General features: G+C 42.6%; 1 protein-coding gene across 4 annotated transcripts; it reads right to left on the bottom strand.

Annotated features, from left to right (window-relative positions):
• Window positions 1-38,086: 38,086 nt before the first annotated feature.
• On the bottom strand, window positions 38,087-111,323 carry LOC106731438 (protein phosphatase 1 regulatory subunit 14C). Of its 4 annotated transcripts, none has more exons than XR_012902722.1 (6): window positions 110,540-111,323; window positions 101,050-101,145; window positions 51,249-51,332; window positions 49,679-49,711; window positions 38,988-39,824; window positions 38,087-38,613 (listed from the first exon to the last, which is right to left on the bottom strand). XR_012902722.1 is itself a non-coding variant. In XM_075924427.1 (5 exons), the coding sequence occupies exons 1-5, from the start codon at window positions 110,819-110,821 to the stop codon at window positions 39,750-39,752; spliced, it is 570 nt and encodes a 189-aa protein (XP_075780542.1). In that variant the 5' UTR covers window positions 110,822-111,323; the 3' UTR covers window positions 38,937-39,749. The 4 variants fall into 4 exon arrangements, 2 of the variants coding, with proteins under 2 accessions (XP_075780542.1, XP_075780543.1); XR_012902721.1 differs by having other exon boundaries at window positions 38,998-39,824; XM_075924427.1 differs by lacking the exon at window positions 38,087-38,613 and having other exon boundaries at window positions 38,937-39,824.
• Between the last annotated feature and the right edge of the window lie 32,856 nt (window positions 111,324-144,179).

Below are 144,179 nucleotides of genomic sequence, written 5' to 3'. Positions count from 1 at the left end.
CTGACGAGCACCTGGCAGCCACCCTGGAGACATCAGCATGATGCAGCAATTTCCATAGACTGGCCTAGGAAGAAATTCCTATAAGAACTGGACTAAAAGACTATGGAATCAGAGTCCAAGGTTCTGCTGCCAGCCTACCAGGAGCTTCAGATGCGCATCTGATCAGGACTTTGCTCTCCACTACCATCACTTGTGTACAGAATACCTGGCCAGTATTCTGTCACAAGCAACTTCCAGGCTGCTAACTATAACAATACAGAGAACCTGAATGAATGGATGAATGAATGTTTATATGTATAAGGGTTAAGTAGTTAAACAATGTTGTTTGCTTCTATCTTTTCTTTATTTTTTTATTATTTTCTTTACAATAAATGTGGCTTTTTGCCTTATCCCCCTCATAAGATCCTGCTTGCTTTTATTGGTATAACATCCGGTCCAGTTGCTGTCAGGATATTTCATACCATCTTTGAGGTGTTGAGTAATGTGTTAAAATTTAAAATGGCTGTGGCTTTAAAGAATTTAGTAGTCAGCCAGAGTTCTGACACTGGCTACTAATTCCAAAAAAAGCCAAACACTACAAAGGTTACTCTTGTTCAAATACCTTAACAAGGATTTCTTTTTCCTACATGCCTACTGAGAAATTTGTTGAAGGACTTCATTTTAAGTGAATGATTGTTCTCAAATGTATTGTATCAGCGGGCCCACAGTCTAAATCACTCAACTCATTGACACACTTGGACTAAAATCTTGGCCCTGTTGAAGTCAATGGCCAACTTCCCTTGGACTCTAGTGGGGCCAAGATTTCCTCTCATGTCCATAATGGTCACAACCAGTTATCCTTCACTGACCCACTGACAATATTTTGATTAAAAAACTAGAACAATTTAAAATGAAGTTGACACACATTAAATGCTGGCTAACAGGTAACCCACAAAATGTAATTGTAACTAGAATCATCTTCATCTTCAGTCACGTGTGGGGTCCCACCAGTTTGGTTCTTGACCCTATACTATTTATAATTTGTATCTATGACCTAGAAGAACACAAAAGTTATTGAAAGTTGTCTGAGTACACAAAAACTGGGGGAGTGACAATCCAACAGAGACGGGTATAACAGGATCCAATGGCCAGAAATTGCAGTTAAACACATTCAGATTGCAAATAATTATACCTGAGACCCCATTCTGTAGCATGAAGCCAGTGTTCTGCTAGGAGCTAAATATGTTATTCCTATACAGTTTGCACTGCTGACAAGGCAAGCCTCTCATCCCTTTAGAAACAAACATTTTACTATTCCTTTTTCCTAAATTGAGACTGATTCATGACAAATTTACATTTAAAATATAATGGACTTCCCCAAAGTAGAAGTGATGCATGTGTCTGGAGTTGGTAGAAAGCAATGACATAACGGTTGATAATCTGACCTTGCCTGTCTCAGATTTCAAGGACATTAGGCTAAAACATCTCCACAAATCAGTGGGAAACTCAGTGGGCACGATGAATGATTCTCTGGGGTGAGCCAAACCTTTCTTGGGGTGCTCTTGAAACCGGGCAACAATGCACTGCCCCTTCCTCTGTTCCCATGACATCACAGAATCCCCTAAAATGTATAGTTTTCTGTGCTATCATGGACTCTCAAAGCAATATTGAAACACTTGCCTGTTATAATCAATAAAGTAGTATTTAACCACTGCCCGAGTTCCTCCTGACTGCAGAGCACACTCATGCATTGCTGCAGAAATGGCCCTTTGCTGCAGATAGCTCTAGATGAGTTAAATGTATTGCTAGTTTTCTTTTAGCAAGTATTCTAGTTTATTTTGTAGATAACCATGTGGAGGTAATGAAATGCAGCGCCAGCATTTGGATTTTTGGGGGTGGAGTGGGTCACACATTAAGTTATTTGGAAATGGTTCCCTTCAACTCAGGGGTGAGCAAGCAAGTCTCTGCAGGCTGGATCTGGCCCACCAGGCTGGTTGATCCCAGGCTGTGGCAGCTCTGCTGCTCCACCGCCCCCAGGCCAATCAAGACCTAGCAACGGGCAGCACGCAAAGTCTCCTCCCCCTGCCAGGGTCACATAGCACCTAAAGTGAACCACCAGCAGTTCTGAACAGCTAGTGATTCACTTTAGGCACTATGTGACCCTTGCAGGGCAGAGGCAGGGGTGAGAGACTTTGTGCACTTCCATGCCCCCCAAGCTCTGATTGGCTTGGGGAGGGGGGAGCATGTGAACTCTCCTCCCACTCTGCAAGGAGCACACAGCACATAAAGTGAACTGCCAGCTGTTCTGAACAGCTGGTGGTTCACTCTAAGCACCATGTGCCCCTTGCAGGGCAGGGGCAGGGGCAGGGGATGAGTGAGTTTGTGCACTTCCCTGCTCCCAGGTCCTGATTTGCCTGGGGGCAGGAGGAGAGCACAAAGTCTCCTCCTGCTGCCAGGGGTGCTTAGCACCTAGAGCAGTGGTCTCCAACCTTTTTACACCCAAGATCACTTTTTAAGTCTCAGAACAGGTGAAGATCTACTGCCCCGCCCCTTCCTCGAAGCCCCGCCTACATTGCATGAGGAAATCTAATGTAAATGCACTGCGCAGGTGCGCAGTTCAGAGAGGGCTCAAGAGCTACTCTTGGAGCCCCTGAGATCTACCGGTAGATCGCGATCTACTTGTTGGTGACCACGGACCTAGAGGGATCTGCCAGCTGTTCTGAACAGCTGGTGGTTCTCAGGAGGTGACAGGAGGCAAACACTTCACACGCTCCCCCTTGCCTCCAGGACAATCACAGTCTGTGGGCAGGGGAGCACAGAAGTGTCCTGTCCCTATTCCTTCTTCCTGAGGCCCTGTCCCTTCCAGAGCAGCCCAGGGTCACTTCAAATATTTGGGAAGTAACCCCTTCCAAAATTATTGCCCACCCGTGCCTCAACCTCTTTCTCCATTCCTCCAATAAGCCCTGTTACCTCTACTTGCTGTCTTTCTGAAGCAGGCCAAGGGGAGGCCCAACAATCAGTGTTCCGCTAGTTCTGCCTCAGACATAACCTAGGACAGATCCAGTCAAAGCACATTAAATATGAACCTGTCCTTCAAAATGGAGGACCCCTGTTGAGACCTGATAGGTCTCAAAAGACATGTCTGATGTTTTTTCCAAGAGTGGAACAGACAGACTTGGGGATATATTCCTCCTGTCACCAACATCTTCATCTCCATCACCACTAACTGCCATGTAGCATCATCAGCAGAAATAGTCAGTAACAAAATAAAATCCAAGTGCTTTTCTGAGTCATGAGCACTCTACAGTCTCCCACCTGTACCTTAGGGGGTAGTCATTTAGTTTGTCCTTAAGAGACACCATATGTCTAGCAAGCCTTAATGCCACTCTATGCTTAAAGAATGCTGCTTTCAAAAACTGAGTTGGAGGACATCCCGGGCACATCACATATAGGTACATGAGAAAAACTGGGTCACCACTCGGCATCTCCTCCTTCTCCTGATGCAGGTGCTCTGCAATATGAGGTAACTAGAGCAGCAGAGGCTAACAGCATTACAAAACCCATTAATAGATCAAGTGCCTAGAGAGACAGAGGTTTAAAGCGCGTCGTGTGCACCACTCCTTAGCCAATAATTCCCCATTCATCTTATTTGCAGCTCACTGAAGCAGAGTATTCAATCAGAATGAATGCTCACTTAATAAGAATGAGAGATGGCAAGTGAGAAAATCTTAGCAGAGCTTTATATCAATTACCAAAGCAAGCAAATAAGTGTTTCAACACTGTAGGCATAACTAAAAAACACAAGTGAAAGTTCCTTAGTAAAGCCAGCCTTTCAAATGGCTCTTTTGCCAAAGCAGATGCCATAGAATAAACTGGCCCATCACATACCCAAGTCCGCATTGTTTGTTGTTGCATTGGGAAAGTTTCCATAAGCAAAAATCCCTTCTTCCCACATATAAGCAGTAAGCAAAACATTTCATCAATATTGTAGTGCTTTTAAATGTCTGCCTCTGGAAGAGAAGGGAAATGTTGCTGTGTCAAACTAGGACTAAACATTTTCCTAAGAATACAGTTCAAGGATCATGCGTAACGTAAGAAAAATGTATCTTGGCCACCTTATCAGTAACAAAATCCAGAGTTTTTTGTATCAGTAAAGCCTCAATAGAGAGTTTGGTCTAGATTCGCCCCGAGTTGAAGAGGTTTCCATGCACAAAAGCACAATCTAAATCCCACTCAATAGAAAGACTTAAATGATGTTTGAACCAAGCGTACAGTAAGTGGGGCTGGCTGGGGAGAGGGCTGGATTCCAGTCTGGGGAAAGGTGGCAATTGACAAAGTAGCCTATGCAATCAGGGATCCTATGGGAGAAAGACCATCTTTTGTTTAGCTGCACTGGGCCAAAGACACAGAAGATGCGGGTGCTATTTTCAGCTCTGCCATGACATTCTGTGATCTTGGGCAAGTCACTTAGTCTCTCAGTTTGTAAGTTCTCCATCTGAAACTAGAGAGAATAGAATGATCCAAATTTACAAGGATGTGGTGAGGTGAATTTCTTTAATGAGACTCTCACAGGCATGCAGATATCATTGAGTGAAGCCTATAAATAATATTAAATAAATCTGTATGTTTTGGAGATTTTGTCTGTCTGTTTGATCAAGAACTCCTAAACAATAAGAGCTAGGACCACCAAAGATGGTTTACAGGTTCCTCCTATCATAATTTAAAGCAACATAAGGGTTTGGTTGTGACAGGAAAACAGGATATGCCTGGAATGGGTGTGCTTCTCATAAAACCAAACAGAAATTAGACAGAATCACCAACTCAAATACAGTTCTGAAAATTGATGCAACTGAAAGAATGTTGAAAAAGACCGAACCAAGATGAGCTAGCAGAATAGGATAAACCTGAAATAGGATTGCTTCTTAATAAACCTTATAGAAAAGAAACAAAATAGAGAAATCTCGAGTCATGCTCTGTTTTGGCATAGCTAAATCAATATTTAATGTTTGAGAACTAGAAGAAAATGTTATTGGAAACCAAATTGACCATAACCCTTTTTTGCTAACACATAGGAAATTATAAGAGTTTACAGGGATGAAGAAAAATTGATGGAATTCCCATTTAAAATATTTTTCTAAATACAAAAGAGATATTTAACAATCCTTCTTTTAAGAAATCTGAAATAAAAACTAACTGCATAAAAATAACAATATTTTTGAAAAATACAATCATTTAAATAAAGCATGCACATTTTCCTTTGATTTTCAAAAAAAACCAAACCTTAATTGAGTTATAAATCTGAGCAAGGCCAGGTAAATCTGCTAGTAAATAAATAAATGTGAAACACCATCTGCATTTCAAGTTACTGGCCCATGTGCAACTCCTGGGAAGAGAGGTGCTGAAAACATCACATTCTCTTCCAACAAAATGGCCCTGGCTGATCCTTGGGCATGCGCACACACGCACGCACACACTCTGTGCTAATGGGGGTGAATCCTGTTTTGTTCTCTTATTTTGAGCAAGTCTGTCCCAAGATTATCACTTTGATTGAACTGAATGGCTGATCATGTTATCCATAGGATCACCAGGATGCATATTTCAGCCTGCATTCCCCACAACACTTGTAAAATCCATAACAATGGCTGAACAGAGCAGCCTTCTTGTTCTCTTTCATTACCCTAGGTCCTTGCTGAACTCTATTTCTGCCTGAGTTTTGGATTTTTGGCCTATTTAGGTGGCATAAATGATCCAGAGACATCAGCTGAAAGCAATAAAAATTCTCAAAAGAAAGCAAGTGACAGTCAGAGCCTAATAAAAATGTTTAATTTCATTCAGACTTCTGGAACCAGACAGCTTAGCTTGGGAAGGACAAGGCAACCATTAATGAGCCAGCATGTTCATTACACTGTAGAACAGAGAATAGATCCAGCAAAAATTAGGATGCAAAAGACAAGCAGAGATAAAATCCCCACCCATTTCTCTATATATATTGTGAAGGCCCTCATTTACATTATACTACTGTTACTCTCTGTTCAAAGGGTATCAAAGGATAGCTGACAGAATTTAAACTATGTTTTGAAGTGATTAAGGCTGCACATTTTGCTTAGCCAGGAGAGAAGGAACAAAAGTCCAATCAAAACCACATTTGTTTTTAGTGTGAACACTGTAGGGGATTCTCTTTCTTCCTCTAGGGATATGTCTACCCTACACACCATGGTGCTAAACACCAGGCAATTTAAACACTGTTTGTTAGTTTGTTGGCAAAAGTGCCATCACCCCCTATGAGCATGTTTTCTTTGCGGGCAGGGGAGTATCCTGCTGACACAGCACTGTTTACACTGGTACTCGCGGAGACAAAGCTTTTATCGTTCATGGCAGGGATGGGGGAGGCTTTTAGCATAAGTGAACACAAAGCCTATGTTTCCTTAAGCCTATTTTTCCTGTGTGTTTAACCCTCTATCTTACTACTCTCAAGTAGGGCCTTTTGCTCTGAAACTTGGAGTTAGCATCCAGAACCTACATAAAGCAGGATTCAAAGTCAGAACCAAGCTACTTTGAGACATGCCCACATTTCCCCCTCCTTTAGTTCCCATGCACAAACTTGAAACCCATCTGACTGTAGATAGTCCATGCTTCACCGCACAGAGCTCTCCTTAAGCAAGAATATGTCCAGCCCTTCCTGGGGTAAACCTGAGTCATGGCAGCATCCTTTGATGTTGAGGACCAGGCCTTTTCCCACTTGCTGCTCTCAGACCTTGGGGCAGCCATCCAAGACCCTATGCTTAGGGAGGCTGACCCCTGCTGCAGGCCCGCAATACCCTCCTCCCTTTCCCACCCCCCACAGTAATTCCCCAGCTCACATTGCTTGGGGGAGAGGTCTTCAGGCAAGGTAGCAGGGAAGGGGCAGAGTGGGGACAAGGAGGAGCAGGGCTTGTGGAAAAGGGTGCAGTGGCAGTAGGGATGGATGGAGCAGAGGCACAGCAGGGGTTGCAGCAACGGGCTGCTCTAGGCCCTGCCCCTGGGGTTCTGGGGAGGGAGGGTTGCCCCAAGCTCTCACAAGGATGGCTTTGGCTGCTTTCCTTCCTAATCTAGGATGAAGACGTGCATTAATTATGACATGAAACATCAGACATTTCTCGTTACCAGAATCAAAATCGTTGCCAAATCCTGCAGGCCTGGGGAAGTGCAGGATTAAGGCTGGAATGTGAATTGAACTCTGCTTCACTACCGTGAAATGCGATGCTGCCACAGGCAGGCACTGGCCTGTGAAATGTCTTTGTTCTTTTTCAGGATGTGAATGTCAAGTGTGGGGAGCCAGTGGATGCTGCCTGCAAACCATGACAGTTCCTGTTCCTGTTATAACAAATCTCTAACTAAATGCCAGCACCCTAGAACAGTGCTGATTGAAATGCTAGTTTTGGCTCCTACCTGCCTTTTCCTGTCTGTCTCTCTCTCTCTCTCTCTCCAGATGCCGCCTGTACTACACACTTGTCATGAAAGAAAATGTAAATACTTCAGAAATATCATGGTGTAAACAAGTACCGGAAGCCATTCTCTTGGCCCAGTGTTAGCACAGCAGTTCGGCTTCAATGGGGGCTGTAGCATCAACACCATTTTTATGAGTTGCTGGAGTATGTTTGACCCCTGCTCTGCCCCAAGCACCGCCCCCACACTTCATCACTTCCCGCAAGCACCCACTCCATGACCTCCTTGCATGCCCCATTTTGTCTGCTTCCCCTGCCCCTCAGCACCTCCTGAACACTAAGCACCCACTAGCTTTTTCCCCATGGATGCTCCATTGCTTGCTCTCCCCAAAAGAGCAGCCATCTTGCTTCTACTAAGGTCATTGTTGCCAGGCTAATGGGTCCAAAATTGGAATGTTTCTTAACACATGAATCAGTTTCTTGATATTTAAGCCATCAATGACCTGGTTTACTGGCAAAGTGCAGGAGGCTGGACAAAGGTTGTTCTGTAAGGACTTGTGTTTTACTCTAAGGCAGATACTATCTACTCTTCCTCTTTGGCTCCCATTCCTTTTCTTCCCTTTTCTGTCTTCTTCACCTTTCACTTTCCTTTTCCTTTCTTCTATCTCTTTCTTCTGTTACTTCTCACCATCAAAGCACCCCTTTTCATTTCTGACATAATATGGCAGTTATCTTCAGTTCCTGCACCTCCTGCAGGCTGTGCACCTCTGTCTGGGTCTGTCTAGGCCTGGCTTTCTAGTCAGGTCACAACAAAAATCAGCACTCCTTCAGGATAACAAGAAAAAATGGTTACTTACCTTCATAAATGTTGTTCAAGATATGTTGCTCATGTCCATTCCAATTAGGCATGTGTATGCTGTGTGCACAGATTGTCAGAGAGTTTTCCCTTAGTGGTACCATCAGACCAGCAGGGGAGCCCCCTGGAGTGGTACCGTCACAGGGTTACATATATACCCCTGCTGGCCCTCTAACCCTTAGTTCCTTCTTGCTGGAAACTGCCAACGCAGGGGAGGCAGGTAGGATGTGGAATGGACATGAGCAACACATCTTGAAGAACAACCATTACGAAGGTAAGTAACCGTCTTTTCTTCCTCGAGTGATTGCACATATCCAGTCCATGTAGGTAATTCCAAAGCCAAACCCAAGTAGATTTACAGAGCCAACAGAGAGATTGCAATACAGCCCTGCCCACTGCTGTGTCCTCCATGGCGTGCTGCACTATAGCATAGTGGTTCACAAAAGTGTGCACTGACAACCAGGTGGCTGCCCTGCACATCTCTACAATGTGCCCCTGAGCTATGAAGGTGGCAGAAGACACTTGGGCCCTGGTCGAATGGGCCATGACTGGAGGGGATGGAACCTGCACCAGCTCATAGCACACCCAGATACAGGAACTGATCCATGACAAAATACGGTGGGCTGACACCAGCAGGCCCTTCATTCTCTTGGGTGTTGCCACTGGTGGGGGACTGTTGGGGCTACTGGCCCAAGGAGCTGCAATGCTGTGAGCGGTACCAAGAGCAGGAACAGTGCTGGGATCTGGAGTGGCATCAACCCCAGGAACATAAACCGTAGTAGCCTGGAACCACACTGACTTCACTTTGGAGTCCGAAGTGTAGTCAGACTCCAACCAAGGCAGAGCCGAAGACGGGCCTGGTGAATGATGCCATGAGGAGCGTCGGATCATCACTGCCAGCTTGCCCTGATGCCAGACAGATAGCGGAGGACATCAAATGCTCCGGTGCCAATAGGCTGTGCCACCAGGATAGGATCACTGGCAAATGAGCTCTCCCTTGACTCCTGAGAAAGCATCACCACCAACATTATGGACACCATCGGTGCTTGTGTCAATGTGTGCACCAGCAAACGTGATACCACATGTGATGCTGGACCCGAGTCTCTTGAAAGGGCTGGAATTGGTGCCAGTCTCAATGATAGCCTACCAGGGTCCGGTGCCAGTTGAGCCATCAAAGTCAATAACCTTTGAGATTTCTGGCTTCAAGAGTAGGAATGCAGAAGTCTGTTCCCACCTTACCAGTGTTGTCACATTTTGATCCACCTGTATAGACTTGGCAAAGCTGGCTCCATTTTCCATAAATAAATCTCTGTTATAATGTACAAGTTTTTTCCCCTTCCTTTGTTTCTCTAATACAGTTCCAAATCTACCAACAGTGGAGTAACTGTCTAGTTGCAGTCTGATTTCCCAGAACTAAAATTTTTTAGTTCTCTTGATTTTTCTTTTTTATATACCCCCTACACCTATCTTTGACCCCAACGGGATGAGGATGTCTGTGGCCTATAATTATATCTACTAAGTTCCCAATAATCCTGATACATCTGTTTTGTAGGCCTGTTTTCATGATTCTCTTTTATTTTTGCTCAAATGATTAAATTGAATAGTTTTATCTTTAGATTTTTCAGTGTTTCGCCAGTGGCTATTTGCATCACACCCCCTGGTGGTATCATTGTGCCCACATGCCAGGTACAGAGCTTGATCCTGGAGAAGTTCCAAGTCTATTAAGAGTTGTTTTTGAGGTTGTACCAAAAGCTTGGCACCGATAGTCTAACACTGCTCTTATCAATGCTCTAATCATCATCATCAGTACCTTCTTATCTGCATCACATGTGTGTCCAGATATGCTTTTAAGTCTGTCCTACTTTTACACTTTTGTTTATCTATGTAACCTTTCCAAATTATTTACTATTAAACACCACATCAAAAATATAAGCTTTTGAACCATCTGAATTTCTCTCACCATAAAGAAATAAGCTCTTTTCTCCTAATTACTTTTCTGATTGGAAACACTCCCTTAGTTTTTGCAAGTGAAAATTTAATTCCCCAATCGCTTCCCTGCTTGGAAATTCTCTGGAGTGCCTCATTTGTCTTTTCCATGGCTTTTTAGTCTTTATACTTAAGCCATATAGCACAGTCATATGTGAAAAGGGAAATACCTATTCCCATCTGCACAATTTCTGGGAAGCTATTTATCATAATAAAAAACAAAATAAAGCTGATAATATTCCCTTGTGGAGTTCCGTTTGTAAGCATGTAGATTTTTGACAATGCTGTTCCCACTTTGACTTGCACAGCTCCATCACTTGAAAAGTCACTTCACCACCAAAATATTCTCCCTTCTATTTCAATTCTGTCCGGTTTAAGTAAGAGGCCTTCCATCCATAGCATGCCATATGCATTTTCAATGTGCAAGAACACTGTTTTGTATACCTCCATTTCCAGTCTCACTATATAGTGAACTGTGCATCTTCCTTTTCTGAAACAATGTTGTGACTCAGTTATAAGATAATTTTTCCTCAAGTATTTCACTAGTATTCCATCATTTTCCCCAGGATTTTCCCCGCATATGCTGTGAAAGCAATGTTTGTATGCACTTCGCCTAGTTTTCTAATTAGTAACAACTTAGCTTGTTTCCAGTCTATTAGCAGCCATCCTTTTACTCCTCTATATCATGATGTAACTACAAAAGAATCTTTAGACTCTCTTCTGACAAGTGTTGAAGCATTTCATTACTTATATTATCTTTACCTGGAACTGTATTTTTCCTTTTTCTATTGGCAGCAATAAGCTCTTGCATCCTAAATGTTTTGTTTAACACATCATCGGTAGACTCTCTCCAGCCTTTTAATAGTTTACCTTTTCCCCCAATAAATCTTTTTTCTCATGAAATTCACTGGTTTGGATTCACAACATTACTAACCTTCTGCAATTCTTTTTCTAAAATGCCTGGCTTTCTTAAGCTGGCAACCTGAAATTCATTTTTTATAAGACGACATTTACTTTTACTTCAAAAGCCATTCACTCTTGGAATCTCCATATATATTTCTAAATTTGTGTTCCGTGTCCCACTGAAATTTCTCCAGTATTCTTAGTTGTCTTTTGGATAATCCTTTGTGCACTGCCTTACATCTTTTATCATTCACTAAGTCTTTACTATTCATTGGGTGTTTTGCTTGGTTGTATGCCTTATTGCTTTTTGATTGCTAATTTGCAATCCTCCTTACACTAAGGAACCAGATTTCTATACTGAAATTCCATTAGGGCAATTTTATATTTTATAAATGGCCAGGTCAGTTACTGGCTGTAATTCCTTGTATTACATTTTTATAGAAGTCTACCTTGGTTTTTGCCTTTTCCTTGACCTTGGTAATCAATAAGTATAGGGAAGTGATCTCTTCCCATTGTCCTTTTTATGAATTTCCCAGATTTATTTCCTACACATATATGTTGCAGTTCCAAATACAGAATAGAAAAGAACCCATCCACTGAATTAAATCTAATAGATGCTCCTGAACTTCATATGGTGCCTGAATTTTCATAGGCAAAGCATATCAATAAATAGTACTAAGCATTTACCATTTGTCTTACTTCTCTATAGCTCATTATGACTCTAAGTTTCCACTGATTTTGAGTAGGTTTTTGACGTTAACTAGTTTTTCTAATTCTAAAGTAACTAATTTTTACATGGTGCAATGTTGTGTTTATCTATCCCGTACAATAGCTGAATAGATAAAAAGGACTAATGAACCACAGGGCAAGTGGTACTTGGAGAAGAGCTACAACTAGCAAATTCTTATGAGGAAGCCCTGCTGGGCAGGGGCAGGCTGGTCTGATATACAACAGGAAGTGAAGAACAAGAAAATTCAGCAGGAAGGAATACTGCAGTCACCTCCTAGAGAGGAGGGTAGTGGGTAAGCAGTAAGGAGGTTCCCTGGTGGGGGAGTAAACCAGAGAATAGACATTGGTAAAAGCCTCAAGTGAGGGTGAAGTAACCACAGGAAATAGAAGAAGTTCCTGTGATAGAGCAGAGGAGGGCCAGAAGCCAGAGTATTTCTCCTATTACTGCAAAATACAGAAAGAACCTTTTGGTAGCCTCCACATATGATACTTTTTGTATACTTTTATATTTTTCTATTTCTCTAGCTTATTCTGATACTGCACTCCTTTTATGCTGCACTGTGGTTTCCCCCACAATTGCTCCATTTAGATTCTGCTCCTTCCACACAGTTTCATGTGACGGATTTCCTCCACATTTACTGCACCTCATTGCTCTCTTACAAACAGCAGTCATATGTCCAAGCTTTCACAATTACAGCACCCTGTTGGGATGAGGGAGGGTAAGAGGGAGAATATATGATTTAACCCTGAAATAGGGCTTTCAAGCAATTTAAAATTAATAGCAATTAATCACAGTATGAATCATGTTAAATAAAAAAAACAACTGAAATGTATTATAAGGATTTTGGATGTTTTTCTGCATTTACAAATAAATTGCTTTTAATTACAACATAGAACACAAAAGGCAAAGTGCTCACTTTATATTGTTTTATTATAAATATTTGCACTGTACAAATGATAAAAGAACAAAAGAAACAGTATTTTCAATTCTCCTTATACAAATATCATAGTGCAATCTATTTATCATGAAACTGCAACTTGAAAAAAATGTCTATTTTTGTTATATACTTCACTCAAAAACAAAACAATATAGTACTTTTGCAAGTACTATATTGTTTGCAAGTCCATTTATTCCTACTTTCGGGCGCCAGAGGCAGAGAAGTCAGTCTACACTGCGGGATAAGGTGAAATTAAGATATGTAACTTCAGCTACAGTAATTGAATAGCTGAAATTGAAGTACCTCCGCTCCACTTTGGCACCGTTCACACTGCAGGAAGCTTAAGGGAAAACACTCTCCCTTTGATTTCCCTTACTCCTTGTGGAAGCAGGACTACCAATATCGACTGGAGTTCCCCTCTCAGTTCGAATTGGCATGGTCTTCACTAGACCCACTAATTAGAACCCTGGAAGATCGATAGCAGCAGCTTCAATGGTCTCTGTAGTGTAGATATTCTCTTCAAGCTCTAGGCCAGAAGTGGCCAACCCATGGCTCACGAGCTGCATGTGGCTTTTCCCCCATTAAAGTGCGGCTTGCGAAGCCACCCCTGCGTCCCTAGAAACGGTCCCTGGCCCCCAGCTTCCTGTGCTCACCATTGCAGGGGAGCCATCCGGTGCAGTGATTCAAAATGGCATTGCCAAGATGGCTGCGGCTGACTGGAACCTGATGTGGCCACAAAGCCTCGTCTTTTAAAGGGGCAGTGTCCTTCCCCTCCCCCCTCCCCAACAACTCTGGGGGGCTGGTGTGGAGCTTTTCCTTTCCCCCCCCCCCTCAACAAAAATTGCTCCACAAAAATTCTGATGCAGCTTTTTGCATTTTTCCCCACCGTTTTGGCTCTTTTCGTTTGGCTTGGCTACCCCTGCTCTAGGCAGTAAGGGTGAGACCCAGATGCCTGGCTGGCTGGAATAACTGCAGCACCATGGACAGCTCACTGCAGGCTCAATGCAGATTGGGTGCCCAGTTAGGAAGAAGAGCATTAGAACCATGGACAGGTCAGTGCAGGCAGCAGTGAGCCCAAAATCTAACTAGACTAGGCAAGGATACGGTGATGGTCCTTGCTAGTCTGGCTGCAGACTGAGCTGAGGGAGGGCTGCTGCAGGGATACCAAATGAAGTATCAAGATGGGCCCCTGTGGCATTTTAAAGAAGGCGGTGTGTCCTGGATAGAAGCATTGGAGGCACAACGCTATACTAGGGCTATGAGCAAGAACTAGAGATCATTTACTTCAGAAGGGGGTACAGTATGCAAGACTTGGCTAGAGGGCTGAGTCGCTGATGCCCCACCATTGACCAGTGGGGTACCTGTGAAAGGCAGGTGCCCCCGTGTTTTAAGAATAGAAAGAAAAGCAGATAACACAACTGGAAAGGGAGCACCAGAAGACGTGGGTGCTACTCCATTCAAAACCAACTCACTGCAGGCATGTATCAGTCAGAAAGGGCACTGGTGAAGGGAAAGTGCTGATGCTGTTACAAGTCACAGGAATGATTAAAGGACAGTAAGTACTTAAGCCCCAGGGGTGCTATGCAGCTGCATTCCTGGATCACTTCCTACCAATTCTCTCTCTTCCCTCAGGATAAAGTAAATAACTGAAAAGAAATTCTAAATTTTCAGAGTGTCACAGGTCCCTTCATTGTGGGCTCGGTCACTTTAGCCAGGCCTCAAGCAGCAAGAGCTCCTGTGTGCTCCTTCCTAGGAGCCCACAATGCAATTCAGGTCACCTCTACCCTCTGCTCCCATTAAGCTACTCTGATCTCTTTTTTTAAGCTTCTCCTCCAGCCTATATAGACATTGCAGATATGGTGGGGCAGGGACACACACCAGCTCTTTAACCCCTTCTTTTGCAATGCAGGGTTAATGTCATCCTGATAGAGAAGCAGTGCATATTCTGAAAGCTGTATAGATTTAGAGGCAAATTCATCCCCTGGTTTGAATACATGTAACTCCACACTAGCTAAAGGTGTTGCACCCATTTCACAGTAGGGCTGAATTTATACCATTTGTTTCAAAGTAATAATTGCAAATCATTTTATACATTCACTTTATACTGAACTTCCAGAGGTCACCAAACTCTTTCCCATTTACTTGACACTGTTCCTATAGTAACAAAATGTAGTTCAAGGAAGGGGAAAAAGTGAGATGGAAACTAGTAAAGTAACAGTCACATAAAATAAATGGCATAAACAAAAACGAAGATGCCATAAAGTTTTTATGGCCACCTATTTACGAACGAACTCATTTAATCCATAATCAGAAAAATGACTGATGGAAAAGACTCATTACATTATCCATCCCTCTGGTCACAGCAAGGTTATTCCATATTTTCCAGACAGTTGTTGACTACGCGTTCTAACTGGGGCTGCATGTGGGTGGGGGCATGAAGGGCTATGTGCCACTCACACCTTGGGCAGGAGAAGCAAGGGGCCATCAGCCTGTGGACAAAAGCCTGGGCAAGTAGTGGGGAGGGGGGATGCCTGCAGCAGCAGCTGGGTTTCCCCGCATGCAGCAGAAGCCATGGGGGAAAGCAAAGTGACTTGGCTCTAATTTTGCTCTGCTTCTTTGGCTCCCAGCATTCACTAGTGGGACGCGGAGTGACACAACCAGGGAAGCAGAACAAGCTAGGGCCATATTGTTTTGCTTCCCCACCCCCACCCTCTGCCTCTGCTGATGAGTGTGGGGGGGAACCAACCACTTCTACTGGCACCAGCCCCCTAGCCCAGGTAGTGCCCCAGTCTACATAGCCTGGAGGAAAGCATGTGGTGGGCAGTAGAGCAAGAGTGAGAAGAGGTGAGCCAGCCATGGAGAGGGGGCAAAGCATGGATGGGGAGAGGTGAGAAAGGGAGGGAGCAGAGCTGGAGCAGGGATACACGTCCCAACCCTCCGTTGGGTTTGGGGTGATGCAGGGAGGAGTCACGTTCCCACCCTCCCAAGTCCTACCAATCGCCCATACTTTCTAATACCCTTTCCCCAAAAATGTATGGTATCAGTTTCTATTCAGGGTCTCAATGCCCTTCACGTCACCCTATTTTCTGAGTGCCTTACTAGCTTGCTGGATACCATATTGCAGCTGTGGGTTTTTCTTTTAAATGTACAGAGATGTACATTTCTTCTCCAAATGTAACATCTAATCTCACTGAACATCACGTCATCCCAATTCACCACATATTTGGTAAGCATACTTTTTTTGGCCTAGAACTATAAAGAGCTGTGTTGTTCTGCTACATAGAAGAATACTGGCATAACACAAAGCTCAATGCCAAAAATAATTCTCTAGATAGAAGGCACATATTCCAAACTCCATCTTTCTGTCTTAGGATACAATTTGCTAAACAAAGCTGGAGCTAATTGGAGTTGCCTTGGAAGCAAATACTATAAATGCTGGTTTGTATGTGTACATTTAAGAGGTACTTACATGTTTTTCTTCTGGTGGTAATCAACTGCTGCACTAACTATATACACCTGGAGAAGTACGCAACTATGTAAAATAATAACTTCTTTATGCTCTTATCTGTTACATATTTTTAATAGCCGTTAGGAGAAACGGTAGTGTTGATGAACTTCATTGGAGTTCCTGACCAACTGTCCTCTACCAGAACAATGTCTATAACAGGGCCATCAGAGTAGTGGTGAAAGAGGAAGTAGAGATTCAAGGGGACCTGACAGAGATATAGCAGAACATGTGCAATTATCAAGCAAAATATGAAGGTGTGGCAATGTGTTGTCACATGCTCACTTAGTAATGGATGTATTGGTTCTAATAATTATAGTATGTATGTCATTTTTCATGTACTCAACAGTCCTATAGTTTTAGTATAAAATAGAGACTTTAAAACATCATAGGATATGAAAATGTAAAAAAAAACAAACCATCAATGAAAGTGAAACTGGTTAAGTTAAAACACCCTGGATCAATTCATCAAGCAGCTTTGTGTAATGCTGCACTCTAACCGCAGATATCATCTGTGGCTTTAATCAATGATCGTTCCACCTGCCAGAGTGAAAAATAGGAGTCTGAGCATGTAAATATTCATCAGAGCAGGGCTCTGCTAGAGACCGAATCAGGTCTTGTAGCACATACTTACCAATCCTTTGAAATGCAAGACCTCAGCAAGGGTTATCGCACTTAAACATTTCAGTCTAAAATAGCCAGCAATTTTAATACAGCCATGACCTATCTTAATTAGTCTGCCTCTTCCACTAATCCATTGCTGCCATTTACATTCTTTAATAATACAACAGGACTGAAAGGCAACTACTGTACTGATAGCTTCCTGAAGCCTGACGAACGGAATGATTTCACTCAGAGCTGGATCCATTTTATTTCTGGGGTTGATGGGAAATGGAACAGCTCATTTATTTGAAGAGAACCCAAGTGTCAGTTACTTATCATACCTATTGGCATCTCTTGTATCTTTGATCCCACATTTCTATTTCTCAGCATAAAATAATCTTTACATGAGCCTGGAAAAATGGCATTTAACCATGGCGGATGCCTCCACTGCAATGTAGAGCATGGGACATAGCTTAATACAGGGATGATGAATGAGATACGTGATCTTAAATAGGATAATTCACAATTCCTACTGTAATTTCATATAAAAGCCACGAACAGGGAGAAAGCCCTTTGCAGTAATAAGTCTAGAGGTGGTCCTAGGGAACCAAGACAGCTTCAAAGAGGACAGGAGGGCAAGCACACTATCACAGCTTGACATTGGACAGAGGAGCTGAGTAGTTGATTCAGTAGATGACTCCTAATAAGGAATGTAGGGTAAGGACCAGAATCAAGCATTTATAGCACACACTCTGTATGTTTCCCTCTCTCCCACTCTCCCTCTCCCCCAGATATGAGCCTGCTGCAAAGCTTTGCATGCAACAAAAGGCACTCATGCTTTCTGAAAGCACAGATACACCACACACATCCAATCATATCACCTCCCCAGTAAAAACTTCAGGATTCTCCCCTCACGAGACGAGCTCTGAAAAATGCACTACTATTCCTCCTGCGCCATAAATATTTGCTTTTATCTTTTAACACCCTATCCCCAGTCTATAAATTGACCCAACACCAAATTATTTATTTTTGCTCCAAACTTAACAACTGGTTCCCATCTCTGTAAAGGGATCAGACAAAATGTCAGCATCCACCCAGCCCTGACCCTAATAAGATTCAGATTTGAACTTTGCAATGTGGGCTATAAAAACAAAAAACAAGCTCTGCAGATGAGTAGACTTAGTTAAAGCAAAGCTCCTGTAATCAGAACAATCTGCAGTGTGAGAGATTCTGCCTGGAATTCCAATGGGTTGCTCACAAGGAAGTGTCACAAAGTGCCAGCCCAGTCGGTTTTATGAATGCAATCCACACAGTCCCTTAACTTGGTGCTTCCTCTAATGTATGCTGTAAATCACTGCCTTCTAGTTCAATGCACACACTGAAAGAAAAGGTTTATTTCTCTGCTACGGCACTACCTGGATCGCATTATGATCTTGGGAGCTGGGGGAGGATGTAATGAATTCATGCACAGAAATATTGTAATGGGTGATCAAAGAACAGGAACATTTGCTTGCTAGAAATCAATGAATGAGCACGCTGATTTTTATGCATGAATGACCCACGTTTTTTTTTTCTTTCCTTCTTAAAAAAAACTAGGACATGAGGATTCAAATGCCAAAGATGTGCACAAAAAGGTTTCTGGAGTCAATTAAGTATCAAATAATGAATGTTAGAAGGAAAAAGCCTAGATTTGTTCTTTTCTGGGTAATTTAAAATGCCATAAATAAAAGAAAGGGCTAGTTCATTGAGAAATACAGCTGTTTGTAGGGAGATTGCCATACATTTAGATGATGCTGTGTAGAAAGCAATTTCCATTTTCAAGTAAGGAAGCAAAGCACCAATCACAAAGTAGCTGAATAGCATAGGAAAATTGTTCTTATTTTCCTGAGCACTGGCTTTTCATCCCCAGCTATGATCTATTTAAGAATTTCAGGATGATCTAGAACAGCTATTGTTTAAACTCTAAAAAATCATGTCAAATGCTTACACTCAAAAGCTTTTCTCTATTGCCAGCAGACGCTGGACCAATAAAAGATACTTCACCCACATGGTCTTTCTAATATCCAGGGATCATCTAGGTTACAACAATGCTGCATTCAACTCTGGTGTTTTGACAACGTCTCTCAAACTGCATATTGTGGAATCAGATACTAGAAATGAGAACTTCATTTGGTTCCTCCATTTGATCAGTTCATTGCATGATAATGCAGCAGCAGTCAGAAGAACAAAAGGCTCAGCAGAATGGTTTTGCATCAAAAAGGGTCTCTGTTGTGGACACATTTGCATCTGTTCGGTCTTCATGCTGCAGTGATAATATGTACTGTGTGCTGCTGTGCAGACAACTCAAACTGGCACAGGCAGATGCTGTACTCTAAGGCAGAAATATAGCATTGATGCCATTCTTAGGGCCAGCTCTTTCTACCACCTGCTCTTGGCATGAAGGCGGCTTCTATCAGCCTGCCAGGGGCAGCTCCCTGTCTCTCCCAGACAGCAATCCCTCTCAGCCCACATGGGCTGTGCCGTTGCTCATTCAAGCTAGTGATCAGCCGTCAGCTCTTCTAAGCATCCCCTGCAGCATCCGGACCCTCTGTGCTTACTGCCACCTTACAACACCCGCCTTCCTGATGCAGGAAAGTATGTAACAGCTGACTTAAGGCAGAAACAGCTGGATACCCTAGCACTAGCCAAACAGGGATGGGCCAAACAGCCTTGCAGTGGTGTTCCATCTGCTGCAAGGCTTAATTTATGCATGGGGTAGTTAAAGCCACTGGAGAAAACAGAACAAGGCTGTATTAAATAATGCCCAGAGAATACCATTTAAGTAAGGCCTGTCACTCAAAGCACAGGAAGTTACTGAGAGCACAGGGAAGTCAATGGAAATGTTTCCTTTGTGGAGGGGTTTCATAATTGCAGGGACAAAGAAAGACTAGCTACTTCAGAGAAGGGCTGTGACATGTTTAGTGATTTTAGTATGTGGCATGTGATTCTCCTCTCTCTCTATCAGTATTGAAGTGATGCCCCAAAGAGTTGTTTGGGTGAGAGGGAGAGATCCCATTTGTACTTTTCCTAAGTGCAGAAGGAAGTTAATTCCTTGGGAAAATTTCACTTTGAGTCATTAACATTCCACCCACGTAAATCCAGTCTGTAGTTTCACTTGGGCATTATATTGTTCATTACTTCCTGCCATAAACTGTTGTATAAGGTTATCACATGCCATTAAGCTGTTGTCACCATTTCTGCCAAGAAGAAGTTGTATTTAAGCTTCAGGCGAAGCAATTACTTTATGTAAAAGTTTGTTGAAAGGAATGTAAAGCATTTTGTGATCCTCCCAGTGTAGTGGTAAGCGATGTAGGTGTAATGAAATGCAAGGCTGACTGCCTGAAATTCAAGGGTTTTCCATTATGCATTTGAAAATGTTATGCATTCCATTTTAATCACACCATATCATGGTGGTACATTAAATTTCCCTAAGTCAGGATGGGGAAAATAACCTCAATTTCAATTACAAATATAAAGGAACCCTATTTTCAAGCCAAAGGGGATTTTCTATATAAAAATGCAAAAATATATGGTTGAGTGGATTTTTATTATGCAAAGAGGAAGCTATGAAAACTGTGAAAATGAGGTGTAAAATCTTGCAAAATGGAGGAAGTTTGTATACAGAAATTTGTGAAACAACTTCAGACAGCTCTCTTTAGGATGAAAGTAATGTGTAAATGGAAGATATTATTAGAATTTCTAATGATCTCACCATGGAAATAGCTGTCACGTCACCCTCCAAGATTATGGTTATGTGGACAAACGAGAGGAGCAGATGATGTATGGAAGCAGTTTATATGGAAGTATTTTCAGAATTAGACTTCAATGACAAGGGAAATGAAAAGGACATGTGAAGTCTAATTGGAATCCCTGTAGGCTTTTAAATACCCTTTGCAAATGACTTTTTCAAAAGCACCCTTATCAAAATTTTCTTCAGGAATTAGAGTACTGTATAATTTAGTCTAAGCATAAGCATATTAATTTTTCAGTCTGATGGCAAGTGGCAGACAGCTGGCAAATATTGATGTCAGCAAGTGATTTTTTTTGTTGGAGTCATACCAAAGAATGATGACACTTTAGACACCCTTCCTTCACTGAAAAAGTAGTGGCATGTATTTCCCCATATGCTACTTCACCGGAGGCATTCTCTGCATGGGTCTGATTGAATGGGGGCTACCAAACATCGTTCACCAGGGTTAATCCCTGGTGGGCTGCTGGTGCTTTATTTGCCTGTGCATCCACAGGTACAGCCACTTGAACCTCCCACTGGCTTTGGATCACCTAGCCATTAGTGAGCCTCATTTTCTTTACTGTGCATCTCAGTTATTGTGATGCTCTCTATCTGGAACTGACTGCAGAAGTTCAGCTGACTCAAAAACATGTCCCTGCAATACTCTTCACATTGCACATGCTACTCATTCAGTACAGAGTCCAAGTCCCAGTCTTCTTTAAAGCCCACTGGAGTTACAAGACCAGCTGAAAGATCAGTTGTCCCTCAGTGGTGACCTTCCTGCAATTAATAGAAACAGTGAAGCTAAAGGCAGCCAAGATAAAACATTAACGCTGGAGACAGGAATTCTTGAAGAACTACTGAACTTTCTACTGCATTGTATCAGGATGAACTCTTGCCTTGCCTTTCTTAGGGTTTAATCCAAAGCCTTCTGACTCCCAGAGCATAGTGTAAGACTTAACTACTTGAACTAGCTTTTCTTTGATAGATGTACACAGTGTTGTAGCCATGTCAGTGCCAGGATATTAGAGACAAGGGGGGTTATCTTTTATTGGACCAACATCTGTTGGTGAGAGAAACAAGCTTTAGAACTTACACAAATCTCTTCTTTAGGTCTGGTCTGAACTACTGTTAGGTCAACATAAGCAGTCTTATGTTGACCTAACTGTAAGCAAAAAATGCACACTAAATATGTAGCCTCCACTACTGTTAACTCACCCACTACACTGACTTAATACCACCACCTCCACAAGAGGCATAGGGCTTAGGTTGATGTAGCTAGATCAACAAAGTGTCACTGCAGATGCTGCATTATTATATTGACTGCCTCTGACTTTCAAAAGCTGTTCTATAATGCCCCAAACTGACACTTAAATCAGTAAGTGTGTTCCTAGTGCGGATGTGGCCCACCAACATGCGTCTACACTGGCATGATTTTGCACAAATACTCTTAACGGAAAAGTTTTTCCGTTAAAAGTATTTGCGCAAGAGAGCGTCTACACTGGCATGTAAGCATCCATGCCAGTGTAGACGCTCTCTTGCACAAGAAAGCTCTGATGGCCATTTTAGCCATTGGGCTTTCTTGCGCAAGAAATTGATATTATCTGTCTATACTGGCCTCTTGCGCAAGAACACTTGCTCAAGAGGACTTATCCCTGAGCAGGAGCATCTGAGTATTTGCGTGAGAAGCACCGATTTCATACAGTAGAACATCGGTGTTCTTGCGCAAATACTCACGGCCAGTATAGACAGGCGGCAAGATTTTGCGCAAAAGCAGATGCTTTTGCACAAAATCTTGCCAATGTAGACACAGCCATGGAGAATAGTGAAGACATGCAAAAGCAATTAAATTACTGTGGTGGCTGTATGTCACCATACCTTAGTTTGACTTAGTTTTATATTGTAAACTTGCCGTCATAGGGTCACCGCTAAATACAATATGAAACAGATTCTTTAGCATAAGTAGTTAACACATTTCAAGATACTATTCAATGTCCATTCATACCAATATCAATACTAGGATAGGGAAAGCAACAGCTGTATTCAAGACTTTGTCCCATATGGAGTTCACAAATAACTACTGAAAAGATGAAACTGCTCATCTTCAACACAAATGTGAAGAGTATACTCTTGTATGGAAGTGAGACCTGGCATACTACAAAGTCTTCAAATCACAAGCTAAAAGAAATTCAGACAGATGCCGGAGATAAAGTCTTGCCATTTGATGTGAAGGATGTGTCACAAATGAGGAGCTTTGGAACAAAGCAGGACAAGAACCACTTGACATTCAAATCAAGAGAAGGAAGTGGGGATGGCTAGGCCATACTCTCAGAAAACCATCATCCAGCATGGTCCCTCAAGCTCTCACATGGAACCTGCAATGAAAATGCAAAAGAGGAAGACCTCGGACAACAGAGAAGATCTACTGAGATTGAAGGACAACAACTGGGGTACTCCAGGAGTCAGCTAGAAGTTTTGCCTCAAGACAGAGTGAAGTGGAGGAGACTTGTAGATGACCTATGGTCTACTCAGAGTATAAGGGTTTTAAGAAGTAGTCATAGGGAGGAAATAAACAGGATTAAGCAAATGGGAGGTTGCTAGTGGTTTGTAAGCAGCCATAAATCCAGAGTCTTCATTTATCCCACCATGTTTTTATTGACTAGCAAAATTATGAATTTAAAATACCCAGACTCATTTTTAGAAATGTTGTGCAGGTTTGCTTGAGAATGAGGACCAAGAGATCTGATGTAGAGTGTTCCCTTTGTGGAAATCTATAGGACATAGTGAAATATAAAGGACAAAAATACCCTGTGTGAGTTTCATTTGAAAGTATAGTGATTTTCTGGTTTCAGTCACACAACTATTGGGGCATTTAGTCCACTGGACAATAGAACTCACCAGTTGTGACAGACATCGTAGAGGGTTTAGATAATTGTAGAAGTGCAGATGTTTCTGCAAGTTTTGCATCTGTTGTTCTGGCAGGTTCTGGGTTCTCCTTTGAGTTGGTGAGTCCTAGCTGCAGGGGGCTTGCTTTTTTTTTTTTTTTTTTTTTTTTTGGAGAGGTTGGGGAGTTGTTTGAAGACCAGACGTGGGCAGTTAAGGAAAGATTTCTTTCAGGATGGGGGACCCATTGAGTATGTGTTTTAACTGTTTGATGCTATCCCATGTACGTTCCACTGTGGGGTGGTAAATGACAACTAGTCAAATGTGGTCAGAGGGTTTTTCGTATCAAAACAGGTTCTGTTTCCTAGCATTGACATTTGTTGTTCTGGAGAAGGGAGGGATCAGAGATGAGTCAGGAGATGGCAGGGTTATGCAGGGAAGAGGTAAGCAGCAGCAGGGAGAGTGAGTGTGAGAGAGAGAAAGTAGGGGGTTGTCACATTTTCTATTTTATTATTAGACTCTTGAGCACTGCCCATTTCTGTTCTTAGGCACAGAAAGAGGGTGGGGAGGGGGTGAGGGGATCCGAAGCTACCTGTGTGGAGGCTGCTGTCCTTTCTAACATTGTGCTGGGGTTGGGGAGGGGAAATGCTCCACAGGTCAGTACTCACCAGGTGTGGGGAAGAGGGCGGAGGCAAGCCCTGCACAGGTATCTTCTCCACTATCCATGGATATGCAGGGCTCTGTCCATCTGGGTTCAGAGATCCAAATATTAGTCTGTTTCCTGCTGCCAAACTCAGGCAGCTTTGCTGCACAATTCAGGGTCAATGTGTCCTTTCATTTTTTCCTGACTGCCAAAAAACAGAGCTCTGTCTCTTTCATTCTGGCTGCTCTGAGCAGAAAGTAGACCTAGACAGAGAGGAGTGAGAAGAAGGGATTAGATACTCAGGAAGCTGTCAGGCAAGCAAGGGTGGTGTGGTGGTAGTGTCCCTAGGAGAGAGCAAGTTCACAACCCTGTTCTACCATGAGAGTCCTTAATGATCTTTGGCAAATCAGTCTTCGTGCCTTTGCTGCTCATCCAGAAAATGCGGATATTAACCCATCAGGCTCTATTGTTTTTCTGGTCTAGGAATGGGGAAATGTCATCTGTGCTGTTAAAAGTGGGTTTTTCCTCTCTTTTGTAACTAAGTCCTGAACCCAGGGGATTCCCCCCGAGTATCTAGATTAATTGGTGGCTCTTTTTCATGTAGTCACTATGCTTGCAATGGCAAGTTTGTTTTCTTTTCCCAATTAACCTGGTATTGGTTCATGTCTGCATCCTGGAAAATCTGTATGCCTCTGACTAAGGGACATCTACCACAGATTGCAGCTTGCATTCTCTCTTTTCTTTTTCAAGCTCTTCAAGAACTTGAGGTACCCCTGAGGTTTTTAGGGAGGAGGTTTCCCAAGTCATCTCTTCCCTGGTTTTCTTGGAATACTTGGGGGATAGCAGTGGTTTTTATTCTCCAAAGTCCAGGTATTAGGATTTCTGGGGAAGTTTTTGTACCAAAGCCTGTAGAGATCAGGTTTCGGGGTGATGTCACTTCTGCATTCCTCGTGACAGAGTGGTGAACAGCTTTGACAATCACCATGTAGTTGCCACCAGCCTACAGCATTCCAGTAGGTGCCACCAGTCTCCAGTCAGACCCAACCCCCTGAAGGGAAGGTAGAGGCAAGCAGAAAGGGAGAGTTCTATTCAGGTGCACAAGCAGGTACCAGCACAGAAGATAAGGTGGCAGCCACAGTTCCAGAGAGAATAAAGAGGCATATTTCTGTGTCAACTAACTAAAAACATCATTTCTATATGCACAGAGCAGCCAAATGCACAGAACCACCATTATAATAGCACCTTTTATTAAACTCATTCGTCAATCCAGTCCTACAGCCCAGATCAACCACATATAGTACTTTGCATTGTATATTTGTAACAAACAGTTCTATGTACTTACTAGTAACACAGTATACTATTATTGCTGAGTCTAACAAAAAATTATGGGACTATAAATTCCACCCACTTTATATGACCATGACCCTTCATAATCTATTCTGCCCTTGGACAGATGCATGCTGATTCTACTGAGTTGAGTTAGGAGCTGCCCATCTGGAACTGAAGGCCAAGTAGATACAGCCGCCCTTTGTATTCATTTTTGTTTTAAATTTGGAAGCTTCCAAGTCTGCTCATCACTGCCGGTGACATGGCAACAAACTGGTAGCGTTACAGCCCCACAAGAAGTCATCTCACCATCCCATTGCCTTAAAGGTATCTGAAATACTCGATGCCTCCTAGCAAATGTTCTGTGTGCCAGAATAGTAGTTGATGGAGAGAAGCCTATTCACTAGAATTACTCAACATTTTTCACTGATCTGTTTCACCACCACGATCCAAAAATAAACAATTCACTGAAAAATTGTCAGGGTTTTTTTCCTCTACCTCAGCAAATTTCAAAGATGAAACATTCCTTATTTTTATTTAAATGTTTCACAGAGAGAGGGTGGGCGAGTAATCATTGCTCAAACAGCTTTACTTTTAATTATCATGGGGATGCAGCAGCATTATCATATCAAAACAATATCCCAATATACTACTGTACATTTTGCTTTTATTCCATGTCACTGTAAATAATCCATGTGCTTCATAATGGACTGAGCAAGCTGTTAGACCATGTCTCATAAAGCAGTTCTAAATATTGACCATTCAATAAGAAAAACTGAAGTTTGTAGATGACAATTTTTAATTGTTTAAAATATATTAGATAATACTTCAAAAGACACTAATGCACAAAAGCATTAGGATAGACCAACATACACATAATAATAGATTATGTGGTTGATCTGGACTGCAGGACTGGATGCGTCTGAAAAGGTATGGACTGAGGACCATGTGGCTGCCCTACATAGGTCGACCATCGGCACCTGAGTCAAGAATGCCACTGATGTCGCCTGTGCCCTTGTGGAGTGTGCTATGATTGGGGGAGGGTCCTTGCCCGCCCCCTGGTAACATTCCCTAATACGGGAGGTGATCCAAGATGACAGGCACTGTGCCGAAATGGGGGATCCCTTCGTTCTCTCTGCAAAAGAAATAAAAAGCTGTACCGATTTACAAAAGTCTTTTGTCTTTTCAATGTAAAAGGCTATGGCTCTCCTCATATTGAGGCAGTGCAAGCTCTGTTCTCTAGCCAACATATGAGGCTTAGGAAAAAACACAGGTAGGAAAATGTCCTGGGATGTGTGGAAATGGGAAACTACTTTTGGAAAGAAAGCCGGATGAGGTTGTAGTTGGACTTTATCTTTGAAGAAGACTGTGTAAGGTGGCTCCAACGTCAGTGCCTTGAGCTCTGATACCCTCCTAACCGAGGTTATTGCCACCAAGAATGTTACCCTCCACAACAGGTGCCTTACTAGAGTTCTTTTAGGGGGTCAACAAACAAGTGGACAACAGGGATCCAGTAGATATACTGTAGTTATATTTCCAGAAGCCTTTGACAAGGTCCCTCACCAAAGGCTAAGTAAAGTATGTTGTCATGGGATAAGAGGAAAAGCCCTCTTGTGGATTGACAACTGGTTAAAAGACAGAAAACAAAGGGTTGGTATAAATGTTAAGTTTTGAAAATGGTGAGAGGTAACTAATGGTGTTCCCCAAGGGTCCATACTGGAACCAATCCTATTCAACCTACTTATAAATAATATAGAGATAGGGATAAACAAATTTTGAGGTGGCAAAATTTGCAGATGATACCAAACTGCTCAAGATAGTTAAGACCAAGGCAGACAGTTTTGTGAGATCTTTTTGAAGCTTTTCACAAAGTGATTGGGCAACAAATGGCAAATGAAATTTAATGTTGATAAATGTAAAGTAATGCACATTGGAAAAAATAATCCTAACTATACATTCAATATGATGGGAACTAATGTAGCCATAACTACTCAAGAGAGAGATCTAGGAGACTCTGAAAACATCCACTCAGTGTGCAACAGCAGTGAAAAAAGAAAACAATGTTAGGAAATAATTTAAAAAGGGATAGAGAATAAGACAGAACATCTTATTGCCTGTATGTAAAACCACAGTGCTCCCACATTTTGAATACTGTGTACAGATGTGGTCACCTCATCTCAAAAATAGATACATTGGCATTGGAAAAGGTTCAGAAAAAGGCGACAAAAATTATTAGGGGTTTGGAATGGATCCCATAGGAAGAGAGATTAAAAAGACTGGGACTTTTCAGCTCAGAAAAGGGGCAATATGATAGAGGTCTATACAATCATGACTGGTGTGGAAAAAATGAATAAGGGAAAGTTATTTACTTGTTCCCATAACATAAATATTAGAGGTCAAATTAAATTAATAGGTAGCAGGGTTAAAACAAACAAAAGGAAGTTTTTCTTCACATGGTGCACAATCAACCGGGGAACTCTTTGCCAAAGGATGTTGTGAAGACCAGGACTTTAACAGGGTAAAGAAAGAATTAGATAAATTCATGGAAGTTAGGTCCATCAATGGCTATTAACCAGGATGAGTAGAAATGGTTTCCCTAGCCTCTGAGAGAGGCTGGGAATGGGTGCCAAAAGAGGATTGCTTGAAGATTCCCTGTTCTGTTTGTTCCCTCAGGGACACCTGGCATTGGCCACTGTCAGAAGACAGGATACTGAGCTAGATGAATTTTTGGTCTGACCCAGTATGACCATTCTTACATTCTTAATGCAGTTGATGAAAATACATGTAAGAATCAAAAACTAGGCAAAGCCACCCAGACCTCCAAGAAAATTCCAGTGGGCATTCTAAGTTTATTCAAATCACCTGAAACTTTTAGGATTGCAAATCAGGCTGTCTACCTCCCAAAATCTACTACTCAAGAGATCCCACCTCCCTGTATAGCTGTTCTAGAAACAACCTGTCTTGCAGTATTTTATCACTTCACATCCAGGCTCACTGCAAATGGGATAGAAAAGGGAAAACTATCAGCAAACAGAATCAACTTTTGCCAGTTCTAAAAAACAAGTTCATTTTGAAATTCTGAAATCATTCAATGAAAGGTTAGGACGTGAGGTTTTTACTGTATCTAAGTCATCTCTTCAAATACGCTGCTCATCCCATAAAGATAATACGCTAAACCTAATCCATTTTATTTTAGTGAATGTTGTTTCAAACTTCAGCCGACATCTTTGCAACCTCTATCACAATGGTGGGAAGTCAGTATCTTTTTGAAAGTTTGGCTTGGGGAATTTTAAGCCACCTTCACTGGTGGAGAGAGCATTCTATATACAAACCTTTTTCTCCCTCAGACAGTTACCAGTAGATATTTTTGCTCATGTCATTAATTCCCATCACTCGTGGCCTTGTTCTTTCCCCAAGCTATTTAACCAAGGCCACGATCTGTTAAATAAATCCTCATAGGAACACTTCATACTTAGCTCCTGTGCTGTATACAGACTTATTTAACATAGGGGGTTGCTTAGGAGTTTCTTTTTATCCCACTTATTATTTAAATAAATGAGGAAGGAAAGCATTGTCCTCTATATAATTCGACAAAAGGCAGCATTGTGTTTTCAGAAAATGGTATTTTGCCATATATGAGTTGCATATTTACCTATGTATCTTGGAAAATGGTGCCTCTTACCTTGGAGGGTTTTTTTTTAAATTAATGATGAATACCCTTACAGTCCATTTAAGCCTTGGAAATCTAATAAAGCAACATCAATTGCTCACCAGCAGGATTTCCACTTGTTGCATCTGGCTGGCATAGCAACTCTTCGCAGATGATCTGTAAAGATCACATCAATTATTTTTGGTGCAAACACTCATACATATATTTTAACGTTAAGCTTAAACAGTTTAAATTATTGATGGCTTCTGCTAGTGACCAATTGAAATGTGGGGGAAGGGATAGCTGCTGCAATTCCTTTACTTCTGTTTAGCCTTTAAAATGGCAAAAAAGGATTAATCCCAAACATTTAAGCACATATAATAATGCTATCGCTGCTACTGATAAATTTACTTTGGAGTAAGTGCTTTGTTCCCAGGAGGAAGGTTCCAGCTCAGCAGCTGAAGACAGCTTGTAGGGGAAGATGTTAGAAAGCAGCTAATCAGCCAGAAGACTCCCTGAGATTTTGCTTCATTTTTACCAGTCACTGCCAACTTTTTGCCCGTCACCTCCTGGTTGCTTTTGACACGTCTACTCCATTCCTTTTGTTAAACTAGAAATACAGGTAGGCTTGCCAGGTGTCCAGTTTTGAACCGGACAGTCCAGTATTTGAGCTTTCTGTCCAGGAAACAAATTGAGAAAATATAAATGTCCAGTCTCTTCCAAATGAGATGTAATGTAGATTGTGATGTAATATCAAGTATGTCCGGTATTTTCGTTGAAACCATCTGGCTACTATAAATACAGGACAAAGAATGAAAGGCCCTTAAGTACCAATTAGATACCTGAAGTATTGCATTTAAGAAAATTGATGGGACTGACACTTTTTTTGGACAAAGAGAGGGAATACTGGGATTTAAGATGAAAGTTGATTTTCCAGGGCAGGAGGAAGGAGAGAGAGCACGCACCCAAGAAGTTATAGTTTGTTCTTTTATTTTCCTAAGGGCAGTGGACTCCGTCCCACACAATAGTCACCTGTGTGTGTTGAAGGCACCTATATAATGGAACAAGGGTTTTTTAAATTCCATTGTTGCCTGTTGTCTGGGCACGCTGGTGGGAAAAGCATAACAAAAAAAAACCCCCACGCATTGCATTTTTGAACCTTAGAAGAGTTTTGGATTTGGTTATGGCTTTTGCATTAATCCAAGGTATTGTCAATATCTAGTATTTAACAGAAGTATGGTGGACTTTAAGGGATGATTCCTATTTAAATCCTATGGGAATTTAACCCCTCAAAATAGAGACAAGAATTTAATTATTGTGTGGATCAATTTAATTTCCTCCCTCCCCCACCACAAAGGTCTATGTAGGACATAATATAGGTCAAATGTTGAATTCTAATATAGTAGATGATCAATTATAATATTCAAGCATGTATTATGTTTCAATGCAATTTATTTCAGCGGGTTTGACAAAAATATTTAATGCTAACGAATACAGGGCAAAATTCTACTTCCTACAACATCTGTCTGATTTCAGTAGATTTACATTCGTGTAATGGAACTGAATTGGATTTTACATGGTGCAATGCCATGTAGATATAAAGAAAAGTCTTCGAGAAGTACAATTCAAATTCATGTTGATGGGCCTGAGAAAATGTAAAGAGGGCAGAGTGGGCAACTGTCCAGGGGCCCAGCGATTCAAAGGGGCCTGGAGGAGTTCCTAGCAGCAGCAGTCAGAGCCCCTGTGGAGCACACTCCAGACAGCGCTGAAAACAGCCCCACCCCTTCCACCTGAGGCCCCATCACTTCATGGGATGCAGAATCACTCTCCTCCCCGCCTTGCCCAAGGGCCCCATGAGGCTGTCAGCCTCACTGCATTGTCTAATGTGAAGTAATAGCTGGTAGGGTTTCCCAGAAGAAGACCCTCCTGCATATGGTTGAAGCAGAATTACTGCCCTTTTCCTGAATGATGGCAACAGCAGGGACTAAGGCAGCAGTTCTCTCCTGGGTAGCCTCTGTTTTCCTTATAGGGATAATCCGGGGAAAGCACACATTAATTCCTTGTCAGCCATGAATTCTTTAAAGATCACCATGGGACAAAGACTGTAAGAACTGTGACTGTGACCTTTAACATACAGCCACAGGCAGGTCCTCTGGTCACTCTGCATGGGAATAATAGCGTGATCCTTTCTAGTTAGAAAAATATTACTCTATGGCTACATTCTTGGTGACCATGCAGAATGCAGTATGCAGGCCTTTGGCACCAATGGGTTGCTGTATCTCTAGTGACACACAGTTCTATCAGGTGCTCCAGAAAATATTTCTATGATTTCTCACTACGTAAGAACCTGAGCTTTGGACCTGAACCAGAGATGTCAGGGCAAGAGATTGAACTGGCACAAGAAGCAGGGGCAGGGTACATTTCAGTCATTCTTAAAATGAAAAAAGTGTGTTAGCTTAGAGGAAATTTTTTTTACTTGCTTTCATATGGCATGAATAAATACAGACGTACAGAACCTTGTGTGCAAATGTATCAACTTGTATGACAGGGATAAGTCATGCATGCAATTTGTGCAGCAACATCATGAAATAATGGACTACAAATGCAATACAAATAAGGCATTCAAAAATTTAAAAACGGAATGGGGGGCAATGAAGATGCTCCTTACTTGGCGCACCATGTGGTCGAGGGCCAGCACTGTTTATACAGAGCAATCCTATCTGCCCTCGGCCTTTGTTGCGTTAAACAAGCCATACTTCTTAATTCTCCTATTGCAAGGTATTTTCTCCATTCCCCTGATCATTCAAGCAGCCCTTTTCTACACCTGTTCCAATTTGAATTTATCATTTTTAGATAGGGGAGAGCCTAAGTGTACACACTATTCCAGGTGCAATGTTACCATGCCTTGTATAATGAAATAACACTTCCCTGTCTCTACTGGAAATCTCTCACCTGGTACATTAGCTTTTTTCATAGATGCATCATAGTAGTGACACACTCATCCTGTGATCAACCAGTGCCCTGAGCTCTCTTTCCTCTTCGGTCACATCCACTTGGTAAATCCACAGTTTGTGAAAACTCCTTTTGTTAGACTCTAAGTGCCTAACTTTGCACCATTATATTTCATAACGCTTCTATTCATCCAGTTTCCAAGCTCATCCACCTCTTTTAGTATGATATTCAAAACCGCCTCCAGAGTGATAATTCTTCCAACTTTGTCTCCTCTTAGCACATTCCAGCTTTTTGTGCCAAAGTCATTAATGAAAATGTTAAATAAGATTGGTCCCAAGACCAAAGGACACAGATTGCAACAAAAGGAAAAAGAGCTATTCCACTGCTGAAGGATCTCTGCCTCCCGAAGTGACAGTTGGTAGGTTGATGGCAGCATTCTTGTGAACCTACCCATATCTACCCCAGCTACAGCATTCAAGGGTATGGCTGTGATGACCTATGCTTATATGGGCAGAAAGGACAGAATGGGCCTAACATTTATTGTGCCCTATCCCTGCGCACACACCCTGGAAAGTGTAATTGTTTTCGGGTGTTAGCTAAACCCCACTGTATAAGATTTTCAGCCTGAAGTCATTTTCTAACCCGTTTGTTTCTTTTTTTAAAAAAGGATCATTTGGAAAGGTAACCAACTGCAATATTATTCCAGTGAGCAGAACTCATTATCCCTAGTTCAAACTACAGTTATGTACTATAATTTTATTATCTAGTCGCAACTTAGTATAAGTGCATCCTTCGTTTTACAAAAAGGCTTGTCTCCATTTTTTAATTAGAGAAACGGAAAAATTGACTTAAGTTGAAAAATTCAGATTCATGTTTTAGGCACGCCAAAATTCAGGGTGCTAACATGTGATGTCCCTCACCAGCAGCCCCTGCGACATGCACCTCCACATAGAGGCTCACTGGGCTGCGTGCCTACCCACCGCCTTAATTCGGTCCATTATTTTTAAGAGAACAGTTTCAGAGGTGCTGATTTAAAATGTTATCACAAGTCATTGGTGGGTTTTCTTTAAACCCCTGTAGCTGTAGGCCCATGAGACTTTCAGCTTTCATTTAAATGTACATTTCAAGTCCTTATGATTGCCGAGAAAACTGGAAAACGCAATCCACTTCCTCTCAAAGGACCCACCAATCACATTAAAAACCCCATTTTTGTAAGAGCCCCATGATTTCAGGAGGGTCAGTGGTAATGACGCAGCAGTGGGATGCAGCAATTGTCTCTTTTTTTTTTGAACAAACATGGAGGATGGCAATGCTTGGAACAGGGAGTGCAAGATTCTTTTAATCCTAGCTTTTGGTTTGGGCCCATCTTCTCATCCAGCTGCACATCACTGACAACAGTTGCTAGACTTCCTGTTAATGACACTTCAGATTATAGGTACCAGGTTAGTAGCCAAAAGAACATGTTCTTACCCAAGTGGATCTAGAAATTAAATTTTTATGTTTTACAGAAATTGTGCTAGCCATCTCATGAAATGAGGTTTTCTTGTACAGGCAGTCCCTGACTTACGCGGATCCGACTTACGTCGGATCCGCACTTACGAACGGGGCTCTCTCGCCCCGAAGGTCGGGGCGAGAAAGCCCCGTTCGTAAGCTGCTCCTGTGCCCCTGGTCTGCTGGAGACCGTCTCCAGCAGACCAGGGGCACCGGTCGGGTTCCCACGCTTCTGAGGCTTTGCCAGAGCAAAGCCTCAGAGGCGCGGGGAACCGCCGCTGCTGCCGCTTAAGTCTGGGTGCCTGTGGTCTGCTGGGGACGGTCCCCAGCAGACCACAGGCACCCGGACTGAAGCCGCAGCCGCGGGGGGGTCCCGCGCCTCTGAGGCTTTGCCAGAGCAAAGCCTCAGAGGCGCAGGGAAGCGCCGCTGCTGCCGCTTCAGTCTGGGTGCCTGTGGTCTGCTGGGGACCGTCCCCAGCAGACCACAGGCACCCAGACTTAAGCGGCAGCAGCGGCGGTTCCCCGCGCCTCTGAGGCTTTGCCAGAGCAAAGCCTCAGAGGCGCGGCACCCCGCTGCCGCTGCGGCTCTGCTCCCCGTGTCCCTGGTCTGCTGGGGGGGGGGGGGCGCAGCTAGTGTGCTCCCCCCCCCCCAGCAGACCAAGCTTTTGTTTTGGACTCTGGGGCAGAGCAGCTGGGGCACTGCCGATTGGTCCTGCAGCGCCCGCTCTGGGCAGTACTGGACCAACCCGGCAGCACCCCAGCTGCTGTGCCCCAGGTCCTGATTCAGCCGCTGCTGGTCAGTTTCAGCAGCGGCTGAATCAGGACGCCTGGGGCAGAGCAGATGGGGTGCTGCTGGGTTGGTCCAGTAGCACCGAGGAGCGGAGCTACTGGAGCAACTGGGCAGCACCCCAGCTGCTCTGCCCCAGGCGTCCCCAAGTCAGCTTCTGCTGAAACTGACCCGCGCTGACTACAGGAAGCCCCAGGCAAAGTTGCTCTGCCCCGGGCTTCCTGGAATCAGCTGCTGATCAGTTTCAGCAGCAGCTGACTTGGGGACGCCTGGGGTTCTTAAGTTGATTCTGTATGTAAGTCAGCACTGGCGGTCAGTTTCAGCAGCGGCTGAATCTGGACGCCAGTTCCGACTTACATACAGATTCAACTTAAGAACAAACCTACAGTCCCTATCTTGTACGTAACCCGGGGACTGCCTGTATTCGGATCACATTTTGGACTGAGTCCTAATAATCTCACTTCCTCAGGCCCTCCCTTGTTCTTATGCTCTCACTGCAAAGGGCCTGTGATTCAACATGTAAGAAATTTCTATAACACAAACGTGGTAAAAGCAATTAAAATAAAAATTTGAAAAAGCCAAAAAACAATCTCCAAATCTGCATTAAACACACAAGTATATTGCCTTCCACATCTTTAGAAACAGAATTCACACTGTAGAGTGAAGCCCCGTTTTGGGTTAGAGCAGATGCCATTGATAACCATTGCATAAGAACTAGGGACCAGCTAAACAAGGTCAGATAAACCATTTGGAGGTTTTCAGATTCCCTCTTTCCTCTCTGGAGTTTGAAAACCAACAAGGAGATAAGTGAAAAGACTGTTGTCTTAACATTCAACTTACCCCATAACTAGAAGAGTTAAAAGGAGATGAATATTTGGGACAATCACGTTATCTGCTTTTCTTCTCTAGCACAGGAATTCACTACCTGCCCCTTGTTGCTTCCTAATTCACACAGCTCGTGTGATTAAAAGTCAGGTGAACTGGAAACAAAATCCTTGCATGCTCCAGCTATATTTAGGCCATTGGGAAGACTGGATAGTGACAAACCATAAAATATGCAAACACTAATGTGGACATATGCAAGAAAGTGTTCCCTGAAAACCCACCTTTTTGTTGGCAACCCTGCTAAAAAAGCAAAACAAAACTCAGTTTCAGTGTGTATTCATTATGGAGCCAATTCAGTATAATTCACTAACAGTTTTTAAAGCCAAAGGAAATTTGTAGTGCTGCCAAACTTGGCCCTTTTCATTCCCAGCTGGGCATTGAAAATGGCTTGCAAGCTCCTATTTCTAGTTGCACAACAAGTGTGTGCTATTGACATGCCACTCAAGTACTGTAGAGTGCTCGGAACACCCACACACTATAAAGAGATAAGCACCATGAGATTTTAAATCAACAAGCTGATCTCTTCTCTCATACCACTGAGCCAAGAGTAACTCCCTTAAAAGTCAAAGAGAAGAATCAGACCATGTAGTTGCCCAGGCATGTTACACCAGCTGGAAAGAAAGGCTATTTAGAACTCATTTCTGCTTACCAAACACTTAAGAGTGAAGGATTTTCAGCATTTTAGCTGGAGGTATGGAAGCCTTTCCTAGCATTTGTCCTTCCCTAGATACACAATGGGCAAAAACAAAATAGCAGACATTATCCTTGATTTTAGACATAAGTCCTACGGGCATGATTTATCTGTTCCAAACAATTCCTCAAAGGATAGTATTATTTCCAGCAATATCTGCTGTGTGCAATTCAAGAGAGCACAAAGGATGCAATTAATGATGAAGAGAGCAATTACCCCTTTCTGGTTAATTACCATTTTGCAGCATTGTATATAATTTTAGGCAAATTTTAATAAAGTGGCAATTTATTGTTTGTGAAGAACAAAGAGCAGCAGTGTAATTATCAATATATTTGTGATTTGGTGTAGTTTTAGTTGTACTATACTTCATTTTCCCAAGATTAGAAAGTTTGCCATAATTAAAAGTATTTATGGTACAGAGTCTCAGAATTCAAACAAATTCTAAATATTACCCTCTCAGAGTGTACAGATCTAAGTTGTTGCTACCCCTGAGCCAGCTGCAGTGTTCAGAGAGCAAAGTTCTGTGGTGTTTAGACCTAGGGAGTTGTTTTAGGCCCATCTCCATTATACCCATAAGGAGAAACAGGTATCTGAAGTTAGGAGGTAATAGGGGAATAATATTCATGTAAGCCGATATTGTTCCGGTAAACAAAAAACCAAAAAACCACACACAAATTTCCATGCTAGTAATGAGTGTCTCAAACTGGAGTCTCTCTCCATGTCAATACTTCACTGAATTATTACAGTGGAGATTATGAAAAGGTCTTTGTGTGCACATGGCAGTATATTTTCTAGAAGAAAGCATATGAAAGTCCCAGAATTATCTTATGTCATGTGTTCTCTAATGACTAGAATCTAGAAAGGACAATTTTAATTTTGTACCAAACTCAGAATTTGATTTCAATCTGCAGACACACTTGACATTTAATATGCAAACATCTGAGGCTAGGTTGTAAGTTAAGAAAGGCTCCAATAGACTCCTTTCTTTAAAATGTGATGCGGTTCAAGATAGTCTAATGAGTCAGTCTGCAGAATAGTATCCTGTACAAGGAGCACATGCCAAGAATACACTCCACATTAGAACACTGCAGTTAGTCTTAAGAAACCTGCAAAAGTCTGAGAAATATTTCTTTCTTTTGCTTCTTTATAATTCAACACCACCTGGAAAGGTTGTACCCAATATTTATTGTATCAACATAGAAAGAAAAGGGTAAAATACTAGCTCCATTAAAGTCAATGGCAAAACTCCCAATGACTTCAGTGGGTCCAGGATTTCACTTGAAGTCTCAACATCCATATTTCTGCTGAGGGCAAGTCTACAATACAGACCTAAAATGGTACAACTACATCCCACAAGAGTGGGAAAAATCCACACCCTTGAGTGACGTAGTCACACCAACCTAACCCCTTGTGTAGATAGTGCTAATCAATGTGAGAGCTTCTCACACTGACATAAGGAAGCTGTATTAACTAAGCTGACTGAAGAGGCTCTCCCACTAGCATAGTAGCATCTTCAGTAAAGCACTACAGCACTGAAGCAGCTGCAGCAGTGCCACTATTCATAAATATGATCCCCAAGAGACTTTAGGAAGACAGAGCTGGATCAACACCTCAAGAAGGACATGACTTAAAATTATTTTCTCTTCTTTCAGGAGCTACATAATGTCCTGAGCATGCTGGGATAAAGAGGTCCTCTTGGTGATACATTCAATACCTCCACTCCCCAGCTGATGACTGAAGTTTTCCACTCCAGTTCTCTCCAGGTCATTTAAAGCACACCAGGGAAAGTTTCATATTCCTAATATTCTAGGGGAAGGGATAGCAGGGAAATCTTTTCAGAAAGCAGACTCAGGTTCTATTCATTATAGAGCAGCAAAGAAACCAACAAAAGAAAATACCTCCTTTTCAGATGACTTAAAAGAAAGAATTCTTCAGGTAACAATTTCTTCATAGAAACATTTCCCGCCCCCAACAGCTTAAGCTAGACTGACATATACAGACCAATTCATTCCTTCTGTCTATATATCCATATAACGACCATTGGATATATTCACTAGTCTCTTTGTGAAGTGTAGATGTAACAAGAGTCACAAGTTGTTCCATTTATTTGAGTACTGGTAAATAAAATCATTGATCAACGTTACAAAATTAAATACATTTTAAAAAGCTTGCCAGAATACATAAAATTCACAAACATGTATTTCTTATTTTTAAAAATAAAACATTCAGAGCACCTTTGATATAAAATGCCTGACTAAAATCATCTATTGGCATTTGGTAGCTTATGGAACACATGGAAAATATCTTTTAATGGAGAAATGTCAGGGATCCACTGAAAGTATTCCATTCTTCCTTTCAGAAGAAAGGAGGACCCATAGCTAACAGATCCCCCCCAAGTTGTGGGGACAGAGATCTAAACACTTGCTATACCACTCTTTACTGAGAGGGAGATCTGCATTAAAACTTACAATGCAAAACAGTGCTTTTAGCTTGTTTTGGTAGCACTTCTTTCCCCCACAATGTGAAATGTTTTTAGATGGGGATTGCCATTTCTCTAGGCATCATGTCAGACTCTTATACAGTAGATTAATACAACTCTAAGGATATGTCTACACTACCACCCTAGTTCGAACTAGGGTGGTTAATGTAGTCATACGAACTTGCAAATGAAGCCCAGGATTTGAATTTCCCGGGCTTCATTTGCATGTTGCCGGGCGCCGCCATTTTTAAATGTCCGCTAGTGCGGACTCCATGCCCGCGGCTACACACGGCACAAACTAGATAGTTCGGAATAGGAAGCGTAATCCGAACTATCTAGTTTGTGCCACGTGTAGCCGCGGGCATGGAGTCCGCACTAGCAGACATTTAAAAATGGCGGCGCCCGGCAACATGCAAATGAAGCCCGGGAAATTCAAATCCTGGGCTTCATTTGCAAGTTCGTATGACTACTTTAACTACCCTAGTTTGAACTAGGGTGGTAGTGTAGACATACCCTAACACACCATGAGGTGAAGAGGAAATGATCTGGCAAAGCATCAAAGTCAATAAAACAATTAGAAGTCTACAAATTAAGCCCTTAAGAAAATCCCCAGTTTTCATATGTTGCTTTTTCAATGAAGTATGCTGACATCTTTCACCTCAGTGCTTTAAGATGGATTTAGAAAATGGCAACACTCATTTTGGTAACCTAAATTGTTGCCCTCTGGTAACATGTTTGCAGCAGTCACCATTTAAGTAGTTTACTGTAACAAGTTCCCTTCCGGCCACATGAACAGCATTCACACCCCCACTTTACAACTTATATACATACAAGCACAAGAATCTTGACACCCATGAGTTAAATGTACAACCAACTTAAAATGTCATCCTACTAATTGCTAGGGGAAAATTAAAAGGCATCTCTTCTAGCTTTGCAACTTTACATAGTCTTCTGATTCACCATGTGGGACTGCTGCCCTTCACTGCTATGGCATGGTCACTAATGCTTGGATTCTTCATCCGGGTCAATGATCCTCGAGCAGGGTAGTTGAGCAGCATCCAAAAATGCTGATATCTTTGATAAAAAAATTGACACTTAAAAAACCCCTTAAAATCACATGACATAGGACTCCCTTGAGTAAACGTCAAAACTGAATCAAACCAAAAAAAAAAAAAAAAAAAAAAAAAAGTTGCTAGGAAAGACAACTATTTTAATAAAAGGTCTTGTTGTCAAAATCCCATTTCCCTTGCGAGGTGTCATGGAGAGTGCTACTATATACTCTTCTTTTGAGGGGGGCTTAGCTTCCTCATCCCTCTTATCCGAGTTAGCAGTTCTCTGATAAACTCCTAGGAAAAAAAAGGATTAGAAATAATCAATATTTTGCATAATCAAGACATCATAGTTTGGGTTTGTATTTTTTTTTTTCAAAGGACGGACACTACAGCAAACTATACAGGCTTACCCTGGAGATTGTTTACTGATAAAGGTGGAATTTATATGAAGTCTTGGAATATTTAAGGCTACGTTACACACCCTCATCATGAAGTGGAAAGGAAATAAACTCATTCCCTCCATGTGCCTTATAATTCAGTTGCTGTCCATCTACCACCCTCTTACACAAGTCAATTGGCAAGTTACCCACTGGTCAGCTTTCTTCAAAAACTGAAAGAGGCATCTCAGATCAAATGTTATATTTCAATCACACGTTTTACCTTTGATCACATACATAATTATGTTTTAAAAAGAGAGACTAAGTAAAAAGATGTTTTCACCTGTAGTTTCCGCAAACACAAGAGGCAATTTTTGGTAACCTGCCCTCAACGTTTTTTTTTTTAATCTTCAGGCAAAATCAAACTTGGAAATTTCAGTCCAAGGAGGACAGTTTCAGAAAACTATGATCTTGAAAAATATGAAGTTATTTTGAAAACCTTTACTACAGTGGCTGCTACAGAGAAACTACTGACACTCCATATCGACAGTGGAAAAGCTTGCCAAAAATGTTCACTATTGCTATTAATGTTAGCCTCACTTTTGCCAAACAAGCAATCATACTATAGTTCCCTCTAGTCAGCACACAATATTCTACTGCAGTAGAAGGAAGTGAAGCTTTTTCTATGCCCATTGAGAGGAGACTTGATTGGAGGAAGCAAACTTTAAAACCTGGAATAGATTTCTGCCTCAGCTGTCCCAAATGAAAAAAAATCATGCATCAATGTCTCAAGCACTGGATTAGGATAGTTTTAGCAGGAGAGGAAAATTTTCCCCCCTTTCTGTCTTATTTGATGAGACTCCCATTCCCTTTCTAAATGCTGGACCTTCCCTATCTGCTCCTATAAAAGGCTGCAGGTACTTCACCTCCTTTTCCCCCCTGAAGCAGCAGCTGCTCAACATCCAGCTCAGAACTTGGTTGACTAATGTCAGTGGGACACAAACAAGCTGATTAGCAAGGTGTGTACGTACAGTGAATGTATAGGGAACTGCTCAGCTACACTACTCATATTGGCATGCTCATATTTTCCTATTTGAAATGTGGTCATGGAATTCCACTGAGATCCTCTCTCATCCCTCTTCCTAAAGGAGCTGTTCAATAGTTTCCTCCTTTTGATATAAAATTCAACTATGAGCAGCTTACCTTCAGATGAAACCTTTGTATAGAATGAAAGCAAATGGACCCATGGGAGATTATAAGCAAGCAGCAGGGGGGAAAAAAGCACTCTTTAGAATTCGGAGAGGGCTTCCCCCTCCTCCTTTCAAGTAGTACCACAACCCTTCTACACCTCACACAAAGCAAGAGGCTTTCGTTTTACACTGGAAATTTTAGCTAGTTGCCGATTAATACTCTCCATAGAACATCTAAAGAATCTGATCTGGCTGGCAGTTGAAGAAATCCCCACTGAGATCTGAGCTAAGTGAAGGATGTTGATCAGGAAAGGAGACAAACCACACAAATTACCATTGATTTAAAGAAATAAATGAAGTTTTTGAGTAGAAATTATTTTCCTCTTGGGAGCAGTTTTAATTGTGAGAAGGAATTCTAAAATATAAACTTATAACTATTAAAAATAGCTACAATGCATTTGTAGGTTGCAGACCCTTCACACCATGCAGTAGTTAATACAAAATACAGGCATGCAGTGAAGCAAGCTCATAATCACAATGCTTCTGGGCCATTATTCTGCACCTGATGTCTGACAAACTCAGATGCTAATACACAGCTGTGCCTTTCTGCTGACATATTTACTGCTCTTTGCTTTGAAAGAATGCAAAGAGAAAGGAAGGAGGGTCTCACAAGGTGACAGATTTGTTTTCCTTGGCTGATTGGGAGATGGGAAGATGCTTCATAATGGTTATTTATGCATTCATTTTATAATTCACAAATTAGCTAACAATATTTCTGACACCGCAACAGGCCTTTGCTTTCTTTAAATGCTACACATATAGAATTTAAAATGATTGTTTGGACCTTTTATTCTTGACCGGATGCATAAGGCAGCAGTTATTAAGTAAGTGTGTGTGGGGCGGGGGGTGCGTTGTTTCCCCGCCCATACACAACTTCATAAACAAATTTATTACTATTTATTAATACATTAAATATTCTCTCTCTCTTCCCTGTTCTCGAAATGCTTGATTATTGATAATGGAGATCTGGTAGGTTTGACAGTCACCATGCAAATGCAAATTGATTGTTTTACAGAACCTGAATTTAAAAAAAACCAAAACCACATATCCTACTCAGATTTTGTTAACATCTATTTAATTCAGATGCCTGAGAAATGGTTAGGAACAGTAGTTCTGTAAAGGATTCAAAGGGCTAAGACAGTTAGCTGCTTGATATCTCCAAAGAGTCCCTGAAGCAAAATTTGTCACTCCTCTTATTTTTAAAGAAAAAACAGCCACACCGAGTAAGGCCCTTATTGTCAAAGCAGGAGAAAAAAAAAAAAAGCACAAACCCAGTTTAATTCTTTTGCAAGTCACCTGGAAACACAATGTGTTACAACTGTGGAGATCCCTGTTAATATTAAATATACCACTGGTGATTCTAAAAGACATGCATTTCCAATTTAAAAAATTGCATATGAGACACAAGATAACTAAATGTATAGTTCATTTGAATTAATATATATATTGTCCTTCAGGCATTCTCCCCCGGCAACAATTTTCCTAGAATCAAAAGGCAGGCAGAGCAGATAAAACAGAATTAAAAAACCCCATGAAATGCTAATTCAGCAAGAAGGAAAATGATTTCACCTTTTCCTTTTGGAAGCATGATTCATTGCTTTAATGAGATTAACCGACCACAATGAATTCCAGATTTTCTGTTTAAGTTATTGCAATTAATTCAAGAGTAACTGGGTACCATCCCTACAGATGTTTCTCCTCACATACAAGATACCTGCGATACAAGTTCATCTCATCTTAGAAGTACCTGGAATCAGAGGTAACTGGTGAAGGGTGACACAGAAAGCCACTGGCCATATGGCCTCCTGCCCCCCGGCTCAGGAAAGGGCCCCCTTCTATTCCACCCTTCCTCTGCCTCCACTCTGCCTTTTTCCCACAACAAATGTAGCCTGGAACACTAGTGGGGCTGGAGGTCTGGCACAGGCAGCAGGGTCTGACCCCCTGTACCCACTGGCAATGGAAGTGGAGCAACGCAGCTCCAGCTTGCTCTGATCCCCCGGCTAGGTCACTCCTCTTCCCGCTAGAGAGTGTGGAGGTGAGCCAGCTGCTACCCTCCCCCTGAGCGACATAAATGGGAGGAGGCAGGCCTCTGCTGTGGACACCAAGTCTCTTCCCCCCCAACTACCCCACTAGACCCCTTGGACATCTAGGGACTCTGGCCCCCATCAGCTGCTGGCCAGCCTTTGCCCCTCCCACCTATGGTGTTTGAGGCATGTGTCCCCTCATGCTTCCCCCATAAGTCACCCCTGCTTGGAATCCTAAGACAGAAGCATTTTCAGTCTGGTTTACTAGACAAGCCAAAAGGGCAATATTCAGTTCACAAAGTAACCTTTCCTTCTACAGGCTCAGGGTATGTCTAGACTACGTTTTTCTTTCGAAAGGAGATATGCAAATTAGCCCCAAATTTGCATATCTTCTGATCGCTTTTTCGGACAGTGAAAGCAGTTTACACACGGTACTTTCGGGAAAAAACCCTTTTTTCGAAAGAACCTTCTTCCTCAAAAATTGAGGTTTACAAGTTCTTTCAAAAAAAGGAATTTTTCCTGAAAGAACTGCATCTAAACTGCTTTCACTGTCAAAAAAACCGCTTTCAAAAAAGCATTTGGAAGATATGCAGATTCCATGCTAATTTGCATATCTCCTTTCAAAAGAAAAGGATAGTCTAAACATACTCTCAGCTCCTCCACAACCAAGTCAAACTCCTGAGGGATCAACACTGGCCATTGGCTAAGGACAGCTCTTCAGAGGGACACTGATCAGCTGGAGCAATACAGGTACACTGAGCTATAGCCTTGTTGGGCCTAGGACATTAGAGAAATTGGTCCAATAAAAGATATTACCTTCCCCATCTTGTGTCAATAAAAGAAGACTGTCACACAGATGAGTGGAAGAGAAATACAAGGCCTTAGTTGCCAGCAGTGTACTAAAGAAAATGCAGGTTGTGTTCTCTCTTGGTGACAGTATTTGACTGGCTGAAAAATTCCAATAATTCTCCAAGCTTACAGTGAAAAGATTTTTTTTTTTAATGTTTATATTCGGTGCTTTTGGTTTTCCCTGCTTTTCTTCTTTTTCTTAAACAGTGAAAAATGAAGGGTAAAAGGAAGAGAAAATCAAGTTTTCTAATATTTGGTCAAAGGAACTCTATCATTGTGCTAGTCACTGTGAAAGCCCCACCAGTGCAAGCACTAATGCCAACTAACCACAGACTCTTCAGACTTTCTCTGAGCCCACCTTTTGACTGGTATTCTCACTGTCGCTACTAAAGAAAGAGATTCCAAAAAGTTCGAGTCCTCAATTTCTTCTTCTAGATACCTTGATAAAAACCGCATTCTTTTCAGCTCCACAACGGTTCTTTAATCATCTTCAATGGATTAGAACTTCACTTGTTTGCCAGGGTCATCCTTTTTGCAGGTAGCAATACCCAAAGACTTTTTAATGGTACTGATCTCTGTAACGCAAGTGTTACAGACATTATCACCTCAAACACCCTTCAGTATAAACACCCCCTCATTTCACGAACAGGGAACAGAAGAGGAGATATTGACATGCCCCAAGTCTGTCTTGATCAGGGTTTCCCCACTGTCTGGACCCAAATATGGGTTGCCAGGCGTCTTCCCAGGTGGCTCTTAAGCAGCCATTCACACATTTTTTGAATTGCCCTGGGTCACCAAGTCTTCCTGAATTGGCAAAATGGGTCTCCATCTGGAAAAGGTTGGGAATCCCTGGTCTTGATCTTTGTACTCCAAGGACAGTACATAAAGGTCATTCTTCTTCTACAGGCTACAGCAATGGTTTGCAAACTACAAGTCACAACCCAGTACTGGGCTGTGGAATGTCAGTCACTGGGTCTCATTGCTGCAGGGTGATCAGGTGACCAGTGGGGATGCTGCCCTAGCACCACTGCGCTGAGCCCCAGAAGCTCTAGATGGCGAGGTGGAGGGGAAGGAGAGCGCGCACAGGGCTCTGTGTACAGCCCGTCCCCCAAACACTAACTCAGCACTCCCATTGGCTGGCACACTGCTTCTGACTGCTCAAGGTAAGCCTCTCATACTCCAACCCTGGCCTCCTCTCCAAAGCCAGAGCTTCCTCCTAAACCCCAAAGCTCTCATCCTCAGTCCCACCCCAGAGCTACACACTAGCCTAATTATGTTGGGTCAGGGGCATCAATAATTTTCTTCAGCTGGGTCATGAGAAAAAAAAGTTTGAAGACCGCTGGGCTAGAGTATGAGGCTGATATTCTATTCTGAGAATGGCTAACTGTACTGAGCACAGAAGCTCAAGTTCTTGCACAATACAGAATTAAAAAATTCTCTAGAATGAAAATTATTATTAAGTGATTCTCATGGATAAAGAAAAATATAGGCCCAATATATACTCCCCACTCCTTCATGACGTATTTATTTTGCAGATGAGACATAAAATGCCCTCTAAGTTTCTCCACCCACCTAAAAGAGAGATCCCGTAGTCTTCCAAAATATTAATTCACCCCAAAACTTGCTCTTCAGTCTCAGAAGGATCCCCCATTTCTGAAGGGGAAAAATGGAAGAGAAATGCTTCTTGAAGCACCCACTCTTAGGTGGTAGAAAGACTTCAGCAACACAATTCAAAGCTATGCCCAGTTTTGAGAAATTCAGTTTGTATGCCATACTTTGTAGTTTTTCTTTGCACTTATACTCTCTTCCCAAGCTTGGGTTTTCTAGAGGTACCTCAGTTTCTCTTCAGCAAGTGTGACCTTATCACATTAAGGAAGCAAGCCTTTATTTATCATACTTTAAGAGCTAACACTAGCTTGAAAAGCGTGCCTCTTGGCCAAAGCTTTTTAGAAACACACAGTAGTTGGCATCATGTGCCCAGAAGATATTTTTAGTTGCTGGCAAACACATATCAGTCACATTACACATTTCTCTTAAGATGTTACAATGAATACATTTAAACAGGTTTTAGACAGTAGGTCTTATTTTACATGCAAGCCAGACTATAATTTATAACATCACTTAATCAAAATGATTCAAGGATACTGAATGACTGATATGATATGTCTTTGAATATTTAAGTATATAAAGTTATGAAATGATAATTTCCTGCAATATGCTAGCTTTAAACATAGTTCAGGTGAAAGTAGCAGAAGTTGCTGTCTTATACAACTTAAGCTTTCAGAATAACTGAGCGCATTCAGGAATCTATCCGTATTTCACAGGGCGAACCACCCTTGTCCAGCACCCTCGGGACCTGAGTGATCCCAAACCATGGAGTTTGTCAGACAAGGCTCCCTACTTACCTGTAGACTCTGCTTCTGGTTGGGGCTGCACTCCCTGCTGCATTCAGTCCCCCACTGCGCCAGCCCCAGAAAGAGGCTGGCCCGGCAGCTTCTAGCCCCAGCCAGTGCCATGTCCCCCACAGCATTGGCCAGGCTACGTGCCCAGCTGCGGGCCTGCCGCCTTCAGCCCTTGGCCCTGCTGCCTCCAGCCCCAGCTGGCACTGTGCTCTCCACTGCCACCATTGACCGGGGCTGTGCCCCCCCCAATCACACCAGCACCAATTGAGGCTGTTTCCTACTGTGCCAGCCCTGGCTGGGGCTGTGCTCCTTGCCCTCATCTCTGTCCAGGGCTGTGTTCCCCAGTGCACCAAGCCCACTGGGACTGCGCTTCCCAGGCTGTGCTTCAGAACATGGCCAGCAGGGCTCTCTGGTCCAGCAATATCTATGGTCTAGTTGCCAGATTAGAGAGTTCTGGATTTTAAAGGTTCAACCTGTTCTTTGAAGGAGGAAAAACACTCCTCATAAATTAGTGCCTGTTACTATTTCAGATAATTTATTGTAGAGATTAAAAGAGAAAAACCTTAAAACCAGTCACCTGCTGAGTGACCTAAATAATTCTGTTTCTTCTGATGGAAAAAAACTACTGAGTATAAACACACAGAAGTAACTCCTGAAACTTTGTTTAACCTTCAGCCTCCTAACAGGAGTTAAGGCAACTAAGCAGAACTGACATCTTATCACACATATAAGGTAGCTGCAAGTCACTGAATTTTGATTAGCTTTCTTTTCATGTGCTTATAAAATTGCAGATTTCACACCACATTAAGGCTTTCTAGTTGGAACTCAGGATCACAAACATTTTTCAAGTCATAGATATTGAAATGTTACCTCCTTGCCAGAAATAGAACTTATCATGATTGAATTACAGCTCCCTAAAAGGAGAAAAATGCCGCGCGCACACACACACACACACACACACACACACACACACACACACACACCCCTCTTGCTTTTACAGAAAGAGATCACATGCTAGTGTGATAAATGGCCAGATACGCAAACATGCACGCATACACACACATATATGTATGGTCATATGTATATACCGTAGACACACATTTATATATAAAATAAACAATATTATTTCTTCCATGTGCCAGGATTTCCCCCCCCCCCTTCTAAACCTCAAACCAGGCAGATTATCCCACTGGCAGAAGAAGAGACCATGCTCTCTGCAGTTAATTCTACTTCCATGCCAGTCCAAATGGCCACCAAGGGAATGATGGGAAACTCTTTAAAGAGCATTGTCTCCACTTCATTGGCAAGGACCAAGATATCAGAAACTAATCCCCTATGGTGGTGCCTTCAAATTTAGGCTCTGTACTTTCAGTTTAACTTTAGTGCACACACACAGATCTATGTACTACTCCATTTCAGCTGCCATACCAATTAACCCTGTATTTATTACTGTAAGGGCATTCCTTCATTCAGACAATATTTTCTAACATCATGCCAAACACCAAACATGACCTCAGTCTCAAGTTTCAAGTGTATATTTACAGAAATATATATAAAAAAATCTGTATTTATCAAGAAAAAACAAGACAGGATTTTGGTATAATGAACAGATTTAAGCCAAACAAGTTTAGCAGAAAGTAATTTTTAATTATTAGTTTGCCCTCTTGCCCTACACATCCTCCCACCAAAACCCATCCTTGCACATTTAGCTAGTTGGGAAAATGGGGGTAATCTTGCAAGATTAAAACAAAAGAGCCACATTCAGAGCCACTCTTGATCAGTCCATTTTAGCTATTAGCATCTTATTCTGCATCCTTCCTCTCTCCACCTTAGAGGCCAAGGGACAGCAGCAGTGTCAGGCTCCTGACACCATATCAGTCACCCATACCAAGAGCATGAAAAACAACAAGTTCAATGACCTTCACTGGAATACATTAACTGGGTCATCACGAACATAGCACCACTATTGTGAGACAACAGGAAGGTGACCTTTTGGCCTCATATCTCTGTAGGAATCCCTGGAATGTATCACATCTACCATTTCCATCACACTGAAGAATAAGCTATACAAGCATTAGTATCCAAGCCTGAGCTAAATTTCTACAGTCACAAAAGTCTTCAATGGCCACAGTTGCAATTGGTTGTAAACAGACTTCTCCAGTGTGAGATGAAGTAAAAAATTGAAGCAGAAATAGACTAAGAATTGTCTCTCCAACCATAACAGAAGTTTTGCCTGACAGATTGAATCAGTATTCTATGTTAAATAAAACAGCTCATTTCAGCACTGTTCTCCCTTGAAACAGAACCAGGCTACAGCGGTTCTGCTTAACTACAGCGGTTACCAAACCATGGAATTCATGCTGCCATGTATTCCCCAATCACATCTACAGTATCTTAGATGCTATTTGGCATTTGTTCAGAAAGTATGGATTTTATAATAGGGATCACTATTTAAATAAACTATTCAGTAACCTAAAAGCTTAGATCATGCACTTTAGCAGTTCACCTACTGCATAAGGTCAAAATATCTGTTAGATGACCAGCCTTACTCTTCCTAGTAAACATGCAATTGTGTATATTAAAAGTGGTATATGTGCAGATGAGTATTTTCTATTAAACTTCCATCCAAATATCCACTTAAAAGTCTGGTGGCTTAATCATTCTACTGTATTGTACATATATCCATTTATAAGGTAGTTGGACACATGCAGCTCAAACGTACGTCTGTAAAGTAAGATCCAAGTCTCTCCTCAAAGATAAGCTAAAAAAAGAAGAGAGTCTCATGATCTTAAAGAGACCAAATAATACATTTAATGGGTTGAAACAATTTCATGCAAATACAGTCCTTTATTCAATTTGATTTTTATCATTTCAGATAAAATAATTTCATTTGTTCATTTCTTCACATCTGAGCTTTGCATCTTGATTTAAGTATTATTGAAGGCAAGGAAAACATTAAAAAGGACAAGTAACACTATATTAACAGTTTGCAGGTTTTATTTGCATCAGAAATCTAAACCCTAATATTTAACTAGGAATAATCAGCTTCCTTTCAATGTTGCTCCTGCTAAGTCAACTAACAGACTACAGCATTCCAAGAGAGGCTATCACACCTGAAATCTTCCTACCCCTTGACTTCAAGTAAGCATTCCCATATTTTTACCTAATGATCTATTTTAGCTGGAGTACAACAAAACTGGTTTTGAACAGGGGAAAAAATGGTATTCAAGTAAAGAGATTTTTTACCTCTGTTGGTTTGTAGCAATCTACAAGAGCTTCCTAGAAGTAAAACACGAAAGAATTGTCAGTTTCTGTATGAAGTCATGTCAGTTTTCAAAAGTGAGAGCAAATCTATAGTCTGACACTATCATATTTTCATAGTTTTTCCCCCATATATCAAGCTAGACCTGTTAGCTTTCATATAGTTTACAGTGGGCAGAAATGCAATCTTCACATTCAACAACAACTACAGGCTGAACCCTTCTAGTCCGGCATATTTCAGTTAGCCAGATGTCACTTAGCATGGGTGTTGCCAAGTTTCCCTGCAGTACCAAAAAGTTTGTTTATAGCTGCCAGTGCTGGCTCTTAGTGTTCTATGCTGTTATTTAGCTCCGACTTATCCCTACATGTCTTTTAAGAGCTCAATAAGCAATGGAAGTGTTAGTAATTCTGCTAGACAATATTGACTTCCGGTGGTTCAGCAAATTCTCCGGTATGGCAGTGGTCAGGTACGAGGGATGCTGGACTAGAGAGGTTCAACCAGTACATCCAAAGTGTTGTGGCATGGATAAAGTATCTACAGCGGAAAGCAACTAATGCCACTGGAGGTAGAGGGGAGTAGTAGCAGCTTCCTTAAAAAAAAAAAATCTCAATTTATACATCGCCAAGGAGATGGGAGAGAGGAGTATAAGTTAATTTCATACAAACAGTCTGCCACACTCCAAGATTCAAATAACTTTTTATTGGGACACTAGGGCATTACTAAGTGGGTTCTTAACATGTGATTTGGGAGGAAAGGTTGCATATTAGATCTTATTTCATTTCCCCCTCATAACTATTACTCATTATGTGGAAAGGTAAGTCCTACATTGGCTCTAAATGTTTTTCCAGACACACAGTTATTCTTCCTCTCTCCACACTCTACCTTCCCAACTGTATTGCACTACATTTACCACCAACAAGATTACAAAATTAGGCAATTACATTAGGCTTCTTGTTCCAATTCACCTTACATAGTTTGTATTTTTCTGCTGTGGGGTTGACGATCATGATCTTCTCCTCACATTTTTAGATAAACTCCTGAATGGCTACCAATGACTTATGCTTTTACAACTCAAAAGCTAGCATCTATTTCAAAAGAAGTAGTTGTTATTTTTTCATGCTTAGGAAAAGATTAGTAATATAAATGAAGAGCAACAGGATCAGTACACATGCATTAATAGAAACAACTCCAAAACAGTCCTGCCCACAAGATGCACTAGTTTTCTGAGATTCTTCATACTGTATAATGCTAAAGACACTTGGAGAAAAGTAGGGCTCTCCTACTTCTCAGAAAAAGTATCCCTCACACTGAACTGTCCCTTGTATTACTACTATTGTTAGCCTCATTTAAGGAGTTGCCTCAAAATACTAGGGAATACTGTTTACATTCAGACAGTAGTCATGACAGGTTACATTCAGTTCCCTTATCGCAAACGCACAAAATACTCATTTTAGGGCTACCACCAGCAGGGCAGTCATTCAGCATTAAGATATAGTAAGCCTGATACATGTTACATCAGCCATGTTCAAGTTTACTTTAGGAAAAATATTTTACCTGTAATTTGATAGCTCTCTCCTCTTCATTAGCTGCATCAAGAAGGTCATCTATGTCAATTTCTACATCTGGCATCTCTTCTTCCTGCAAAGGGAAAAGTCAGGTTTAATGCATTTAGTTGTCCTTCAGCTCAAAAGCTGAGCTGGCAGTCTAGCAATAACACATGCATTATCATCTGCAGGGCCGGATCAGAGGAGAAAGAAATAACTTAGACACCAGCTTGGTTCTTCATCCTTAGGCCAAGGGAAGTCACAAACAGAATGCTTAGGCCTTGGTAATACACAAAGGAAAATTTCTCTTAAGCAACTCTCCAGAAATGTCAAAAGCGCTGTTAACTAATTTCAAGACTTGCTGCACACAGCCCTCCTCAGAGTGGAGCAGATGGAGTGTTAGGTGTGGGAAAAGTCAGACACACAAGGAAGAGAATTGCTTTGAAAATTATGTTCCAAATTGGCCCTTCAGCTGTTCCTATCCAGTTGCAGTTATGGAAAGTCATGCTCATTCATTGTTAGCACGAAGTGACAGCCCAGTCTCCAGCAGAAGAGTTCATAATTCCTGAGCCCACAATGAAGAAATTAGAAATTTCATTCCATCTTTCCCTGTAAGATGTTTATGTTTTACTGATATCTCAGTTTTTGCACCACTACTGAAGCAGATAGCTATTACATATGAGATAATGCCATTCAGAAATTGGATCTTTCTACCCACTCACTTTAGGAAACAGGAGCAGCAATATATACACATTTTGAAGCACCACATGCTTATTCAGTCTTTTCAATAGAAAGACTTTTGCTAAATTTAGATATCCCTGCTTACTGTATTTAAACTATGGTAAAAAAAACCACACACCTATTCGGCTTTTTGTCTGACCATATAAAAGGTCAGAGTTGTTCCTCTGTACTTAACAAATATCCCAACATTAGCAGTTCAAAGTTCATTTTATTTATACCAGACTAGCTAGCCAGATGACAGAATCCACTCGCAAACACAACACCAACTACAAAAGAGATTTAAGTTTCCCTTTAAACTAAGATTTCATTTGCTTATTTCTTGGGAGATGTGGATGAACTTTTCTTTTTTCTTTTTAAAAGGAAGCAGAAATGGCACAAACATTCTAACATAGAACTGCAGACTGTTAGATAATATATACCAGTCTGTGGAACACCAATCACTTTGCTCACCAGGAAATACACAGCTTTGAAATGGATACTTCAAGCAGCAGTGAGACATGGACATTCATTGAATAAAATCCAAAATTTTCAACTAGAAGTTGCATTATTTTAGGGGGAAAAAGTAAACACAAAATCCTCTCATCAACATCTTTCCCAAAACTAGGTAAAAATTAAGTGTAAGTGTGAAAAAGAATAACTTTGAAAATGTTGGGAAGACTAAAAAGCCATCTTTCAATTGAAGTCAGAATTCTGAAGTTAGACAATTCATTAGTCGTTACTTAAGGTGCTTAAATAGCTTAGCCCTATGTTAACTTGCAGATCGTCCATGTAAAAATCCAAATATATGATGGAGATCCTGCTCCTCAAATATTTTACATATGCAGTGTATTTTGACCACTGTTAATTCCAAAACAAGGATTATTTGGGTATCAAGGTGAAATTCAGAATTTGTTCAATAGTCTTAACATTTGTGTATATACACACACTACAACCTTATTTCATTAACATGTAGATATTCATCTAAAATCACCACTACAGAGCCATGTCTATAATCTCCCATAGCGAATCATACTGAATTCATTACTGTTTCATCCCTTGAAGGGTTGTTGTGACAGTGTCTTAATCCCTTAAATCAGTTATCTTGCCTGTTTTTCTGCTGGATGGCAAGAATGTACATAGCTCCAGTGATGGGTAAGCCTGCAGAAGGACAGAATTCCTGCCTTGAAAGGCTTACAGTGCAGTCTTCTCTATGACATTCATCCATAGACTCATGTTCACTTTTCATGGTCTCCCCTAAGAAAGAGCTTTTGCACTCCAAATCAACCACTGTACTAATATTTTGTATTAAATCAAAATCAATCCAGACAGTTTCAAATACTAAGCTACATGGACAGTTTATACAGGAAACCCAACATTTTTTTTTCTAAAACTTGCAAATGTAACATGTTAATTCATGGCAAGTCCCTACATAAGGCGGCAGAAAGCTGTGCTTCCTCCTAGTTTCCACATCCACCCCCAAGGATGATATAGATCCGTCCCATAGCACAAAGTCAGAAACACTTGTCCCATAGACAAAAGTTATTGATGAAGAGGTGGAAGTTAGGGTCAATCTGGTGACAGTGTGGCAAGCAGCCAGAAATTGTTCTCAAGTCTCAGCAACTGTACGTGGAGCATGAAGGAAGGGAAAAGATGTGGGATCATGAAGCAAGGGAAGAGAGGCAGGGTAAGCTACTGTTCAGGTGGTGGTGGGGAAGCAGTCTGGTTGGCAGCCATGAGAGCTGGTAAGTTGCTCTATTAGAACCGGGGGGAGGAAGAGAGAGGGAGGGTGGTATGGCACAGGACAGTTAAGTTCTTCTTGTACAGCTGGAGGACAAGGGTGGGGCAGGGCAGTAAGTCAGTGTGTACTGCAACAAGGGAAGGGAGAGGCAGGCAGCAGCTTAGACGTTGCTCTTGCAGCTGGGGGAGGAAGGTCAGCAGCAGGAGCTGAACAGAGGCTGTATTTCTGTGAGCTGGCTAAGCGCTGCCTGGATCTGCGTCCTGTCCAACCAGAGCACCAATAGACACACAGATAATAATAAATCTTGCTAGGAGATGGTGTCGGACCTTTGTCTGATGTTCTTTGCCTGATGTACTTTGCCATGGAATCTCTGTAAGAAAATTTCCCCCACCACTGTGGTACAACACTCTCCCACACTATTCTTCATATTGTGCAGCAGCAAACAAGGCGGCATAGAGTTTGGCTCCAGAAGGTGTGGGGCGAGGCACTCACTCCCACCCCTATTAGGAGGGAGTTATTCAAACTGTGGAAGTTATTCTATGATTAGGGTCTAAGACACTTTCCTATTTTGATCCCAAATCCTAAACTCTCACTCTTCCAAATTTCCCAGTCCCACATAAATTGTATATGGCCTATCCCATCATCGAGTTGTGACATCTGGGTTGGGGGAGGAGATATTTCAATTACCTTCTCAGAGGAAAAATTACCTTTACTATATTTATTTTAATGGGGATGAGGGGACAAATGGGAGCTAAGGGTTTGACAAAGACGTTCAATCAAGTTGTTACCGAGATAGATTATTTCTGTTGCAGAAGTGCCAGCAGGCCCTCGACCACTTCACGTTTCAGAGCCCTGAAACAGCAAGCCTTTTTAGGAAGGATAAAAATACGAGTGTGGCAATATATGTTACAAACACCTTATACGTTATAAACATTCCTTATTTTATAGTTATTAACGCAAAGCCTACAGGATGTTGAATGCATATGGATCAATGTGCTAACAAAATCTAGGAGGGGGCAATAGTGGGGGTCTGTGACAGACTCCCAAATCAATCTAGATAACAGAGTAAGTCACTCCCAGGCACCTATCTGAAATACATAAAAAAAAATGGTGGTGTTTTGAAGATTTCACTTTGGGAGATGTGTTGGAGGGTCTCATGCAGGCAGTATTATTAAGAGTTTCTAAAAATAAGGTAATTTTCTAGCAAGAGGTACTCTGCCCAATATGAGGCATCTCATTAAAACAGATAAAAATGAATTAATCACTAAATTGGAAGCTGGTGGTTGCCTACAGATCATGACCTGATTAACTTCAGTTTGGGGGAAACTTTCCAACCAGTAATATAAAGTGTTTTCAGAGGAATCATTTTCCAAAGATGAGGGAAATAAGAAGCAAAACTGTTTGGAAGGGAAAGTTTAAAACAGAAAAATGAATGGAAAAAAAAGGAAGTTTTCAGAAGAGTTGGTTATATAGTTTTAAAAAAGAGTCATAATTCCACAGGAAAAAATGGGAATTAGTTTGGCTAGAAGTCATCCAAGCTTAGTGGCAAACTAAAGATAATAATAACTAGAAGTTTAAAAAGTGACATTAACATAAGAATGAAGTAGATAGCAATTAATATAAATTAGAAGTTATCAAGTGTAGAAAATTGATAAGCAAGAATTTTCTAAAGAAATCATGTAACAATCTATGGCTGGTAGGTCTAAGGACAACAACAACAACATTTTAAGTACTTCAGAAACAAAATATTCTAGCAATGGTATAGGCATACAAGATGGTGTCAGCAAAATTGTTAATGATTCACAAAAATCAGAAGTATTCCCTGAACACTTCTATTCAGGAAGAAGTAAGGTGATGTGCTTACATCACATGAGGATAAATTATTTTCCAGTCCATTAGTAAATGGGGAGAACATTAAATATCTGTTAAGCACAAGCCTTTTGAAATCAGAAGACTCATACATGCTAACATCCCTATTCATAACATCCTCTTGCAAAGAATTTCACAGATTGATTGTGCATTTTGTGAAGAAATACTCCATAATGTAATTGAAATCATGTAACCATCAAATTTTAACTGTTACACAACTATTCGATAGTCCCTAGGGTGGGGCTGGCAGCCAGTGCACTACTAGTCCCACTCCTAGGGAGCACCCTGCCACCCTGTGCTGCTGCCACAGTATCAGAGGCAGTAGCATGGGGCAGCAGCAGGCCCTGTTGGACAGAAGCAGAACCGGCATCCAACGGAGCAGCCTCTGTCCCCCACAAACTTGGGCCCATCGCAGAGAGAGGCTGGTCCTCCATAGCCTCCCCTGCCTGCTGCCTCCGATAGAGGCAACAGCTAGGACTGCCAGATGGTTTCAGAAAAAAATACAGAACATCATCATCACATGCCACGAAAAAGTTTGTTGCGGGAGGGGAGGGGGGCGAGAAGGACCCCAGGAGTTAAGCCAAAAAACACTATTGCCCCTTTAAAAACCGTGTGGTGAAGCTTTTTGGCCCACCCGCCATCTTGCCTCCCTGCGCTGGGCCAGATAGCTCCCCTGCAGAACCCAGTAAGGACTGGAGTTGCCAGGCTGCCTCCATATTGAGCTGGACAGCCCGGGATTGTCTCCTGACCACGGGGGGGGGGGGGGGGGGAGGGAGGGAGATAAAAGGGGGGAAGAAAAAAAAACACAATAGAAAGTACCAGACATTTTAAGTGTTCGGTATTTTCTGAATTTTTTTTACAGGACAGGAGGCGAAAATATCGTACTGTCCGGTTCAATACCGGACACCTGACAACCCTAGCAACAGCGCAGGGGAAGAGGAGGAGCAGGCAGAGCCCGTGGTCAAGGAGAATTTGCTTTTTAAGCTGGCTTTCCCTAAGCACCGGCTACTGCCTGTCTCTCCCCCACTTCCCCCATTCCGGCTGCCTCTGTGGGAGACAACAAGGGGTGGCAGGCAGATCCACAGAGCCAGCACATATGGAGAACCAGTTTACAAGCTGGCTCCTCGCAAGTACCAATTGCCGCCTGACTCCCCTTTCCCCCCATGCTGCTGTCTCTCCATAAGAGGCAGCAGTGCATGGGTGAGGAGGGCAGGCAGCTCCACAGGATCCAGTGCTAGAAGCCAGTTCCTCATGGGTACTAGCCCCCTCCCCACCTTGCTGTCTCTGATACGGAGGAAGCAAAGCGAGGGGGATTGCATATAGTCGACAGGATTAACTGGTAAACCCAGGTTTATTCCACTGAGAACATTTCAGTTGAAGTTGCTCAACAGACTGAAATGGGAATAAGCAATTCCACTCTTCAAATTCTGGAAAAAGACTTTTTTATACTTTGTTGTTTGTAAGTACTGCCACATAAAGCATTAAAAGCAAATTAAGGCATGCAAATTTGACTTTTAAGACAGGAATGTTAGTTATACTTTGTGTGATACTAGATAGGACCTGCATAATACACATAAACCTTGAAAAATGAAGCCAACAAGAAAGATCTGGAAGAGTGCCTCAGATTAGGCAATGTGTCCTAAATGTTTTTTTATGCATTTAGCACACCCATACGCAGTTGAAGCCTTAAGGAATTCTTTAGCTGGAAAGAGTTACAAGATGTCAATAATCAGCAGTTTTGCAAAGACCCCAAGAACTAGCTAAAACTCTGACCTCCTCAATATCCTGACATCTATAGTCCATACTCATATCAAACAGGAGCACAAAATGTTTATACAGGCAGTCCCCGAGTTACTGGGGTCCAGATTCAGCCACTGTTGAAACTGATCAGTTTCAGCAGCGGCTGAATCTGGATGCCAGTTCCGACTTACATACAGATTCAACTTAAGAACAAACCTACAGTCCCTATCTTGTACGTAACCCAGGGACTGCCTGTATAGCCAAAAATCATAAAACGCCATTTCAGAATTAGAGTGGAAAATATACCAACATGGTCTTGATTGCACAACACACAATTCATTATAAATCCATGTTTATTTCTGGTGACAACTCACTAAGTAATCACCAGTGATAATCCTTTCTGTAAGTGTGGGTTGACGATGCAAATATTGTATTAGTTTCCTTTAAATCCAGTTCCTCAATTTCATATAATCTCAACTAAGGTTGCCGACCCTCCAGGCTTGTCCCAGAGTATCCAGGAATTAAAAATGCATCTTTAATTAAAAATTATGAAGCCTCCAGGAATACATCCAACCAAAATTGACAACCCTAATCTGAGCAGATCTACTTCATTTTTCAGACATTTGTAGACCATTCTTCCTTGTTCTGAATTAGCATTGATGCACTCCTATGGTAATCTCATAGGGTTTTCTGAGATTAAAAAGGAGATAAATTAAGAGTAGCATTAATGCTACTCGAGTTCTGTTTTAAAAGTTAGATTCCATTTGAAAATGCCAAACGCTGTGTATATTGCAGCTTTAGAGAAAGGCTGTAAGTACCCTCTAAAAGCCTTCCTCAAAGATCTGGTGCTCCGCTGATATGTCAGAAAGCAATACGCTTCTTTTGAAGAGTTTTGCTCTTATTTTAGTTGAGGAGGAGGGTGTATGGGTAGTAATGGGAACAATATGCCTTTAGGCAACTATTCTGAAAGCTCCTTTGTGGTGAAACTTTATGAAGGAGGATGGGGAACAAACCTCAATAAGTAAGGTCTAGGGAACAAAGATTTCCCCCAACCCGCTTCACTGAACACATCCCCACAGGGAAAATAAGACTAATCTACATAGACATAGCACAGAGAAACAGTTGCTGTCTTTTTAGATGCCATTTCATCTTTGCCTTTTTTCTTCAGTTACAAGACTATAGACCAGAAATCCTACAGAAAGCACACCATCAATTTCCCCTGGACAAACTCATTATCTAGGCTAAAGGTTATCCAAATGCTCTATAGCAAGTCAAATACTTAAGTCCTATGCACATACAAATGCAACTGACAAGTACAGCATTTTGCAGCATCCTGGGTGGTGTAGGAAGGGCAACAAAAATGAGAGCTGTTGTTGAAATTGTCAAAGATCATTGTCAAAGATCACTTGGAAGGGACAACAGAAATACAAGTTAGATTCATACAAGCATTTGTGTAGCTATAAAGAGATTCCCCATGGTGGGGGGAAGTTATTTAGGGGGGAAAAAGGTGCCCCACACTGGCCCTTTAAGGCTAAAACCCATCCCTGGGAGAGGGCTGAGATCAAAGCCCACAGTTGAGGCTGATATTGTCAATTAGGGCCCAGCCATAGGCTGTATAAATAAGGCCTCCAGGAGGGAAGGAGAAAGAGAGACTCTTGCTCTAGCTGGGGAGAATGAGGAACCCGGCTGCCAGGGAGGCTGGGGGTTTTCTGAGACAGGGCAGGGCTGGGAAAAGGCAGGCAGGGCTGAGGAGCTCTGGCCTGGCCTCACTCCCAGACTGCAAGGCCTGAAGCAAAGAACTGCGGGTACCAGGGCTGCATGGGAGGCAGCCAGGATAGGAGAAGGCAGCAGGGTCCACATCCCCTTGCCAATGATGAGTGGCCATTGCAGACTGCAATTTACCCTTAAAGCAAGGGCTAAGTGAAGACTGGCAGTGGCCACTGAGGCAAGGGGAGTAGGTACAGAAGAACTGGGGGTTCCCTGGGAGGGAGAACCCCAGAATAGAGACTGATAAATGCACCCCAGAAGGGGGCCGAGACACATTGGAGTGGGCACTACCCGAGGGCAGCATCCTGAAGGGGACACTGGTCTGAGAGTGACACTGGTCCGAAATGGAAAGCATGGAGTGAGGACGCCAGCCAGAGGGAGGTGCCCTGCAGGCTAGCAGGCTAATTCCCAGGGTTTCCAACAAGAGCTGCTGTAGCAGGGAGTGTTTGCCCTGGGACATGCAGATTTTAGAAGATGCTGTGTAACAGATGCAGTAGCAAGTTGTTGTCAATGCAACTACAGTTTCTCAGAATTTAGCAGAGTGGGTTTGGTTTAAATCACTAGGTCAAGAGACTCATGACGTTTTTCTACATGAAAGTGCATTCTTTGTTCATTGTTATAACCTTAATACATATTCTTCACAACTCAGAGATAGACGCAGGTTTCATTTTTAGAAGATTAGATTCATTTTACATCAACATCAGAAAATGAATGATTGTTGGGTTAATTCATTTACCAAAAGGTAATTGAAGCAGATATTTATTAAGTCATTGGGAGGTGAACTCTCTCAAATTCAACAGGTTGATCATGAATATATGGAGGCTTTCCTTGCCACGATGTATTAGGAGGAGAATGTCACCAGACAGGCATTTGAACGGTTTTAACAAAATTTTATTTTGGACTTTTTTTTAAAAACCGGCTCTCCACACATGCTGGGGACTAAGGGGTTAACTACACCTAAGCCAGGCAGAGTCAGCCAATAGGAATGTATGTAGAAATTTCAAACTGGGACAAAGGAATTTTTGATTTTTTCCCCCTCCGTTGTCCCTGAGCAGTTCTCTCCAGCTACTGAGAGGGACAGACACTATGTCTCCCTCCAAGGAAAGACTCTTCACCAACTGTAAGTAGGGTAAAGTTTAGATAAATCCATTAGGTTTTATTGTTTTATGGTTTGGGAATAGGAATCTGATGTCTTTAGAGCATTTAAAAATGGGGTTCTCCCTTTTGCAACTAAGTTTTGGTCCACAGTGGAATCTCTATGAGTATATTAATTGTGACTTTTCCATCTAGTCATAATGTGTGTAACAGGAATATTGTGGTGATAAAAAGTTCTCTTTTTATGAACCTGGTATTGGTTAACTTTGTGTGTCCTGGTTTTTACTTTAGGGCTGAAATTTCCCAAGTGGTCTCTCCCTGATTTCCTCATCATTACTTGGGTGATGGCAGTGGATTTTTATCCCTAAAAATCCAGGTTAAGATTTTGGGGGGAAGTTTTATACCAAAGCCTGGAAAGGTAAGGTTTTGGAATACTTTTGCAGGCCCCCACTTCTGCATTTATCATGCCAGAGTGGGGGAAAAGCCTTGACAAGGGGGCATAGAGGGCAACTTCCCCAGGAACCAGTGATTCAAAAAGACCTGGGACTCCCGCCCACTACTACTACAGTAGCAGGGGCAGTGGCTGGCGTGCCAGACCCCTTAAATCATCACTGGAGCACAGAGTAGCACGTTCCAGGCAGCACTCATGGCTGCCTGAGGTACACATGGCTCACTGCAGCTGGTGCTGAGGGCTACCTGGGAAGGCTAGTCCAACCCCACCCTTCTTAGGCCCAACCCCTCCCGCCCTGTTCTTGGCCCAGGGAGGCTGTTGGTCCCACTGTTTTAGACATAATCAAAAGATTCCTTTCAAATTACATAAAGTTCAGAAGACTAAACTGCACTAATTTACAATTAGTGTTCTGTCTCCAGACCAAAAGATAGTATGTAGACTTTACAATGCCCCTGGGAACACACAGCATCTTGTTGCTAGAATCAAGATTAACTGGAGAACATAGACGATTATAGTCTCTCTACTAACAATGATATAATGCAATGATTTATGAATCTATAAATGTTAAGTTTAATATTTGAGTAATATGGATTAAAAAAGCCATTTAACATGTAATACTAGGTATTCAATGAGTCTAAAGTCTGTGCTAATACCATACTATTTTTAATTTCTATAAACAGAAATTAAATATTACCCAAATCACCAGAAGATACATGAGCTAATTTTCAAGTTCCGTGTAACTAAATGAAGAGGTGAGATGGTTGGGTCATGGAGAAACACTGTTAATTGTACAGCAACATTACCAGAAACACCTGTTCTGTGTTGTACGTCCGACTAGAATTAAATGCTTCAGAATAAAGAAACTGCCTAAAGAATACACCTTGAGCAATCAAGCAGTTGTTGGATGTTGCCGAAACATTTCAATGTCCATTTCAGAGAACATGATGTGTATCTGCCACTATAGCAATTGTAGGGCAGAAATGTTTTCAGTCAGAAGCCCAGGGCTTGAGCAAAGTTAGTTATGCTAATTGAAGGGAACTGGGCCTTAAGGCTTCTGCTTTGAGATACAGCAGGGAAAGTTATTTTCTGAGTGAGACTCTAAAGCTTCTGAGTGAGGTGAATGCATCCCTCATTCTTCAGACTCTATTCATGCAGAACAAAAGCAGTCTTTTGGCAATGTATGTAGACAAACCCCATCCGAGTCAACTGCAGAAAAGTATACCAAGTATGGCTTTCAATCCTTGTTTCTCCTTTCCCCCACATTATTTTCAAAATTTTCCCCTTCAAGCAAGAAAAGAAGAAGTTAAGAAACTTTTGCTACTACTCCCATCCTTGAAAGAGGCAGATAACTACAGCAAGGCAGTAGCAGCAGGGAATGTCAATTGTAATTGGCTCTGTTGCCCATCTGTTGAGGAAATAGATAATTCAAGTATAAGGGGAAAAAAAAAACCAAGGAGCCCGGAATGGATTCAGACAACCCTTTTCTATCCCCCTATATTGTACCCTCACCACCCTAGTTAAGCACCTTAGCTGGGGAATGAATGGAACTCAGACCAGCTAAACATTTTATTAATATCAACAAACTTAATACCTTTATAATGTACAAGAGCAAATTGTTTGGCTAATGCACTGTTCAGTCAGCGTTCTGGCTTAATTATACTCTGCCATGTGGCAAACTAGACAGAGCAGATGGCCAATAAGCTCTATTAAATTGTCAAATAAATCCACACGTTCTCATATTTGTGAGCTTAAAAATCTTATCAAGCTCCATTCCAGAAATGATAGGATAAAAAAAATTGAAGTGAATGCTTTCTTGAAGCTCTAATCCTGAAATTTCACTGAGCAACTTCAGTATCCATCCCAGCAGGAGTTTAAACTCATTTGAAGTCCCAGGCATGTGAGAATGGAGCACAGGAATCTGCAGCACTCTAAAGAATAGCTAACTTTAAGTCAATTGTTTTGTATCAAACACAATGAACCATAGTATTTGGATAAAAGTAATTTGGAAATAGGATTAAAGTCAGAAAGTTTTGTTATTACAAAGAGGATTGGCCAGGACACAAATCTTAGCTGCAATAAAAGTTTAAGAATGAGTTTGAAAATATTTTGATCTCCATCATAAAAATAAAAACACTATGATTAAAACCAGAAACCCTATCCTGTACATCATTCCACAATGTAAGGAAAGGCAGGAACTTAGTGTTTTAAAACAATTAAATTTTAGCCTGATTAAGAATGTACAAATGTCTTCATGTAAACACAAAAATCCAATTGAAAATACTGCTACACAGTTTTGTTATGCCAGGATCCTTCTGCTCCAATCAAAGCATCTCCTCCTAAGCATCCCACTAACTTAAAAGCATTCTATAACATTAGGGCTCCATTTTGAGATGCCTACCAGGTTACGGGTACATCATCTTTACTCCTCAGTCTCTGTTCTGTTTCAGCATCTTCACAAATACTCCTTCCTCTCCCTTGTCACTTTCAATGATAACAGGTTTCCCTTTACAGGGCTACAAGTTTCTAGGTTAGTGTTTTCACAGGGGGGAAAAAAAAAAGTATGCTGCGACAGCCCATCACTATGCAGTTTTGGAGCACAGCACAGTTATGACAACCCTAGTACCAATTGTGATTGTAACACATGATCTATGTGCAACCCTATGGCTCTGCAGAGCCAGTTTAAAACCATACATCAAGAGACAAAGGAGACTGGTATTTTTACATTGCAAGATAAAACACTTGTCAATTTTTATCATGATAGAAGAGCCATTCCCCTTCCCTAGCAAATAAAAGCATCTGTATTAGTGAAAAATGCTTTGCATCTCTCTCGGGGGAAGTTAGTATTATTCATCATTTTGCAGGAAAAACAACTGAGAGCTTACAGAAGATCACTTGAGGAAAAGCTAGGATTCAGAGATCTAATATAAACAGTTTGTCATTTTGCTACCCCACTTTTCAGATGGAGCAAGCCAAATGATGTGCTAGATTTCTCACAGTTGACCCTGTGGGGCCACATTATTCTCAGTAGGGAGACCACATACTGAGGTTTATGAGTCTGAAAGTGCCCCCATACTATATCCACACAGGTCACAGACTCAGTGACCTGAACAGGGCAACCTTACATTTGACTATGCTGCCTGTAGGCACTACATCCTACAATGTGCTGGGAAGCAGGAAGAGAATCCAGGAAATCTGATTAAAGTGGAAAAGGTCTGTGTCCGGGATCTGAAATTTGTGGGTTCAATCACAGCTGATGATCCATGGTGAGGTGAGAACAGTAAAAAAAAAAAAAAAAAAAAATTGTAAACGTGCACACTTACACAACTAGAGAGGAACAGGAGCTAAATTGGGATGCCTGAGAGAGAAAAAGGAGAGGAGAAAGCTAAATCTTTCCTCTTATACTTGTTGCTCACTATTTGAAATACATTTTAACAGCAATATAGTTACAGCAATTTAACACATTTAAATCATCTTAAATGTCTTAACCTGTAACAACGCTGTTGCACAGACCAACAGGAGGCCTCACACACTCATTCAAAATAAACAAAAGCTTACAAGCAGATAATGACAAATCTAGTCAAAACCCATGTCACATTGAAGTCTCTGATTTATTACTGACATTTCAGGGAGGCAAATTTATTTTAAAAAAATGGACATTGTACTCTTAAGCCAAGAAGGAAATGGTAATAAGATTTCAGTTCAATTCAATGAGATTGTATTGTGGCAAGCTACACAAGAGTAACCAAAATGTAAAGCTGGCAACCCCATGTGAGTTCGCTATCAGAATCAAAGGGGATGATGCACCCAGGAGAGTTACATAGTGTCAAAATGACAGTCTGGAACTATACATACAATGCTTCCGCCAATGTGCACAGGCAGAAATTATGGAAAAACAGCATCGCTTGCCCCATAACCTCAGTTATGCGGAATGCAATGCGATCCACAGCCTCAGAAACAACTCTGACATTATAATCAAAGAGGCTGACGAAGGAGGTGCTGTTATCATCATGCATAGGTCTGACTACCAAAAGGAGGCTGCCAAACAACTCTCCAATACATTCTACAGGCCACTTTCAACAGATCCCACTGAGGAATACACTAAGAAACTGCACCATCTGCTCAAGACACTCCTTACACAAGCACAGGAACAAATCTACAAAAACACACCCTTAGAATAACCTCAGTCGGGGCTCCATCTACTCCCCAAGATCCACAGACCTTGGAATCCTGGACGCCCCATGATCTCAGGCATTGGAACTCTCACTGCAGGACTGTCTGAATATGTGGACTCTCTACTCAGACCCCACCCCACCAGCACTCCCAGCTATCTCCGAGACACCACAGACATCCTGAGAAAAAAAACAACGTATTGGTGATCTTCCAGAAAACACCATCCTAGCCACCATGGATGTAGAGGCTCTCTACACTAACATCCCACATGCAGATGGAATACAAGCCGTCAGGAACAGTATCCCTGATGATGCCACAGCACAACTGGTGGCTGAACTCTATGATTTTATCCTCACACACAACTATTTTAGATTTGGTGACAATATATACCTCCAAACCAGCATGGCCCCACAATATACCAACATTTTTATGGCTGACCTGGCACAAGGCTTCCTCAGCTCTCATCCACTAGCGCCCCTTCTCTACCTACGCTACATTGATGACATCATCTGGACCCATGGGAAGGAGGCTCTGGAAGAATTCCACTGCGATTTCAACAATTTCCACTCCACCATCAACCTCAGCCTAGACTAGTCTACACAAGAGATCTACTTCCTGGACACTATGGTCCAAATAAAGGACGGTCACATAACCACCACCCTATATCAAAAGCCTACTGACCGCTATGCGTACCTTCATGCCTCCAGCTTCCATCCCGGACACACCACACGATCCACTGTCTACAGCCAAGCACTAAGGTACAACCACATTTGCTCCAACCCTTCAGACAGAGACAAACACCTACAAGATCTTCACCAAGCATTCTTGAAACGACAATACCCACCCGAGGAAGTGAGGAAACAGATTGACAGAGCCAGATGTGTACCCAGAAGCCTCCTGCTACGGTACAAGCCCAAGAAAGAAGCCAACAGAACACCACTGGCCATTACCTACAGTCCTCAACTAAAAATCTTTCCAACACATCATCAGTGATCTACAACCCATCCTGGCTGAACAATGATCCCTCACTTTCACAGGCCTTGGGAGGCAGGCCAGTCCTTGCCCACAGACAGCCCACCAACCTGAAGCCAATTCTCACCAGCAACTATACACAGTAACTAACTCAGGAACCAATCCCTGCAAGAAACCTCAGTGCCAACTCTGCCCACATATCTACCCCAGTGACACCATCACAGAACTTAACCACATCAGCCATACAATCACAGGCTCATTCACCTGCACATCTACCAAGGTAATATATGCCATTGTGTGCCAGCAATGCCCCTCTGCTATATACATCGGCTAAGCTGGACAGTCCCTATGTAAAAGAATAATGGACACAAATCAGATATCAGGAAAGGCAATATACAAAAACCTGTAGGAGAACACTTCAATCTCCCTGGACACACAATAGCAGATTTAAAGGTAGCCATCCTACAACAACAATTTCAAGAACAGACTTCAGAGAGAAACTGCTGAGCTACCGTTCATCTGCAAATTTGACACCATCATTTTAGCATTAAACAAAGACTGTGAATGGCTAGCAAACTACAAAAGCAGTTTCTCCTCTTGGTGTTCACACCTCCACATCAGCTGCTAGAAGTAGGCCTCATCCTCCCTGACTGAATTGACCTCCCTATTTCTAGCCTTACTCTCAATTGTTACTCTTTTCTTATGCCTGTATATTTATACCTGCCTCTGGAATTTCCACTACATGCATCTGACAAAGGGGGTTTCTGCCCACAAAAGCTTATGCTCCAATAAATCTGTTTATCTATAAGGTGACACAGGACACCTTGTCGCTTTTATAGTGTGCATAGGTTTGGAACCCTTGTGTCCATTTACGGTGCAATGCTGCATTTCAGGCTGTTATGTTAGAGTAGAAAGGAAACTCGTTTCTCCATTTGTATGCTTGGGTTCAAGATTGTCAACACTAGATCTGCTTCTGGAAGCAATTAAAGATAGGCCTGTGAAACTGATATCTGATGCAATGTAGAAGTTTAAGAAGTTTCCTACTTAGGAAAATGTAACGCTTAATTCTGACTTAGTGGGAATGGATAAAGTTCCCTGACATTAGTGCTAAGCAGGCTACTTTCCTGTGAAGATATTCTTTCCTACAGCGATTTAACTATATCAGGGATTATGGCATCCAAGGTCATTTATTTCCCCAAAACACATATGTCATGTTTTGATAGCAATACAAACTGGCACCAGATAAACCAAAAGCCTCCAAGCCTTCGATCTGAAATGGTTTCGCAAACCCATCTGTTGGCCTGAACCTGGAAAATGTTTTTTACCCACAAACATTAAATCCCTTCTTGCTGAGGCCTTAAGGATTGCCTAATACCAGTATAAGAGGTCTCAACAATTTCAGAGCTTACTTTTATCATTGTTATGAGTGACCCAGTGCCTGAGGGGATTCTACAACTGCTTTTTCTCCACAAAATGAGTCAGTTGTGATGTCGTGGAAATGTTACAGTCTCTCTCCCCCACTGACCCTCCCAGATTTAGTATTCTTACCCTACATACTTCATTTTCTGGTCATTTTAGTTAACTGCAAGGGACCACCTTTTTAGAATACCTTCTTTTTATCAGTGGAGAACTTCTATGGAAGGGAGAGAGTCAGCATAATTAAAGTGGCAGATGGATTTTAAAAAAACCCTTCAGGCCTAGAATAATATTAATAGAATACCCAGCTTCCAATTAAAACTTAGGGCAAATAGTTTTGACATGTTCAAACACTAAAGAAACACTTATTGTTGATAAAATACTAACCAGAGAGAGAGAGAGATGCCAAAATATAAGCACAAAGTGGCATGTTAAGAACTGGTTAAACATCTGTCAGACATGATCAGTGATGGATAACCACACAGGCCCATGCCTAAGGACCCCAACCCATTTCAGGCCTTCAGAAAAATCTTCCCTAGCCAGGCCACCAGGGCTGAAGGAGTTCCCATGGTGGGGATCCCAGACATTCTCCAGCCTGAGGCCATAGCATTGGGTGAGGATATGAAAAGGAGTGAGTGGAGCCATGGAGAAAGGGACATAAAGGGGCAGGGCCATGGTCAGAAGGGGCGAGACCATGGAGGAAGGTCTGGAAGCAGAAGGTAGGGCCACAGTTATGGTGCTGGAACCCTCACACAGACATTTGCTCTAGCCCAGGACCCTCGGAGACCTTAATCTTCCCCTGGATGTAGTCTACATGTGCTTGGTCTGGTCCAGTCTCAGTACAGGGGGTGGAATAGACCTCCCCAGCCTTCTTTCAGCCCTACAGTTCTATGATTCTAAGTTCCTCTTTCACTGATCATCCACCACAACAGACACTTTCTACATCCTTAACACAGGGCTTTGCGTGTATGCAGCCTCCAAAAAGAAACCAGATTCCATCGCACAAAAAGAAAACCACATAACACAAAAGCATTCTAACTCACTTAGTAGAACTTCTGTGCTTTGTTTGATGACAGTATTTGAAGCAACATGCATATCATGTCAAGGTGGCATAATCTGTTCTTTTTGCTAGACTATTACTCATTTGTTTGTCATTAGTTTCATTTGATGCTCGCCATCTTCGTCATGGAACTGACTAGAGGAACAAAGTCTAAACTTTACCCGACAGGTGAAATGAAGTTTTCAGGATTATAGGTCATGCACGACCGTATCAATGGCAGCTTAAACTACAGATTGAACCTCTCCAGTTCAGTTTACTGGTCTGGCAACATCCGCGGACTCACATGATTTTAGTTAGCCAGATGTCCAGTTATCGTAGGTGTGGCTAAGTTTCCCGCAGTCCCATAAAGTTTGTTTACAGCCACCAGTCCTGGCTCTCAGTGTTCTGTATTGCTGTTTAGCTCTAATTTACCCCAAATGTCTTTTAAGAGCCCAGTAAGCAGTGGAAATGTTGGCCATGCTGCTAGACAATAACCTCCCATGGTCCAGCAAATTCTCTGGTTTGGCAGCAGTCAGGTCCCAAAGGTATTGAACTAGAGAGATTCAACCTGTATTGGATCAACTATTGACATGAAACGCTGAAGAATTATTCTAGCAGTTTTAAGGACTCCACAAAAATACAGTCACAACTTCCCCTGGCCACCTTCAACTCGAACACTTTCTCCTACCTGAATTTAAATGCACACTCAATTGAGGCCTGGCCTACCCTTAAAAGTTTACTGTGTAGCCCCAGCAATGCTTTAAACTGAAAGTGTGGCCACAATAAGAGCACTGGGAGAGATATCTCCCAGCACACTATGTAAACCATCTCCATCAGGGGAGTAACTAACAGTGCTGTTCCCAGCACTGTAGCCTGGATCACACTGGCACTTTACAGCACTGTAACTTGCTGCACTTTGCTTTCCTTCTTTCATTAATAAAAACTTTTAGATTTGAAAGGATCAGCACAGCACATGCTTTTTTGGGGATAAGATTTTAGGTATAAACTGACATGGGAATGTGGTGGGGCTTTGGGATTGGAAGAACCTGTTGAGATTTGGTGAGATTGGTTTTCGTAATCTCTCGTCTTTGTAGGGACTAGTGCTGGTTGTGGCATAAACAACCCCCTTAGACACTCCAGGTTTTTCTATGTGACTTCTTGCTGGTCAACATGGCAAGCTGAAGTGCTCTTTGTGACTGGTATGGTGCCTTATAGCAGAGGACCCTAAGTCTTGGGCTGTAAGTAGCCCTGTTTCTAAGCAATTTGCCCTGATTTGACCCTCTCAGCAGTACCCCCAGAACCCATTATATTACAGTTACATTACAAAATGAACATGACCCTATGTGATAAGTCGCCCATTAGCTTTATCTGAGTAAATCTCTTGTCTGAAGGCATCTGCCTGTGAGCTACGTATAATTGCACTTAGACTCCGATTGCTTGAAAACAAGTGTACACAGATGGTGTTTACTACTTTAAGTAGCCCAACTGGATTCAGTGAGACCATTCACTCAAGGAAACACTGCAGTCAGTGGTAAGTTTTTTACAGGCTTGACCCCTTAGACCAGTGTTTCTCAACCAGTGGTACGAGTACCCTTAGGGTACTCAAGAGAAGTTGGGGATACTTGAACACATCTGAAATTTGGAGAAAACTGAATTTGTTGTAAGTTTTACAGCACTTTATTATTTTTGTTCTTTTTATACCAAAAATTTCATCGCCTGCCCAGCTACAAATGTGTTGTAATGGTAGAAAAAAATTGCGTTTGTCTGAAAACTTTAGGTTCTCGGAGTACTTCTCATTTTATTTTTTATTTTTTATTTTTTTTTTAAAGGGGTACATTATAAGAGAAGGTGGCGAAACACCACCCTAGACTATAGGCAGCTTTTGCCAGTATTTGGTCATCTCTGTGCAGCGTAACACAATGCCTGTGGAGCTTTACAGCAATTGGAACTAAACAATCATTTGAATCTATATCTTGGTGAACCTAATGTTGGCATTGCGTCAGTGATAATCTCTACATCTCCTCACTTCCACCAGCTGAAGTCATATTGGAAGGCCAGCTAAAAAGCATTCAAACTGCCAACTCTGCAAGAATATTAGGGAGCTGCCACAGGGTTCTGATGTAATCGCAAGTGGGAAGTGAGACGGTACACAAGACACACTGTTAAGGGTGTTTTGCCCTTTGAAAGAGTTTGAAATGCATATGGGTTTGATAGGTAAGTCAGGACACAAAAGACTTTCTAAATGAGTGATATTCAAGATATTAATATATATTAGGGATGTAAAATCTGGTTTGTTCAACTCGTTAACCAATTAAATGACGAAGGAGAGCAGGGAAGGGGGGGGGGGGGGGGAACAGCCCACCCCACCTCCCCAGACCTCACAAGTTAAAATAAAATAAAATATGGGATGTGAAGGTTTAATGTGTGTGTGTACACACACACACACACACACACACACACACACACCCCCCAAACTTGTGAAGTTAGCTTCGAAAATACTAAGATTAGTGATCATAGATTTCATTAGAAAAACCCAGGCATTAGATTCACTTGAGATTTCTATAAAGATAAATAACTCATTTTGTTCTGACAGTAGCAGAAACTGATTTCAATAGCTGAATATTCAACAACAGCTAGTGAGGCAACTGAACTGCCTCACCAAGACCTTATGTGCTGTGCCTCAAACATTGGCACTGTCAGCCACTTGCTCAGTTTTGAAAAGGCTACATTTAATAGCAAATACAGATTTGGCAATGAACATCCTGAAATGCTTTTTAGATATACAGTAGACTTCCGATAATCCGGCACCTTTGGGACCCATGGGGTGCCAGATTATCAGATATGCCGGAGTATCAGGAGGTACTCCAGCAGGGGGACTGACACGGGTCGGGTGTGGGGGGGACGGGGACGGAAGGGGTCGGCAGGGAACGGTACAGCGTGGGGTCGGGTGAACCCTCCGCCATTTTGCAGACAGGTGGGGGAAGCCCCGCGCAGCCACTGGCAACAGGCCAGCTGGGGCGGCAGCGGCGGACTTGGGGAAGCAGCAAGGCAGAGCAGCTGGGGTGCTGCCCGGTTGGTCCCACAGCACTGCTCCTCACCCCCCTGCTCCACACCCAGCAGCACCCCAGCTGCTCTGCTCTGCAGCTTCCTCAAGTCCGCCGCTCGTCAGTTTCAGCAGCGGCAGCAGCAGTCTTGGGGAAGCTGCAGAGCAGAGCAGCTGGGGTGCTGCTGGGCGCCGAGCAGGGGGGTGAGGGGCGGTGCTGCGGGACCAACTGCGCAGCACCCCAGCTGCTCTGCTCCGCAGCTCTTCTCCAAGTCCACTGCTCATCATTTTCAGCAACAGCAGCGAAATTGGGCAAGCGGCGCAGAACAGCTCCAATTGTCCAGCTGGCCAGAGCACTTCCGGGTTCCAGTTGGTGCTGGCCTATCGGGAGTGCTGGACCACTGGATGCCGGACAATTGGAGTTTTACTGTAGTCAGAAGAGTGGCTATCATGGCGGTATAGTGATAGAAGCAAAAAAAGCTCTGTTATCCAGCACTCAATTTACTGGCATTTCTGGTCTCTCCCAATACAAATCTTTGATCTAGTAATCAGGACTTGCATAGTGCCCAACACATTATGACGTTGTACATTCTGCACTCCACTTTCATGGGGCAGGGGAAGCAGAAGGCTAGTAAGCAAGCTGAACTCGAGGATTAATAATAATAATAATAATAATTAATAATAAAGCAGCTTCCAGAAGGCGTCATAGGGTCAGGACAGATACAGCCCAATCTCCTATGCCTACAATGATAATTGATGCTGATAATGACTACCCTGAGGCACTGCAAGATCCTGCAATGCCGTCTGAATCAAAGATTAAATGTGTTCAGTGTAGTTCTAGTGATCTGGATGTATGTCATGCATTGCCCATAGTGATATATAGTGCCATAACATGATATACTGTATAGAAAACATTACCTAAATGCTTCAAGAAACCAACCTCTCTGCAATGCAGTACTACTACTGGATTGGTGAATATCAGTATGCTATTTTATTGTATTCTAAATCTTTGAAAATTGGTGCTCAATTGGTAAAGTACAACTCTCAGTTAACCAGAATATCTCATTAACCAACTCTCCCCATTCTCCCAACATGCCAGGTAACAGAGCTTTTACTATACTATATTATACTTACTATAAAAGTGGCGAGGAGTCCTGTGGCACCTTATAGCCTAACCGAACTGTTGGAGCATAAGCTTTCGTGGGCAAAGACCCACTTCGTCAGATGCACGTAGTGGAAATTTCCAGAGGCAGGTGTAAATATGCAGGCCAGAATCAGGCTGGAGATGACCAGGTGGATCCAATCAGGGAGGATAAGGCCCACTTCTAGTAGCTGATCTGAAGGTGTGAATTCCAAGAGAGGAGAAGCTGCTTTTGTAGTTAGCTAGCCATTCAATCTTTGTTTAATCCTGAGTTGGTTGTGTCAAACTTGAAGATGAACTGTAGCTCAGCAGTTTCTCTTTGAAGTCTGGTCCTGAAGTTTTTTTGCTGCAGGATGGCTACCTTTAGATCCGCAATTGTGTGTCCAGGGAGATTGAAGTGTTCCCCTACAGGTTTTTGTATCTTGCCATTGCTAATATCTAATTTGTGTCCATTGATTCTTTTATGCAGACACTGTCCAGTTTGGCCGATGGGGCCATTGTTGGCACATGATGCCATATATTACGATAGCAGATGTGCAGGAGAATGAACCAGTGACAGTATGGCTGATCTGGTTAGGTCCTGTGATGGTGTCACTGGTGTAGACATGTGGGCAGAGTTGGCACCGAGCTTTCTTGCATGGATTGGTTCCTGAGTTAGAGTTATTATGGTGCGGTGTATAGCCGCTGGTGAGAATATGCTTCAGTTTGGTGGTTTGTCTGTGGGCAAGGACTTGCCTGCCTCCCAAGGCCTGTGAGAGTGAGGGATCATTGTCCAGGATGGGTTGTAGATCACTAATGATGCGCTGGAGAGGTTTCAGATGCAGACTGTAGGTGATGGCCAGTGGTGTTCTGTTGGTTTCTTTCTTGGGCTTGTTCCGTAGCTTCTGGGTTCACGCCTGGCTCTGTCAATCTGTCTCCTCACTTCCTCGTGTGGATATCATAGTTTACAGAATGCTTGTTGAAGATCTTGTAGGTCTCTGACTGAGGGGTTGGAGCATATGCAGTTGTACCTTAGTGCTTGGCTGTAAACAATGGATCGTGTGGTGTGTCCGGGATGGAAGCTGGAGGCATGCAGGTAAGAATAGTGGTTGGTAGGCTTTCGGTATAGGGTGGTGTTTATGTGACCATCACTTATTTGCACCGTGGTGTCCAGGAAATGGACCTCCCATGTAGACTGGTCCATGCTGAGGTTGATGGTGGGGTGGAAGCTGTTGAAATCGTGGTGAAATTCTTCCAGAGTCTCCTTCCCATGGGTCCAGATGATGATGTCATCAATGTAGCATAGGCAGAGAAGGGGCACGAGTGGACGAGAGCTGAGGAAGCGTTGTTCCGGGTCAGCCATAAAAATGTTGGCGTATTGTGGGGCCATGCGGGTGCCCATAGCAGTGCCACTCGTCTGGAGGTATATAATGTCACCAAATCTGAAATAGTTGTGTGTGAGGATGAATTCGCAGAGTTCAGCCACCAGTTGTGCTGTGGTATCATCAGGGATACTGTTCCTGACAGCTTGTATTCCATCTGCATGTGGGATGTTAGTGTAGAAAGCCTCTACATCCATGGGGGCTAGGATGGTGTTTTCTAGAAGTTTACCAATGCACTGTAGTTTTCTCAGGAAATCAGTAGCGTCATGGAGGTAACGGAGTGCTGGTGGCATAGGGTCTGAGTAGAGAGTCCACATATCCAGACGGTCCTTCAGTGAGAGTGCAAATGCCCGAGATGATGGGGCGTCTGGGATTTCCAGGTTTGTGGATCTTGGGTAATAGATACAACAACCCTGGTTGTGGCTCGAAGGGTGTGTCGATTTGTTCCTGTGCTTGTGCAGGGACTGTCCTGAGCAGATGGTGCAGTTTCTTAGTGTATTCCTTAGTGGGATCTGAGGAAAGAGGACTGTAGAATTTGGTATTGGAGAGTTGTCTGGCAGCCTCCTTTAGGTAGTCAGGCCTGTTCAGGATGACAACAGCACCTCCTTTGTCAGCCTCTTTGATTATAATGTCAGAGTTGTTCTGGAGGATGTGGATGGCATTGCATTCTGCAAGACTGAGGTTACAAGGCAAGAGATGCTGTTTTTCCACAATTTCTGCCTGTGCAAGTTGGCACAAGCATTCTATGTAGAGGTCTAGACTGTCATTTCAACCCTCAGGAGGAGTCCATGTGGAGTTGTTCTTCTTGTGCTGTTGGTGGGAAGGTATCTGTGTGTCAGTGCACTGTTCAGTGTCGTGTTGAAGTATTCCTTGAGACGGAGACGGCGAAAGCAGGCTTCCAGATCACTGCAGAACTGTATCATGTTAGTGGGGGTGGTGGGGCAAAAAGAGTCCCTGAGATAGAACAGACTCTTCTGCCGTGCTGAGTGTGTAGTTGAAAAGATTGACGATATTGCTGGGTGAGTTAGGGGTACCACTGTTGTGGCCCCATGTGGCAGGTAGGATTTTAGATAGCTTACAGTCCTTTTTCCTCTGTAGAGAAGTGAAGTGTGCAATGTAGATCTCCTGTCTTATTTTAGTAAAGTCCATTTGTGGGAAAGGTTGGTTTTTTTATGAGACTCTCCAGATTGGAGAGCTCTTTTTTGTTGAAGTGTAAGGGAACACTTCAATCTCCCTGGACACACAATTGCGGATCTAAAGGTAGCCATCCTGCAGCAAAAAAAACTTCAGGACCAGACTTCAAATAGAAACTGCTGAGCTACAGTTCATCTTCAAGTTTGACACAACCAACTCAGGATTAAACAAAGACTGAATGGCTAGCTAACTTCAAAAGCAGCTTCTCCTCTCTTGGAATTCACACCTCCAGATCAGCTACTAGAAGTGGGCCTCATCCTCCCTGATTGGATCCACCTGGTCATCTCCAGCCTGATTCTGGCCTGCATATTTATACCTGCCTCTGGAAATTTCCACTACACACATCTGACGAAGTGGGTCTTTGCCCACGAAAGCTTATGCTCCAACAGTTCGGTTAGGCTATAAGGTGCCACAGGACTCCTCGCCGCTTTTGCAGATTCAGACTAACACGGCTACCCCTCTTACACTTACCATAAATTACTTAAGGAAGGCCAGTTAGAGTTACAAAACATTCCATAGAACAAGTGCTGTCTGTATACCTACCAGCTATCAAGCTGTAAGTGTTACAAGTATATTTAGTCTGGGACTGTGGCTTAGTATGTACAATCTCACTTACTGAGCCAAAGTCTCACATCAGAACCATCTCATGAAATTTTGCTCTGCTATACAAGTCTAGTTCATTTTCTTGTATGACTGTTCTTTAATGAGGGGCACCAAAGGAAAGTTAGAAGACCACCACCTATTAGGCTTTATTGAAGAAAAGTGGTAACTCTGGCACTGAAGTATAACCTAGCTCATCTATTCACAATACTTCTCAGCTGAGTGTATTATACCTGGCCTGCCCTCTGACTGGCTAAAGCCTGAATCCTGTTTACAGTCCAGCTGGTAATTTCTCCCTACCCCATGCTGCAATGAGAACACAGGATAAGCCATCAGTTACAGCCCTCCACAATCTTCCCACAATTCCCCACATGTACCCAGAAAGACAAGCTCTCCCACAAGTCACTGAAAAACAGAGCACGAAGGGCTATGGCCCCAGAAGTCCTAGAACCACAGGTGAAATCCACACCAATGCATGAACAGAGTACTTGAGGGATGGCTTTGCACTGTGGCTGCTCACAAAGGAGCAAGGCAAATGGAGCGTTCAAATCTAAACATCACTGGAGTTAACTTGGCAATGAAGACAGACCAATATGTACAGAGCAATATGCACAATACACCAAGTATTCTTAATAAGCACCACTGATACACAAGGCTTCCACCAGCACTTCCTCTCAATAGCTAATTATAGAATTAAAATGATTTTCCAGAATACACTTGTCTGGGAAAGCTTCTTCAAGCCCATCAAACGCATATTGATCTCAGATAGTATGATTAAGTTGTGGGGAACAATATTGTTATACATTTGCATTCAAAAACCTATTAGGGTATTAAAATAGAACATTCCAATAACAAAAGATACAAGATGCCGAAGTTCAGATACTGTGAGCTGTGGACTGCTGACGGCTCGTGACCTATGAAGAGCTAGCTTGTTATATAAACATGACAGGCTTCTTTATTTCTAGCTACAAGATTGCATTAAGAGAAGGTAAAAAAGACACACTACACTCAAGTTCTCTTTTCCTTATAAGCACTTTCAATAGCTGCCACTGAATTATTACATAGTTTTGAAGAGAGGGGAAGAATAGCCACAAGACACTACGCACACATATACCAAGAGACATATTTACCCAGTGTTTTTACCCTTATCTCAATTTTTGGTTTTTGGAAAATAAAATGAAAATGTACATGCTTCATTTAATTCATTGCTTTGGGATGGACCTGGGGGGATGAGTGGTTCACTATGCCAGCTACCCCAGGGAGAGTGGACTACCCCAACCCTCTCTCACCGCAGCAGCTTGGAACCAGGTGAGAAGCACCTCTTCATGGCCACTGCAGCTCCAGCAGGTACAGCTGGGGAAGGGATGCATGTCCCCAGGCTAGGGCAGGTCCAGGTTCATCTGCCCCCTGTACTCTCCAGTCAGAGTGAGGAATGCAACAAACTGTGCACTTTCCCCTGGCTTCTTGACAAAGGGGAACAGCCAGCAACATTCCCATACAAATCAGGGAGGGGAGGATGCTTAAGGGGTATGAGGCTCAGGGCTGGGACAGAGTGCCCCCAGCCAGCCCCTTTCACCTGCTTGGTGATTCTGTCTCTTTTCTGTATGGTTTTATGAGAAGCAATCCCATTCCAGGCACAAACCATTATGTTGCTTTCAGTTATGGTAAGAGGAAGCTGTCTGCCGAACTTTGTTGTTCCTAGCTCTTGCCATTTAGGAGGAGTTCTTGAACAGACAGAAACTCTCTCAAATATGAAGTAGGTAGTGAGGAAAAGTCACCTGGTGATTAAATCAGAGCAACGGGAGTTGGAGTCTGGTAACCAGGATCTACATGAAATATCTGAACAACCTTCAGCAAGTCTCTCAACCTCATCATAATTAAGCCTAGCTCCACACTGCAAACTTACCTGGATATAACTACATGTCTCAGGGGTGCTCGAGTCACACAGCTATCCCCACCTAGCCCTCAGTGCAGACAGCGCTAAAGTTGATGGGAGAATCTCTACAATCAACAAACTACTACCTGCTATGGAGGTGGAATAACTACACAGACTGGAGAAGCTTTCCAGTTGGCAGAGTCATGTCTTCACTAAACCACTACAGTAGCTCGGCTTTAAGTATAGACCTGCACTTAGTCTTTCCATCTCTAAAATGGAGGTAACACAGGAGAAGCTCACGGGGCTATTTAGGTTTACTGAATTAACATTTGCTTCCATTTTGAAATCGTTGTATTGACTATGCTTTGTAACAAAACACACATGTACCTAAGAAACAGGAATAGGAACAATGTCCAGAAGAGCAGAGTTAACATTGTTTTCAGAACCTTGTCTTTACACTGCGTGATTGGTCTTAACGGTGTAAGACTTACGTTCCACTCACACAAGGGTTCTCACACTTCATTGCACCATGACCCCCTTATCACAACCCCAGGAGTGGGGAATGAAGCCTGAGCCTGCCCAAGCCCCACTGTCCCAGGTGGGGAGGTCAAGCCTGAGCTTCTTTGGGCAAGGGGGCCAAAGCTGAAGCTCGAAGAATTCAGCCCCAGGAGGGGGACTTACAACCTGAGTCCAGCTTTGGCCCTGAAACCCTCTGGCTTTGGCTTCAACCCTAGGAAGTAGGGTTTGGGTTCCAGCTCTGAGCCCCAAAAAATCTAAGCCAGCTCTGGTGAGCCCCCCAGTTTGAAAATGACTGCACTATTATGTATTTTTGTAAATTCACACATGGACTTTTGGTTTTTAAAGACAGAAAAGATGCATGTTTAATATTGGCATTTAAATGGACCATTAGAATTTAGAAGTCTAACCTCATTGACATGACTGAAATGCAGAGTATAAGTTTCTACTTTGACTGCTGATGTTTGACAGCAGAAATTTTTTTCCAAGGCAATCTTAACACCGAAGTAGCATATTGAAACAGATGGCAAATCCAAGACAAAATCTTGTCTATCAGAAAAAAGCTTATCTTTTCTGACACAAAATAGTATTTCTATAATATTTAGTGTGAAACCAAATCCACAGGAACACCCTAAAGTTACAGAATTGGGTATTTGTATATCCTCAATTCTCCCCTCCTTGCTGTTATAAGGATGGATGTAGGGTAAATATTGGCATGAGGGCAATGATATGGCTTAATGCAGTATTTCTCAACCTTTTTTGCTCATGGCCTCTGTCTGAGCCTTGTTTACCTCTGTGGGCCCCCCTCATAGCCGCTGTTAGTTGGAAAAAAAGGTACATAATTTACCTAATGTTCCATTTTTTCCATGTGGCCCCCTAGAGGTAGGGTGTAACCCACGGTTGAGAACCACTGGCTTAATCCAAGGAAAAAGAGGAAGAAAAGAAAAGGAAAAATATAAGGAAAAGAAGAAATTAACAGAAAATTAATACAGGTTGAACCTCTCTAGTCTGCCAACATCCGTGGTCTGACATGGTTTTAGTTAGACAGATGCCCACTTATTATGGGTGTGGTCAAGTTTCCCAGTCCCAGAAAGTTTGTTTACAGCCACCAATCCTGGCTGTTAGTGTTCTGTGCTGGTATTTAGCTCTAATTTATCCCCAAATGTCTTCTAAGAGCCCAGTAAACAGTGGAAGTGTTGGTAATGCTGCCAGACAATACTGACCTCCCGTGGTTCAACAAATTCTCTAGTTTGGCACTGGTCAGGTCCCATGGGTGCCGGGAATAGAGACGTTCAACCTGTACTTCGAATGCCCCATTTCTCTGCCAGATAATTCCTGATCCCACTCATGAGGAAAAGACACTGCATAACATAGGCGACTGGTGCCTCCAAGGAGAGCAGGTATAAGGAGAGAGAGACAGAGGGGCTGTGAGAGAGCACCCCATTTAACAATCAAAATTTTGGCAGAGGCACAGGAGTAGCACACCTCCTGGGTGCTACAATGAGTCGTCTATGGCTACATTCCTTCTCTAACACCAGAAGTCTCAACCACTTCCTGCATACCAGAAAATCAAATCACCTCAGACCTTCCCAGGTAACAAGCATGCATCATCATTCCCCTGGAAAAGCCTCCAACTCCTCTACAATTTGATCATTCATTAACACAATGAATCTGCATGCTGAAAACTGACAACTTGTGCGCACCATAAATTAAATTATGAACAAATACAAGAAATAATTAAATGCCTTTTTTTTTTAAGCTTGTGGTAGTGTTTCCTTGTATTTTTTTGTGGATTTGATTAAATACAAAGTCAATAAAGAAATAGGATTTCACAGAGTTCCACTGAAAAGCCTTTGTGGTTCAGAAGTTATGCTAAAAGCCTTGAAGTATAAAAAGGGAATGGATGAAATGAGATTGAGATCAGAGCTCACATGAGCCTAAACATTGGGCTCCAGAAACCCACAGAATACATTAGTTTCTGAAAATATGAATGTACAGTTAGATGCCAGCTGTTTGTTAAGTATTCTGCCTGGGAAGTAACTGGCAGATGCTTCTGTAGCTAACCTCAAGACGTAAGCATATTCCACATTTAATATGAGAATACTAACCACAAGACCATTATCACTCACATTTTCTTTAGAAGCCCTAAGCTGGTCTGCTAGCCTGGGAAAAATCAGAGCAGCCACAGATGCTACTGCTAAAATGTAGTCAGCACAACGTAGCTAGGCTCTGTGAGCATCAGACATCGGCTTCAGAGGAATTATTCTTCACTATTAAGTGTTTGTAAGATCTGGTCCTAAATATTGTTTCTCTTTTGAAGGCAGATGTGACGAAGACACAACAATCCCCTTAACTTGTCTCTCCACTCTATGCTTCCACCCTTATTCCTGAAATATTAATGATGCCTGGTGGCAGAGTAGGTCTACCTTTTCAAACTTCTGGTAAATGGAAAACGCAATCACGTTGGGTCAGATTTTTAAGAGGTACGTAAATACTTAACTCATTGATTTCCAAATCTGTTTGTCTTTTATTCCCTTGAACCCTGTAATAAGCAGGCAAGAGGGAAACAACTTGAATTCTAGCACATCTATAGAAGTGATATTAAAGTAATCGTAAGCAAAGTGCTTTTCCAAAAGGAAGCAAGCAACTGAACAAGCATCTATTGATGTATCAGATTTCTTTTATTTCTTACCTATACCATATTTCCTGTTATATTTCAAAACTAACAAACATTTAGCTTGACAAAGGAAAAGAAGTCAGAAATTATTTGATTGAGATGCCCTTTTTTATTTTCAGCTATAAAAAAAAACTGATCTATCCTCCCATTTTACCTTGTCCCATCACAGGGGAAGAAACCTGTAACTAAGACAGCATTAAGTTCAGAACCTATAAAATGAAGCTCTCAATTGCACAGTACGAGTATTAGGAGATGGCAACTGTAGAATCAAACAAAGTGGCTGGATTCATTTATGACTACTAATGTTGTAGCTTCACAAGTGATGAACTCACAAGTCTACAGCTTCAGTGTGTAAGCAAATTTCCTACACTATACCAGGAAAAAATTCTTAAGTTCAGTCACTTAGTTTGTGCCTCTCTCAAAGCCTTAAATATTAGCTACATAGTGATAAATGAGGGCTGGACCAAGTAATAAGCTAATTTGAGATAAAAGAATTTGCAACATTATGTGGAGAGCTAAATACACCAATTTCCTTACTTTAAATGTCTAATGGAGAAAGACTACATCTGTCTAACAAATACTGACTATTTGCACAACATTTCAGAGCAAGCTAAAGTTCTCAAAATAAAAAAACTTCAACTCAGACATGCATCTTTCCTCCAAAACAATAACAGTAGCAGAGGCTTATAACTATTCCATCTTCTCAAGAAGCCCACAGTTCAAGCACCCAAATAATTTCTATTCCACGTGACTCCTTACAACAATCACATCTCTTAAAAAGCCCCTTTCATCACAGACAACTTTGGGAAAATTCAGACAAAGATCATTTCATCATTGAGATGTTGCCATATTTGGAATGAAACTTATCTACATAGTTTTACTGGGTTCTCTTGAACAGCTGCTCTTCAGGTGTGTGGACCACATGTTATAAAATGTTATACAGACCACTTTCACTCCCATTGTTAATTGCAAAGGCCAACATCCTTCTCACTCACATAATATTCTGGTAGAAACCAACTAAGCAATTGTAGTAGAGACGCAGCATTAGCAATGTTAACTCTATTTTATTTCAAATTGTGATGGATTGGAGGGGTGCTACCCTTTTCTAGACATCTCAGCATTCAGTAACCAACAGGTCAAATCCATAACAGTGAGTATCCAGCAAGTGTTGGCAGGGAGCAAGGAGAGCCAACTGAAAAAAAGTGTGAGATCAGAATTCAAAGCAGTGATGTGTGTTCTTTTGTGTAGTTTGAGAGAAAAAGCTGGACACAGAGATGAAGTAAATCTTGGGAGCCAGACATGGAATGTCCAGAAATATTCTATTCGTGTCTATAAAGGATGGAACCTTGGAACAAGAAATGTGAGTTGATAGAGAATGCAATCAGTTCTTTTACTTCTGCTTTGTGAACACTGTGCTGAGCTCACGTGTCCTCCCTTCCCCACTCTCTCCCTATACACTGTAATTGAATCCCAGGGAAGCAATTCTCTGTGCTTTAATCTTTTCTTTTGTTGCTCTGTAATAAGTAGCAGCCAAATATGCTTTATCAAAGATATCATCTTTGTTTTGTTAATAAAATCACCTTTTTTTAAGACTATGATCTGATTCATGTGACCTACAAGGCAGGAGGGTCTGCATGTACATGCCTGAGGCTTCTGGGAGATCTGTATAACAAGCACTAGTAGATTTACTGTTTAATAGTTTTTGTATAAAAATTATTCATAGTATTCCCAATATGTTTTCTGTATGCATTAATATTTGGTGTACCCAGAAAATGCTTGGCGTTCCCTCTGAAACCGAATGGGAGCTATTATCGTCCATTTATCAAGTTTCACATAGCACAGAATTTTAACTCTGTGTAATGCTTTCTGAAAAGTCCTGAAAAGATAAAACTCTACTCTGTTTCAGTAAAGAATGGCATGGAGGTGCAAGAAAAATGAATGCAACAGGCTTACACATCATATGGGCTCAGCTCCTCCCAGCCCCATTAAAATAATATTCTATCTATACTGCTAAGTAAAGGGGTGATCATAACAATTTCAGGTATAACTGTGTTAGCTTTAATTGAGTTAACCATTAATAGCAGTGTAGACATGGTGCCAAAGGCTTCAGAGTGAGCTAGCACCCTGAATACATATCTTTGGTCCTTGTCAGGCTTATGTTCGGGTTGCTAGCCCACTCTGAAACGCATTTCACTGCATCTACACTAGGGATATTTAAATGTTCTTACATAACCGTGTAATCATTGAAACTTTCAGCTGTTACACACAAGGAAGCAGTTGGCTCCCCATACCTACTAGGAGCCTGCATGTAACCGTGAGGATTAATCAATGAGCCCATTTACACAGTTACACGTTCACATTCCTGATCTACACCACTGTTACTAGTGGGAGCTGACAAAATTGCTGGGCTCACCGGCAATGTAGGGGTGTGGGGGTCCCTGCTCCCAGAAAGAGCGAGGCCTCCAACAGAAGAGGCAGGGCTCCCCTCAACTGGTCCTCAGAGCCAGCCAGAGCACGTGATGCAGGGCTCTGGCGCTTGCTGGGTGGTGCTCTGACGGCAAGTCTAAAGGGCCTAAGGCTCTGGTTGCCAGAGCTCCAGGCCCTAAGGCAATTGCTCCCCTTGCCCCCACTGTCAGTGGGTGTGACTGCTCACATGGGTATGCCTTGCATGTTACAGTCATACCATCGGGCTTCGTCGACACTAAACACACCACTGGTGGTGGTGCCTACGAAAATGTAGCTACTCACCACACAGACAAGCACACTGCATCCACGCTGCAGTGCATAGCTACACGGGTCAGTGAAAGGCTCTGGCAGAGGGGAGACAGTGGGGAAAGGCTTTAGCAACTCCCCTCCACTGGAGCTTTTCTTCCCAGCAAGGAAAGATTTAGCAGCGGGATGGCTGACCTTTCCCCTGCACTGCTTACCCATGCCAGACCCCTTCCTTGTGGTGGAGAAGGGCTCCAGCAGGATATGACATTTCTAAAAACAGCCATGCAGATGGAAAGCCACAGCTTAAGCAAGTAGAGAGAGCTATGTGAAGTATGTACTATGGTACACACTCCCACCCCTCATTTACCTAAGCCCTGCCTCACCATCTATACTGCTATTTATACACATGCTGGGGGAAGAGGAGGTGCTACGCAAGTATGCACACATTATCCCTCCAAAAGAAGCATGTAGTGTAGACACAGCTTAAGTTGCCTCCCCTTTGCTTCTCCCCCTACTCCCACCCTCAATGCTCACTTCCCAGTTCGTTTGTTGCAATGTCTTAAGCACAACAACTGAATCCTAAAGCAGTACAATTTTCCAGAGTGAGGTTCCACGAGGCTGTCCTTCCCCATTCAATTCTAGAGGGATATATTACTGCAGAAGGGCAAGCAGTGATCAAAGGATGGAAACTGAAGCACGAACATACAAGTAGGTGAAGCAGGAACTACAAAAAGAGTACAAAGCCCAGCCCTGTGAGGATTAAGGCCAAAATTTGCCATCTGATATGAGCAATTATTGTTATCACAGAAGTAAATCCAGCATATTTAGTGTGGTCATCACTGGTGCACATTAAAAGCAAAAACTCCATATCACAGTAGCAAAAAGTCCTTAAACCTCATGCTTCAGGTAATAAAATAGATAAATGCAGGGTCTCGCGCACCTAACAATTTGCCTAGATTCCAAAACTCATTAAGGGCATCCTACACTCCATATCATGGGTGGGCAATAATTTTTCACCAGGGGCCTTGTAGCATCCAGGGAAATCAAGACCGTCCATGCTATGCCAAACATTGCCAGATTCTGGACACACAATCTAGACTCTGGAGAGACTGCATTTCCAGAGGAACACAGAAAATTGAAGAAAAAATGCTTTTAGATAACAGAATTAAATGACCATTTGTGCTGTGGAAATTAGACAAAGCCAACAACCAGAGTACAGTCAAGTGGATTTCAGAACAATCAGGCATAGTGTTGGAGCAGAAAACTTCATATTACAGTCTAACAGAGATACTGGAAAGAATGTGAAAAAAAAAGCACAGTGCTAAATTTGAGTCTTTAAACAGTCTGCCTTACTCTGTTCATTTCTAGAAGTCTGATTATACTGGTAGTCTCTCAACTAATTTTTCCTAACTGCTCAGGGAGATTAGAAAGATTATTAAAATACAAACCCAATAATAACTGGAGATTTCAACTATCCCCACAGACTGGTTTACATGTTACCTCAGGTTGAGGAAAGTTTACCTCTGCTTCTCAGCCTGTAAATGTCTTTTTGGAGCCACTAATCTTTGAACCCACAAGAGGAAAGGCAACTCTTGATTTAATCCTAAATGGAGCACAGGGTCTGGTCCAAAAGGTGAATACTGCTAGACAGCTTGATAATAGCAACCATAATAATTAGATTTAACATCTCTGCGGTGGAGAAAACACCACAGCAGTCCAATGCTGTAGTATTTAATTTCACAAAAGGGGACTACACAAAAATGAGGAAGTTAATGAAACAGAAATTAAAAGGCACAGTGCCAAAATTGAAATTTCTGCAAGCTGGATGGAAACTTTTTGAAGACACTATGATAGAGGTGAAACTTAAATGTAAACCCTTATGGGAGGGGGGGGGAAGAGACAGTACGAAAACCAAACAAGTGCCACAGTGGCTAAACAAAGAAGTAAAAGAAGCAGTGAGAAACAAAGAAGGCATCATTTAAAACATTAAAGTTAAATCCTATTGAGGAAAAAAGAAAGGAGCATAAACTCTGTCAAATAAAGTGTAAAAATATAATAAGGCCAAGAAAGAATTTGAAGAATTCCTAGCCAAAGATTCAAAAAGTAATAGCAAACATTTTTAAGTACATTAGAAGCAGGAAGCTTACTAAACTAGCATCTTGATTGTTCAGTGGCTCCACTGATAAAGAAGCACTCAAGGACAATAAGGTCATTGCAGACAAACCAAATGAATTCTTCACATACATCTTCATGGCTGAGGATATGTGGGAGACTCCCAAACCTGAGTCATTCCTTTGAGGTGAACAATCTGACTGACTGTCCCAGATTGAGACGAAGAGGAGATTCTGGAACAAACTGATGAACAGTAATGGGCAACCTGCAACCCAAAAGCAGCCAGAGTTCTGTGTTGGCCCACAAGACACTTTGTTTATATTGCCTAAGCAGAGGGTTGACAGATTCCACTGGTTTCTGTCAGCATAGTTCCCACCCACTGCTCACCAGTATTAGTAAAGCAGTGGTTCTCAAACTGGGATCCACAAGTGGTCCACAGCTGGAGCTCAACCCCCCTTTAATCTCATCCACCCTCCCGCCCCTGCAGCAGAGAGCTCACACTGGTTCTCCAACTTCATACCCCCATGAGGTTAGAGTGCCAGCACTGGCTTCCTGCTGGGAGGGGGGGGGGGGGAAGGGGAGGAGAGAAAGCCCTGAGCCTTGCTGTACCATCTGGTTTGCGGGGGAGAAGCTGCTCCATGCACTGCTGCTCCCCTCCCAGGCTTGGGGAACAGCAGTGCATAGACATGCTGCCTGCAGGCTTTCCCCTCTACTCACATTGACCAGATTTTGGCCAATGGGAGCAGCAGGAGGCCATGTTACATGGTAACTGGGAGCAGCAGGGGGGTGCAAAGACAAGTAAGTGCCCCCCCTTGCCCTCATGCCCAGACCCTGCTCCCCACAGCCCGCGTGTGCATGCACACTGAAACCCTGCACTTCCAGCCCATTACTGCACCTTCCACCCTAGCCCGACACCCTACTTCCAGCCTGTTCTTGCACCCTACCTCTCACTCAGAACTTGCACTCTCATCTCCTCCTGCATCTCACCTCCTGTCCATACCCTAAACCCTCATCCCACAAAATCCACTAACCCCAGAAAAGTTAATCTGGTCTTTGGGGAGCCTGGCCTGACCCTCAGCTCTCCCTGTCCTCCCACCATGGGGCTGGAGCTCCAGGGGAGTGAGGTGTCTCAGTAGGGGGCCACATCCTTCATTTTGAGGCTCACCGAGATGAAGGATGGCCACTTGTGAACTAAACGGTAATAAGTCACCAGGACAATATCATTCATCCAGGAGTTCTAAAGAAACTTACTGCAGAATTAGCATGGTTTGAAACCTGTTCTTTAAATCAGCTTCTGTACTAGTGACTGGAGGATAACTACCATAATGTGAATTTTTTTGTAAGGGCTCTAGTGGTGATCCTGGCAGTTACAGGCTAGTAAGTATAACGTAGATACCTGGCAAAATGGTAGAAACTATAGTTAAGAACAGAACCATCAGACACATAGATGAACATATGTTAGGGAAAATCAACATGGCTTTTATAAATGAGAAATCATGCTTCACTAGAATTCTTTGAGGAGTGTCAACAAACATGTGGACAAGGGGCAATCCAGTGAATATCATGTACTTACATTTCCAGAAAGCCTTTGATAAAGTCCCTCACCAAAGGCTCTTAAGTATAGTAACCTGTCATGGGATAAGAAGAAAGGTCCTCCCATGGATTGGTAACTGGTTAAAAGATAGGAAAAAAGGGTAGGAATAAATGGTCAGTTGAATGGAGAGAGGTAAACAGTGGTGTCCCCCAGCAGTCTATACTACCAGTCCTATTCAACACGCTCATAAATGATCTAATAAAGGATTTAACGGTCAGGCGGCAAAAGTTGCAGGTGATACAAAACTACTTGAGATAGTTAAGTCCCAAGCAGATTGTGAAGAACTTCAAAAGGATCTCACAAAGCTGAGTGACTAGACAACAAAATGGCAGAGGAGATAAATGCAAAGTAATGCACATTGGAAAACGTAATCCCAACTACACATGTAAAATTATGGGGTCTAAATTAGTTGTTACTATTCAGGAGAGACCTTGGAATCATTGTGGTTAGTGCTCTGAAAACATCCACTCAACATTCAGCAGCAGTCAAAAAAGTAAACAACGTTGGAAATAATTAACAACAGGATAGAGAAGACAGAATATATCTTATTTCCTCTTTATAAATCAATGGTATACCCACATCTTGAATATTGTGTGCAAATTAGGGATGTAAAAATCCCATTTAATTAGTTAACCAATTAAACATTAGACAAATGAAGAGGGTGGGTGAGGGGGCCATGCAGAACAGGGGCTGCAGAAGGCAGGGAACAGCTAAAGCCCCCACCAGCTGGCCTTTCACATTGCTTGGTTGTTTAAAAAAGGCAAGAGAGATTTTGGAACCTGAAAAGGTTCAAAGAAGGGCAACAAAAATGATTAGGGGTATGGCTGCCATATGAGGAGACACTGAAGAGACTGGGATTTTTCAGTTTGGAGAAAGACATGACTAAGGGGATATTATAGAGGTCTATAAAACTGTGATTGATGTGGAGAAAGTAAAATAAGGAAAAGCTATTTACTCCTTTCCATAATACAAGAATTGGGGGGGGGGTGTCCTCAAATAAAATTAATAGGCAGCAGGTTTAAAACAAACAATGCACAGTCAACCTGTGGAATTTCCTGCCAAAGGATGCTGAAAAGGCTGAGACTTTAAACAAAGTTCAAAAGAGAGTTAGATAAATTCAATGGATATTAGCTAAGATGGGCAGCAATGGTGTCCCAAGCCTCTTCAATCAGGGCTGGGAATGGATCACTTGATGATCTTTTCTCTTCTTTCTCTCTGGGGTCACTTTTGGAAGATAAGATACGGAGCTAGACAGACCTTTGGTCTGACCCAGTATGGATGTTCTTATACAGAGGTAAGGATCCATAGACTTGAACCTAGGTCTGCAGAGCCTGGGACAGCTTGTGTGTCCACTGTGCCACCAGGAGACCTTAAAAGGTAACACCCAGGAAGCACTATGAGAGACCAGGTACCACAGGCCGGTCCACCTAACAATTCTGCAGCCCTTTAATTGACCATGTGTCAAATTTAATACAATAGGTTGCCCCAGAAAGCCGTCCGAGTAACTAAGCAGACTTTGGCTTGAGCCAAGATCAAATTATACTTCATCTCCTGATCTCTGCACTCTGACTCCAGCCTGGTAGTGATTTCTGCCTCTTGATTTGAGCCCGGTAGTGCCTCTAATCTCCAGTTTCTGACTCGGATACTGACTCTTGCAATCTGCCAACTTCTGCCTGGCAATTAACATTGCTGGTGGGCAGACCTCAACTCATCAGGGACTACTAGGCCAGATTACCCTACTCTCAAGGACTAGGAGGGTAAGCAATTTACAGTTCTTAGGATATTCTTTCAGAGGTCCAGTCTGTGAGACTAATAAAAGAATTAGTGCTTTAGATTTTTCAATCATTGAGCTCCCTAGTTAAAGGGAATAATAGAAAGTTTGAGTGTATTGTCAAATGCAAGAAATCCTCAAAGCATGAGAAACATTAGGTGCTTTCAGATTTGTGATGAGAAATATGGCTCTAATCAGAGAATAAGTATCTATACTATGCCATCAAATTTTATTTCAAGATTATCTACCTTCTGACAAGTCTGGAAGCAATTTGTTTCCATTCCCTTTTTTATTAGGTGTAATTACTGAAAACATAACAGCTTCTCATCTTCCTTGGCATACGTTTTCTCATTGTAATGTTTGGGTTAATCAATCCTCCTTTGAAAACTATTAGTTTATTGTTAATGATGGCCTTTCCCTTTCAATTTCATGAATACTTTGTTGGGAGAAGGCAAGCCAATTAGTGTCAGCAGATTAATTTTCTACCAGGCCCACTTGTATGGCAAAAAATACGGGTGGGAACTCTGGTGAAAGTCAGACAGATGTTTTATATGTCCACCAATGTCAACTGGCCCCTCCAGGAAATATGCATAGTAAACACCCTCAGAACAGAATTTTCCGGTATTTTCTACAAGCACTCTATGTCTAGGAGGAGGTGTCATGACAGCTATCACTCTCCCTTTCAGAGTTAGAGAAAGCCCTAGAAGAAAAAAAGATGCTAAATAAAATCTTTGGCCTTGATCCTATTTGGATAGTTGACATGCTAGCCAACAAGTCGCTCCCCCCGACCCTTGCTGCCTCTATCAAAAAGAGGCAGCAAATGAGGGAGTAGAGTGAATGCTTCAAAGCAGCAGCACCATGTGGAGTCCAGGGCCAGAACTGCTGCTTTGAAATGCCACGTGCAGCTGGAGGTCCCTGAGCTACACATGGCATCTCAAAGCAGCAATGCTGTGTGGAGCCTGAGTCAACTGGGGACTTCCCCACTGACCCTGGGCTCCGTGCAATGCTGCCACTTTGAAACGTCATCGGAACACGGGACGAGAGGGAGACTGCTTGAGTCCCCTGCTGGCCCCGTGCTCCCCACAGTGCTTTTACCTTTGAAGTACAGCAACAGCTCTGTAGCAAACTGCATCAACTATTCAATTAGCCAATTAATTGATATTTTACATCCTTACTTGCAGCAACCAATTAGTCCCCAAATTGTATTCAAGGGTGTATAACACAGTGCTCCTTCTCCTCCTCCCACCTCCACTCCCATCTTCAATAGACACCTATTAAAACTATTAACCTACCGTATTTTCCGGCGTATAAGGCGACTGGGCGTATAAGACGACCCCCTAATTTTCTAGTTAAAAGATAGGTTTTCGTCTTATACTCGCCGTATAAGACTACCCCCCCTTAAGAGGCCAACCGGCAGCGCCCCAGCACCCCTCCGCCTCCCCGGCTTTGTTCCCGGTGTCCCTGGTCTGCTGGAGACGGTCCCCAGCAGACCAGAGGCACCGGGAGCAAAGCCGCAGCAGCGGCGGGGTCCCGTGCCTCTGAGGCTTTGCCAGAGCAAAGCCTCAGAAGCGCAGCACCCCGCCGCCGCTTCGGCTTTGCTCCCGGTGCCTCTGGTCTGCTGGGGACCGTCTCCAGCAGACCAGGGACACCGGGAGCAAAGCCTCTGAGGATGCTGGCAGCTGCCGGCTTCCCCCGAGGCTTCGCAAAGCCGTGGAGGGGCTCGGGCAGTGGGGCAGCCCAGGTGCGCCTGGGCTGCCCTGCTGCCGGGGCCCCTCCGCGGCTTTGCTCCGCGTCTTCCTGGTCTGCAGACCAGGGAGACGCAGAGCAGCTTTTCTCGCCCCGGAGTACACGGGCGGCAGGACCGCGAGGTCCCGCAGTCTGTGTCCTCCGGGGCGAGAAAAGCCCCGTTTGTACCTCCAAGTCGGACTGCCTGTATACCCGGCATATAAGACGACCCCCGATTTTTGGGGGATGTTTTTTAGCATAAAAAGTAGTCTTATACGCCGGAAAATACGGTAGCTCAAGAGCTGGATGCATCTCTATCAAACTTAATCCATACATATTGTTTAAGCTTTCAGGCATAGTGTTTTTGAAATGTACATCAGACTTTAAACAATTCCTAGCTCTCAGATTAACAGAAATGGAGAGGAGGAGGAAAAAGGGAAGACTGAGGAGGTTTGCTTTTTTGTAGGAGTGCTCTTAAAATTCACAACCTGCAAGAAATGTCTTTGCCAGGAATATAATCTCTGTAGTAATCATGCTGCCATACATAAACACACCCCTGGTTTATCTCAGTGATAGCAACTTTTTTGTACAGCATTTCCAAGTAAGAGCTTGGTCATGAGACGCATATCCTAGTACAGAATCATTTGGTGAATGAAAAACAAATGTGTTACCAGCAACTGCAGGAACCACTACACCTGGGTAGCTATCAAGTGATTAATCTTTGACCTAAAAGTTAGGTAGTACTATAGCAGAATGACAGAAATAAGAGCAGAAGTGTCTATGACATTGTCATTAAGTTTGTATATACATTTTACCAACAGTAGGACTTTGCACAATTCTTCCAGTTTCTCCAATAACAAAAAAAAGCTCTGCCATACTCCAGATTTAAGAAACCCGGTTAATTTTAATAGAAAGAAAGATATTAATCATTTTGGCATTAAATTTTCCTTAGAATACAACAGCAGTGGCTAATGCAACAAGACACACAAAATGGCTTCATCTGCAAAAACAAAGCATATGGCTATTTCAGACCATCTGAACTCTGCATCACTTTCTTTTTTAAAACAAAGTATTCTATGAACTGCACTTATTTTTTTAAATATAAAGAAAACTAATTCATACAACAATATAGACACTGTTTGCCCACTTACAGTAAGTATATTCTGAAGGTCCACAGTTGAGACACAGTCTCAAAATTAACATCTGTCAAAGAACAACAACAACCAGCATTGAGGCAATGATCATCAAAGCTCAGATTCAACATACAGGATACGTGGTAGATTTGGCTTTTATATAAGGCTTTTGATTCAGTCTCGCATGACCTTCTCATTAACAAACTAAGAGAAACAATGTAGATGGAGCTACTATGAGGTCAGTGCATAACTGTTTGAATAACCATTCCCAGAGAGTAGTTATCAATGGTACACAGTCCTGCTGGAAGGGCATAACGAGTAGGATTCCATAGAAATTAGTGCTGGGTCTGGTTCTGTTCAATATCTTCAATGTTTTAGATAATGGCTTAGCGAGTACACTTGAAGTTTTTTGCTAACGCCAAGCTGGGAGAGGTTGCAAGTGTTTTGGAGGATAAGTGCTGTACAAACCAGAGATGTGAGGTTAAAGGGATGAAACTCAGCAATGACAAATGCAAAGAACTCCTCTTAGGAAGGAACTATCAGTTGCACATATACAAAATGAGAAGTGACTTTCTAGGAAGCAGTACTGCAGAAACAGATCTAGGGGTCATAATGGACCGCCAGCTAAATACAGGTCAGCAGTGTAACACTGCAAAAAAAATTCTGAGATGCATAAACAGCAGTGTTATAAGCAAGACACAATCAGTGATTCTTCTGATCTATTCCACATTGATTAGGCCTCAGCTGGAGTATTGCATCCAGTTCTGGGTGCCATGTTTCAGGAAAGATGTGAACAAACTGAAGAAGGTCCAGAGAAAAGCAACAAAAATTATTAAATGTCTAGAAAAGGTGGCCCATGAGAGAAGACTGAAAGAACTGGGTTGTTTAGTACAGAAAAAGAAGACTCAGAGGGGACACAGCAGTTCTCTAGCACTTAAAAGATTGTTACAAAGAGGGAGAAAAAAAATGTCACTTAACCTCTGATGATAGGATAAGAAGAAATGGACTTAAATTCAAGCAAGCGAGATTTACAGTGGAAATTAGGAAAATCTTCCTGACAGTGTGGTTAACCACTAGAATACATTGCAGAGGGTGTTAATATTTGTTTCCTTGTTGTAAATAGTTAACCAGGGAATGGGTACACTATTTTGGTTATGTTAAAATGACAGGTGAGCCTCCACTCAGGGAAAAGGCAGAACAAAAAGGAGAAAGAGCAGGAAGATGTTGCCAGGCAATGAGAATCAAATAGGGGGTGCTCTTTCTCTCCTCTCTGTAAGAGGCTGTGTGGCAAGTGCTGCCTCAGGAGTTATCACTGGCTCGGCATGACAACTGACCACCTTTGGGAGGTAACACCTAGAAGGGTGTCTACTCATTGGGAAACATACCCGCAGGCATGGATCGCTCTAGTTCGGTAGGACTGACCTACATGCATGACAGCGCAAAGGCGTTAGGGTGGAAATCTAGTTAGGATCCAGCCTGCGCTCCTCCTGCTGTTTGTTCATCCCTGATCCTTGTCTGGATGGGAGTCCCAAGCTGGCTTTCCCTGCAGCGAGAGAAGACAAGGTAGGAGTTCAACATCTGTTCTCCCTTTCTCTTTGTGTGTGTTTCGCTGTTGTGAGAGTTCAGTTTCCAGACCTAATCATTCCATCCTTCCCCTGTCCTTTTTACCTTTCCTACCCTATAGTTAATAAAATATAGTTTTGGTTAACCTTTTTTTTCCAACTCCTCATTGAATGCTCTATAGACAGGTGAAAGAGGAAACCTACTAAGAAGGTCAGGTGGACCTACTTGGGGTGATCATTTAGAAGGAAGTTTGTGGAATCTCCATCATTGGAGACAAGGGCAGATGAAAATGCCGCGGGGCCCAGGGCAGCGCCGTGGGGCCCCAGGCAGCAAAATTTCGCAGGGCCCCTTCTTTGACACTGTGCATGCGCCATGGCGCCACGGCGCATGCGCGGGGCCTCAGGAAGTGCAGGGCCCAGGACAGCCGCCCTGCTCGCTCTGCCCTAAATCTGCCGCTGATTGGAGATACTTAAGAGCAGGTTAGACAAACACCTGTCAGGAATGGTCTAGATTATGCTTGTTCCTACCATGAGTTCAAGAGACTAGATATCATGACCTCTTGAGAGTTCCTCCAGTTCTAAGATTCTGTATCATCAGAATGGGTAATTATAAAAACTTCCAAAACAAGTTTTCTACAATAAGCTGGAAAAAAAAAGTGCAGTAGTTGTCAACGAAAAAAGCTTCAAAGACACTTAAGAAAATTCTCATCTCTTGTGGCATGAACATGGATAGCTTCGATGCCACAAATGCTCTCCATTCAGATCAATAAGGTTATAAACACTTTGAGAAAGACAGATGCAAAAAGGATAAAAAAAGGAGCTAAACATCATGACAAGTTTTCAGAGCAAGTGGTGTGCTATCTTTATGTTCTTGTATCTCAATCAGATTTTGCAGCCACATGAGAATGCACAATACAGTGACATCATTGGATATGACGACAACCATACACTGTATGCATACAGTATATACAAATGACAGTTTAAGTCGATAATGTTATTTGCATTCTTCTAAAGTAGTAGTCTTTGCAGTAGATACGTAAATTATCAGCCAACTCTTTAAATAGTAAGTTAGGAACTTGATTTGCCATCAGTCTATTTTCAAGTGTGGCAAAATGGTTCACTGATATCTTGGTGGTAAGTTTCCCATGGAGCTCCAATCAAGACCAGAGTCTTTGGTCACTCAAGAGAACTCAACACTTTTCTATGAAAAGAGTAATCTACTACTGTACCTCACTTTTCACTACGTTTTTGATTATACTTGCACAGCACTATCAAGACCATCATCATGTGACCCCAGCCACAGAACATGCCCATGATGTTCCGACTAAGGGCAAAAAGGCCCCAAACAAAGGAAGAGGTGCATGTGTAAGGTAGACTTTTGCATTGGAAACCCTTTTACACCAGTGGGATTTCACTGCCTTATAAAGGTGCAGGCATCTACATCTAAGGATGTTAAATTGTGAGTAACTGAGCCCAAGGGCTGTTGCTACGCTTCAAAGGTGAAAGCACTGTGTGGTGCCCATGGTCGGCTGGGGACTCCCCTGCTGACCCTGGGCTCCATGCCATGCTGCTGCTTTGCAATGCCACGGGAAGACCGGCATCAGGTTCACTGAAGCATTTCAAAGTGGCAGCATGCTGCGGAGCCAGGGATCAGCTGGAGATTCTCCCGCTGACCCTGGGCTCTGTGCTGCACTGCCATTTAGAAATGTTGCAGGGAGCTCAGCATCAGGATCAACACAGCATTCCAAAGCGACAGCGTCCGGGGTCAGCTGGGCTCCACGCAGTGTTTCAAAGCAGCGGCACCACATGGAGCCCAGGATCTTGCCCCTGGCTCCATGCAGCACTGCTACTTTGAAGTACCCCTCCTCTTTCCCCTCCTTGCTGCATCTTTCTGACAGAGGCAGCAAGGGGGGAGGGAAGCAACTAGTCAGTCAACTAGTCGAGAAGCATTTGCTTATCGAATAGTCAACTAGTCCTTCACATCCCTAGCTACATACCTTGATAAGATCAGGTACCATGTTTGTGCCATTATACAGTACATGTAGAAAGTGCATTAGAGATGATACCAACACCAAAAAACAGTTTAATCGTGCATTTATATTCTACATAGAAATGTACAGAACAACACGAAAGGAATCATGAGGCTGAACCTATTTGCATATCATATGTCACAATTACCCTACTGACATTTGAATCAAATGCAAAAACCTTACAGTTACTAGAGTGTAATCCTGTTAAGACAGATAGATAAGAGGATTTTCACTGTGAAGCACTGATCATGCTGTAATTCTGTATTTATAGAAGTCCTGCATATAAAACTTAAATTTACAATCCTCACATTAGCAATGTAGTCAGAAATGCAAAGTGCCTTGATTTCAGATTAAAAAAATACACTCTAATAGACTGATAAAAACAACTATAAATTAGGGCCTTCTGAATAAGAATAAAAGATAAGGAAACATTAATGAGGCATAACAAATGTTTTGTGCTGGAGACAGAAAGCTGTGTGTTACTGGATTAACAAAGCTACCAATTTTGTAACAATTGAAGTCCACACACTTCCCTCAAGGTTTAAGTACACTATTCTACTGGTAACTAGTCTACCATATGGACAACAGACAGGTCACAGACACAATGATTTTGTCCTATTTCCTGGAAATAATTTGGATGCTGTATTGAACATGTTCCTAGAATAACATGATGGGTTTTTAAATAAAAGATTTTATCAATTACCAGAATTTAAGGGGATGATTATAGATCAAATTGACCTAATGAAGATTTGTCCCCACTATGTACTTAGACTCAAATACTCTTTTGTTCCAAGAATGCCATTATCTTTAATAGTAGTTTAGCTACCCTTTGTAATAATTGCTTACAAAAAAAAATTATCTCTAGTACATGAAGCAGACATACTATTTTAAAATTTTACTCCTTTTCTCAAGTGACAATAACCTCTAGAATTTCACTTATGTAACTCCATTCTGCGTGTCATCCTGGGGTTGAGAAACAGCCAACATTTTAAGACATGTAACTAGCACTTGAACTGACAGATGGATAGTAATGACTAAACTACTTAATTTAGGCCGTCAAGCCAAAGTTTCTGGAGTTTAGTGGGTGGGTGGCAGGCAAAGGAGACAGAAAGAGAAAAAGACAGAGAAGCACTGTCACTGTAGCTAAACAAGAGGTAAGTCTGCAATAATGGATTGATACTTCTGCTGCTGTGTCATATTTGCAGACAAGAGATGAGTCTGCTATTCAGTTTGATTCAGGTTACGAGTACATTTTTAAACCTACATGCAAAGCAATTCTTTGAGAGCACAGGAAGTGAGATTATCCCTTGTGTATAGTGAGATTGTTTGGAGATTTATTAGCTGGTCAGAGACCAAGGGCAGCATCTTTTCAAGTGAGGAGACACACTGAATATATAGTGAGTGCATTCCCTTGAAGCTGGGTGCATGGGCAGCCACCCAGAAGAAATTCAGATACTGCCCAGCACCCACAGCCACTAGCATCTGTTTCTATTGATGGTGCACATTTATACATGTCTTGGTGCACAAAAAAATGTATTCCACTCATGGACTGAAAATGTTGGAGGGAACATCAGTGAGCTCTGCCAGACAACAAACAGGAAATTCAAGCCTATATCAACAAACAATTAGTGTAATAGGGATATAAGCAACTATAAGCATAAGCTTATCGGTTAGTCGAATAGTTCCTCAACTAGTTGCTTTCCCCCCCTTGCTGCAAGGGGTGGGAGCAGGAGCAGGTGCTGGGGGGGGGGGAGCCTGCTTAAAAACCAATTCCCCCCAGCACCGTCTCCATATGGGTCAGGGAAGGCAGAGAGGTAGTGGGGACTAGGCGCAAGCTGGGAATCATCTGATTCCCAGTATGCACCTGCTCCCAGATGCTGGTTTTTAATACATTTAAAAAGCAGAAGCTCAGCAGGGGGGACCTGATGCGAGCCAGGACAGCTGATTCCTCCCAGCTCTTAATAGATTTTAAAGGCAGAGCCGCAGCGACTAGTCAAATCAACTAAATTTAACACCCCTATAGTACCAGTTTATTCACAGGACAAACCTGACAATTCCCTATTTGAAGATTGAGATTTTATTTTTATTAGCACATCTTCTTACCCAGATATCAGTCTATTTAAAGACACTTCACATGCCTCCTAACTGGAGTTTGACATGCAACAAACATTTTTGTCATTTGAAGAAGGTTATTTGTGTTTGTCATTTGAAGAAGTATGTGTTTCAGTAGCAGAGATTAGAATTGCTCATATGGCAAGGTGAGAAGACTGGACCAGATTCTGCCCTGACTTGCATCCTTTTAAATGGGAAGCATGTCAGCACAAATTTGATTTGCTGTCTTATAACAGAAATAACTGGATAATCGAGCTATGTACCTAAAGGGAGAAAAAAAGACTCATAACTATGACTGCTTACAGATGCTGTTGGTTTTTTTTAAAAGTACAATTATATACTTTAATAAGTGACTCATCTGTTCCTTTCTTTCTCAAAAGACAGCCACACCCCACCACAAAGAGCAAGACCTGTATCCTCCAGTATGAGAGAGAAAAGAAAAAAAAAATGAAGTAAATTAGTTCACCAACTTAACTAGTTCATCTCTGGACAATCAGTAGTAAGTAAACAGGGACTTCATCTGCACGGGATGATTAAAGAAATTCAAAGTTCACTTTAAAAATCTCTGGAGAACTCATTGGCACTACTACATTTAAAAATCATGGTAATAATCAGGATACTTAAAAGGCAACACACTTATACAATATTTATATGTTTTAAAATACAACCTTTTCCTGTGTTCCTTGAAGGGGCAACATTTCTTATGTTACAAAATTTTTAAGAAAGAAGAAAGGAAAAAGCTAAATGTTGCATTCGAGTCTACATTTTACAGAAGTTTAGGTAACACATTTACATCATCAAAAAGGGAGACTGAAGAAACCATTCCTGAAATTTTCTGAGACCCCCAATGATAAGTGAGTGATCTCAGCACCTCTCCATCTAAAAGGAAAATACAGGCAGTCCCCGTGTTACGTACAAGATAGGGAATGTAGGTTTGTTCTTAAGTTGAATTTGTATGTAAGTCGGAACTGGCGTCCAGATTCAGCCGCTGCTGAAACTGATCAGCGGCTGACTACAGGAAGCCCGAGGCAGAGTTGCTCTGCCCTGGGCTTCCTGTAATCAGCTGCTGATCAGTTTCAACAGCGGCTGAATCTGGAAGCTTGGGACAGAGCAGCTGGGGCGCTGCCGGGTAGGTCCCCACAGCGCCGGACCTCAGCGCTGCGGGAACCAACCCAGCAGCACCCCAGCAGATCTACCCCAGGTGTCCCCAAGTCAGCCGCTGCTAAAACTGATCAGCGGCTGATTCCAGGAAGCCCGGGGCAGAACAACTCTGCCTCGGGCTTCCTGTAGTCAGCCGCTGATCAGTTTCAGCAGCGGCTGACTTGGGGACGCCTGGGGCAGAGCAGCTGGGGTGCTGCCGGATTGGTCCAGTAGCGCCGCTCCTTGGCGCTACTGGACCAACTCAGCGGCACCTCAGCTGCTCTGCCCCAGGCGTCCTGATTCAGCCGCTGCTGAAACTGACCAACCCGGCAGCGCCCCAGCTGCTCTACCCCAGGTGTCGGCGAGAAAAACCTAGTCTGCTGGGGAGAGAGGGGGTGCGCACCAGCTGCCCTCCCCCCCCCCCCAGCAGACCAGGGAGATGCCGGCAGCGGGACCGCCGAGATGTGCCGCGGTCCCGCCCGCATCCTCCGCGGCTTTGCTCCGCGTCTCCCTAGTCTGCTGGGGGGTCCCCCCCAGCAGACCAGGGAGACGCGGAGCAAAGCCGCAGAGGACACGAGCAGCAGGACCTCGGCGCGTCTGGGCTGTCCCGTTGCCCGCGTCCTCGAAGGCTTTGCTCCGCATCTCCCTGGTCTGCTGGGGCACCCCCCTCCCCCCAGCAGACCAGGGAGACGCAGAGCAGCTTTTCTCGCCCCGGAGGACACGGACGGCAGGACTGCGGCGCGTCTGGGTGGTCCTGCCACGCGCGTCCTCCGGGGCGAGAAAAGCCCCGTTTGTAACTGCGGATCTAACGTAAGTCGGATCTGCGTAACTCGGGGACTGCCTGTACAGTATGTGTATTACTTAGGTCATTTAAGACCAACCATGATACATACCTTTAACTTCACGAGAGCTTAATAATTGTATCCCGTAAGAGAAAGAAGAGTTAACCTGAGAATTTAACCGTTGTAAAGAGCCATGTTATGGTATTCCATTCACTAGCACAGATCTGTTCTGTAGGAAGTGGGAGCAACATTCTATGAAATGTAGACCATTCTGGACAGATTTTCTAAAAGGAAGCTTCAGGGGGTAGCCGAGTTAGTCTGTACACGATAAACTTTCACACACAAAAACAAAAACCACACAACAACAACAAATCGTCTGGTAGCACTTTATAGACTAACAAAACATATAGATGGTATCATGAGCTTTCGTGGGCACAGCCCACTTAATCTGAAGAAGTGGGCTGTGCCCATGAAAGCTCATGATACCATCTATGTTTTGTCAGTCTATAAAGTGCTACCAGACTATCTGTTGTTTTCTAAAAGGAGTTCATTTTTGGCCCTGTCTGTACTTACCGGAAATTAATCTTCTGGGGTTCTATTTAGTAGGTCTAGTAAGAACCCACTAAATCAACCACTGACAATGCCCCTGTCAACCCAGATACTCCATGGGCTCATGAGGACTAAGGAAGTTGACAGGAGAGTTTCTCCTGTCGACCTCCCACAATGGGGGCGTCACAGTAAGTAGAGCTAAGGTATGCTGACTCCAGCGACGCTATTCAGGTAGCTGGAGTTGCATATTTTAGTTTGATTTTCTCCCCCCAGCGCAGACCTGGCCTTAGACTACTTCATTATTAGTGGTGAGTTAAGCTTTTTTGAGAGCTGTTTCCCAAAAAACTGTTAAGTGGAGCTATGGTTATTCAAGCACAAGGTTACCATACTAAATTCCCCAAGAAAAGTTTTCAGAGACCCTAGCTACTTATTCATATTTGAGTAAAGAAATTATTCTCCCTCACTTCCCAAATCATTGCCAATACATCATACCCATCTTTACTCTTTTTAAAAATGATTACTGACACCAATTACCCTGGGGAAAATGGGGATCCACCCAAATTAAAGGGAATCTCTTCAAAGACGCACGTAGCAGGCATGACATTTTTAGACTTTAGCAATATTTTACACAACAGGGGTTCAATTCTCTTTGGAGTAAAACACTACACCACACCCCTCTGCAAGAAAAATGAAGAATATTTCAAAATATTACTTCAGAACAGGATGAAGAGTTCACCAAACCACATAAGCCTATTACAACTGTATCACTAATTTTCAATTGTCAACATAAACAGTACAAGTGACTATAACAAGGCTGGGATAAATACAATAATTTAATATTTTAGCTAGATGTTGCAAATACTTCCATTTACTATTCCTGCAGATGCAGAACAAGCACATTTTTGGTAACCATAGCAACCACCTCAGACATTTACGGTCTGCATAGCACAGACATAGTGTCAGGTTATGGTAGGGGCTGAAGCAGACAGACAGTACTATTGTGGAAAATCAGAGGGGAATGGGAATGCAGCCTCGAAATCCCAGACAGGTACCTTGTAATAGCTGAGGTAACCAGAGATGTAAAGGCAGCTTTGGCTCATTAGCATGCGAATGCACACAAATTGATACAACTGCGATGGAGCACAGTCACAGAAGACCCCCTGGAATTGTCCCCTGATGTGCTGATCATGCCACTGACACCCACCTTCTTGCTCTCTGAGGCTTCCCCACCATCCTTTCCAGCTGAGACAGATCTTCTGGTCTCTCCCGGACAAGGGGCAGAGTTGGGGTTACTATCCCCCTGGAAAGCAATGCAGACACTGAACCACTTTAGCTCTGGGAGACAGCATAGCACCCAGGAATCCAACCCCCAAAAGGGATCAGAACCCCAAATAAATGCATCTTTCTCTGTGTAAAACTTTTACATAAGGAAAGCTCATGAGGCTGTTTGGCCTTTATATCAAAAAAAGAAGAATATGCATACTGGTTGTTCCCCCTCAGGTAACAATTATTTATACTGGGCCTGATAGTAAACAAGTGTGTTTTTATTAAGTACAAACAGTAGGATTTAAGTGGCTGAAAGTGAAAACAGACAGATCTAAGTAAGTTAGGAAGCTGGAATGAAAAGAAAAATGCAAAGCTAGTGCTAATTCATTAAAAAGCTTATTGCAAGTAGATTCTTACCCTAAAAGAGTGGCTCTTATTTCTTGCACTCTCTCTTTTATCCTTAGAGCAAAGGGCTGATAGCTTCCCATTGCTTAAATAGTCTTTCCCCCAGGGTGGAAACCTTTTGTTCTACATCCCCCCTTTAATGGAAAACTGCCACAGTCAAAATGGAAGCTCTCTACAGGTTGAGCCTCTCTAATCCAGCACACTTGGAACCTGACCAGTTCCAAACGAGAGAATTTTCATGGGTAGGGGAGGTCAATATTGTCTAGCAGCATTACCAACACTTCCACTGCTTTCTGGGCTGTTAGAAAACATTTAGAGATAAATTAAGCTAAATAACAGTACAGAACACAGAGGTAGGACTGGTGGCTGTAAACAAACGTTATGGAACCATGGGAAACTTGGCCACACCTATCGTACGTGGCAGGAGTGGCCCGAGGCAGGCTGCGGCAGCTGGCACCCCAGGCGGAACATGCCATCGGTGCCCCCGCCTGCATGGCCATCAATGGCGTGATGTCATCATCGAGCACCCAGTTGAAGGCGGCACCCTAGGCGACGGCCAAGTCAGCCTATAGTCACGGGCCACTCCTGATAAGTGAGCATCTGGCTAACTAAAATCATTCTAGACAATGATGAATGTTTCCAGACCAGAGTGTTCGGGACTACAGAGATTTAAACTGGTGGTATGATCATGTCTTGCTAGTCCAATCACCTTTAAACTTATAGGATAAACAAGGCTGTTTACAAATTAAGTTAATAACCATATCATTGAGGCTTCTGGGAAGGGGGAGGGGCTCAGTAATAGCTCTCAATACCACATTTAAAACTATCCGCAGTCTCATGCTTCATATTTCTAACTTTACATACAATATAATGATACATGCACCAAAATAGGATATACAGATCCATCAGATTGTAAAATTAAACTTGATAGGTTACATGAGACACTCTGTTTAAAACATCTTTGAGTTAGGCATATTTTTATTCAAAAGCCAAACTTCATAAAGCACGGAGGGGGCGCTCAGCCACATGCCATGCGGCTGCAGAGCTCCATTTTTCTTTTAAAACTAGAAGGGCGGGGGTTAAGAGCTGCCCCACCCCCAGCACATTTCCATTGGCCAGTTTCTGGGAGAAACCAGTCAATGGGAGTTGCTTGTTAGAACAACAGGCACCTAAGAATAACCACGCCCCCTCTCCTTGGCTCAGTTATTCATGAAGCACATGGCCAGGCAAGCAGGTAGGAAACGGTTTAAGCTCTGCAGACAGGCAAGCTTGTTTGGCAGCTGGCAAGTACTTGGCCATAGCCTGCTTCTGGCACCCCAGCTCTTTCCTACCCCAACTCTCTGTTCCTCCCAATCAACATACCCAGACCCTCTATCCCCCCCCTTACACCCATACCCTGGCACCTCAATCTCATGCCCCATATCATAATCCCTTCCTAACCTAGGTCACATCCCAAACCCCTGCACTCTAGTCCCCTGCCCTAAATTACAACCTCCTGCTTCATCCCAACTCCCTCCCAGACTCATTCTCCCTCCTGTACCCCAGTCCCTTACCCCAAGCTCCCTTCTGCACCTAACTTTCATCCCAGACCCTGCATCTCCTCCATTGATACCATGGAAGAATGCAGCCCTCTACCACTTTCCAAAAATCTTGGAGTGGCCCCCCCGTCAAAAATTATTACCCACCCCTGCATTAGATGCTTGCTGTTATCGTACCAATGAAGCTGTCATCACTAGTACTTCTGGGCATTCTCACAGGAAGAACAGCCCCTGCCCCAAAGCAAGAAGTCCTTCCCTGTACCTGTGTGCTGCAATCTCTTGGGCAGAGTCTATAGGTGGAATTTGAACAGTCTGAGGTAGCTTTAACTTGCTGCATATTGGTACTGTTCTTGGAAAGGATTATAATTATTAGTACGGTTAAAACCAATCCCTTATTCTGCTCAAATTTCCAGATTCCTCTGATCCCCACAGTGTAAGCACCTTCCAGAAATCCATTAAGCAACTCAATTTGCATCAGTCAGTTATGGTTCCCTCCCACTCATTATCTCTAAAGGGAGTGTTGGAACAGATTTTGCGGAAGCCAATTGTAGGCACACACAATCACATATTTCTGTACTCTTACTTATCTCTACTTTCCATTATTCAAATTCCATACAAAGCAAAGCACGTTTTAGGAGTTAACTTACCCTGAATCTTATACTGGTTGGGATATCCACAAATCTCAAAGGCCAGGGATGTTAAAATATATTTATTTAGATAAACATGGAGCCGATGACATTTTAGCAATTACACATCTACACTCGGGGGAGGTAGCTTCCTGGGTGAGGGTACTCATGGGAAGCTGGCTTAAAAACCATCTGCTCCCGTGTGCCTTCCCATTCCTTCCCTCTCTATCATCGGTAGCATCGGTAGCAGCAAGGGGATAGGGACAGGCAGCTCTGCACATACCGGCTCTCACCCTCGCTGAGGGGAGGGGGGCTTGCATGTAACCATGAAAGTTAAATGATGAGCCCAGGCTCATGGATTAATCATGTACATATTTACAGTTTCACATCCATAATAAAGGCCCAAAATAATGCATACAGATTTTTGATAGACCTGTGGTAATACAAACCATATTCTTCCTCACTGTCCACTGTAGATTTCACGTGCTATTATTCCCTCAATATGTGTTCATCACACAAGCAGGTAGCTACCACTATACCTTACATTACAACTTCACATCAGCCCCAGGACAACAAAAGCACTTATAGGAGAGGGCCGCACCAGCTACTAGCTCATCACACAAGCAAGAAGTTTGCTGTGCCAGACCTCTGTGGAGCACCAAGTGTTGGCAACCTTGGATGCCAAAATTCTTCACTTCCTGCCCAGGGACTCCGTCACCTTCATGCAGCTGCAGGTTAGCAGTAGGTTCATTTCAACACCCGAGCCCTCCATGTGCCTCTGCCGCTACCCCCCCACCCCCCCCAGAGTGTCCAGCCTCTCTGCCCCAATCTACTGGACACAATGGTCCCTCTAATCTTCTCCATCCATGTACAGATTAAAATGTATTCTACTCATGGATGGAAATTATGTGCACTAAGGAATGTGTCAATGTGCACCACCAGAAGAAACATAAACCTAGCCATAGCTGCTCTGCTAATCAGTTGAGTGGCAACGGACTCTCTCCTGAGCGACCGTACAAGCACACAGCTTACAGGGAACACTGATGGGGTAAGGATGTTAAGAGGCAAGTCACTGGCTAATCATATAGTTGATACAATTTTTATCAACTACACAATTAGTCAACAAGGGAAGGTGCTCTGTCCCAGCTCACGCCAGGTCCAGGAGCTACCTCCACTGAGGCTCTGCAGTTTAAATGTAGTAGAAGCCAGGTAAGCAGGCAGCGAGGCTCCTACTACATTCAAACTGCAAAGCAGCCGCGGGGGGAAGGTCCCGGACACGGTGCAATCCAGGACTGAGCAAGCCCAGCTCACACTGGGTCAGGGACTGGTGCAGCTCTGCATTAAAATGCAGAACCACATCGGGGGTAACTCCCAGACTCAGCACATGCCGGGACTGAGCTTAGCTTGCTCAGTCCCAGCTCACACCAGGTCCAGGAGCCCTTGTCCATGGGGCGGAGCAGGGATCCCACCTCCCATGGACAGGGGCTGCTGCGAACACAGGCTTCTCCAGGACCCCCAGTGGACAGGGGCTGTTCTACATCCCATGGAGAAGCCTCTGCTTGCGGCAAGCTTGGACCCACCATGACCAATCGCTTGCATGCCTACGTTGGGGGAGGGAGGGAGAGGGGGAGCAGCATTTACAGATTCACTGCACCCAACCTGCTAGTTCCACCTCTGAGAACTGAGCTCTTAGATTTGTTTACAGTAAAAACAAGTGTGTTTAAAACTGTATAAAGATAGAGACAACAACAAATAGAAATACTGAAAACAGTTACTTTTATTTTACAACATGCATCCCAGAGCCTAGATTTTAATAAAAGATATAATCATGTTTAAAATATCGTTCACCAGCATTTTCTAGCCAGGTAGGCTGCAACCCCTTTTTTATGAGACAAGCCATACTGTCAGCTTGTCTCCTCAGCCACAGATGTTGTCTCTCTCTTTGCAACCCTAGATATATAAAAAACAATCTTTTGTTTTTTATTCATAAACTGGCCAACCTCCTCAGATTTTGTGATAATCTGTCAATTTCACAACATAGATTAGCTGATGGCTCTTTATGCAAGTAGGCTTACATTGTGAGACACATAATGACAGGTCAAAAATAAGCAGCTATTACCCTATGCCTTTAAAGGAGCATGTCCAAGGCATGTCATCTCCAAAGGACATACTTTAGCTTCAAGGATCTTGCCAGAACAGATACGTACCTTCTTAATATATCTCAGATGCATTTTGCAATGATTATGACCAGCAATGGGTTACTGGCTCTTAGTAGAGATCTTATATGCCTCTTTTTAATGCTTTATTCTGCATATACTTGACCAAGAAGCTATCTTTAAAACTGTGTGCCAAGCGGCTCAGGGCACTAAGAGGTTGTTTGGAATTATGATTTCTTAAAATGCGTATGCAGTTTTATTTTAGCTGCTGTCATTTGTACTCTCTCTCAACAGATCTGTGAGGCAACATGAAAGGTGCTTTATGAAATAAAATTAGTATCTTTGACACATACGCTTATTATAACTACAATGATCAAAGCACATCTATTTTAATACCCCTACTCTTGCAAAGCATAGGATTTTTCATTCTTTGTGTCGCCTTAGTAAACTAGGAGGAGGCACAATTGTTTTGAGAGTTTTTTTAAGCTTAGGGAGGCTCATTAGGACAAATAAGAACCTCAATATAGAGGAGTTTGCTTAAATGCCTGAGTTCATGCAAACAGGAGTTGAAGTTGTGTTCATATTTGAGCTTTTAATGCCAGTCATCCTGAGAATCTGGCTCAGCTAAACTGGTGAGTTGGTTGGATCACGTTGGATTTCTTAGACCTTGTTTCAGAGTGTCTTTACCTGAAATGCTTCAACGTCAATCCTATTCCAACTTCTTTGTTTCTGCAAGGTTCACTTTCAAAATAGCCAGCCTTTGACAATGCAAGTCATCCTTCCTCCCTAACATAACTCCAAATGACTTTTTACATATGAGAAGTCTTCCTGAAAGCAATTCAAGTTTTGTATGTTTTAAATCATGGCAAGTATTTTTATAAAGACTCCTCTGAAGAAAAAATGGTGTTCTAAAGATAATTTTTAAACACTCTGAAACCTGAAATTAAGCGGGATAATGAAAAGCTAAAAGGTTTGCAAAGTCTAACTCCTTATAAAAATCCTGTTCTTATATCCTTCTGTATCCTACATTCTCTCAAGCACTGAAAACCAGATACAGGACCACATTTCAGGTTTCAAATAAAGGGACACATCTGGTTTTGTAACTCATTTCTTTCTAAACAAATGGAAATCAGCAAGCAGACAGCAAGTTTACTGGGTCACAATATTAGAGAGGCCAAGATTTCTTTGCACACACACTCTCTGCACTAAGGTACAAAGGACTCCTCAATGTCCTACTTCTTCTTTTCACCAAAAATGGATGCTTATTACTCACTTTCACTATCAGTGAAAACTGCAAATGCAGGAGTCCCTCACCAGATTATATATGAAACATTACCAGGGATTTGCTATTTGAAATTATCCATTCTACAGCAAGTATGACACTCTAAAGGATTAAAATCTTTTTAGAATCTGAGCATCACCATATTGTGAAACTGTGCTAGATCTTTCATAGAAGCTGAACTGACCAATTCTTCCCAATCAGCTTTTGCTCACAGTTAATAAGTTTGTACAAGTGTTTAAGTTTCAATATGGGAACGAAAGCCAAAACTTAATAATTTAAAGAAAAAAATTACATTACTCATCACACTTGCCCCCAGATTATAGATATTTAATATTTTGACAACTTAGTAATTATTCAGCACTTTGACTATGGACATCAATTGTGAAGTTATGTCTATACAGCAATTACACAGCTGCCGCATGCCCCAGCCAAATCAAGCTTGGGGGGCTGTTGCATTGTGTGGAGACTTCCAGGTTTTGGGCTGGAGCCCAGAGCCCTATGACCCTCCAAGTGGGAGGGTCCTAGAGTTCACAAGTCTACACAACAATGAAGCAGTCCTGCAGCTCAAGCACCATGAGCCTGAGTCAGATGGCATGGGACAGCCATGGGTGTCTAGTTGGTGTATACGTACCCTGCCACTACATAGTACCATAAGGGAACAAGTCTAGCAAGAGCTGTAGGAAACAAGACATTAATCTAAATTAATAGTTCTAATACAATCTTAACACCATTCTCTTAGAAAAATATAATTAAATTATGAACCAGTCATGAGAGTTTGCTAAAGAACAAGAAACTTCAAGAGCATTTATCTTTACACTCATCTTTCCATTTAACTCTTAAATTTTTCTATAAGAGATTGCCTTCTATTTTTCCATCCATGTGAGGAATACATTTTGGTATGTAAACCAAGGCATGTGGAGATGTGCACCACAAAGAGAAATACAAACTGCCAGTGTGGGAGGCTGTGGGCACTGGACTGATCAGCTGGCAGTATCTGAATCTCTCGAGTGGCTGCCCAAGCGCTCCGCTTACAGGTAACACTCCTCTTAGACCAAAGGTAAATGCTTTTTTTACCATTTGGTGCTGGGAAAGAGAAAGAAGTGGGGCATCCTGTCTGAGGCGTTAAAGTTCTAACGGTTTGTTTTACACTAAAATTCCCACCTGCCCCTTTCCTCCAGTTGATGATGCAAGTCCATGTGTCAGATTAATTAAGATCTTTGAAGTTGTTACACACATTTCTTAATAAGGGGACCTATGACCCTGAAGATATAGAGGGCCTCTTTTGGGGGGAGAGGATTAGTTTGTTATTATTAGTTTTGGGGGTTATTATTAATTTTACCTATGTTTTAGCAAGACTTTTTAACTAAGGACTCACCTATGCTACAACTATATGTTGTCCTGCATAGTCTTCAGAAGAGACTTTCCCCACATTTACCTACTCAAGACCTATTACAGTTTTGTTGTGCTATAAGCTTTCATTATTAATCGCTAAGAAGTAACACCTCAAGATCAATATGATGAACTCATCAATCCTAGTGACTTTATAATCACACACTGAAAGAAGAAATGCTGTAATATTTACTACTTTTATTTCGTGGCAAGCTCTCTAGAACGAGGGCTTATTCTTAAAATATTGTCTAGAACTGAGCATATTAGCACACAAATGCAGTCTTCAGAATAACTATAATGTTCTGACAAGCCTGACGTATCCTCCGGTATACACTATATATTTTACCAAGTTAGCACAGCCTCTATTGAACTCAAAGACTCATCCCCCAATTTAATACATTCACTCTATCTCTGTGAATACAGAAAAAAGAGGGAAAACACACAGTAAAGAACGTAATTAAACACAAATTTAATCTTTGTTTAATGCAGTAGGAATTAAGGATTTGTTTCTCCAGTCATTCTGAAGAATGTGTATAAATAGTTATTCACTAACATGATGAGCCTCTGGAATGCTTCTCTTTTGTTCCCAAGCTACAACCTATTAGTCTCCAGCAAAGTGAACAATGTTAAAGGCAGCAGTCAATATCCAACCATTGCTATTTCTTCTACCGAATACAAAACAGAATAAGCCAAAGTCTCATTTAAAAGGTCCATACATACAAAGAGACTTAATAGAAAGTATTCTCTTTAAAGAACATTGCCCACAAAGTCACTGAAGTCAGATTCCCCTATCACCAGCATTTCTTGTGTCTCTGCTAGCTTTCCTTCATGTAGTTAAAGAAAGAAATGGGTTGGAAATTACCCTACTTTTTAAAAAAAAATTAAAATGTTCAGCTAAGCATCAATTATAGTCATTCAGCAACATATTAGGCAAACTGTAAACAAACTTGCTGCTCTATATAATGTTACTTCATAGGATGACAGTATTCCATTCACACTCATGCATAAGATAAGGCAAGGTGTGTGCGGTAATAACTTTTATTGATCCAACATTTATTTACTGAATCAATCAAAACAAGCTCCCCCTCCCCCCAGCTCTATGAAAGCTCTAAAGCTTGTCTCTCTCACCAACAGAAGTTGGTCCAATAAAAGCTATTACCTCACCCACCTTATCTCTCTAATACCTTGCCTATGATCAACATGTCTACAGCAACACTGCACACATGTAAGACCGGCAGCAAGCCACAGTCACATCTTTATAAACCGCTTAAGCCAATTTGTACATATAGCCCCTTTATACAGTAAGAGACAGGTTTAGAGGCAAAAGGATCAAGGCCAGTTTATTGCATGCTATGTATATGATTATCAATCATGTCTCAACTGAATGCTTGGCATCCCCCCCCCCCCCACTTTCTGGAGGGTGGTGGGGGACAGGGAAAAGAACAAAAAATAAAGGATCACCTCCACACAGATCAGTGCCGCTGCTCAGGAACAGTGCAAACCAGACTTCATCCTCTTTGCACTACACACGGCCACTAGCCATGTGTTTTTAACCACTCTCACAGGCACCCTGCAACCCTCCACTTGCAAAACAGCCTTGGGCATCTCTGCAGTGACTGATCCCGTTGAAAGATATACTAGATAGGAGATCAAGCAAAGGGCTTAATAGAGGGCCATGCCTGTCGCTTTACGGACGGGGAGGAGGGGGAAAGACACTAGAGCTGACAATGTCATTTAGAGGTGGGTTTTAAAAAAACCCAGAATTTCTAATTAATCAAAGCACAGACACGCGCAAAAGGAAAAAGTTTAATCAGCCCCATTGTATCCAGGCAGGCTTGGGGGGAGGAACGGGAGGCGCAGCACAGAGAGGAAACAGCCACACATCGCGCGGAGGAGGAACAGGGAGCAAAGGCAAGAGCCCCGGTCTGCCTGCCCCCACGCCTCCGCGTGCATGTCGCCAGGGCTCTCCCCGGGCCCCGCTCGCGCCCCGCAGCGGCCAGGGAGGAGCCGGGGGCCCGGGCAGGTGCGGTACCTCGCAGCCGTACAGCTGCCCCAGCTGCTCCACGATCCACTCCTCCAGCACCAGCCGCTTCCGCAGCTCCTTGCGGTCGTACTTCACCGTCACTTTCCCTTGCTGGTGGCGCCGCTGCTGCTGCTGAGCCTGCACCGCCGCCGGGGCGGAGACCGAGTCCTCCCGGGAGGAGCCGCCGCCGCCTCCCCCGCCGCCACCGCCGCGGGGGCTCTGGAAGAAAACGCGGCTCCCGCTGCCTCCCCCCGCGGCACCCGGCTCGCTGCCCCCCGTCGCCACGGACATGCTGCCGCCCCGGGCGCTCGCCGCTCCTGCTGCTGCTGCCGCTGGCCGGGCTCGGGCTGTGGCCGCAGCAGGGGGCTGCCTCCCGGCCGGTGCAGCAGCAACAGCCTCCGCTCCGCACCTGCGGCGTGACGGCGGCCCGCGCAGCGCACACCCGGCTGGGGGAGGGGCGGAGGGCTGCGCGGGCCCCCGAGCCGGCGCGGGGGGAGGGAGGCGGGGACGGCGCCTTAAAGATACAAGCCGAGGCCGGTCGAGCGTGCCCGCCCCACGCCGGGCCCGGCTTCCCCACCCCCGCTGCTCGGGCTGGTCCCAGCTGGCGGGAAGGGCCCGCACGCTCCGAGCCCCTCGGGCACGCTGGGGGGTCCTGCTTAGCTACATCTCCCATTGCCCTCAAGGGCGGTGTATGAGGCCTTAGTGGGGACAGCAGGATTTGGGATCCGTGTTTCCTGTGGCGCGGGCTCTGGACGAGCCCTAGCTGGGAAGAACACGAGGGGCTGTTTGCTGCCCGGGGGGATGGCCCGCAGGGGGGTGACGGCTGGAGTGTGGTGTATAAGCAAAAGCATCAGGGGTGGAAGTAACTTACGTTTCATACACAGACGCTGCCCGGGGGAGGCAGGAGGCGAGGGAGTTGTGATATGACCTCACCTGTCAGAAATGTAAGTGGGGGGTGGCGTGCAGGGAGCTCAGAGTTGGGTTGGAGTGTGGGGAGGTGCAGGAGTCAGGGCGGGAGACGGGGTGGTGATGCAGGAGTCAAGGTTGGGGTTTATGAGGAGCTTAGGGCAGAGGGTTGAGGTGTGTGGGGTTGCAGGAGTCAGGGCAGGGAGCGGGGTGTGGGATGGGCTCAGGGTAGGGGGCTGGAGGTGTGTATGGAAGGCTCAAAGCAGGGGACTGGAGTGGATGGGTTAGGGTGGAGTGCGGGTGAAAGGCTCAGGGCTGGGGTAGTACAGGTTGATGAGCCTGCCCTGCACTGCTCCCATTCCCAGGGAAATGAGGGCTATGGGGTCAGTATTATTAGGCATGGGAAGGGAGTTAAGGGTGGGTGGGATGCTGCAGCACACTCCAGGAACCTGGCCCATCACGTTGAGTCCTGGCCCATCACATGGAGTCCTAGCTATCTGCTCCACCAGCCCTGCCTTCCCTCAGAGTCCCAGCTGCCTACTTTCCTCCAGTCCCACACATGCCAGGGCTTTCCTATGTGCCACCAGCCCCATGTGCTCAGGAGTTTCCTGGCTGTTGTCCTCAACTTTGAGCAGGGGTGGGGTGGGGAGGGACAGTGCTAAGGCCCTGTCCCCAGCCAGCCACTTTCTTACGCACTAACCTACTTTCACCTCTGCAAAGTGGGCACACATCAACGTTGCTTGGATGGTCAGTATACCTGGATCTCTCACAAATATTTGCAGAGTTGGAAGTAAAACAAACATTTTTTTATTCTGGTTCACACGTACATGCAACATAAATCTGCACAAATTTGCAACATATCACAAATCTGCAACATACATTTACAAGAGACTGCATGAAGCAATTTTGCAATCTGGATCATCATACCACTGAAATCCAAATCTTTCCCAGGCATATTGTTCTCCTGTGAATATTTCATTTAGCTTTTCATTTTCATCTAGTGAAATATGAAGTCAGCAATCAAGACACAAGGTAGTGTTTTTCCCTTTATGCTTTTTAAAAGGCATTTCTGCCATGAAACAAAATCTGCTTTTGTTATCATTTCATATCCAGATACTGGAGCATGAAAATGTTAATTATAATCATCTTTGGAGGGAGACTGAATATTTTCATTGTAGTGAAATCAAATACACAGCAAATATTTCAATCTAACACCAATTTTTCTGATAATTAGCAAAACATTTTGTCTAAAAGAACAACATCACTGCAAGCCACTTAGGATTAGTGTTTTGATTTATGATAGTTCCATTCTAGGAAGGTCCCCTTGAAACATCCACTGCAGGAGGTTCTTTTGCTGGATTATAAAAACCAGGTTTGACAGCCAGAAATTTAATTTCATATACATAGAAGCCTGGCTATGACCATAAGTAATCAGCCAACATAATTCAAAAACTGTTTAGCAAGGACCTCCAAGTCACAGTTAGCAAGGATGCTAGTTTAAAAGGAGAGTTTGTTTATCCATAGCCCAGGGTCTGGGTAAAGCCATTAATATATTTGGGGGTACATGGTACTGGTGGTACACTGGCAACTTCATAATTGTTTTATCTACCCTGGATTTTCAGCCACAAGTGTTGCTACACCAGAGCAACTAGCCTGGTACAATCAAACACTATGGCTACGTCTATACAGGCATGATTTTCCGCAAATGCTTTTAAAGGAAAAGTTTTCTGTTAAAAGCATTTGCGGAAACGAGCGTCTAGATTGGCACGGATGCTTTTCTGCAAAAGCACTTTTTGCGGAAAAGTGTCCGTGCCAATCTACACGCGCTTTTGCACAAAAAAGCCCCAATCCCCATTTTCGCGATTGGGGCTTTTTTGCACAAAACAAATCTGAGCTGTCTACACTGGCCCTTTTGCGCAAAAGGACTTTTGCCCGAATGGGAGCAGCATAGTATTTCCGCAAGAAGCACTGATTTCTTACATGAGATCATCAGTGTTCTTGCGGAAATTCAAGCAGTCAGTGTAGACAGCTGGTAAGTTTTTCTGCAAAATCAGCTGCTTTTGCGGAAAAACTTGCCAGTCTAGACACAGCCTATATGATTTATACCTGTCATGCATAATCCTCTTGTGCACAAAGCTTATTAGCAGAGCAGGAAAGAGTATCCACTTCAATATTGCCCCCTCTTACACATGCAGTGAAGCCAAATGACACATTTTCAATATTTACCAGGTAACTGTTTCATTTCTGATCATTTTAGCAGAAACATCCAGATACTGTGTTTATGAGAGGCATATGAGAAGAGTGTCACTATTCTCTCCTGCCCAAGTGGCAGTTTTCACTACCTCTACACCCACAAATGTAGACAACAGTGTAACAGGTTCCAGCTTTATAATGCTTTTTAGCTTTTGGAAATATAGATCTGGAGACTAAGTAAGGGTTATTATCAGCAACTGCTTCTTACAGTTATGGAAACCTGATGAGGGTTGAAGGAGGGGATTGGCTCCCTTTTAAATGTTTGTGTTTTGAGATGTTAGGCTATGTCTACGCTGCATTCTTTTTCTGGGAAAAGATATGCAAAATGTGGACCACAATTTGCATACCTTTTTCCGCTTTTTTTTTCCAGAAAGGCTTTTCTGACAGTTGGCTTCTCTACATGAGGTCAAATGTGGAGAAAACCTCCTCTTTCGGAAGATTCCTTATTCCTCATAAAATGAGGAACACAGAGCTTCCAAAATAACATGCCCGCTTTTTCGGAAACTGTTCTGAAAAAGCAGATGCATTCCCTGGACTCAGCACAGTTAAGCTCTGTAGTGTAGACATAGCCTTAGTAATTTAGATTTTAAGCTTTCTATGTAATTTGGACAGTCTCGTCCAGAGTTTCTTAATCATATGTTTTCAAACTTCTCTCCTGGGAGCAGGGAGATTTTCAAGTCTTTATCAAATCCTTGTAGACAGATTCTGACCTCGATTACTAGAATTTGATATAGTTTGATAGTTTTCTGAGAAAAATCTAGGCTATTCAGGAAGAGGGAAAAGTATTTTAGGCCAGAACTTCTACTGTGAACCACTCTGAATATCTGAGCCTCTGTCTTTTAGTTGTGCACAAAGACCCACATCAAATTGCATAATAGGAATTTTTCAAAAACCAGTAGAGCTCTAAGACACTCCACATATATCCCCACACCTGGGCTACGTCTACATTGGCCCCTTTTCCGGAAGGGGCATGTTAATTTCAGAGATCGTAATAGGGAAATCCGCGGGGGATTTAAATATCCCCCGCGGCATTTAAATAAAAATGTCCGCCGCTTTTTTCCGGCTTTTAGAAAAGCCGGAAAAGAGCGTCTACACTGGCCCCGATCCTCCGGAAAAAGCGCCCTTTTCCGGAGGATCTTATTCCTACTTCAAAGGAGTAGGAATAAGATCCTCCGGAAAAGGGCGCTTTTTCCGGAGGATCGGGGCCAGTGTAGACGCTCTTTTCCGGCTTTTCTAAAAACCGGAAAAAAGCGGCGGACATTTTTATTTAAATGCCGCGGGGGATATTTAAATCCCCCGCGGATTTCCCTATTACGATCTCTGAAATTAACATGCCCCTTCCGGAAAAGGGGCCAATGTAGACGAGCCCCTGGGGCTTAAGGCTCAAGACAATCAGCCTTGGATTTTTATTCCCCCCATAGCAAATAATCTAGTCTAAGCATGATACTCCAAAGAGATGCAACTTAAATACCTTTTAGACAGTGTATTAGCAGACATCAGAATCACTACTGGCACCAAAGAGGAGACACCTGCTGTTCAAAATAAACACTCCAAAAAAAGTGGAAGATGAGAACTCATTTCCTCGGAGGCGTGCTTCAAAGACAATAAAAATATTACATTTTTAAGATAATGTGCAGTGATTGGTGAATGGGGAATTGGTAGAGTTGTAAGTGTCTCTCAGAGAGCAGTTTCCATGCACAGTTGGTTTTTCATTATGTTTTAAAGAAAATGCACTCTCAGGAAGCCAAGACCAAAACTACTGCAAAGAATTTTTATTACAATTTTGTTTCAGTTAAGAAAAATATCAGCTTGAAAGTCAAACATAAGGAAAAACTTTTAGACCAACTGTTAACACCCTCGGAACGAGCAATACTACCATACAGCATCCTTCAACTGTCTGAAGAGGGATTCCAAACAGGATAGAGAGAGGCTGTTCTCAGGGTGACATAAGAAAGAATGAGGAACAATGGTCTCAAGTTGCAGTGTGGGAGGTCTAGGTTGACTACAGTAATTCCTCATTTAACACTATAGATGTGTTTCTGAAAATGTTCATGCTAAGCGTGGCCCGTCCATATAAGCGAACTAGGCGGTCGCCTAGGGCACCAAGTTAAATGGGGCGCCAAATGGTGGCGCAATATCCATGAGGGGTTTGGAGGTGGGGGCGCCGATTGCATGGTTCTCCTAGGGCGCCACTTGCTAGCAGCTAGTCTAGGGCTGCCCCATGCTAAGCGAAAACATGCTATGCAAGGTCAATTTTCCCATTAAAAATAATGGAAAAGTTGGGGGCTGCGTTTCAGGTGGTGGTGGCAAAGTCAGTTTTTTGTTGGTGCTGGGTCGTCAACATCAACATTAGATAGCTAGCAACACAAGTTACCGCAGTTTGTTAAAACACAAAGAGAAACACGTGAGTGAGCGGCGGAACGCTGTGACCATGTGTATTCATCTGCTCATGCATATTACCACTGTTTTCACCAACTTATACCACTGCACAAAGTAGTCCGCCACTTGATTATTTTCATGTTATTTTGGGGACAGTCATGTTATTCAAAAAACATTCCCTAAATAAAAATTGTGCTATTTCGAAAACATGTCAAGCGGGCATGCATTACATGAGTAATTACTGTATTAGGAAAAACTATTTCACTAGGAGGTGGTGAAGCACTGGAATGGGTTACCTAGGGAGGTGGTGGAACCTCCATCCCTACAGGTTTTTAAATCCTGGTTTTACAAAGTCCTGGCTGGGATGATTTAGTTGGGATTAGTCTTACTTTTAGCAGGGGATTGGACTCAATAACCTCCCGAGAACTCTTCCAACCTTAATCTTCCATGATTCTATGGTTCTATAGACAGAGTTTAGAGAGTTTACTCCTGAAGTCAGACATGAGCAATGACCCTTTTTAGAGAAAGAAACCACAGAGGTTTTCTTACAGAGGCTTTTCAAAACCACTGATGATGGAACCTTTAATTGATAAAGAAATCTTCCCCATCTCCCCACTACTAGTCCAGATTTCAAACCTGACTAGAAAAACACATTCAGTCACTATGAAGCAAGGCGTCATATACAATGTATTCTAGAAGCCATGTTAAGCCCAAAAATTGTGTTTAAAGATGGTTATTGATCCAATAGCACCCAAAAGTAGCCAGAATGTTATATCCCTAGAATACTATGCTCTTTCTGTCAGGCTCAGACCCTTGTCTAGAATCAGCGATGCCAGTATATCGACCTTCTCGGAGGAAACTTCAAAAAAATAAAAATTAGATTAAGTTGGAGCCAATGTACTTTCCCAATAAGATCTGAAAGCTCCCTACCAGATGATTCCGATAAAACTGAAAAATGGGAAATTGAATGGAGCTGTACTGACTGAGGGGCTGAATTTTCCACAGGTTGTCAATCCCAAAGATAAGTTGGAGTGAGTAGAGATGAAGAAAATTTGCTGGAGCTTGCCCCAGAAATACATCGAAAAACAGATGTAGCCTTTTAGTTGCTTTAAGTTGTGCCAGAGACCAATTCAGCTGCACGGATCAGAGGATACCAGTAGTTCTGCAATGCATCTCTTCAAGTGTTCTGAGCAAAGCTCCCAGGCACCTGAAGATCCAGACCAGCGTTTCCACCTTTACTATTGTCTTCCCCCTAGTCCATGTTGTCCGGTTCCTCTATTTACCTCCTACCTTTCGTTCCTTGTTACTCCGATCATTTTTCCTTTTTATTATCCTGTCCCTTCTATTTCATTGTCTGCCCTTTTCCCCATTTCCTCTGCTCTATCCCATTCTGCATCACTGCTGCACCCTCATGGAGTACCATAGTAATTCAGCTCAACAGGAACCTTTGTAGAGATTTAACACAGGTCTTTCAACACCTTCCCTTCAAGCAATGTGGGAAGGGACCGCTCCAAAGTCACAAGAGAGAGAGAGAGACTATGTGAGATTAACAGAACATGGCACCCTGGATTTTTATCTCTGCCAGGTCAGCTTAATGGAGTTTTGTGGTAATAGTGCTATTAATAATGAACTAATATGCTAATACTATTAATATAGGATTATCAGTTTTATGTAGTATATGTATGATTAAAGAGACACTTTACTGACATACGAGAGGGTACTGCATCTCAGCAGAAGATGGCTAGACATTTACAAACAATAAGAACCAGGCTATGCCTAGCTGGTATAACAATGTGAAAAGGTAAGGGAGTTCAAATAAACACACACAGAGAGACCTCTACAGTGCAATGGGGTAAGCTTACACTAGCAATTCCTTCATTCCCCAAAGTACAAGAACAGATCCTTATTTGTACACGCAGGAATGCAAGACACCTCATATGTGGCAAGGAACAGGTGGGGTCACTGTGCACCAACCAAAGAGTTAACCCAACATGATGGAGAGGGGAAAGTTTGCTGCCAGATGAAAAGTTGTAGCAGCAGGAATTCTGGGGCCAAAATTCCTTCAAGATTTCCTCTGAAATACGGCTGGGCCATATTGCTTCTGCAGTGGGCACAAGTAAGCCCTATAACTGAGTGTTTAGGATATGTGTACACATGTTATCACACATCCTGTTGCTTTTCATTTATAAAGATATGGATGAGCTTCCTTTTTACGAATGGGCTTGTTAGGATGATAAGGAATCAATAAACTAAAAGGTATAAAAAAAGAAAATCTACTGTGATGGACAAGTAAAATGCCATAACCTATTTGATTTCTGTTGTGCCCCTGAGCCCTGTTATGTTTACATGGAAGTATGAACGTTTTGATGCAATCATGAGCAAAGTGAAGCATGAGTTTTGACATACCAAACCTCTCCTCCCAACAAAAATAGTTAAAATGTTCCAAAATCAAAGTTGTCTCAGTAGGGTTTGAACCTAGATTAGAACCCTACAACTCTACCTTGTACCACTTGAGTTAAAGCAGTAATTGGCAACAATAGTAAGCTGTTATCCAGCTTGTAGTAGGGGATGCAATACAACTGGTTGCTAAAGAGCAGTGGCACTCTGAGGCTCAAGAGACCTGACATCTGTTATTTTCTCTGAGTAAGAAATGTGGTCAAGTGGGAACAGAGAATTGAGAATTAGGATTACGGAGATAGAATTATGGAAAAGAATGAACCAGATTCTGGGACTAAGGAGGCTATGCATAGTTTCACCCACGTAGATTATACCAAGTATAAACTGCCTTGCAGAGCTATTCACTAAAGCATACATACTCTAGCACAAAGACCATGTCTCTTCAATAGATATTCCATTTTATCAGACTCTAAAAAAAACCTTTCTATGTAGCTTCATTTTGGAAAAACCACAAAGCAGCCTCTTAGGATTCAAGAGCAGCCAGAATAGGTTCATTCAACTCCTGTCCTCATCTCCCACTGCTGGGTGCACTTTTTCTAGTTGGGAGAAGGGGGTCTATCCATTAGGCTTGTTGGAATTGGGCCCACAATTTTTTAGTGGTGAAAATAATGCTTTAAAAATCAATAAAATGTGCTGGCTGATGGCTTCACCTCTAACCTGACATGTCTGCTAAGAGAAGCACATTCCTGCAGAGGAAAGCAGAAAACGTTCAGGTAGGTTGCATTTGAAAGTTTCTTTTTTAAAATAATATAAGCAAAGTATTCTCAACAGTGACTCAGAGATGCAGATATTAGTTCTGAATTAGTATTGCACTACATTTTGCTCCATCTGTTCAAGTGGATCAGACTGTCTGTAAAATACGGCTTGTATCGGACAGGATATTCATATCACCATCAATTACGCCACCAATTGTTCTACTAAGTAGTAACTCAGCAGTAACCAGCTGATTATTTAGTTGTGTATTTTTTCAACAGATCCCTTTTTCTCCCTTGTAAATCTGTTATGGACTTTGAGTTTTCTAGGTTCATAGATTAATGTGACATGACTTCACTTTTTAAAAAAATATCAAAGTACATAAAAAAAATAGGAGGTCACAAATAAGCCTGTCTCCTAATACTACAGCTAAGCTGTTTTGGGTTTTTTTGGTTTCCTACCAGTGCTTTCATTATTAAACATCATTCCTGATAGCAGAATCCTCTGCATTATCTGCAATGTCAGTCTAAATGTTTTTTCCATTAGCATCTCTATTAACAATGACACATATCTTTCTGCCTGCTGTCACATGGTCTGAATGCCTAGCAATTTCCCCACCACATCATGAATGACTAGAAGTACATTTTGCTGTGTTTTTGCTCCCTCCACCTCTCCATAGGAATTTCCATTACCTTTGACAGTGATGCATCTGCTCTGGCATCTTGAGACCTCCAAGTTTATGTCTATGATACACTGCTGTGATGATGACCTGCTCTGAGGTGATCCATTTTGTCTTGACTTAATTTAGAAACAAACAAAAAATACATTCACATTAAAGAGAGAGTTATATTATTGACTTATAAATGTGCTTTTAAAAAATGCACAGTTCAGTCACACTTGTAACTAAACTTGGAAGGATTAGAATTGTCTTGATAAACACATTACACTGTAAACACAAAGTGAGGAAAAATATTTCCATTGATAACTGAAATGTGAAGATATGAAAACTAAGAAAAATGCTGCTTGATACTTCAATTTGATTTAAGGCTATTTACTTTGTATATTTTGGCATCTGCTGTTTTAACAGGCCCAGGGGAAATGACAGCCTGCATGGGCCCCCAGGGAAGGTGGGGATCTGACTCTGTGTTCCTGGAAGGTTCCTTTTCATTTTATCTTCTGAATGGGAAAAGCAATGATTCCGTAGGTTTCCCCCAATTATTCCCAGGCTATTTTTTTCTGTCTCTGTCACACTCACAAGCTTTCAAGCACCGGACATTGTTTTATTCAGCAGCAGGGTTTTAATTAGGCAATTAAACTGGGCTGCTATGACTTGTCTTTTACACTGAATGTTTTCTATGACTGTAGGTCTGGCAGTTTCTGTGTTGACTCTGTGGCAAAATGATGGACTGTTGATTCAAGTGTGTGTCATCCCTCCTTTCCTCCAAGCCATGGGATTTTCTGTCCTGATAAGTTATTTTTTGGTCTCTTGGGCTATAGGTCTAGACTGCAGCCTTCTTTCGGAAGAAGCTTTTCTGGAAGAGATCTCCTGGAAAAACTTCTTCCAAAAGAACGTGTCTACACAGCAAATGCGCATCAAAAAAGCGATCTGCTTTTTTGACAGATAGCGTCCACACTGAATGGACACTATCTAACATTTCAGCTGTGATTACTATGTATGGGATGGCCACCAGGGCACCTGTGCTTTTTGCTTTTTCCTCTTCTTCTGAAAGAACTCCCTCTTCCCTGTCCACACTCGCCTTTTTCCGAAAGAGCTCTTTCCCAAAAAGGCTTCTCCCTCATAGAATGAGGATTACCAGTGTTGGAAAAACCCCTCTGTCCTTTTGATTTTCTTTCAGAAGAACATGACTGCAGTGTGGACATAAGTGAAGTTTTTTCAGAAAAATGGCCGTTTTTCCAAAAAAAAAAGCCAAACTCTGTAGTGTAGACATACCTTTAGAGTAAGGGGATGTGCCACAAGAGGAAATGCTGCTGCAAGCATTGTCCTTGGAATTACTCAAAGTGTCACACACTTTCTGTTCTTTTGTTATTGAAGAAGAATGTTAAATTCTCCTGAAGGTATTTAGGCTGATAGAGAATATAACAGAGGTGAGGAGGCATGGGGAAAGCTGAGGTATCCCATGAATACTCTTGAATTATTTTTCAAATTGGAAAAAGTGGATGTGTTTACACCCCAGGTGTGATTTCCTTCTGCAGATATTTGAGTGAGCAGGCTTTACAAGCACAAGCACTCTCAAAACACATTTTGGCCCAGGCTCTCTAGTGTGCTACATTTCTGTTAGGCACAGGAACAGAATAGGGGACACCCCCAGTGCATGAAACCACTGCATACGTTGAAGCACATATATGGCAGTTGTCAATGGTCTCCAAGGAGCCATGTGCTATCTGAAATAAACACAACACAGCTTCTTCTGACTGTTCTCCTACCAGGCCCTACTTCCGTGTCTGCCTGAACCTCAAAGGCTGAATTGGAGATAGTGCAGAGGGAAAGATATGCCAGAACTGAGACAGATGAGAGCTCACACCTATACGTTGGGGGTAATTCTTAGCTGGCAAGCTCTGACCTCTCTTCAGCCTCTTTAAGCTGCCAAACGTACACAGGAGCTAGCACACAAAAGAGAATATCCCTTTAAGCTTAGATGCACAGATATTCACTGTGAGTGAATTTCACATTGTAATTTTGAATGCAGTAGTCTACTGTAGATGTTGTTTTGGTTCATTATATAAGTCGACACATCAGGGAAATGAAACAATCCCATGCATGTTACATAACAAACCCACACAATGTGAATTTCAAAGCGTATATTTACAATGAATTCTTCCAAAGCTAGTCATCAAAGGAAAAAAAAAGTGTGAAGAAACTATAAAATAATAGTAAAGAACTAATACATTTGGTGTGATCTATTTGCAAACAGAAAAAAATCAGAGAAGTCTAGATCTTGTTACAAATTACTTCCTGTGTTCTATGGGTAGGATTTTTGGAAATAGTCATTTGTACAGAAGTGCTTGAGCATCCAGCAACTGGAGCAATGGGCAAGCCAAGTAGAGAATACCCAGTAGATACCAGGGTTGAGTTGCAGACTTCAAACCCCAGTTCAGAAAAGCACTTAAGCAAGGAAGTTTGGCTGAAATGGGGCTTTCCCTTTTTTATAATGAAGTATGTATAATATCTTTTCTTATAGTTGGTGGGTGCTGAAATGAGCTGGATTGCAGGAACATGAAATCTTGAACATGCATCGATATTTCAACTCCACTGACTATGAATCCAGTTGTATTTAAGATGGGGAGAGGGGATCAGGAAACAGAAGGAAATCAGTGAATAGTCAGGAATTCAGTTTTGAGTTGCGTAACTAATGAAGATTTAAAAAACTGCTACATTTTTCTCCAGGCTATGTCTACACTACAGGGCTTTCCTGGAAAAATTTGCATACCTTTTTCCAATAGTTTTTTTGGAAGAGGCTTTTCTGAAATTGCCAAATTTCAGGAAAAAAAAACCTCTTTCGGAAGAGCCCTTCTTCCTCGTGGTAGGAGGAAGACAGGGCTTCCGAAAGAGTGCATCTGCTCTTCTGCAAAAAAAGTAGAAGAGCAGACGTATAGGCTGAAGTTGCGTATCTTAAATTGAATTTAGCCCAGGGTATGTTTACACTGCCACCCTGCCACCCTAGTTTGAACTAGGGTGGCTAATATAGTCATTCAAACTTGCAAATGAAGCCCGGGATTTAAATATCCCGGGCTTTATTTGCACATTCCCAGGCGCCACCATGTTTAAATGCCTGGTAGTTCAAACTCCCTGCCCACAGCTACATGCGGCACAGGCTAGGTAGTTCGAATTAAAGCTCCTAATTCAAACTACCGTTACTACTCCTGCAAGGATTACCGGGCATTTAAAAATGGCGGCGCCCGGGAACATGCAAATAAAGCCCAGGATATTTCAATCCCGGGCTTCATTTGCAAGTTCGAATGACTACATTAGCCACCCTAGTTCGAACTATAACAGCTAGTGTAGACATATCCCCACAGTGTAGACATATCCACAGTGTGGGGCAAAAAAGGGTTGTAGACTGACTACCGAGGAAAAGAATCAGCTTTGCACATAATATTCTCATCTCCAGCACCTTACACTGCAAAAAGGGTATGTTCCTAAGACTCACTGTGGGTATGTCTACACTGCCACCCTAGTTCGAACTAGGGTGGTTAATGTAGTCAATCGAAATTGCAAATGAAGCCCAGGATTTAAATATCCCGGGCTTCATTTGCATCTTGCCGGGTGCCACCATTTTTAAATCCCCGGTAGTTCGGACTCCGTGCCTGCAGCTACACGCGGCATGGAGTAGGTAGTTCAAATTAGGCCCATGTAGCCGTGGGCACGGAGTCCGAACTACTGGGGATTTAAAAATGGCGGCGCCCGGCAAGATGCAAATGAAGCCCGGGATATTTAAATCCCGGGCTTCATTTGCAACTTCGATTGACTACATTAACTACCCTAGTTCGAACTAGGGTGGTAGTGTAGACATACCCTGAGGCTGTAATTCCCACAGCTTTTACACAGTGCGCAGGAGCACAAGCACCCAGCCAAGAGCAATACAGTAGGGACACTAACTGTGCTGCTAGTGCTGTATGTACTTGGGAGATGTATGGATGGCCCTAGCCCAAAAAGAGAAATGGGCAAGGAGATCTCAGCCTACATCACGGACTGCTTGCCAGGCCTCCTGTTTCCAGAATGGGAAATTTCCTACTGGGAAATATAGGACAATGGCAGCTCTGAATGAGACACATCAAACCATTTACAATTAGCAAGATATTAAAGCAGTGGCAGGTATTTCTTTTTAAAGATACTACAGTGTTTTCTGTATGTTTATTTGATAGTAGTCACCTGTATAACACACAGCACCATAATATTTATGGTCCTAATCTGCACTAGTCTCCACAAGGGCAAGTCTTTCAATCCAGTGGAGCATCAAGGCCTATCCTTTTGTCTATTCTTGCTTAATGGGGCATAGCCATCTAAAGTATTAGAGTTAAGCACGGTGACTTTCCTTCAGTGTTTCTTTTCTATAGCTGCTTCATTTTTAATTGATCAGTTCTTCATCAGTTTGAAATGTACTGAGTTGCTTGATGTATAGACATTAAGACTCAGGAATAATATTTTAGCTTCTATGTTCTTGTTGGCCTCAATATTTATATATTAACACACACACTCACCAGTTAGATATATCTATTTTGGTCATTACACATAGGCTTATTAACAGAATACTAAGCTTTTGTGTATAATTTTAGAAGGCTTTTTATACCATGTCATCTTAAGTATTTATTTAAAAAAAAAACTTTCCATTTTTTGCAGGGTGTGTAGCAGCTCTGATAGAAAAGCCTTTCCCTACTGATTTTGATCTTTCTCATTTGAAAATCTTGCTTTTTGCCTCTGTATATCTATATTTTTTTCAAAATGTGACTACTGTCCAGCATTTAAAAACACATCATGCAGTTACTGGAAATATAATCCAGGATTACAAATTTAGTGAGATCAAAAGAGCTAAGTCGCAAAGAAAACAAAGTTACCTTACTTACAGGCCTATTTAAGGGCACCATGTACAATTAAGTCTAACTTACTGAGGAATAAACTGTGGCTTAGAGCTGCAGCCTTCAGGAGACAGTGTGGATGTACACATCCCAGCAAGAATTCCTGGGCTACGTCTACACTGGCAGCTTCTTGCGCAAGAACTCTTGTGGAAGAGTTCTTGTGCAAAAACTCTTCCACAAGAGTGCGTCCACACTGCCATGTGCTTTTGTGCAAGAGCATCCATGGCACTGTAGATGCTCTCTTGCACAAGAAAGCTCGGATGGCCATTTTAACCATAGGGGCTTCTTGCGCAAGAAATTCATGTTGCCTGTCTACCCTGGCCTCTTCTGGAAGAGCTCTTGTGCAAGAGGGCTTCTTCCTCGTGCGGAGAGGAATAACTCTTCCGGAAGAAGCCCTGTTTTCCAACGCTGTACTGTAAATTTACTTCTCGAAGAACGCTCATGCAGTGTAGACAGCCGGCAAGTTTTTGCGGAAGAACAGCTGTTCTTGCGCAAGAAGCTGCCAGTGTAGACATAGACATGGAGTAATAGTTCCTACAATGTCTTCAGAGGAGAGCTGGGGAAACAGGAGGACACTATGGCTACATCTTCACTGCAGTGTTCTAGCGCAAGAAGTCTGTAGCGCTAGTTTTTTGGGGCAAAGGCTTCTTATGCAAGACCACATCCACACATCAAAGCACCTCGCATTTGCAAGACTCTTTTGTGCAAGAAAACATCCACGCTGCTCTTGTGTAAGAAAGCTCTGATGGCCATTCACAGAATGGCCATCAGAGCACCTGTGCTTTTTTCCATAGGGGTTTCTTGCATAAGAAACCCCTCTGGAGCCTCCACACTTGCCTTCTTGTGCAATAGCTGTCGCACTAAATGCAGTTATGCCTCAGAAAAGAAGGTTTACCTAGGATGGAAAAAGCCCTCTGTTCTGCTGTGTAACTGCCCATTTAATAGCACTAGAGCTCATTTGAGGTGTGGATGCTCCCCAGGTTTTTGTGCAAAAACAACTGTTTTTGCACAAAAACCTTGTAGTGTAAACATAGCCTATTACACCATTTGAAAGAAAGCAGCAAGAGCTCCCCTCTGAGTGGCTAGGGTGACTGTGGTTTTTCAGAGAGGTAGATCAATGCCTCACCCACACATCTTGCATGTCTAATTTTTGAAGGTCACTGCTGCTGACGAGTCAAGCCTAGAGCAGTCCTTCCATACGCTAAGATATAAGAGGGAAAATCTGTTGTCACTTTGGCAACATCAACAAGCACCTGAACATCATGTACATCATTCACCATGTTGGAAAATGGCATATGTGTATATATTTATACTACATAGTTATACACCTAATTTCCCAATAGTTAGCAAGACCAGAACATAATTTAATTTCAATTAGTTCCTCTGTCTGAATTATGGGTGCAGATCCTCTGCTTTGATTAAATCATTAATACTCCACTGACTTCAGTGAAGTTATGCTCATTTGCTCCAGCTGAGGATCTATCCCATAGTTTGTCACTTGAGTAGTGATGGCTTCCTTTGGGTGCTTTTTCGCTGAGGATAAAATTGCTTGAGAGAGAGCTTCTCCAAATAGCTTTGAAAGTGTCCTACCATTCATTTAACCAGTGTACTTCTCCAATGTCATCCTGCAGCTTGATCATAAAAAAGGAGTTTCTATGCTAGTTCTTGCTGAATCACAGCTCATTATGTACTACCAGTCACTTATTTTTATCCCAGGAGACAAAAATAGCACTCCTCTAGCTCAGTGGGAAGCTCAGTCATCAGTCAGTGTTTCTATTATTAGGAGGCCAATGATAGAAAAAGCATTTATAGTAATGATCTAATTCCATTTTTAAATCAAATATCAGAGATGGATGAATATTGGAGAAATTTCACAATTATGTATTCATATTTTGCAGTGAATTTGCTTCAGCACGGTTACACCATTTTGCGTTAGCTTTCCATGAACTTTTGTGCAATTATTTCTTTTTTACTGGCAATATTGTTCACAAAAGTATGGTGCAAAGCTATATATGGAAGGACAGGTTGAATCTCTCTAGTCCAGTACTTTCTGGATGTCCAACAACATCCATCGCCCAGCATGATTTTAGTTAGCCAGATGTCCACTTATTGTGGGTGTGGCCACATTTCTCATGGTCACATAATGTATGTTTACAGCCACTAGTCCTGGCGCTCACTGTTCTGTGTTGTTATTTATCTCTTATTTATCCTTAAATGTCTTCTAAGAGTCTAGTAAGCAGTGGAAGTGTTGGCAATGCTGCTAGACAATATTGACCTCCTGTGGCTTGGAAAATTCTCAGGTTCAGCACCGGTCAGCTCCAAAGGGTACTGGATTAGAGAGGTTCAACCTGTATTCATGGTAACTTAATTTAAGATTTGCATTTCCAATTATTCTTGCCAGAAGTGCTTGTGTACTTATCTAGGCTCTGCTTCAGAAAAGCAATTAAGCATTTGCTTAAATCCCACTGACTTTCTTCAGTGACACGCCTGCTTATGTGCTTTCTTGAACAAGGCTGGTTTCAAGAATTGGGACCCTCATCAGAGAGGAAAGTAGTGCCATGTGACTTACCTGCATAATCACAGCTTTTCGAAACAGCATGGATAGATGACAGATGGCTCGCTATCAATGCACAGACTTCAAAATCATGATAAAAATATGTTGAACACTTTCCAACAAATACATGGAAGTAAAATTGCTAACTGCTTGTAAATACTTCACAAGCAGAAGACAGGCTACTAATTTAAAAAATCGAATTTAAATTAGACAAGGCTGGAATTCAGTATCTGTTGTGTGATCAGGCTCCTTTACATGAGAGTCTAGCTCAGAGGTGGGGAACCTAAAGTGCATAGGTCAGATATTGTTCACCAGGGTTAGCTCCTAGGCAGGCCACCAAATGCTTTGTTTGCCTGAGTGTCCACAGGTATGGCTGCTTCTCACATTGCCCACTGGGCAGGAACAGTGAATCGCAGCCACTGGGAGCTACAAGCAGTCATGCCTTTGGACGCTCAGGTAAACAAAACATTTGGTGGTCTGCCAGGGGCTAACCCTGACAAACTATATCTCACAGGCCGGATGTTCCCCATTCCTGTTCTAGATGAGCCAAGAAAGTCCGGAGGTAACAAAAGAAAATGAAGGCATTCTTACATGTACCTACAAAAGTCAAGTAGGCAAAATTGGTAAGCTTATGTAATACAACATTTCAGCAGTTCCTAAGTGTGACACTTGCTCAGGGCACTCAGAATCATGGGTCACTCGGTTATACCCTCCTCCCATCTCAGTGAGAGAAACTTGCTGTTGCTAAACTGAGTGACAGCTCCCTGCTCCCAGTCTGTGAAACACCCCAGACAACTGCTCAGGACTCTGCCAGCCCTGACTTGGGCTTGTAGGTTAATACTTGGTGTACTTTAGCTCCTGAAACTGCCAGAAGCATCCCCCAATAGTTTCTAGCCCCATCACTGGACACTCACAATAGTTACCAAGTCTGTTGCCTCCAAACAGACAGTGTACTGACCAGCTTGCTTGATTCAGCTGAAGAGATACATTCTACTTAATATCACAGCATTGAGTTGATTTCATTGTAAAAGGAAAATAAATGTTTTAACTAAGAACACAGATTCACAGGACAGGTACTAAGAAGGATGAAAACAGTGAATAAAACAAAAATATAACATGCTTCTAAACTAATGGTATCTTTCAACAGACTAAAACATTTATCTAAAGTACATTTCTCACCCTCAAAGCCAAGAACCAACCTAGCCTTGAGCACTGTTCTTTTTGCTTCTACAGTGATAGATAACAAAGTGGTTCTTTCCTCTTCTTCCTAGAGTTCAGCAAATCTCTAAAATGTATCCTTTTGAAGTGTATCACCAGGTAAGAACTTTCTTCCCTGCTGCTTTGTGCTCAGGTGTGCTAAGGGGTTCTTGCTTTCTCATCCTACTATTAACTTGTCCTTCCTGTTTCCCTCCGATGCAAATGAATTTCACTTGTATTTGGCATGTCCAGCTTAATTTACATCGAAGATCTAGGCATGCACATCAGTTAACATTCCTTTGTCTGGGAAAAGCTTGTTTATCAACGCTGCCTAGATTAACCATATTTTAGCACAAAAGTACAACTTCTTGAACAATGCCAGCACATGCATCTTCCAAGGCTTACGATGATACAAGCTTTCACTTGATACCTCAGCCATCTTTCTTTATAGATAAATACTACTACGCAATTCAGCAATGTGTTAGGTGTAGTGAGTTTGTCAGGACTGGTGGGGGTTGCTGTTACATGACAGTGAACTCTTTGCCAGTTGGTACTGAGAGTCAGTCTAGGGCCTTTGACAAACAGTGTCAAAAGAGAAGAGATTTAAATGCACTCACCTGCCTAGTAGGTTTACAGTATCTAGACATTCAAGCCTCAGTTCACCAGAGTATTTAAGCACATGCTCAAGTCTATCCCAATGCAACAACACATTTAAGTGTGTGCATAACTGTTTGCTGAAAAGAGATAGCTAGAAACCATAGTGTGTGAGGAAGTTAAAATGATCTAGGCAAGAGGCCAGTTTCATTTTGGAACTGAATTGGAAATGGAATTAAGTTCTAGATACTTCTAGAAACTATGTGACCCTATCGAAGACCAAATCTGCATGTTTTGAGTCATTGCTGAAAGTGCCTTTTAGGAAATGAAACTTTACAGGTCCACACATGCCTATTTAATGTAGTTTGTTCCTACACTTGGAGCAATGTATAGACACAAATCTAGCTACTCACTGCAGTGAAAAGCAGCCTGCATCCACTGCAGGGCCGGGACGTGTAACTACATGAAGCAGTGAAAGGCTCTGACTGGTGGGAGGCATCAGGGAAATATTCTGGAAGGACGGAGCTGCCAGAGGCTTTCCAGGGAAGGCATTTGGGAGGCAGCAGGACACTACAGTGCTAAAAATAGGGTCTATATTTTATACATCTGAAGTAGTAATGGCATACAAATTACTCAAAAATTCAATGACTATCAGGAAGCATAAGTCTGCAGTCTCTTTAAAAAAAACTAGCTGCCTGGCTAGTTTCCTATAGCCTTACTTTTTTTCAAAGGAAATGGAATTTATAGTCCCTAGATATTGCTTTGAAACATTAGCCTCAATGAAGGAGTAAGACCTCGAGATGGCAAGGATTCAGAAAACATTACAGCCTGAAGATTATTGCTATAATCTGCACATAGGTATTACTAATAATGCAACAGAACACATTAACTGATGCTGCTGACTTGTGCTGGTTCTTGCTGTGTCTGCAACCTTATTATTTTGCCTGAAGCATCATGGTGGTGCTCAGTTGTGCTAATTATCATAACACTAGCAGTCTGTCAGTTTTTATATCTGGGGGAAACAAAATGGCATTTGTACTCACACCATTAGTCATACTGTAGATACTCTTAGCAATTAAATTATTACATATTACATTTCATGACCACTGTACAGAGTGTGTGCATTATTTTACACAGATTTCATGGCACAAAAGAAACATTCCTGCACAAACTCTTGAAAAGTGATCTTGAGACACAAAGTAGCTCGAATCATTGTCCAGTTATTGGGGCAATTGAAAGGACTGGTTTTAGGGACAGGCTGAAAATTCAAGTCTGACATCCAATAACAAAGCCAACTTATCATACAACTTACTCTTGCCTGAGGTCATCCAGCTAGTAACCAGAACGAGATGTAGCATGACGGCAGTCAAAGCCTCTACATCGGGGAGGAAAAAATCTAATCACTTGAACGTGAATCAAAGGGGAATACATCCAGCTACGATGAAAGAAGAGAGGATTCTTGATCTGTGAGAGAGTGAAATACAAAGAAGGTATAATAAGCTTTAGTAAGATCCATCATGAACTCCCTTGTCACCAAAGAGTTAGATATCTAGCTGTAACATGGGAAATTGGTTGCAGTTTGGCAACAACAGTGAACTCAGAAGAACACTTACAAGTCCAAGTGTAAAGATCATTCTCTTTTCATGCATATACTACAGTGCTCTTTCAATCTTTCTGACTGTCATTGAACCCACCTGGGAACTGGCAATGAAAAGAACTAAGGGAACTAAGGAAAAAAACCTCTGGATCCCTCTTGGAATTAAGCCATTCAAGCTTTGAGCTAGATCCCCCAGAGAAAAATTCCCTGCACTGAGTAGTTTTACATTGGGCAAGTAGTAGAAAATGGAATTAGCTCTGCAGTTTTTCCCACTTCATATTTTAACCCTCTAAATCTAGATTTACAATAGGAATACTTAGGGTACGGCTAGACTACCCAGTTTTTCCAGGATACAGGAGGTATCCCGGAAGAACTGTTCCGCACCCAGGGAATGCGTTTGCTCTTCCCCTTTTTCTGCGGAAGAGCAAACGAGCTCTTTCAGAAGCCCCTGTATTCCTCGTTTCACAAGGAATAAGGCAGCTTCTGAAAGAGGGTCTTTTTCCAACATTTGGCCCAGTCTAGATGGACCAAATGTTGGAAAAGTCTCTTCCGACAAAAGAATCAGAAAAAGCTATGCAAAATGCGGAGCGCATTTTGCGTAGCTTTTTCCGAAAAAAAACCAGTGTAATTTAGTAGTACCCTTAATTTTAAAATCTTACCAGCAGCTAATAGACAGAAACTTCTTTCTTTCCTTTTGATCAGTTTAACAGCCCAGGTTTCAAATTCTAGATTTAATGGAATCTTTGCAAGGTATTCAGCACCAAGAGGCAGCCTTCCAGCTAAGACTGGATTAAGGCCCAACTCCTGGGCTTCATCTGTAGACCTAGTAGCACAGCGGTTTTCAAAGAAAATTGTTGATGCCCGCAACCCAACATAACTTGGCTAGAGCGTGGACTCCAGAGTGGGGCTGAAGATGACAGCTTTGGGGTGTTAGGAGGAAGCTCTGGCTTTGGGTGGGTCAGGGCAGTAGCCGGAGGAGCTTACCTCAAGTGGCCCCCAGTCAGCACAGCAGGGGTACTAAGGCAGGCTTCCTGCCTCTCCTGGCACTGCAGGCCATCTTGTGCCCCAGAAGCAGCCAGAAGCATGTTCCCAGACAATGGGAGTGTGGAGTTAGTGCTCAGGGCAGGGGTAATACACTGAGCCCTGTGCGCTCCCCCCATCCCCAGCCTCCCACTAGGAGCTGGGCCTGTTGCTGACCACTTCTGGGGTGCAGCACAGTCTGTGGTGCCAGGAGAGGCAGGTAGCCTGGCTTAGCACCCCATTGATCACCTGATCACCCTGCAGGAATGATACCCAGTGCCTGACATTCCATGACCCAATACTGGATTGTGATCCATAATTTGAAAACCACTGTACTAACATATGCCAAAACCAGGGGTTTAAGTAACTTAAATTTCTTGCAGATACTGTCCTATCACAACCAGCCCTCCTTTGGGTGGAGGGGGCATTGCAAACAAAGGTACTTGTAAGATATTTAAGTGTGGGGTGGGATGTGGGGAGTTCAGGGCACAGGGTTAGTGTAGGGGGTGCAGGAGTCAGGGATGGAGGCAGGAAATATGGGGGTGCAGGAGTCAGGATTGGGATGTTTGAGGGGCTCAGGGCAGAGGATTGGCGTGTGGGGACTCAAAGCAGGAAGGATATGGAGGTGCAGGATTCAGAGCAGGGGGCTCAGGGCAGGGGATTGTGTGTGTCTAAGGGTCAGTGGGGGAGCAAGCATGCCATTTCAGGGCCCTGATGCTTTTCCTGCTTCCTGTGATGAGGGAGGAGGGAAAGTACAGAGCCTGCTGTGCCTCTTGTTCCTGGCTGCCCAGGGGAGAGGCAGAGGAGGAATGCAGGAAGCTTTGCATTTTCCCCTTGCTTCCTAGTCACAGGAAGCAGAAAAAGCAACGGGGACCTGATACGAGTGACTGCCACCCTCTACTCCCCAAAATGGCAGGAGTGTGGGGGGGTGTCTCAGGGCTGGGGCAGTATCAGAGGGGGGCACCTCCAGCCAGCCCCTCTAACCTGCCTGGCTGCCTGCTGCTGAACATGGTAGCCTGCAGGAAGCTGGAAGCTGGGCTTGGAGCTTCCTCACTTCTCCCACTGAAGCTAAGTGCCCCAGCCTACTGGGTTCTTGCTGGAGTGCCACAATGAGGGCACACCAGCTTACTTTCACCTCTGGCCTAAACTGAAGGGCACCATTTTGGCAGGGTAGGGCAGGCAGCAACCGTGAGTGCTGAGATACGGCTTGTTTTTCACCCAGTTCCCCAGACTATCAGAGAGTGGGGAAAGTCTTTGCATTCCATGCAAGCCTCTCACACCTGGCTGGCGAGCTCTCCTCACCAGCCTAAACCCAATCTCCAGGAGTCATGATTATGTAAGAATTTCAGCTTTTGTTTATGTGACCTTTCTGCCAGGTAGAGTTGGCAGCAACAACACTCAGGTTCAATAGTTAGGGGTTCCTCTTAATCATAAAAAAGGCAAATCCATCTCTACCCAAAGAACAGGTGATAGCCAATCAGCTTTGGTGACACCTGGCTAGAGGCATTAGCTTGTCCTTTATGTCTGAAAAACCAGTTTACCCACAACTGTTTGGTAAACAGAGTATACTCATAAATTCAGTTTATATCTGTAGCTCTTAATACATATATTTCAGAGATGCATTCCACAAGAATATTGACAATTGGAGTGTTGTTAGTTTATAAGTGATACCTCACAAGGCACATTTTGCTCAAAGATTACTACAATAGTCTGTAGAGTGACACTCAGTGGGTGCTTTTTGTCACAGGTAATTAACATTTTAAATCAACTGCTAGTTATTTTTACAATGTGCTTATCTCAGTTAACATACAAATCAGAGAGACAAGATGGATGAGGTAATTTTTTTTATTGGATCGATGTTTCTTGGTGACAGAGACAATCTCTTGGGCTTACACAGAGCTCTTCTTGAGGTCTGGAAAAAATACGTGTCACCCACCCAGTCTGTTCAATATCCTGTAATTAACATGGCTACAGAAACATTGCAGACAACGTACAGTTAAATAAAAATCATTTAATAATCTCACCAGGAGATGGTGTCAACAATCTCTGCCCTTACTTCGACAAGAATCGCTCTCAATTTTAATTTCCATCAATTATTAGTGTTAGCAAGTTCTGTGTTATTTACACTCTTTTTTCTCTTGAAAATACAGGAACTAAAAATAGATACAAAATCTGAGGTTAAATGAAATCTGCTTATGCCTTGCAACCGGAAGGGCTTGCCCTAGTATACTGGTTGTCTAATGCTGAAAAATCAATTTTAGGTTGTAACATCAGTAGTGCAAGTGCCAGTCAACACTATCTAGGAAAACATTCAGACTTGACTGTCATATTTCTCTTTTCTCTATGATAATTGCATTGCCTCGGTAGTTCCTTCAATATCACAGTCAATGAGACTTCTTGTGAAATAAGGGGATAATGTGTAGTTATATAGGAATTTCGCCCTATATTTTTGGTCATCCGTAAACAAATAACAAAAAAGGTCACATCTGCAGTTTCAATCTCCAAGCAAAGAGAGCAAAAGAGCTGATGGCAGCTGCTTGTACACCTCTCAAAATGAGTAAGAGGCAGAAACCCTCAAGGCATCTCACAGATCAGTGGTAGGCTTTGAATTATAATCAGTATAATTCATAGCACAATCAAGATTTCCATTCTTAATACAGAATGACATGCGCCACGGATTAGGTAGTTCGGACTAGGCTTCCTAGTCCGAATGGCACGGAGTCCGCACTAGCGGACATTTAAAAATGGCGGCGCCCGGCTTTATGCGAATGAAGCCCGGGAAATTCAAATCCCGGGCTTCATTTGCAACTCCGGTTGCCTACATTACCACCCTAGTTCGAACTAGGGTGGTAGTGTAGACATACCCTAAGGGTGTGTCTAGATTACAGGGTTTTGTCTACAAAAGTGGACTTTTGTCAACAAAACTATACATGCGTCTACACTGCTGCTGAGATCTGTCAACATAACGTCGAACTCGGCAGTTTTGTCGACGGCAGTAAACCTCATTCTATGAGGAATAACGCCTTTTGTCGACAGAGTTCTGTCGACAGAATGCATTATTGCATTTACACTGTCCTTTGCATCTACACTCTCATGTCAACAAAGCGGCTTGCTTTGTCGACAGAACTGGATGTAGTCTAGATGCTCTTTGTCGACAGAAGCTTTGTCGACAGTATCTGTTGGCAAAGCCTCTGTGAACAAAAGCCTGTAGTCTGGACCTACCCTAAGGTGCTACAGGACCACTGTTGTTTTTTAAATTTTTTTAACATATTTATGGTTCCCCTCCTTAGCTGGGACCAGGGCTTATTGGGCTTATCTGAGAAATTGACTCTATAATCCCTCATTTATCCACAGAACAGGCATATTTTCAGTCCGTGTTCTCCTGTGTGATTATGTCCCATTTTGCTAGCTGAATTTCTACTGTGTCAATCTGCTTCTCGACTCCTTTCAGCCATCAGTGAAGACTAATAATACTTGAATGTGAGTAGACAAAAAACTGACAAATAAGAGCTCAGAGCCATCTTGCAGCAGGGAGTGAAAATCAGACTGCATTTGACTCAAGAGAGACTGACTCAAAGCCTCCATGAGAAACATCCACCTCACACTTCAATACAAATCTGTGCAAGCTGAATCCAAATATTTTAGTGCATAAACCAATCTATAACGAACTCCAAAGAAAGTTTCTTACTGACCCCATTAGTTACAGATTGGTTCATGCCCTGTTCATTTCTAATTGTCCCTAATATGAAAGTAACAAGTGGGTTTTAATTTTTGGAGTATCTAGCACAAGACTCCATGCTGATATGTTTCACTCACTTTCTAGTTTGCTGCATCACCCTTTCTCCAGGGCTAATGTCATTGTTTCTCTCTAGGGTTTGCAAAGCTGCCAATGACTTGCACTGTTGTCTTCCTACCTCACACTTCAATGCTCACATCTGTCTTCAGGCCAGAGATGCTCTTTCACCCTGGCATCAACTCTGAACAACAAGCCTGCTCCACAAAGCACTGCAAATTATGTTTATCTACTGCACTATGGCCAAGCACATCCCAGAGGAATTCAAACTCACACATAGATGCCACTATTGCTTGTCTTAGCAACCAGGTATATACTTTGTTGCTAAGTCAAGTGACAAGGGCATGTATGTGCACTTCAAGCTTGAGTTTGAATCAGAATTCCCCTCGGATGTGTTTGTGACACAATATTTTGCATTATAGGTACCTGAATATTAGTAGAGATGACATGTTTTCTATTTTGTCCTATAGGAGAGTCACTGCCCTGGTAGGTTTAAATGAGGGAACTTTTTCCACATGCCCTAGGTGAGGCATCAGTGCATATCTTTTACCCCCTCCCCATTTCATCCACATTTAGGTGTCTCCAGCAGTCCCTGACTGGTCCTCACTACACAATGCCCCACTAGTTAACCACTAAGTTATCCATTCACATATCTGGGCAGAGGAGCTAGCCCAAGATATATAGGTTCTGCACAAATAAACAGTCTATCCATTTCCACCTTCTCCTCTCCCAGAGAGGTCTGTTCCTCATAACTCCTCTTTGAAAATCATACTGTAGCAATTCTCCAACCATGATATATGCTTTCCTCCTCCTCCGAGCATCAAAGTAATGACTCTAAGCCACATTAGTAAAAGTACCCTACCATTCCTATTTTTTAGGAGACCAAACCTGCAAACCACACAAATTTCTTCATTGGTCTCAGTCTAGCTGCTAGAAGCCAATTGCACAAAATCACTATCATACTTGCAACCTTTGTCTGCAGTCCACCAGAAAACCCAAGGGTTGAATGGCCCTGCCACCATAAGTGCTGGAACTACAGTTGTGAAAGGTGTGGCAACACACCTGATTTGAAGTGGTTTCCATTATATACAGGAGTTATAGCTCAGGTTAATGGCTCTCAGAACCCGCCGCCCCATACAAATTGTTCCAGCACCCCTGTCTGCCACTGAGATTATTTATTTCACAGAGTAATTCTTTATCAATGAGACAACTTGAGCACCTGTAAACTGTCACAGCTGCTAAATAAAGAAAACATAGTTTAGTGGTGCTTCCCCGTGATTTGAATCTCACCAACTCAGAATAAATCAGGAGCACTGCTATTAACCTCTGTGGCATTACACTGATGTGAGAGCAAAAGCAAGCCCAACATTTGTCTAAGTTAATGGGGAAAATGTAGCCCTGGTATATATGCTGGCATGAAAGGCTATGAATCAGAAAGGAGGAGTAAGCAATTTAACTTGGACCATTTCAGCATTACGTGGGTGTGTAAAACTGTTGAAGGACAGGGTAACAGAAGAAGTTAACTAGATAGGTACAAAATAAAGCAGCCTCTCCATCTTCTCTCCGTTCAGATTCTGCTCTTAGTTATGGCAGTATAAATCTGGACAAAGTGAATGCATATCAGATAACTCTGATATCAACTGAATGCATTCGTGTGTAACTTACAGCCCTGTGTATGTCACTGCTGACATTAGGCTAAAGATGTCCATGAGAGTTGCACCTGCTTACATCAGCCTGAATTTGACCTGTTATGTTCCAGTCCCATTAATCCTGTCTGCTTGGATTGTGCCCTTAGGTTGTTTTCCAGCCTTTAGAAAGCTAAACCAACCTTTGGGAAAATAAAACTTCTTTGCACCCATTCTCCTTCAGCCCGCTGACATGTGTTGTTAAAGACCCAGCCATCTTTATTTATGCATCTTTTGTGCCCCCACTCAGTTCCTCATGCCTTCAGGTGGGAGGCATGTCCCACACTTTGGAGAAAAACTGGTATAGAGCATATAGGAAACATGAAATATATATCATCTTGATCCTTAACATAAAGTATGTATCTTATGTGACATTGGAGTTATAGAGTGACATATAAAAGTATAAAAATACTAAAATGGCGGGCTAGGTGACAGAGCTACACTCTGGAAGGACATTTTCTGTAGTGTCAAGGGGTATAGATTTCTCTGTTTTGCCGACACTAGTGCATGTGTAACCCGCATACCTAGTGTGATTCACTGTCCCATGCAGTGGCACCTAGACCACAGCAACAGATAATAACAAGAGATCTCTACAGCATGGGCTGAGAGGCAGCTGGCTTCAAAGGGCAGTAGCTCCTATATTAAGCCCCAGAAGTCCCATGCTCAAATCCACTTGGTGGCTTCGGTTACACATGCTCTGATAATGACCATTTCTGCTCTCCTAATCAGGCGCACTCACGGATAACAAATCTAAATAATCAGATTTAGATGATAAATGAGCTGATTATAGAAGGAAGAAGTGAGTGTTTGACTGAGAAGGATGTTAGAGAAAACTGGGACATGAAAATGCAATATGTGTTCAGATAAAAACAGTGCTTCCAGATATTTGGAGAAACAACCATCTAGGTTGGGCGTGTAAATATTATATATATGTTCTCCATGTGCTTACAAATGTCTCTGTGATTTGTTATAGATAAAATAGTCCAAATTCAGCCCTAGTGTAACTTTTTCTACATTAACTTAAACTAAGCAGGAGACTGCCTATTTAACTGTACAGCTTGACTAGAGAAGGAAATACTGTCTTCATGGGATAACAATTGTTTTAGATTCAAATTCTCAATTTCATATTTCTGCTGTAATCAGGTGAAGAAGTCTTCTCCATTGTAATTCAGCTACTTAACATTCTGCAATGCATGCTAGTGTAAATAATACTTTCAACCGCAGGAGAGAGTAAGATGAGGAGATTCAGTCTTCATAAGGTTGGTAGACAACCTTGCAAATGGATGAAAATGAGCATGCATTTTCACACCAGGGATACTGATTTTACTCTGGTTTGGCTAAAGCTCTCTCTTTCATAACCACTAAAGGAAGGATCCTTACTCTTCCATCTATATATTTCTCCTCAGTCTTTTGCAAACTTGTCGCAAGAGTATACACCCTCCACTCCCATTCAATGAGTGAACAGGGAAATTTCAGCTTTAAAGTCAAAGCTGCCTATAGAAGTAAATTCCCATGGTACACTTAACACCAAAGCGCCCTCTAGTGTTCCTACTCCATATTGTCAAGTGAAGACGCCTGCTCTCCATCAGTAACCGTTTTGCATTGTGTTGCACAAAATGTCACCAAGAGGTGACAAAATGATGCTGTTGCATCAAGAACTTTATGATGCAATATGATGACATTAATAGATCTAGGGATCCAGAGATATCCTGAGACACCAAGAAACATCATGAGACACTTAGACTAAATGTAGAGTTTAGAGATAGGAGTGAGCTTACAAATCCTGTGGAAGTCCAACCTAGAGAATAGGAAAAAGCCATTCTTCATCATTTCCAATCTAACATATTTGGGAATCGTGCATTTTGCACCTTATTTAATTTCAGCATAAATAAATAGATGTTATATCTATTAATTATAGACTTCTCTGTATTGTAACTCGGTAGGTCTCTGCATCACAATTGCAATAAAGGTGAATAAATTAATCAGAATATAAAAACATTTAAATGAGTGGCACACATGCAACTGGTTTTACAGCGCTTTATTATATTTGTACTTTTTACACCCAAAAATATAATTGCCCACCAGGCTACGATTAAGTTGTTTAAACAAATGTGTTGCAATTGTAGAAAAAAAATTGTGTCTAAAAACTGTAGGTTATGGGGATACTTATAATTTTTTAAAGGAGAACTTTATAAAAAAAAGGTTGAGAAACACTGGTCTACACAGCAGTGTTATTTTTGAATAACTGATGTTATTTCAAAATAACAAAATGTGCAGCTACACAGTAAGCCATTATTTCAAAATAATGTTGAGCTGGAAGACTTTTTACTGCAACTCTTGTAACCCTCATTTCACAAGGAGTAAAGGAAGTCAAAGGAAGAGTATTCTTCCTTCAACTTCTTGCTGTGTAGACAATGCCAAACGCTGAGTTAAGCTATTGCAACTTCAGCTACGCAATTGATATAGCTGAAGTTGCGTAGGTTAATTTGACTTTTGCCCTTAGACAGCAGAGGTATGTGAGAGAGAAGTAGCTTTGGCTACAAAATGAGTTATATACTTTGTAATGAGAAGATATAGTTAAAAGGAATGTTTGAAACAAATGCATCCAACTTAGTAGTGCAGACCAGGAATGAAGCTCCACTTTACAAAAGAGAATGTTCTCACTGCAATTTATACTTGGACAAATTGCTCAAACACACCCATCAACCACCCAGCCACTTCCAGCAAGCAGAAAGATTTAAATTTTTCATGTGCGTTGTAAGTTGACAGATACTCACAAACAAGTTAGAGAAGAGAAAAATTAAGCACAGAATCAGGCAGATGAAAGATTTTATGCACATAAGAATTATGCAGTGTATATACAGAGTATTTTGAGGACACAGCTTGAAAAAGAAGGCATATTTTTAGAATACATTTTCAAACAAAAATAGAAGTGCTAGTCCTGAAGAGAGGTGTTCAGATCCTACTCATGGCTCCCATATTTATATTGTCCTGTGAAGTTTAAATATGACCAAATGGGAAATAAACAAGCATTCTTTCCAACTGCTCCAATTTCTCATGAAGCACCTGCACTAACAATAAACTGGGGTGCATACAAGTAGTATTCAAAAAAGAAGAAATCCATACAAATACCTTAATCAAGCTCGAACATCATGGCTTGATGCACACACAATTTTATAATCATGTCAGTGACAGAAGTGAAAAGGATATCTTCAACTAAATTGACTACATTTTAAAAATACACAATTTTATTACCTAGAAAAATAACCCTGTCATACTCACAATGTTGAAGCAGTAAAAAGGATGGGAATTGAAACATACAAAATGTTCATCCACACTCAAACAGGCATTGACCAAAAAATCTATATTAATAAGTAATAAACTGCTGCCACCTTCTGAATAAAACTCAGATTCATCCTAAATGGAACCATCAGAGGAATCAGGATTTCATGGCAAGGGGACAATTCTCCCTTCTGGAAAAAGGCAAAAGTGGTTTTAAGTCATTTTTTACTCCCTCATATTCTTTCTTGTCTGAGTCCCAGACAGGACACAAGCAGCCTCAGAGGCAGCTCTAGCAAGCATTCAGCTGCAGTGGGCCCTTAGGGGCCAACCACTTTATAAAGAAAATGTGCTTGTTTTATTATTGTCAAAAGACCCAGAGACTGATAATCTATTCAGAGGAAAAAGAAAATACAGCCTGGGCAGGGGCACTTAGAAGCTTCCCTACATTGCCCTGCTGACAAGCCATCAACCCCTGATCTACTTATGAGGATTAGTGGCCTATTCACTCCATGCCTTCACTGCTGCAGCTGATATTATTGATAAGGAGACTCATGATGGTTAATTACGGAGGTGCTATCAATTCAATATGATAATGCTTATGATTAATTTATATTATCATAGCACCTAGGAGACCTAGTCATGAACCAGGAGATCACTGTGCTAGACACTGTACAAACATGGAACAAAAAAAAGGACCCTGCCCCAAGGAGCTTACTATCTAAGTTGAAGTCTGGAGACAACAGAGTCAGTCCCACAGGCGCGTGCGAGGAAACAATGAGACAATTTTTGCTTTGTATGATAGGTGATGGTCTGAGCACATAGCAGCCTAATCATTGTCAAGGGATTTCTTTTTTTGTAGGCAGTACAGCAAAGAAATATTTTCAGGAAGGGAGTCAGCTTTGTAGATGTTTATGGGGAGTAACTCCCAAGGGAGAGGAGAAACCTGGGGAAAAAACATGAAGGTGTTTGTTTGAAAATTTAACAAGTAGGTGATAGGAAATGGGAGTCAACATCTCAAGAATGAATCAGAGATGACAGGTATGGTGGGCATAGCCTTAAAAGTAAAGACAAGCAGCTTTTGTTTGCTGTGATTTAGAAGGAGGGATGCATTTATCTAGGCCAGAGAGAAGGATAGTGATAGAAATGTAGCCGTGTTAGTCTGGGGTAGTTGAAGCAAAATGCGGGACAATGTAGCACTTTAAAGACTAACAAGATGGTTTATTAGATGATGAGCTTTCGTGGGCCAGACCCACTTCCTCAGATCAAATAGTGGAAGAAAGTAGTCACAACCATATATACCAAAGGATACAATTAATCATCAATTCACAGACACTTACCTTCCTTCCTTCCCCCCCCTCCCCGCATCCCCCTCCTGTTCTGCAATGTGATTTGTCCTTTTCATATTTGTTCATTTTTTTAATTGTATCCTTTGGTATATATGGTTGTGACTACTTTCTTCCACTATTTGATCTGAGGAAGTGGGTCTGGCCCACGAAAGCTCATCATCTAATAAACCATCTTGTTAGAGAGAAGGATGTTTCAGTAATCAAGATGTGAGATGGTAATGAGAGCTTGGATAACGGTCTTATCTGTATGGATGGGATAGGAAAGATCATATCTTAGAAATACTGTGCAAAAAGAATCTGCTAGCTGTGGATGTAGCCTAGATGTGAGGTCCTAAAGCAAGGGAGGGCAAAATAGGCCTATGGGCCACATCTGGCCCACCAAACCGCTGGATTTGGACTGCGTTCTAGTAGGAACTTCAGCCAGGCTCTCTGCCTACCCCACACCCTCGATGCCACTCATAAAAGCTGTCTTCAGGGCTATGTGCATCTTTGAATGCTGTGAGTCTGTGGAGAGAGGCTTTGCACACTGTCCCCGCCTGCAGCACAAACTTGAAGCTCCCATTTCCCCCTTCCCTAAGGACTACAGCTTTATAGAAGCATGGCCCCAACAACTGGCTGGTTTGAGTGGTCTGCAGTAGCATGGAAGGCAAAAAGCCTGGCTGAGGAACCTGCTAGGCTGCTAGCTGCGAGTTTGTACATAAGAACATAAGAATGACCATACTGGGTCAGACCAAAGGTCCGTCTAGCCCAGTATTCTGTCTGCCGACAGTAGCCAATACCAGATGCCCCAGAGGGAACACAACAGGTAATCCTCATGTGATCCCTCCCCTGTCACTTAGTTGCCCAGGTAAGTACCTCCTGGTAAGAGGTTGCTTCTGGTACCCCAGCCTCTCCCTCTCCACCAACTCTCTGACCCCCTCTTGCACCCATATATACCTTAAACTTTCTGCACACCTGCTCCAGCACCCATACCCCCTCCTAGATCCTGCACCCCAGCCTGCTGCCCCAGGTTACAACCCCCTCATTCACTTAGACTCCTTCACAGATCTCATACTCACTCCTACACCCTAATCCTTTACTCAAGCTCTCTTCTGCACCCAACATCCATGCCAGACCCCACATATTCTCCCTTAATATCATGGAAGAGCGTGGCCATTGACCACTTACCAAATTCTTGGAGTGCCTCCCCATAAAAATGATTGTCCACCCCTGCCCTACAGAGAGGTCTGAGTTGAAAAAACTTCTAAGTTGAAAGTGGCAGGTGGGATGATGGCGCTGTTCACATGATTAAGAAGGAAGCTGAAAAGGGAAAGATTTAGAGGTCTGTTTTAGCCATGGTCAGCTGCAGGTGACAGCTAGGAGAACTTGTCAGAGATACAAGCTGAGAATTTAGTTTGGACAGAAAGAGAGAGGTCTAGTATAGCAAGATCTGTGAGTCATCAGCACAGAGATAAGAGTTGAATTATCCAGTGAGAGGATGAGAGGAAGAAGAGAAGAGGACCAAAGACAGAGTCCCATGGAAGCTAATGGAATCACAGAAGGCAAGGGAGGATATGATTCCAAGAAGAAGAGCATGATCAAATTTGTTTAAGGCACCTGACAGATCAAAGAAGATGGTTCTAAGCTTTGTCTTGAAATAATTCTTTAGAGACTTCGATTATAGTAGTCTTATTGGAGCACAACAGGTGGAGCTGGCTTGGAGACAGACTAAAATGCCTTCACAGCAGGGTGGCAGTATATGTACTTTTGGGGGATGGGGCATAAACAACTACAGGCTCAAAGAAGGGGCCAGATCAAATAAGTTTGAGGAGCACTGGCCTAGGCAGATAGCACCAATACCCCACATTCCTTATGGATGGGGGCAGGCATTCTTATACCTTGAGATTTAGGACTACACTTCTGCTCAAGTCTGCATTTCTTTAGGATGGGAGAAACTGAAGCATGTTTGTATTTTTAGGGGAAAGAGCTACAGGAAAATGAGAGGTTAAGACAAGATTAAGGCAAGAGGATGAGAGTGGGCATGAGGGAGCTCAGAAGATGTGCAGAGAGCAAAGTGGAGGTAGGAGTAGGGGAGAGCTTGAGATTGGAGTCAAAGGTTGCAAAAATGATGCATGTGGGTTTCAGTTAAATTGGAACTGTTTAGGAAGGAAGCTTGCATAACTGGAGGAGCAGAGTATGACTCTGCAGGGGAGGAAGCCAGTTTGGTCACGGAGTTTTTGCCAAGACACTCCATTGCATGAGATGGAGATGAGCCAGGGCTGGGTGTTCTCAGGGCAGATCTTGCAATGGGAGACAAGA

The sequence above is a fragment of the Pelodiscus sinensis genome, chromosome 3 (assembly GCF_049634645.1).
Source record: "Pelodiscus sinensis isolate JC-2024 chromosome 3, ASM4963464v1, whole genome shotgun sequence".
In the NCBI taxonomy this organism is placed as follows: Eukaryota; Metazoa; Chordata; order Testudines; family Trionychidae; genus Pelodiscus; species Pelodiscus sinensis.
The sequence above is the reverse complement of the archived record's forward strand: the minus strand, read 5'-3'. Positions and strand labels throughout refer to the sequence as shown.

Coding starts and splice junctions, on each gene's coding strand:
- LOC106731438 (XM_075924427.1), bottom strand. CDS start 110,821: ATGTCCGTGGCGACGGGGGGCAGCGAGCCGGGTGCCGCGGGGGGAGGC. Junction 101,146..110,539: donor GGCAGCTGTACGGCTGCGAG/GTACCGCACCTG, acceptor ATTGCTTTCCAG/GGGGATAGTAACCCCAACTC. Junction 49,712..51,248: donor AGAGAGCTATCAAATTACAG/GTAAAATATTTT, acceptor TTTTACTTCTAG/GAAGCTCTTGTAGATTGCTA.